The 144,179-nt window shown below is 31.9% G+C and overlaps 3 protein-coding genes and 1 non-coding gene across 12 annotated transcripts; 1 reads left to right on the forward strand and 3 right to left on the reverse strand.

The window, feature by feature from the left end:
• Positions 1–20,374: 20,374 nt before the first annotated feature.
• LOC148302656 (inactive ubiquitin carboxyl-terminal hydrolase MINDY-4B-like) lies at positions 20,375–72,043 on the reverse strand. Its single transcript, XM_088271228.1, has 11 exons — positions 71,827–72,043; positions 35,643–35,734; positions 35,328–35,557; positions 33,108–33,276; positions 30,051–30,116; positions 26,543–26,613; positions 26,310–26,457; positions 25,018–25,149; positions 23,689–23,768; positions 21,995–22,129; positions 20,375–20,441 (listed from the first exon to the last, which is right to left on the reverse strand). Exons 1-11 carry the CDS (start codon positions 72,041–72,043, stop codon positions 20,375–20,377), a joined length of 1,407 nt encoding a protein of 468 aa, XP_088127354.1.
• Positions 72,044–99,823: 27,780 nt separating this feature from the next.
• Positions 99,824–121,460, reverse strand: LOC148302657 (E3 ubiquitin-protein ligase RNF13-like). 8 transcript variants are annotated; one of them, XM_088271274.1, is made up of 11 exons: positions 121,384–121,460; positions 118,629–118,932; positions 112,781–112,953; positions 109,232–109,323; positions 107,694–107,796; positions 107,134–107,242; positions 106,271–106,445; positions 105,157–105,347; positions 104,558–104,667; positions 103,508–103,594; positions 99,824–102,219 (listed from the first exon to the last, which is right to left on the reverse strand). In XM_088271274.1, exons 2-11 carry the CDS (start codon positions 118,728–118,730, stop codon positions 101,988–101,990), a joined length of 1,374 nt encoding a protein of 457 aa, XP_088127400.1. In that variant the 5' UTR covers positions 118,731–118,932; positions 121,384–121,460; the 3' UTR covers positions 99,824–101,987. The 8 variants fall into 8 exon arrangements, with proteins under 8 accessions (XP_088127400.1, XP_088127401.1, XP_088127402.1 ...); XM_088271275.1 differs by having other exon boundaries at positions 100,316–102,219; positions 121,329–121,460; XM_088271276.1 differs by lacking the exon at positions 121,384–121,460 and adding an exon at positions 121,093–121,306 and having other exon boundaries at positions 100,316–102,219.
• A 1,200-nt stretch (positions 121,461–122,660) lies between these two features.
• LOC148302658 (uncharacterized) lies at positions 122,661–143,587 on the reverse strand. Of its 2 annotated transcripts, none has more exons than XM_088271270.1 (8): positions 143,356–143,587; positions 127,641–127,736; positions 127,242–127,556; positions 125,249–125,476; positions 124,328–124,432; positions 124,138–124,248; positions 123,973–124,056; positions 122,661–123,589 (listed from the first exon to the last, which is right to left on the reverse strand). In XM_088271270.1, exons 2-8 carry the CDS (start codon positions 127,734–127,736, stop codon positions 123,362–123,364), a joined length of 1,167 nt encoding a protein of 388 aa, XP_088127396.1. In that variant the 5' UTR covers positions 143,356–143,587; the 3' UTR covers positions 122,661–123,361. The 2 variants fall into 2 exon arrangements, with proteins under 2 accessions (XP_088127396.1, XP_088127395.1); XM_088271269.1 differs by having other exon boundaries at positions 125,249–125,494.
• Positions 126,634–126,705, forward strand: TRNAT-CGU (transfer RNA threonine (anticodon CGU)). Its single transcript has one exon. It is a non-coding gene; the product is annotated as a tRNA-Thr (tRNA).
• Positions 143,588–144,179: the final 592 nt, after the last annotated feature.

Here is a 144,179-nt window from a genome sequence, read left to right on the forward strand (position 1 = left end):
GATTTTACTAAGCAGTTTAATAATTTGGATAAATGGGACAGATGTTAACTTCTCAAAAAAAATTGTCGTCTGCAAACTTTTTGCTGCGTGCTAACTGCAATCTTTCATATTCTGTCAAAATCTACGCTTTAAAGTTTACAATGCACTGCAACGCGACACAGACAACTACCATATTTTTCAGCTGGTTAATTTGTCTTCTGCTTTATCTTCCTCCTTCTCTTTTCCTTCGCTTTTCCCCAGTAATATGCAAGTGACTGTAGCTTCGCTTTCCTGCGCTATACACTTTGAGAGTACTCATAATCCAGCACAAGTCACAATGTTTACTTATGAAAGATACGACCAAGAAGAAGAAAACAAGAGATAAGGTTGTCGTTTTGCAGGATATCAATCTTATCATAGTCCCTTTTCTATTTTCTACAGTCTCCTATAACGTTTATTTCTCATTCACTAACTTTTCATCATAATTGGTTATCTTTTTATATAATCTTCAACGCATCAAAGTCGTTAAATAATTATTAATATTTTTTAATAGTTGGTTCTGCGCTTAATAATATTGAGTCTTCCAAACGTAGTATTTTCATTTTATTTATTGATTTAAGAACTATATGAAATAAATTTTTGATTTAAATAGAAAATGAAAGCACTTGTGTATTATTTTAATATAATATTAACTTACGTAATATTAAAAAAAATGTATTTTAACCTGCTGATAAGAAAATATATAGGTCTCAAAACTAACCGTGTTTATAATTATGAGCTCAAATGTGGTTTTATATAAAACAAATGTTGTATTTTTATTTATAAAGCAGTATTTCCATATTTTTATCCTAAACTCTTTTAGTTTTGTTAAGATACTTCTTTTTCGATTTCCAAATTTTAGATTTATGTTGAGTTTAACCAAACCCTTCGTAAATAAATCATGGGTATAAACAGTTGACAGTAAATTTAAATGATCCGAAATAATAAAAATAATAAAAAATCTTCCGCCTTTGTAGTGAAGTGGTCTTGAGAGTGAGCTATGATACACAGGGAGGTCACGATAGACCTAATATGGTCGCAGTGACATAATGGATGTAAAATCCCTTGACCTCAATAAAAAAAATACGCTTGACTATAACACTGGTGACCTCGGGATCGATTCCTAGGAGGGTCATAATAAAAAATATGTAATTTTTTACTGTAATATTTATTTACAATTAACCTGGACTTGAAGCGCAGAACTGATTATCTTGATTTTAATATAATACGATATTGAAGCATCATATTGAAGTAAAAAATGATAATTAATTACTTCAGTATGAACATTTTGAGTTTCACTAGATACATCTCACCAATATGGTAGAAGTCTCTAGTGAAGTTCTAGCGATTTAAGAACAATGTTTCAAAATTGGTTCATATATAGAACTTCCAAGAATTTGAGTAGTGTGGTTGTCAATAATGGGTAGAATTGGTGAATGTTACGCGTGTGTAAAGTGATCACTTAAACCAGCCTATGACGGTCGTCAGCCCCGTAAATACCCAGACTTCCATATTCTTCTTCATCTTTGATGAGATGTCAAAAAACAATACTTCAGTATGATCCGTCGATGTGATGTAGTGCCCATTTGGCGCAGATAAGAATTAGAAAATAAAGAATCCAGCTGAAACATCATTCTTGAGCAGCTTCATTCTAGTAAAATAAATATCTTAAAAAATAAAAACGCTGCAAATATTGATAAATCAACGCATATTTTACGAAAAATTATTATTTTGCAAAAAAACATTGCGTGCTGTATAATTTTCATTTTATGAATATTGGTTTATATTTCATTGAATTCGAAGATATGCATTTCACAGTTGGTCACTTGTATTCTATCCACGTGATGAATGCAAGAATGCAAGGACTGTGTGTAAAGAAAAGGGGATAACTTTTTACCAGCTTCCGGTCGGCTGATTCGGCCATTTTTAGAATGTCCTAAATCCAAAATAAACGTTAACGAACTCGCCGATGCCGTGATTGGGAGTCCCCGTTTAGTTACCGATGCCAAATTGCCAGCCGGATATAGAGATTTGTCTCGGAACCGGAAGTTTTGTTTATTTTGCCGACTGGCCGCCATTTCCGGCCCGAAACGTCAATTGATGTGCTCAATTACGCGCCAAATTGGTACATCGCCATTGGCTGACGTTATCGCCTGTGATTAACTCGATAATATTTATTTTATTGTAATTTTATTGCTGGTCCTTGCATGTTACAAAAATGCATATCTGTTTCGTGAATTGATTCTACATTAACGTTCATTCGAATGTCATCCATTTTACACGCAAATATAAATAATTTATTTAAGAAACTTTATTATAAATCTTGAGGTGGAGTATGCAAACCTCTTAGCTACATTTAATTTATTATATTAAAAAAGTGAAAAATAAAAGAAACAACACAATAAAAATATAATGAAATTAAATAACAGTTTACTCAAAAAATAAAAAAATTAAATCAAAGATAGACATAAACATGCATACGAGTACGTTCATATTTTATATGCACGTAAACATATATATAATAATAGCTTCCAAAAAATTGCATAAAATTTTTAATGACACTTTATATTTTTCAACTATAGGCAAAATAATGATTTTATATTTACAAAGTAAAAATTAAATTAAAAGTTGACAGATTCTACCACAAAGTGACTGATGAATCAATTAATGAAAATGGTGAACGTTAGAGTGAGATGTATAAAGTGATCACTTAAGTCAGCCAAATGCAAGGTCATAAGCCCCAGAATGCTCAATCCTCCATCTGCTTTTATTTAAAATGAAATAATTTTTGTTTCAGTTAGGATACCGATAAAATATATACGGATTATATCATACATAGGGTGAATAATCTAGTGTCTGGATAAATATATGGTTTGATCAAAAATCAAATTTCTACTATCAAATCATATCTTTTAATTAATAAGAGTAGGAATATTAAGTCGAACGCTCTTCGTGCATTTTTTCTCAGAATTTTCAACATCATCGTATCTAAGGGAAACATATTTTAATTTATCAAATTCCAAGAATGTTACATGATTTCGTATTTTCGAAACTTCTTTTCGTTTAAAACTTCGCCCTCAGATTATCTTAGACGAGCTTTATTAATTATGAAATTTAATATTAAAATAGCCTTTCATGTGGAAGGCGGTAGGGGGATTCTTTGAAACTTTTTAAGGTTTTACTTTATTCAATATCGCGGAAACTATTAAAGCTAGACAAAGAGAAAAGTTAGATTATTACCTAATTACAAGTTTGCTTTGGAGGGACTGTTTATTTTTATCGAGATTTACAATATATGTTTATAAATATAACATGTTAATTATACTTCATTCCCAATAAGTCAATATTACAACAGGTGAGGTCAGATCGGAAGGTTGAGTCTCTTTTTTAAATATCTTTTTTACATCTCAACATAAATAAAAAAAGAATATGGAAGTCTGGGCATTTTCGGGGCTGACGACCTCACAGGCTGGTTTAAGCGATCAGTTAACACACGTGTAACATTCACCAATTCTACCCATGATTGACAACCACACTACTCGAATTCTTGGAAAGTCTATATATGCACGATCCAATTTCGAAACTTTCACTAGTGACATGTATTGTTTAGACGAAGAAGCTTTTTTACTAAACAAAATTTCTTATATTTGCACGTGTTCTCCGAATCCTGGATTATAATCACATAGATACATGAGAAACGTTAATAAATATCATTTTCGTTTTATAATTTAGCTAATAATTTGACCAGATAATTTATTAACAAAAATTTTTATAATTTTTTTAATCTTTTGTTTAAATTATGTGTATCGAAAGTTGTCCAACCGCATTCCCAGACCTGTATTAGATCCCACAGAAGGATCTAAGCTTCCTGATAGATCTTCTCTTACAAAACTTTTTTTCTTTGTTTTATGAACTAAGTTCCGAAATTTATATAAAATAGAAAATGTGAATCAAATTGTATTTTACTGTGAATTTACATTTGAAAGCTCTAAATATCCCTGTCACTGCCAATCTAAATAAATATAATTTTGTAAAACCACTACCAAATTTTCTAGAAGTGCCTCGGTGTAGGCAGTGAAAGGGATTAGTAGTGAGTTAGTTGAGTTAGTTAGCTAGTTCCGATTCCGACCCGACGTTGGCTGGAATACAGACGCCTCCACAACTCTGACCAGCACAGCAAACAGACACGGAACTATGAAAAGACATTCTCAGAAAATGCTCAGTCGTTCATTGACACTGTCTTTGCAAACATTCTTCGCCTCTTCCACATTCATGTCTCTCCTCATACATACCCTCCGATTATTTCGACTCCTGACCCGATTACTGTATTCTTTAGTATTTGCCATGCCAAGTTTTCTCCAGCTTCTTCTGCTTCTTTTTCTATCAACATTCACCTCATATGGTAAATTTGTTTTACCGAGAATTAAGGTATTGTTAAAAAAATATTTATTCAAAAGTTTGGTAAAATAATTTGTTCGTAAATAATGGATCTGACATAATACCTACCGGGGTGGAAATAATTCTTCGCATTAAATGGACCCGTTTATTCTAAATTTCCTCGGTTTATAAAATTATTTTGAGTGGTCATATTTTTATTCTCTTTTGTTATGATAAAATACTAACGCAAACGTGAAAAAAATTATTACCCTTTGTGAATTTTTTCGCCTCGGAAACAATAAATACTTGTTTTAACAAAAATATCAGCTGTAATTTTGGCAGTCAAGTATTAACGAATCACTTAATTTCAACCTGTAGTAAATGTTAGTTAATTTAATGCTCCGTTCTACTTTTTATGATATCCCTAATTTTAGACAGGGTACGATTTTTACTCCCGGATCTGGTTTGAATTAGTGACGTAATTCAGTTAGATTAACCTGCAATAAACTTTTTAAGAAACGTATTATTTGTTTGTATACATATTTCATCATCTAACCCTTATCCGCACCCAATGGTTCATCGGGAACTGCATCGTATTGACGCAGTATTATCTTGATCGTTACTCACACGAAGGCTAGGTGATCACTCCTGCGCTTCAGGGACCAGTCCTGGGTAATATTTAATAAATATTAGACTGTAGAGCCACTAATATTTATTTTCACCCCCCCCCCCCTTTCTCACCTGGGAATTTAACCCGAGAACTTCATTACGGTATCTAAACACGCTAACCATTACATTACGGAGGCGGACAAAATACATACTTCAACTGCCTATCCACCTACTTCTAAATACATATTTGGGTAGTTACACAAATTGAGAGCCAGATATCTTAATGGATTTTAATCGTAAAACTTTCTTATTAAAATGTTCCCATGTATAAAAAGCTTATTTTTGTGTTAATTTTTTTGTTATGAAGGTAGTATGTATAAATGTCAGTCATATTTTCCTTAATGACAGTCGTCACAAAACTCGTAAATTATTTTGACAGGGCTTCGATATGACTGGGTACTTTATGTCTTCTGCTACCAGGATAACAGAAAGCGGACTAGATGACGTGTATTAATGCAATCCCTTAAGACTTCGTGGAATGTTTTCCCTCCAATTACGTCTCCCGATACGTACGTTATGTTGACCTGATACTTTGTAGAAAAGAAATAATTATTTTGTAAGCTTATTTTGTAGAAAATTACAATATTTTTATATAAAACTTACAAGAGTTAATACTTCAACAAAAATATCCAGGCAATATTATTGTATATATTTGGTTCGTTGCTGCCTTCGTGGAATTATTTCACCTACCCTTAATTTTATATATTATTCTCGTACTATCTGTGCTGTGAATAATATGCTAGAATGAAGTATTATGTTCTATTAAGGTGAAACTCCAAGTGAAATTCCAAGTGAAACTCCAAGTGAAACTACATTGATCGAATAAGTTCAATTACTTTTGTTATCAAAAATATATTATCTAAAGGGTCGTTCAAGGTGGTTAAATTATTTCATCATTAAAAAAAAAACAATCGGCGATCTTTCCTTTTGACTCAATATTTCAAATTAAATGAGATATTCAGATGCAAAAAATCAATTTCAATCACGTCTGTAATATTTCATTATAAAACAAAACACTTGTTTTACACCTCTCATCAACTAAAAAAATAAAAAAATATTGAACCTCATAGGGTCTTATTAATAATTATTTTTCAGAGTTTGGGAAATACATCATGACATTAATCGCTCTTTCCTCTTACACACTCAAGTTATTTTGTTATTATTACACTTAATGACATTTAAATTTAAATTTATGCAAAACCTTAATTATTGAAAAATTCAACAACAAAAAAACTGTTTAAATGTTAATTATGTACTTTTCCAAAAATCTTTACCTTAGCTTTCTGTTTTCTCATTACTATCCCTTCATTAGCTCTCCATTTATTTCCTTATCCACGTAATCAGTGCTTTAATTATTTACAGATCTTCAGTTTTTATTTTTAAGTTGTTATTTTCTGATTGCCTGTTGATGAGAACATCACTTCAACTGTAGTTATCGAAAGTAGTCGCGTTTATATTGATAAACTGATAATAGATCTTAAACAAGTTTTTTTTTTTAATATTAATCATCATGTTATTTCACAAAGTTATTCCCTTGTATATTATAAATAAGAGGGAATGAGTTTTTATACTTTTTTATAGATTGATGGATTTTATATTTGGAGGTGTCTCATTTATAAGAATTACGCCCGCGATTGCAACGGGTCTTTTTTTAATTACCTAACGTCCAAGTGACTCTGAAATCTAGCTACGGCTTATGCAGCACCACTTATCATGACCCTACTCAGACTTCAACTTTTTAAGTTTCATAGCCTATGCCTACTCGTGAGTGGATTTACTCTTTATGTTTAAAGTTGCTATAATTTCGTGTACGAGTAATTCATGAGTGAAAATTCTAGGCAAAAACACTTGCTTACACCTTTTTATAGTCAGGGAATGATATTAAAAATTTGTTCACCTTCCCTGTATAACACATTAGTAGTATACATTAAGCATTTCATTCATCCATATCCATATTATTCCAGGAAGCGTAAAGGTACGACCACCTACTTTCCCAATACTTGCCCCGGCGAACATTCGCCGAATTTGGATATTACAAAATTGAGTTAACGTTTCAAGTTGGGTAATCAGATACTGCATAAAGTATAGTTTCCCAGTTTCTCGAGAAGCGAATGGCTGAAGAAAATGAAAAGTACATCTGACGCCTTATTTCTACCTTTGAACGGGAAATGTGAGAACCTACCCTTCGAACAACTTTCCCTATAACCTCGTTAATTTACAACCCTAGCCTCCTCAGGTGAAATATATAATTTAAATAAATATTGTATCCTTTTGAGAAGGGAAATCCGGCGTGAAAATGTCCTCGAAAGCCGCAGGAAAGAAATAATTCCCACTTTTTAAGCGGTCCAACTGTCGATTCTCGCATTTTTCCTCTGAATTTATGCGACTCGTATCCAACTTTATAGATTCGCAAGTTTCACCTTTTCAATTTCCACCAACAACTTCTGATTCTTTCTTAACCTTATAAAAGTTAGTTTTTGTCCTTCTTTTCAACTTTTATTGTTGCGAATATTGTAAACTTACATTATTGTGTTACCCTTGCGAGTTTCGTTCCACTAAGGAAAGGAAATAGTCTTTATGTATTTTCATTCAAAATACAAATTCGGTTTTCGTTATTAAATAAACAGTTTTAAAAAGTATCATTGGTGAAGATGTGCTTACATGAAACGAATAAAAAACGAATAAGCATTAACAAGACAAACGACCTGTTATTGACTAACTTAAGTGATCACTTTGTATACCTGTTTATTCTTTGGAACATCCATGTTGCCTTACATGAAGATTTACATATGTATATATATTTATATATATATATATATATATATATATATATATATATATATATATATATATATATATATATATATATATATATATATATATATATATATATATATATATATATATATATATATATATATATATATATATATATATATATATATATATATATATATATATATATATATATATATATATATATATATATATATATATATATTTATATATATATATATATATATATATATATATGTATATATATATATATATATATATATATATATATATATATATATATATATATAAATGTATATATATATATGTGTATATATATATATATATATATATATATATATATATATATATATATATATATATATATATATATATATATATATATATATATATATATTATGTATACATATATATATATATATATTATATATATATATATATATATATATATATATATATATATATATATATATAAATATATATATATATATAAATATATATATATATATATATATATTTATATATATATATAAATATATATTTTTATATATATATATATATATATATATATATATATATATATATATTTATATATTACAGGTAACGAACATAATATTTTTAACCCTTATCCGCACTCATGGTTTTTAGGGCACTGCATCGTAGCAGCGCAGCGTTATTTTGATTGTCGATTGTATGAAGGCAATGCGATCAGCCCTGCGCTTCTTGTACCAGTCCAGGGTCATATCAAATAAATTTGAGAGTGAAAATCGTCCAAATTTATTTTGAGCCCCCCTAGGAATCAAACCCGGGACCTCCAGCATTGTAGTCAAACGCGCTGACTACTACGCTACGGAGATGCACATTAACCGAACATTATAGTCGATTTAGAAACATATATGTGAATAAGACATAATACTTTAAGAGTATGATAAAATGATGAGACAGGAACCACAACTAGCCATATCGGAAGAGTCCTGTAGGAACTAATGGATAATATAAGGAGTTAATGGGGAATGAGAGAAAATCCAAAAAAGGATCATATTGTAAATAGCTAGCATTTCAAGGTTAAATAGTAATATATCAGATATTTCTCCCGTTGGTTATCAGAAAAGGTACGTTTTTTCACGTGGAGAGGTAATTTATTCTATAGACAATTTTACAACACTATATGATTTTTAGGTCGTAAAATAAATTTACTTGTGAAAGAATGCTGAAAATGTGCAATAGCTAGGAATAGAGAAAATTCCAATATTCCTCCAACAGCCCTAAAACTTTTTTCGTTTATTCCCCGGGGGAAACTTTAGCGGGAAACTGGGGTGTATTAAAAGGACATCCGCCCCAAAAAACGTGATGCTTTTTAATATTTTATGGACCTGCTTGTGCAATGAATACTTTAAAAAAACACGAAAATCTGAAAAGAAAAATGACGTCACGCAGGCGGAAAATTGTGGCAGTTTCCCCATGTAAAACGTCCTTTCTGGAAATCGAATTATGTTGTAATGGAAATGGTAATGCTGCCAAGGAAATGTAAGTGTTGTCGTGGAAAAACGTGTCCTGATTGCGGGAAAATTCCAAAGAAAAAACAAATATTCATAATTCTCCGAATTCAATTATAAAAGATTAAAAAATGATACCGGGAAATAAATTATGCGTATTACTTCAAAGCCCTTTTTTTGTTCATATATAATAAATAATAAAACCCTTATCCGCACCCCAATGGTGCATAGGGCACTGCGTCATATAAACGCAGTGTTATCTTGATGGTTTACACATGAAGGAAAGGTGATCAGCCCTCCGCTTCAGGTACCAGTCCAGGGTAATATTGAATAAATATGACAGTGAAAAAATCACTTATATTTATTTTACCCCCCTTGGGAATCGAACCCGGGACCTCCAGAACGGTAGCCGAGCGTGCTGACCATTACACTACGGAGGCGGACGAATTCATATATATGGACGACGGTTCATATATATGTTTAGATAATTGTTTTTTTTTATTAAACCATCTTATTTTTATTCTTCTTCTTATGCAAAAGGTGCAAAGCGTACTGCATCGTATTAAAACAGAATTAGATTTATCGATACTTACATGAAGACGAGATGACTAATCCTACTATTCAGGTACCAGTTCAGAGTGATAAGTTTTGGATTAAAAAATCACGAATATTTATCTTGACCCCCCTATCAATTGAACTGAATCCTCTAGAAATGTATGTAAGTGCGGTAATAAACAATTATATGGAAAAATCATATCTTTTTGATAACATGTAGCGCATAAAAATAATGTTTTTCCCTCTCGATATTGTATTATTTGTGTGTTTATCTTATTCCCTTGTAATATATTGTAATGAAGCGCCCTTGAGGTAGTATTTTACGAATATGGCTCTGTATAAATTACCAAAATTTTGTATTATTTTTATTTTAGAAAGTAGATATGGTACATACAGTGTAAAAAATATACATGGCAACACATGTTAAAAAATAGTATGCTTTGCCTGAAAACCTTTGAAATTTTATTAAGATATATGGGAATAACATTCATATATTTTTTTGAACATACATATAGTAGATATGTTACTACTTTGCCATATTTAATGTTGAAATTGTAAACACTTTTTTAAACTGTCGTAAATATTACAGTCAGCATAAATGAGGTGTAAACATTATGTAGGTTTAAATATTTAAAAATAAAAAATAAAACACTTTTATAACCCCCACTTTTTGTCTTACTCAGGACTTTTTTATCACATTTGAATCATCTTATAATTACGAAAAGGTGAAAGCAAATCAATTAATAATACACGTGTAATTGGCTTTTTTGCTTGAGGTCCAAGGGTTGATTCTCAGTGGATTCAAATGAAAGAAAGTAAAAAATTACCTATAATGTTTAAACCGCAGTACTTCAAGCGCAAGACTTATTACCTTGTCTCCAAGTAATTAATGATCCTCAAAATACGGCATCGGTGTATTCCGGTGCCTTATGCATTGCTTGGTAAGAATGAGAGAAGAAAAAAAATGTAGTTGGTAAGAGAAGAGGAATTTGGTTTTGGAAATTCGAAGTCCCACATTTAAATATTTGGTTGAAGAAAACGGTAGGAAGCCAAACATTGATTTAGGATTATCGTCGTAGCAAGAGGAAATAAATATGCTTTATGGCTACCCTAGAATGTTTCATTTGACCATATTCCGTTGCGCAAACGGAATAGTAGAATTATTCTGATCTTGGCAACACTAAAAAATCTATTTGACATTTATATTATCTGGATTTTTGCAAAATTGTGGAGCATGTTTTTCTATGATCCGATTGAATACACATCAAAGGTTATTTTTTTAATGAAATTGCTCATATATCCAAAAACATATTAAATTTTCAATGTTTTACTTTCATCTGCATCTTATTATACTGTCGCATTGCATTGATCGAGTATTTCAGTATGTTTGATTCTTTAAAATGAATAAAAATTTGTATACGACGATAATATTGAGAAGATTCGTTAATATATTCAATCACTGATAGTTACCTACCGACCAAATATTAAAAAGTAGTCACTGCTTTTTAATAAGATTACAGTTTGATGTCATTTTTTTCATCATAATTAAATACTTTTTTACTTAAATACATAAAATGAAATGCTTCGTGGCTTCTTGATTCAATAAAAACGTAATGAAATAATTCAGTAAAATAAAAAAGTCACTTCAAAGTATTATAGGATAAAGATCGACCATACTGTACTGATAACAATAATGAATCTTTGTTGTTTACAGTTCGGTTAATTTTACATTAATTTAGACATATACTCGTATCACTTGAGTTTAGATGATTTTCCTAAAAAAACGTGTAAAAATGTCTTAGTTTTTCGTCAAATTACAGCGACCTCTCAGTTTAAAATATAATATTTGTAATTGTCTTCTTTTACACTTCTATGGTGCTGTGTTACGTTTACAGGTCGGCTGATTTTGCACTGATAGAGATATCATTGGATTATAGATGTTTTTCAAAAAAAAGTCCTTGAAATGGCTCATATTTGACTAATAACAGTGACCTCTTAGTTAATCTAATCGTCTCCTATTAATGTAATTAAGTTTTCAATACCCTCTTTTAATAAGCGCCATATTTATCACAATTTTTCTTATTTATTATTTAACGAAAATTTACATTAATTTTCGAAATTGATGAACAATTGCGTTGCATTAGCAAAATAATATAATTAGTAACAATACCCGCCGACATATTTCAATATAAAATATACTCGTTTATGTATATCGGGTAAAACCGACAATTTTGAATGATAGTTTCAAATGGACTGAAACAGTAGAGGACATCGTTAAATTTTCATGGTATATTGGTTAAAGGAGTAGATTGCCACAAACCGCTTGAGTGGACACTTCGGCACTATATTTCTATCAGTTTCCAACACTTCGGTACTATGTTTCCATCAGCTCAGTTCTAAATGTATTTGTAACACTGCACGGTGGGTTTATTCTGATAGTATATGGTATAATTTTATCTACTCGTATATTACGATGAACATTTTAATACTTATTATTTATTCATTATTTAATATTATTCGATTAATAATAATAATAATAATAAAACCCTTGACGTGGTGAAACCACGTTTCTCCTCTAGCCTGGCAAAAATAATCAATCATCAATCGTTTTAATTTAAATAGTCTTAGGTACTTTTTTTTTTAAATATGTTTTATGGGTCCGACCTTTTCTGAATTACCTGTCGTAAAAAAACTAAAATGCATTAAAAGGTTTGAATCATAAAAACTGTCACCATAAAGATATTTGCCGGTGGTCTTTATTATTATAGTAAAACCATTTTTTTATGATATAGCACAAATAAAATTAAAGTTTGCTAATTGAAATGTCTAGACGTTAAAAATTTTGGGGGTGGATACAAGCGAACCGTCAGCCAATGAGAAATTGTTTCGAGGGCGTGATCTTCAAGGAGAGAAACCGAATATAACGGGAAGAAATCAGTGGGATCAATCAGTTGGAAGGAGCAGTCGGGGGAAATCAGGGGGATCAAGCAATTGGAAGGATCAGTTGGAAGGAGAAAGTCGTAAGAGGAGATCGACCAGTCGGACGGCTGGTCAGTCAGAAGACACAGAGAAGAAGAAGAGTTGGAAGGAGCAGTCGGGAGAGATCAGTGGGATCGAACAGTCGGGAGAAATCAGTTGGAAGGAGCAGTTGGAAGGAGCAGTTGGGAGGAGTAGTTGAAGGTGTCGCTCCACGCAGAGACGAAGAAGCATACCTACACCAGGTTTTAAGCCTTAAGTAAGGAGAAGAGCGGGAGCTCTACACAGGAGAAAGAAGAAAGAAAAAAAGGGGAGTTACTCATCCGGAGTATACCACGCAGAAAACGCTGCGGGAAAAGCAAACCCACGCCGGGTTATAAGCCTTAAATTAAGAGCTGAAGCTCTACTAGGAGAAGAAGAAGATAAGAAGCAAGAATCATCGCACGGCGGCCTTGTCATAAGAAGAACGTCATCCCAGCATCTCACGGCGCAGCTTTTCCACAAAGGATCACGGCCATCCCAGCATCACGGCGCATCTTTTCCACCAAAGGTTAGAATAAGTGTAATTTAAGATATGATTAATTAATTTTAAGCTAATTTAAGATAGCAGATAAGATTAGTTTAAGTTAAAGTCGCTTTCGTATAATTTTTATATTTTTAATTAAATTAATTTAAGTATATTTTTTGTGCTGAATTTTCTTTCATCTCCCTACCCCTCCTTCTAATATTCTCAAGGTATATCAGCTTGATAAGGTGGGCGACGTCACCCTTATCCGCACCCCAATGGTGCATAGTGCACTGTGTCTTATAAACGCAGTGTTATCATGATCGTTTTACACATGAAGGAAAGGTGATCAGCCCTCCGCTTCAGGTACCAGTCCATAGTAATATTGAATAAATATTACAGTGAAAAAATACTTATATTTATTTTTACCCCCCTTGGGAATCGAACCCGGGACCTCCAGAACTACACTACGGAGGCGGACAAATTTCGATTCAAATATTCGATTAACTATCCATAATTAAATTTTATGTCTGCCTCTGTAGTGTAATGGTCAGCACGCTTGGCTTCCGTACTAGAGGTCCCGGGTTCGATTACCAGGAGGGGGTTAAATAAATAAAAGAGATTTTTTTTACTCTAATGTTTATTCAATATTACCCCGGACTGTTACCTGAAGCAAAGGGCTGAATATCTTTCGCTCATGTGTTAACGATCAAGAGATAATACTGCGTTTATATGATACAGTGCCCTGTGCACCATTGGGCGCGGATAACGGTTAGAAGAAGCAGAAATAAAATTGAATATTATTCATTTTAATTAAATCTTTTTTTTTTCTGTATCCGGGAGGTCATGATATAAGAATATCATTATTCTCAATTTTTTAAATATTGGTATTAAAAATAAAAATTCAATTGTCCTGAACAAGCTGTTAAAAGTTTTTGATAACTGTGACTTTTTTTTCTAAAATGACAATCAATTGTCAATTTAAAATTAAAAAAGTTTTAATTGATGTAGCTATAATTACCGGAAATGACACAAAATTGAATATTATCAGTGCCGTAGAATCTATTATATCGTTTGAATACCCTTTAAAAACATTACTTCCAAATACAATGTATAAAATAAATAAATGTAATTAAATATAACATAGCATAGGTATTCTAAACCCAGAATTTGATATTTTTAGTATTAAATATAGCATAAACTAGCCAACACCTTATAAGTGAAAGGTATTTAATTTATTATTAGATTAAAACCAATATTTTTAGCTTTTCCACTTTTTTATTTGACCAGCGACCGGGTTTCGTCGTTACCGACATCATCAGACTGGTGAGAGGCTTTACAAATTTGTATGTTATATATAAAAGAAGGCAGGAGTTGATAACCATGATTTGATATAATTTTATGAGAAATTAATTTAATTTTAGTGAATTTAAGTATTGTATGATATTTTAAATATTTTTTTATAAAGGTTTTTTGTATTGAAAGCACGATTTTATATAAAGTTAAAATAGATTTGTATTTTTTGTAAATGAATTTAAATTATGTAACGAGCTATCAGGAAATGCTGGTTGACGGCTCCTTCCACTAAGCTGTGGTTGTCCGGGGGGAGTCCGAAGTTCTCTGAAATGTAAATTTCCCGGCAGTCATTTCTTATCGACAAGACATTAAGGCATCTATTGTTTCTTTTCTAATGGGTAAAGTAAGGGAGAATGAATGTGTGTTACTTGATCATTTAATATGTCTTTATTATGACAATTTTTTAATCTATTTATTTCCAAAATTTCGAGCCTATCTAATTTTTTACCTTTACTACATTTGTGTAAGATTTTTACATTAAAATTTTTATCGAAATCATGATTTGACTCTATCAAGTGGTTTGCAAAAGTGGAGTTTTCTTTTTTATTTCTCCAACTTTGGACATGTTCGTTTATTCTTATTTTAAACGATCGTCCTGTTTGCCCCACGTATTCAGCACTGCATGATCCACAACTTAATAAAGAGTATTAAAGAGTAATAAAGAGTAACAATGAAAGGTATTTGCTCGTTTTTTAATATTTAAACAATAATGAATTATAATTCTTGATTTAAAGTGGACAATAATTTGCGTTACCAAGATAATTTGTTAATAAACGCATTCCTTCCACGCCACTGTCTGATCTCCGCAGGTTTTAAGTGAGTTGCTTAATTAAATTATCAGTTAAAACCGTCAAAGAATTTAATATTTCATTAAAGAATTCTGAAAATTGATAACTCTCGAATATTTTCCAAAGATACATTTAATTAATTGACGTAGGTACAATCCAGTATAGAAATAATATATAAAAGAACAGTCGACGATGGCCGACTATTTAATTGTTTTTTTATTAAAAGAGAAATATTTGTTTTTTTTTTATTATTAACACAAATAGTTCCATTTTATACTATTTCTGTGAGCCTAAGCGGCTCATTATTAGAAATAGGTATCAAATTTTGATACAGTGGGTTCGAACCGAAAAACTCTGACTTAAGAGTCGCGACACTTACCACGGGACTAAAACCCGACTATTATATGTTCATCTCTATTTCATACCTAACAAAGTTCGAATAAACATATAGGTAATATGTTAGTATAATTTTAAAAATGTCACTCTTCATCAATCAATCCTTTTTTATTCGCACCACATCTGACTATGTACAGACGATTGTGACGATTGGGTCGCAAAAATATTAAGATGGCTATGATATATTACAAATAAATATAAGTGATTTTTTCGCTGTAATATTTATTCAATATTACCCTGGACTGGTATTTGAAGCGGAGGGCTGATCACCTTTCCTTCATGTGTAAACGATCGAGATAACACTGCGTTTATATGAAACAGTGCCCTATGCACCATTGGAGTGCGGATAAGGGTTTTATTATTATTATTATGATATATTGAATATATCAAAAACAAACAAGACCACTAGAGCCACAGCAGGATGGATACCGTCAACGATGTATACCCAGAAGACGATATCAAAACTACTATTTGGCCTTGGTGTTTATGTGTGTGTGAGTATATTTGTGTAGATCTTAAATTTACTTTTAATTTACCGTTATTTCATTTGATTATTTATGAAATATCATATTTTCATCCAATTTTTTATAATGTGTATACCATATAAACCGTAAATGTTTACTTTTTTTATTTCAAGGTTTGGAAAAAAGATTAATCAAAATAACTGATTTTTCCCATACAACAACAAAATCTCTTAAAACACTGACAAGATTCCTGAATTATAATTTGTTCTTTAAAAAAGAAACAGGATAATGGATATGAATAACTTTTTCTAAGCGAGTGAGAAATATTTTTTTAAATTTTCTTTTATAAAGTGCGTAACTTGATTTATTTGAGAAAAACACTTTTGTACCACGGTTGTGCGTAACAGGTGATCTTTTTAAACGTCTCTCGCCCATTTACCCCATTTTGTTTTAATATTTACCCCGAAATGGTAGAGAACCTCCTCCACTAAAGGGCAGCTGTTTTTTCGTTTATTTTAACGCCCCATATCAAAGGGTAGGTGGAATAAAATTACCCGGATTGTGGAATGTGCCAAGAATATAAGGGTAAATCTGACAGAAACTTGAATTGGAATTGCACTGGTATACTAGACTTCCATCGCTGTGTGTACATTGTACGCGGAGGGGAAAAAAGAAATGTCACTCGGTTTCAACTTAAATTTGGTGCAAACATTTTAGGGGGTCTTTTTTGGTCGTGCCTGTGGCAGTTATAATTTGACAGGCACTGCGATCCATTTAAGTCGACGTTTAAATATTATTTTAACAATTCAACCAGCTGCCTGAGGTAAATTTTCCTTTTTCACTATGTATTTATTTACGTTATATGCTTTATTTACATTTTCTGTGTTTCAATTTTTATTTTTATTTTTTCTTATTTTTAATTGAATCATTTATTTGTTAACTATGGATTTATGTACATATTAAGACATACTACTATTTACATTAATTTTAAAATTCATAAACGCATTTTACGTATTTATATTTCTTTTTGTTGAGACCCACCAAGCCACCTTATGTGTCTTGTAGGTACAGTTCTCTTAACAAATGTTTTTTTAATGTTTTTTTATCCATTTTAACCTAATATACACACAAATAAAGAAAGAAAAAAGAATACACATTTTACAACTTTCATAGAATTAATTCGTGAACATTTACTCATTATTTTATGTTGCCTTTGTTAAAAAAATATATTTTGACCTCGTACGTCCGTCGGCAACAAATTAAAAATGTTTGAATCGGTATATTGTTTAAGTTTTTTACTCCCATATTTATCATTAATTCTTGGAACTATTAATCCTTTCATGAGGGTAAATCGCGTATCACGGTAATGTACTAGAAATTTCATTATGATTTCCATTATACGAATATACTTTTTATCCCACTCAAAACTTCAATAACTCATAGGGAATATTGTGTATGTAGCTTAAGGTTTATAAAGTTTTCTTTGCATTTTTTGACATTCCAATACAGATAAAGAAAAATATGGAAGTCTGAGCATTAACAAGGCCTGCTATCTGTCATAAACTGGTTAAATGATTACTTTACAAACTGCAACATTCATCAATATTACCCATGATTGACAACCACACTACTCAAATTTTTAGAACTCCTAAATATATTGATCGAACTCGTGACACGGTACATGTGAGATCACAACTGCTATCTTTGTTGGAAAAGAACTCTTTTAAAATTGGTTTCCATTAACATTTAAAAACACATTTCAAATCAATTCAAAAATCTTTACCAAAAATAAAATGGTTATTTTAAAAATGTTTCGGTTTCTTAATTAAATCCTCAGTCTAATATGTCATGTTCAATGAATACGAAATTTTAACAAAACGCTTTTACAAAAATCCGTCTAATATTTTTTTAAATCTTTGTTTTTGTTTTAAAATTCGCTAAATGGAATTTCCCTCGCCGCGAATTTTCCCAGCCAAATTTTTCCATTATACATACATATTTTCGTTCACCAAAATTGAAACGGAAAATATCATCGTAACCTTTTACATCCTAAAAGTAAAAGTACCCGAAAAATCGTGTTGATGTTTCGACGTTTAAAATTCATGGAAAACTTAAACATACCGATTTTAAAAACGTACATTTAAAGTACGAAAAAGGTTATAAAACGAAAAAGATTTTATTTTTTAGAACTCTATTGATACATATGCTCTTTTTATTATCCATTATAATATTTATATCCGTTCAGATACTATTCAATTATCCTGGAATATATGTCGTACATCGTTTGCGTATCTCCCGACATTTAGGAGTTTATGTAATAAAAAATAATAGACTATAATGGATTTTGGAACCAACGATCTACAGCTGTAGAGAGATATGAAATGGTATTATAAATGCAAAATAGTATCAATATTTCGTATAATAAATTTAACATTATTTCTAGACTTTTATGTCCAACTTTCTGGGTATTTTGTTTCCTAAAAAAGAGTTTAAAACGACTTGAAATCCACCCCCCCCCTTATTGAATTTATTTCAATAATAATAAATACTAAATACATAATTCTTTTTTGTTGTGTATTTTTTATTTATTTGTTTAATTTATACAATTTGACGAATTAGGAATAAGCATATTTTTTGTTATGTTGAAGTAGAAAGATGGAGTTAAATTAAACATCAATACTAAGTTCCTTAAAATACACAATAAAACGACCTTTCATTAATTTACTTTATTCGTTGTTTAAAGTGTTTTGTACATAAACTATCAACATTTTTTGATAAGTATCATTTTAATTTTTAAAAATATACTTTTCTCATGAAAAGATAATATAATGTGGCCATTGAGGTGATAATGCTTCATAAATGATATTTTCCTTCTATTTTTTATTTATTTATTTATTTATTTTATTTTCATAATACATAGATACATTCAATATACATATTCATTTCATATATACATTTATTATACGTATTACGGCTCTTTAGGCATGGCCTGTGTTGAGCCGAATACTAACATGGTAATACAAAATTTGTGTTTTTATTTTTTTAAATTTTTAATAATATATTTTTTTAATGGTTAGATTATAAACATAACATACAGGAGATACAAAAATAATTTTTAGTTTAAGGTTTTTCAATGTGATAATTACACCTGGACTTTAATTAATTCACTTTCTACCTTGTCCCTTCCAATGTTAAGCAACCATCGACGGACACTATGGTTTTAAACACTTAATAATGAAATTAACTATGATACAAAGCACAAACGGTTTCCACTAATGAGCAAGAAGTGTAGCAAACTTTAATAATATTTTAATGTTTCACGAAAAATAATAAAAACATTCATATTTTTACGCTGCCGTATCAACAAAAATGATCCAATATAAATCGCTCAATTGCTTCTGTGTTTGAGGTATTCCAGTTGTAATTCTGCTCTTTTTTTGTTTGAAAAGTTTTGTGTGAAAATATGTCAGAATAATGTATCTCTGAACGGTGAGGCAAAAGATTTTGATAGATTCTATTACAACAATATTATCTAAATGAAGCACAGCTCTACTCGACCTTCGTCCCCGAAATTTGCCGAGTAGTAGCACAAATGTACATATTATGTATTTTTAACGTTTTTATCACTAAATATCTCACGTTAACGCTAGATGTCAGTGCATTCCTTAAAATATGTTGGTTTGAATCGTGCTGTAATTATTTTTACTGGATTTTATATAAATTTCAGCTGCTGCCTTTGGTTGCGGTTGCTTAGCTGTATGTATCCACCGAACTCACAATTGAAATTAATTTACAATTACAATTTTCTTTCTGAAAACAAAACTTAGTATACAAAATAATTCAAGTCTCTTTTAAACTACATTAATCATTTTATTATTCTTATTATAATTTACAATCTTCGATATTTTTATAATCTAAGGTTTTTATTTCATATCTACAATTGAGCTATTAAGAACATAAGTTATAATTTCTTTTCGTCTATTTTGCTGTCATTTCTCCAACATACGGCGTTTGCCCAGTCCAAGTTATTTTAGCGTCTTCCCACCTATAAAAAAATCCGATAGTTAGTTACCTATTGTTATAAAAATAAGAAAGCTCTTATTTAAACTATAAATACGCAGTTCATAAATACGAGTGAACACGCACAGTAGCACTGTCTGACAGAAGTTTGATAATGCAACAATGGTAACAAGGTGAAAAATTTGTCACGAATTTTCTTTTTTTCTTAAATAAAATTTAATTAGAACTTGGTAGAATCAAAATCGGTGTTTTGATTTTAAAATTTAATATATCAGAGACCTTTACGAATATACGATTATAAACTGATTTTTTTTCATAATTAAAATGTAAATAAAAATGTAGTGATTTCTAACCAAGTTACATTTTAATTATAAAATCGAAAATCACAAAGTTAGTGCTTCAAATATTTTTTTTTTCACAGGATTATAATTTGAAAAGATTAATATGATTACTCCTAAGTGAAGTAAAATCCATAATTTTTGAGACTTGAACAAGCTCGAGGTATTTTGAAGTCAAATGATAAAATTGTACTTTAAACGTTATAAATACATTTTATTTCCCAGAGCAAAAAAAATATTTGGGCCGCAGCGCAGGTTAAATAAACCTGATATAGAGTTTAACGAATTGATTTTTTTGTGAATGTTCGTAACCTTTAAAATTTTCACACTCGACTGCCGTCTTCATTTGACGTTGATTTAATTTTGTGGGTTTACAAGTTTCAGAAAGATCGTTTCTTCATCAAAACTGACAACATCCGACGAAACGAAGTTTATATCTGACCCGATAAAGAAGTAAAAGCTTCAAAATTCGGGCCTGAAATAAATGACTTTTATTTTATCATCTCATTCCTCTATTATTTAATTCAGCCTAACTGACATCAAAGGAATTCTAAAAGGACCTGTGGAAAAATGCTTTTGTTTGAATCTCTTTCCTGATTTATTTGTTTACGACCGAATAACAGTTAAAATAAGTGTAGAAAAAAATTGACTGTATAATAATTAGGGTGACTATAAAAAATGGAGTGTAAATAAAATATCTCTCTTTTCTGAAAAATTACTAAGTTAAATCGATTGCTTTTAGTGTATGCAGTTGCTATTTTTAAAGGCAACTTAAATTACCAAAAAATATTATTTTTAAAAAGAAATTGAGACTTGTAGAAATATTGTAATATTTTTAGATGATATGTTTGTAAGAATATGATTTCTAATAAATGTCTAATTAATTTTTATTCAATAATTGATCATGTATTTGTTAAGTATAAAAATATTATTCTTATGTAAATTGTATATAAATGGATCCCGTCTCGTATTTGGCACATTGTCATTTACTGAATAAGGAATATATGGTACAAGTTTAAAAATAAATACAAAACCTACATATATACTTTCAAATATTTAAAGTTTAAGCTTTTTAGCTTTAAAAATATCTAGATATATTAATTGTAATATATTTCAAAATCTTTTATTTACATGTAGGTATTTATAAATCCATGATTTGAATATCATAGCGACAAAAAATCTCGCCACCAATTTATGAAATATTATTGTAACAGTTTTTCTTTGTTTCCAAAGTTCTTACTTTGTGTGAATCAACTTTTCCAATGGGGTAGCGTTAATATCGTCTTTTGAGCTCATCCCTCCTTCTTCCAAGGCACGTGTATCTACGGATAAAGCCACGTGACAACCACCACACGTGTAGTAGTGCAAATCAAATCTGTAAATAATAAACTTAAATAAAATAATTTTAGTAATAATGCTTTACATTTGTTATATTCAATTCTATTAAACATATAATCTTATCCTATTGACTCCTTTTTATTTGCCTATCATCCTTTGTTTTAAATATGGTAGGCAACATGTTTATTTAAAAGATAAAAACTAAATAGTGTATAAATAGGATTTTTCGATATATTTAACATAAAAATAAACACATATTTATTAACAAAAAAAAATCTTTTAAAACAATTTTTACACCAACCAAATTGAATATTAATATTAAATAAGAAATATTACTGTCGGTAAAATTAAAAAAAAAGTGTATCGAGACGGTTTGGACCCGAATTTAGTTTGAAAAAGGAGCAGAGGAAGACCGAGGAAAACTTGGCACGATAAAGTATTTCAAATGTTTTAATGTGTTCAAGTCAGGAGTCGAATATGTATGAAGAGATGCATAAATGTGGTGCTACATTTTTTTTGCTTTCGTCTTTGAATTCAGCTATGCAAAGTGAATAAAGATCAGGTATTTTCATGCAAATTATAAAATAAAAGTAATAAATTTTGGGCCAGTGTAACTCAACGAATGAATCTGATAAGTAGTGTTTATTTATAGTAAATAGTAAAAGAAAGGCAGAGTGTTTCATATATTTTTTGATTATATCAAGTTATATTAGTAGAAATGAACGTTGATTATTATAATAAGTGACACTGTTATCATAATAAAACATATATTTTTGTTACTGAACGTATTACATTACAATGCGAGAATTGTATTTAATACACACGGAAGCCACATTATATCCCTAGGCCGTAATTAAACATAATATCCATTGTGATATTATAATTCATAACATAGCGTTGTATAAACATAATCGATACACCGCCATATCAATTCCGCGCACGTTATTTTATCTACGAATTGGAATTATATTGGATTTGGCTTGAATTATATAGACAATCATTTGACAGTGGTAAAATTGATGCTAGGTGAAAATACACCTTAATTATCATATAATAATCTAAAAAGGAAATAAAATATTTCTAAAATAATATAAGAACTTTGTTTTTAACTACTTTTATTTTTGATACTTTTCTTCAATAGGTTCCGATAAGAACCTCGTTGTGTTCAGGGAATGATATGTATTTGGGCACACTAAAATTAAGTTTATTTTAATTTATTTCTAATTTAAAGTTTTTAGTTGTTGTTTTTTGCAGATATTTTTTGACACATTTTAAAATGAAATTCTTTTTTAACCATTTTTATTTTGATTACTTTTCTTTAATAGTTTCGACAAGAACCTTGGCATCTTCAGAGATGGACATGTACATGACTGTCCCTGAAAATGATAAGATTCTTGTCAACACCGGTTGGAGAAAAATTCTGTTATTTATGTGTTTATTTTTTTCAAAAGTTTCCAAATATTTTAAAGATTTTTTGTAGTTCATTAATTAATATATCTTCTTATTGCTTTTAAGATTATAGGTTTTATTTCATATTTGTGTGGAATATATACAGAAAAACATATCTGCATTTAAAAACAAAATGTGGGTACCTACCTTCTTTCTGCATGATAATTCCTCAACAATTCCCTGTTCGTATTGAATAACATTCCGTAGTGCCCGGCACAGATAGTTACCTGGAAAAATATAAATAAAATTTCATTTCATTAATATACAAAATACACGCATTTAATATTTTTTTGAAGTTGTAAGTGTGTACATAATGCTAATATAGTGGCGTGTAATATTTTTTGCAAATGTACTAAAGACTGCAATCTCGGTGAGTGGTTATTTACTATTATTCTAAAAATAAAAATAAAATAAAATAATTACAAACCGCATATTAAATGCTGTAAATATTTTTAAAAAAAAAGTAAAATGTTTTGTTTATTTTATATATTAAAAGCATTGATAACTTTGTGGTACTCTTTCAAAATTTATTTTTAATACATATCGCTCACTCCTTTCAACAACGTCATATATCAAAAAATGTATTCTTAAGGAGAACGTTTTTAAAGTCTAAAAATATAATTAAATATATTAAAAATAAATATCAAGCCATTTATTGAATTTTTTACTATGCAACATATCTTTTTAGGTAAAACCTGAATGTTTTTTTTTCCATTTGAAAAATATTTAGTGTATATAAAAAAATAATCAAACAAAACCTTTTCTTCAAAATGCAAAAACAACACTTACTGCCCTGTAGCGGGTATATACATATTAAGTTCAAAATATGCCGTTTTTGCTGGGATAAAGTACTTTTTTTTAAAGGTGAGCGATATGTCAAATTGCAACAATTTTATTTTAATAATGTGATGATGATTATAAGTGTTTATAAAAGTTGTATTACACAATGTAAACGACGAATGATTAGGAGAGTGTAATATTTTGTATGTTACGTTACTTAGATTTATGTTTTATCTTTTCTGTTTTAATTTAATTTTCCATGTGAGTATATTTATTTTTATTATATAATAAAGTTCACTACTGGAGATCATATCTTATTTATTCAATGACCATATTTATTTGAAGATTTTTTTTTGCATCGAATATGGTGCAAATAAAAAAAGAATTGAATCTCCCACGGCTTATGTTTAAACTATACGCTTCAAGGTAAACTAAAACTAAGAATTTGTCTGCATAATCTACATTTAATGATTGTTTTTAACAACTAAATAATATGGCAAATAGATATTTAATATTTTCTTTGTGTTCTTTGCACATACTTTGTTTTTAACCACTCATATTTTTGGTACTTTTCTTCAACCGGTTTTGACAGGAACCGTGTCATCTTCAGGGATGGTTTTGTACGGTGTTATACGAGTACACACATATCCATCCTTGAAGTTCTTGTCGAAGCCGGTTAGGAAAAAGTTTTCTAACCCAAATAGGAAGTCGAGGCGTCTTCAATCGTGATCCTGGCGGCTGAACTTCGATCTCTTGTTGCTCTTCTGTTCCTCTCCACACTAACAGTCCGATAGAACTGCGTGACAGTACGCCATATTGTGGTAATGCCTGCAATACAATAAAGTACCACATGGTTCGTTTTATGATACTACCAGCAAAAAAGATAGTCACATTCGAAGACGTACTATGTACTCGTAACAGAGATCACAGCTAGAGTAATAGAGATCTTAAAACATAAGGGAGGTGAAAGATTGGGTGAGAGAAAAGACACGGAAAAACGTGTATTTGGAGGAAATACCTTGGATCAGCAACATAAATATGAAGCACAAAATGTTACTTAAATATTATTCTTTGACATCTCATCAAAGATGAAGAAGAATATGGAAGTTTGGGCATTTACGGGGCTGACGACCGTCATAGGCTGGTTTAAGTGATCATTTTACACACGTGTAACGTTCATCAATTATAACCAATATTGACAACCACACTATTCAAATTCTTAGAAGTTCTATATATATATATATATATATATATATATATATATATATATATATATATATATATATATATATATATATATATATATATATATATATATATATATATATATATATATATATATATATATATATATATATATATATATATATATATATATATATATATATATATATATATATATATATATATATATATATATATATATATATATATATATATATATATATATATATATATATATATATATATATATATATATATATATATATATATATATATATATATATATATATATATATATATATATATATATATATGTATATGTGTATATATATATATATATATATATATATATATATATATATATATATATATATATATATATATATATATATATATATATATATATATATATATATATATATATATATATATATATATTTATATATATATATTTATATATATACATATATATATATATATATATATATATATATATATATATATATATATATATATATATATATATATATATATATATTTATATATATATATATATATATATATATATATATATATATATATATATATATATATATATATATATATATATATATATATATATCTGTTTTATCTCTTACAAAAGCAGATAATGATTCAGTACCAAACTAAAGAAGATCTGAAAACCTGCGTAGGACAGAAAGCGTAAGAAGGTTCTCCATTGAAGAGTCTAGTTTTAAAATTAAATATATATAATTTATACTCACATAATGATCCTCATCCCCCACATAGATGACTCCATTGTGCAGATAAGGGGTGGCTCGTCCAGTGAGAATCAGCATCACGACATTCATGGAGCCTTCCATCTGCGCCGACACCAAATAGTTGCTCTTCTCGTCGAGATCTTTCTTCAAGCTATACATGGAATAAGATTTTCTTTCACAATTGATGGGTAGGCGAAGAACAATATATTTAAAATATCAAATTTACTTATATTTACTTCTGTATTCCTCGAGACAGTATTGCCGCATACAAAAACAGCAATGCTCCATACCCAGGCTCCTCCTCAAACTAAACATTTGAATAATTTTATTAATTGGTTCAGAAAATCAATTTTTTTGTAAATACTAACTAAAAATAATAAAGTAAATACTATTTCTTTGGAAATAGTAGTATTAACTTAGTAAAGCTGTTTAAAACCTTAAATGATTTTCTTTTAAAACCTTTGTCACAAAATATCAAATCATAGGATTGTATTTTTTTAAAGAAATATTCATTCTTTTTTATCACTTAATGGATATTGTAACGGGTTATTAATATGAGTATTTCTTTTAACGTTAACTACTATAAATGACACTAAAAAAAAAACTAAAAAACGAAATATAAAAAAAAAAAACAAAAATAATTATTAACATCAATTCAGTTTTATCAATAATACACTATGAAAAACTCATCATTTTTATTTCCAATATGTTCCTCACGGCGAACACTTTGATAAAAAAAAGTGGTTTAAACTTCTTATATCTTCTTCTTCTAACCCTTATCGTTCATAGAACACTACGTATCGACGCAGTGTTGTCTTTATCCTTACTTATTTGAAGACAAGGGCACTCTTGTTAAGGTCCGTCCAGGATAATGTTGTCTAGAGTGAATAATTACTAAATTTTATTGACTTTCCTTTAGGAAATCGAACCTGGAGCCTCCAGCACAGTACCTAAATGTGCCTACAATTACACGACCAAGATGAATAAAAGTTCATGAAGGTTTTAAACAGTAGTAAGTGAGTGAAATTTCATTTACTTTTATCACATTTGTTATACTTTTCTTTTGGATCAAGTTTATAAATTACATACATTATTCGTAAGAAAAACGTTAATCGTAAAAGAAATATGTGTGAAAACTCTACATTGCCATGATCCTAAATTTGTGATAAAAACTGTATTTCTCTCTATATTTGTACTTTATTGGCTACCAGCTTTCATAAATTGTATAACTTGTAAGTAATACGACTATGTTTACATTTTCTTTTAGTAAATCAACATAGTATTCTTTCACGACAACTGTCATCGACTGTCAACAAATTTTAATAAAACTCATTTTAATCATAAGTTATAATTTTAATGAAAACAGTTAAATTTTGTAATGATAGTGTTTATAAAATTAAATGTTTAATTTATTTTAAAAATAGCTCATTTTATTATCGCATAATTTCTTTTGCTATCATACTTTTATTTTGTTTTGATTCCCACTGAAAATTGACCTCGTTCGTGAATGTTATTATATCTGGTAATTAAACGTGATATTTAGTACACTGATTGAAATTACATTATTAAGTTATGATAAATAGCTCTTCCTCTTGATTATATTTTATAGATAATAAAATAATAACAAACGAAATATAATATTATCGAATGCGAGCGGAAAATAGCAGTAACTACAAAACATAATTTCAAGAATATTATTTTGACTTGAACCGCAATCCGTGCTCAAAACTGCATAAGGCACAACCTACATCAGTCTAGAATGTTGATAAATAAATATTTATACTTTAGAATGTTGATAAAAATTTATATTTATAAGCATAAATTTTTTTTTTCATTAATTTATATATATTTTAAGCCTCAAATCAGACCTCCAGCTTTGTAGCCAAAAGCATTAACTACAACACTACGAAGATAAAAATACAGTGTAACCTCTCATTACGAGTTATTCGCATAACGAGCAAAAAATTAAAGTTGCTTCCTTAACGAGCGACATAATCATAGTAATAATTATGTATATAACACGTTTACTAGGCACAGGGTACAGTACAGAGTACAGCTTCCAGTGCGAAAACCGATCGGAAATTGGTCGATTGATATAGGACCTGAATAAATTGATCAGGCGTAATTAGATGCAAATCTACTGATCGATCAAGATGACGCTGCATTATTCCAAAGCAGTACCCTATACGTAATTGAATTTAGGTAAGGCTAGTGGCATTTTTGGGTAGACTGCGAAACTGGATTTCCAAATTCACTGCAAAATTTTATCAAGAAATATTCATTTCTGATATTTTTGTCAGTTCAGTTATTTGTACTTTATAATTAATCTCTTTTTTCTTAAGAAAACCTTCTGAAATATAAACGATTGTTATGGTTTTATTAACTACATGAATTAATTTCATATAATATTATAATATACGACGAAATCTATAACAAGCAAATAGAGCTGTGTGTGGTTTAATTACTACTAGCTATGAAAATCGAATTAAATAACAAAATAAATCAAGACTTTTTTAAATTAGTCATCACTTAATTAATTTTTTGGGTTCAATTATTTAATTTAATCAATCAACAGCTAATCAAGCAAATCAGTGCACAAATTTCGAAACGTATAGCTCCTAATAATATATATATATATATATATATATATATATATATATATATATATATATATATATATATATATATATATATATATATATATATATATATATATATATATATATATATATATATATATATATATATATCTTTTAAACATCATAAACTTATGTAAACCGATAAAAAGTAATGAATATTTTTCTTATCCAGTAATCGAAAAGGTATCAGTTACCCATTAGTCACAACTCTAATTACTAGTGAGTTTGTTGATTGAAATTTCCCAAAGACTAAGTTTAATAAACTACATAAAATCGTCTGCAAATCAAAATTTGTTTATTATGGTTTTATTTATTTAAAGGCAATTTACTTATAATTTGAAATATTCAGTAATATCCAAAGTAATTAAAACGATGATAAAATAAGTTATTTTTATTAAATCACTGGATAAAATAATTAAAATTTGGAAATTGAAATCTGACTACATTTCCTGTTTAAACGAACTGTATTTACTAGCTCTATCAAAAGTGTTCCAATTAAATTACCGTGGTAATTAAAATGATAAATATTCAATTAAATTTTTAACCATACACGGATAAATGACGCAAATTGCACATGTGTTTGTTTTATTTTATTTGGGTAAATTATGTTATTCAGGGTGGTACAAAATTAATCACTCTTTTAGAGGATGTTATAATTTTTGCCAAATGTCGTCGTACGTCAATAATATTTGACATTTGTGAACTAGACAGCTGCAGTATACAAACAGGTTAAGAGTGGTATAAAATTAATCTTCTAATTTTGTTTTTAAATCTTTTTTCACAAAAAAAAGTATTTGAATAATGGAAATCTTTTTTTGAATCTTTACTTTTTTTTAATTAAAAAAAATATGATATAAAATAAAATATATGTATGTCAAGTGGCTGCTGCCAGTGTTGATACACATTTGTACCCGTTTTATCAATTTTTTATTTACTCCAGCTGTTCAGTTCACAAATCTCAAATATGATTGACGGACGACGCCATTTGCAAAAATTATAACATCTTTCAATAGGGTGATTGATTTTGTGCCACCCTGTATATTAATAAGTACGTACATGGAAAAATCATAGTTTCAACTACTAGACTTGAAGTTTATTTACTTACCACATATAGATATCGCTTAATAAATATTTGTAGATCATCCAAATTGTTGAACTCGAAGATATGTAGCTGGAAAAAAATAATGTACATAATTTAAAATTATATAACAAAACGATGTATGATTAACGTGACCATTTATTTTTGTCCTCAAAACGGGACATCTACCATTTTTTACGTAGTAGTATGTATATTCAAGAAACACGTATTTTTTCTAGGATTTTAATAAAATGTTTTAATAAAAATAAAAGAAATGTCGATAAAGAAAATAAGAGGCATAAATATGAAAAAATTATGTTCTTCAGGCTTTCTAAAAACGGGACGGTCCCGCTCAAAACGGGACGTATGGTCACTTTATGTTTGATAGATGTATGAATAGTAAAATAAGGAAATAACGGGACAATTGTTAAAAATGAAGCAAGGAGTTGGTAAAAGATAAAAGTAGACAAAATGCAGTCGAATGCAATCCCTCAGAAGATGTGCGCAAAACGTTGAATTATAGATGTTCGGTGTGAAATTAGGAAAGAATGAAAGGCCGAGGGTAAGCATTATGTATAAAATTAAAAAAGGTGTGTTAGATAGTTTCGATATGTGGATCGAATGAATGAGGGAAGAACGGTAAAACAAATTTACGTGGCGAATGTAGTTAGAAATAGAAGCAGAGGAAACCGAGGAAAACTTTTCATGGTGAAGTATTTCAAATACTCGAAACTGGTCAGGTCAAGAGTCGAAATAATTGACGGGTACATACATTCCAATTATTTCGACATTCATGCATCTCCTCACACATATAAGGAGATGGATGAATGTGGAAAAAACGATTTATGTTTGCAAAGGCTTAAGACGAAGTTCTGCTTGGTGAGACGTTAATTAAAAAATAATGTATTTTATAACATAATAAATGAGATGAAAAGAAAATATCTTGAAATTTCAGAAAACACGTCTTCGTCTTGATTGATTACAAATATCCATTTGATTTTAATACCCTTTGAAACACTTTAATATTTAATGCTTAAAGAAAATCTTACAATCGAAAATTGACGATTGGAAATTCATCTGACGTAATATTTAAGTTAAAAAGAGTAATAAAGATAATACGTAGCTTCCAGCATAAAAATTAAATTTCGACCAGCCAAAGAATAAGTTTCAAACAAGTTTTTATGGCTAGATGTTTTTTCTGAAGATCTACTAACACTCCAAAATTCTCGCTTTAAAGTGATTTACTCTTTTAGAACTCGAGTAATAATTAATTTATGTTTCAATCAATTATTTCTTTCATCAGTCCCCCTTATTTAAAAGGCCCCAGATCTAGTGCAACTTTGAATGAATCAATGTATTTACTTTATATAAATTGCCAAACGCCAATCAATCATCGATTAATTACAGTGTTTGAATTGAAGTAAGGAGGTAAAATTAGCAAGTAATTAAGGGAGCGCAATGTGACTCTTAAGCTAAAGAAGTTGTTGGTTTAATTTTTCATGCCATTGGTTGCCACATCTCTGAGGAATTCATAACCGTAATTGGACGTATAATTCATGTTTTTTTGTACATTAAAAGCATTAATAATTTTGCGATATTACACAAAACGAACGATAAATGAAAAGGAGAGTGTTAATTTAATTCAATTACTAAATACTACTGTTCTTTAAAATCTATTGTGACACGTGTTTTGATGTTTTTCGCACCTTTTTTAAACACCGTATACGATGTTGCGGAATACACCGAAACACATGTTACAAAATATTTTAGAAAAAGTGGTATTAACCATGTAAAACTTGGTAAATACCAATAAAGTTAAATGCCGAATCAATAATGGGAATATTTTCTGTTGCTAGCACGTTGAATATGAAGCAAGTTAACACTTTTACGTAGTGTCTTCTTCTTCTTCCATTTTTGCTCCATACGTGGATCATATGGCCACCATAAGTTATCTGCAAGTCACCCTGTCAAGCACAATTTCCTTGGCAGTTCAGCATCCGAAGTTCTGCTGAGTACAAGTGGTGAATGGTCTTCCTGGGCCCCAAAATCCTCGGGATTGGAAGAAGAGACATGAGAGATTCATGTTGCTCTCAGGCGACATTCTCAGCATATCTCAATCATGTCTATCTTCTGTTTTTAAGACGCGTAGCGTAGATAACATTAACTTTACTTCTATTCAGTAATGCTGGTCATTAAGATGTATGGAATATCTCAATAGAAATAACAGAAGTATGAGCATTTACAGGCTTAAATATTTTAAACTTTTGAAGTTATGTCATGGGGCTTGTTTTATATAATAATAAAATTAAACAGTTGTCTTTGAAATATTCATGAATGAATAGAAATGAATAGTAGATATATTACTTAAATAATTATTGTATATGTATTTACTTTATAAGTGGCGTGTTATATGTATGTATCAGTTGGAATAGTAATGTTTTGTATGCCAATATATTTTATCGACCATACAAATTTGTGTTTGATTTATTACTTAGATGTTTTTGTCCAAGAGAAAATAACAAATTTGTTTGGCCTTGATTGTGTGACTCTCGAGAAATAACTGAAAACTAGTTGAGTTCAATCTAGTTATGCAATATGTACCTTTTTATTTATGTATTAATTTTAAATCAAACACAGATTTTTTGAGCCTACTTATTTCTATTTATTTACAAAACCACATAAAAATTGAATATTGTGACAATTGTTTCGCCTTGTTAGGGCATTATCAAACGAATCATAATAAAATACAACTAAGTAGATTTATATTATCCACTGACTCTTCGTGATGGAATTGCATTTTTAATTTATTATTAGATTAAAACCAATATTTTTAGCTTTTCCACTTTTTTATTTGACCAGCGACCGGGTTTCGTCGTTTCCGACATCATCAGACTAGTCTGATGATGTCGGTAACGACGAAACCCGGTCGCTGGTCAAATAAAAAAGTGGAAAAGCTAAAAATGTTGGTTTTAATCTAATAATAAATCAACTAAGTAGAATCAAAAAATCTGTGTTTGATTTAAAATTAATACATAAATTAAATGGAGTTCTACAAATTAAACGCCAAATCAATAAATAATGTACCTTTTCAGTGACCTGATCCTGGTAGTAAGAGTGAGAGTGCTGAACGTAGACTATCTCCTGCGGAAGACCCACCACAGCCTTCTTCAGCTCTCCTCCACACCTCCAAATTACTTCCGCGATCGCGAGTATCAAGGCTTCTTGCTGTCGCTGCTCGTCAGGCCGCAGAATGCTTAATTGGAGAAAACACGTAACAAAATAATTTTATTTCCTTGCTTTAAAGATTCATTGTTACTATGTCACTAACGTGTAAGATTGTCTTGCTTTGCGAAAGAGAGATGATATTAGATTTCTGTTAACCGAACAATATGATGAGGTATTTTCTTCGCTTATTAAAATAAAACCATAATATTATACTAGATGATATCTTAAAAACGTTTTCATGACGTAATGGACTTCATTACAATAAACAACATTATCGGTCAGTATCTTAATAATTTATATGTGGAATGTGGACGCTATAACTGCAATTTGAATTCTAATAATAGATTTTTTTCTTCAATATTTTCCGCAGATACTTTTATAATATCTTTATAAAATTAATTAATTTTGTTTTCACCACTTATTTTATAAATACAATTAAACTCACCAGTTTCGACAGTACCTTGTCATCATCAGGGTATATTTTAAATCAAAAACATTAAAATACTCTCACCAAAAACTTACACACAAAAATCCTAAATGTTTAGGATTTTAGGATTTTCATCCTAAAATCCTAAACATTTAGGATTTTTATGGAGTGTGTGGAAGTTTTTGGTGAGAGTAATTTAATATATATTTTAATAAAAACCCTGATGATGACAAGGTATTGTCGAAACCAGTAGGTTAAATTGTATTAATTAAATAATTGGTGAAAAGAAAGTTAATTATTTTTTTTAATGTATTCTGATAATAGAAGATAATATTATATATCACTTGATTCTAATTTTAATGACAGATATTTTAATTTGAACAAAACGTTGTTCTTAGTTTCTCAATTTAGACGGGAAGTTTATTGAGATGGAATATGGAAATCTATGCGTTTACAGGGCTTTACAACCTAAGTTTGACTAATTTAAGTTACGAAAACTTAATACACTATAACATTTACCATTCTACACATAGTTAGCAACTATATTATTCAAATTTCGGAAAGCTCAACAGGTTGTAGGCCTTGTAAACGCTACTTCCATACTCTTGACTAATTCACTAACAAACTAACTAACCATCACGATGCATCGTGGCGCTTCCCAGCTGGGATATGCTGAGAGAATAGAATGCCACTCACTCTATATTCCTAAACTCTAAAGTGTTTGAAAAGACAGAGTGCTTCTAACTCCTCCTCATTTATGAATCTCTTCTTACAAACCAACCAATTATCTCGACGTATATCTGTCTATCTACATATTTTGAGATACTAGTAAAAAAAGAAAACACATTTAAGAGGAATGAAATCAATAATTTGTGAAAGATGATTCGACTGCACTCAAAATATTGTCAAAACCTAAAAAAAAATTATATTTTATCGAATACTTTCTGGAGACATTTACTTTATCTACTCTATCAACTTAATTTTCTTTAAACTCAGGTGACATTTAACGTAATTAAATTTTTGTTTAAAATACCGTTTTTGCATTGAAAAAAAATGTCTTTCGTCAAAATAAATATATGCTGTTGAAAAGAAAAGAGTTTTTCGAAATATTTTTTAATACATAGTTTTAAAAAATATTAAAGATTAGGTCTTCCTCTTGAGCACTGCAAAGAGCTCTTGCTCTTTGCGGTGGTATGGACATGTGGAGCGAATGGATAGCGAGAGAATGACTAAGAAAATATATGTGGCGAATGTGAGAGGGAAAACAGAACGTGGACGACCGAAAAAGACTTGGCACGATCAGATCAATCAGAACCTAAAATCTGGCGGTGTCAAAAGTCTGCGTAATCGGAGGGCATGTATGACTAGATGTATGGATGTGAAGGAGGCGAGGAGTGTATGTCAGGACAGAAGAGTGTGGCGTTCCATCCTCTCTGCCTACCCCTGCGGGGAAACGGCATGATGGTAGTAGTAGTAGTAGTAGTAGTTGTAGTAGTTTTAAAAAAGCCAAGTTCCAATGTGTATATATTTTTAAAAATCATACGCGGAGACACGACTGGCTTTTTGCGCAGCTGATGGCATACTGAATCATCTAGATCGTGACTTACCCCTTTAATCTGTCATTGATTTTTTGTTTATTATATAAAGCTTACGCATCAGTCTGCATCTGCCTTCCAAGAGCATCCTTGGGCCTCTCCAAGCCGAACAGAATGTGCTTCAGGACATGCGCTCCGAGGGCCGCTAGCAGCCCCCTGGTTCCGTTCCTGGGGGCGCTCAGGCCGTACGCCAGCGGCTGGGAGGCGCTGCGCAACACCAAGGGGGTGCGCACCCACTCCCCTCGCGGCGGGCAGCTCGCAGACCCGAAGGCTATGTTGCGAAGCTCCTGGAGAATGAAACGGTCTTGGTCGATTGGAAAAGCATTGGGAAAAGATGGATAGATTTTAGCGTATTTTTGTTTTGAGACATACCATCGCTTCTTCTTCGGTTATGGGCACTCCTCCCGATACTGGTAATCTCGACCCGACCAGACCTCGACTGTTCCGGGCATATAGAACCTTTTCTAGAACAAAATAAAAATACAACATTATTTTAACATCGATTGAAAAATCAAAACCCAATTCGCAAATCATTTAAAACTAAAAATTGTGGTATTTATTTTAAATTAAGTTTAACTTGGTTAACATGACCTTTTTTATCTATTGTGATACGAGTTATCATTTTCAAATACCGTATGCGGAAAATGATGCAAAAATGTATCGAAACACGTGTCATAATAGATTTTAATATTTAGTGATATTTACCAATGGATAGAAATCACCACAAAGGGATTGCCGAATCAATGAAGGAAATTATAATATTTACATGCTTGAATCAATAATTTGCATTAGTATATTTTTTAATCAATATTTTTTTAATTATTAAATTACATTAAGGAAACAAATATTAAGGCACGCTTAAAGCAATTATAATATACGCGTTCAAAAATAACACACACATCTCATTAGAATGCCTCCCAAATCATACATATCTCGTACAATAACAAGAACGAAGCACAGAAACTTACATATCTACAGGAGAACTATTATAGTGTTACGCAATAAAGCCGTATAATCTGATTCCTTAATTCACTAACCTATTAAATATCGAAACAATTTATGAAGAGTTCTCAATAAATTGATAATAATAGTTAAAATTGTTATAAGAACTCATATGTGAATGCAGGCGTCAATTACCGGATGTATATATTTCAAACCATTTAAATGTATGGAGAATCTACGATAATATATGTCCCCAGTGAAGAAACATTAATGTAAATTTAAATTATGAATATGTGTATGGTAAAAATTTATAAAGCTTTTTTAATCCAAAATATTTATAATGTAAATATATAAATTATGTAGACTCCAAACTTATTATCTCAATCAATTATTTTTATAATATATCCTATATTATTTGTTTCCTCATCTAATTACACAATTTGTCACCGAGTGAACATTATTGCATATAAACGCAAATGATATTTGAAATAGAACGAGAAATATGTATAAGTTTTATTAAGTAATAAATATTTTTGAATTGTATTGGGATTACGGTACATGTGATAAGATAATGTAAAATAAACACACTCCTGTTATCTAATTAGTGAATAATTTTGAGCTTACATATTCATTTTGAATATTTGAATTAATAAAGCTTGGTCTGTGATGTCAGCCATTAAGTGGACACTTTTGAATGCATTTCAGGGTCTAAAGGAATGCTCGATGTCATATTTCCGTAGTGGTGTAGGACAGTATAACATAGAATAACACTGCATAATTCCATTCGACTATTAAATGCGCCGTCTCCGCGATAGAGGAAAGTGGCGAGTATGCACCATCTGGCTAGAGTCTGCGGTCGGCCCGCAAGAAGCCCGGTCCAACTACGAACAACCATCTTCCATATAATGCATTCTGTAATCTTGCACTTGCGAATTTTCTCCATTTCACCCCGATCTCCCCTCTTAACCGCCTCCCTCTAAACTCTGGGTAACCGACAAACCGACGGTTCAAATATGAAAATTTAACGGCGTAACCAACTCCGAACGTTCACAAGACTTAACGTTTTTACCCTACCGTCGTTCAATCACTAACTATCGAACAAAGATGTAATTTCAATTGGCCAAACCCAGAGTTATAATCAACTTAATTTTTACGTAATATGGATTCACTCCGTTTGTTTTATGAACGTTTAATTGTAAACGATCAGTTTAATTATGTAATCTATATTTTGTTAACTATAGTCTGCTGGAGATTAGTAGTTATTGAACAAAGATAGAAATGTTGATAAAAGATTTAGTCAAGTGCAAATAACATTCATCTTGAGATCTAAGAATATGGTGAATGCGATAAACTTTCATAAACGTATCTAGTGAGTATTTAGCATATTTCTAGTTATCTTTATAATATCACTGATTGAAAATAACTTAGAGCTTATGACTTGTATGTAAATTAAATATAATAAATACACAACAGATAGTATATTTATGAAAATATAAAACGTTCTAGAAATTTGATTAATTGTATTGGATAGTATGGATACATTTTACTTCCTTTTTCATTTACTTTCTAATTATAATATTCATTATCAATATTACTCATTTTTAAGCCAAACATATTATTTTTTAAATAACTATAAAATTGCTTCGTTTTACAGAATTTCTTATAGTAAGCTATTAAATCGTAATGGAATCGCTATAAATTTCAAATTTGCTTCACCAAGGTGCAGCGTATTGTCATGCTGGAAAAGAAAGAGTGGAATGAATATGCAATTCTGTGGAACTTCTGGTGGAAGTTTCCCCAGAACTATCATGAAGCAAATGTCTAATTAAAGCAATTTTCAAAGGAACGACACTAAGTTCTGTGTCCTGCACAGACGGGATTTAAATGGATTTGAAAGTCAAAATTGTGCGAAAACTTTCGGTGTTCCTGAAAGGATGGAAGTTCCACATTATTATAAAATCGTAAAGCTTTTACTAATTTTACCATGTAAAGGGATTCTGATTTTAAAATATTTTTAAAATTATTTAAAATTATTTAACTTTACTTGTCATACAAGTTTTAAAGCAAAATAATGTAAGAAGATTTGCAAAGGTCCAAATGATTCTAGCCTCTTGAAACCCTATTCCAAATTTCTTAATTCCAATATGGAAAATGAATTCTGTAACATAATAATAGCCACATGCTCTTTGCATAATTTTTAATAATTATTTAAATTTATTATATCATTCATAATATCAAATAAATACTTTTTATTATAGATTTTACGATGTCATCCTACAAAGTAAATGCCGAGTCTATAAACAATATGTTCGTATGTATATTTTATCTAAGTTCCGGTACGTTAACGTTTATTTTTGAGAATTGCATTATGTATGACCTCTCTTGCTCTGATCATATTCCTACAAAGCGACGTTTAGAGCCGAGTTTAGAGCTTATATGCAATTATAATTCCCAGAACAGAACCATCACACATGATCCAATTACTCCCTAACTTGCGACTGCTTCGCTCTCTGCCTTGGGGGACATGCAGATCTAGAAATTACGCCAATTATTTACCAATGTTGCACATTGCACATATTATGCACATTCAGATAAATCCTTTGGACAATAAACTGTTACTTGCAATTTTATGAACTACCTACAAACTAAGATTGAATTAATATTAAATTTAAACCACTTATTTACACTGGGATCCCGATTTACTTCGCTTAATTTCGGAAATGTGAAATTAAATATGTTAATGTTTTGTTCGAAATCTTAAATATAAAGATTGGGATTGAAACATAATTGAAGAAAACAAGGTATTTTGTAAAAACCGGTTGGAATAATGGTACCAAAAATAAATGTGGTTAAAAGAATGATTGTGTTTTATTAATTTTACAATGTTTTCAGTAATTATATTTAATTTTGAATACATTACACGTTTGGCGGTCTCTTGAAATATTTTATTTTAGTACAGTTTTTTCTGCAAAAAAAAATTAGTTAGTCTTGAACGGTATCGATAAAATATAAATGTATCATTTTTAATACCCAGGTGACGTAAAGATGACGTGGCACCCATCGAATGATATTTATTGCTAACCTTCCCTAAGAGTTAGTAGCAGTCGAGAACAGGGAATCATAAATGAAGAAGAGGTGAATTGTTTCTGACACTTTTTACAGCAGAAACGTGTTAAGCTGAAATGTATGACGTCATCTCAAACCTCTTTACATTGGGCGGGAAAGATTCATAAACATTATTATCGAGACGAAACAAATTGAGAAAATGTGAACAGCATTATTTATTTATCGTTCTATTTAATAAATAAAAGAATATATAAATATGTCCTACTTTTGCTTCCGTGTATTGTTGTGATTTTTCTTAGAATTTGTTATTTTATTTACACGAAGAAAAAAAAAATATTGTTTTCATTAATTTCATTATATTTTTTTTACTACTTCAGGACATATGTTTTTTTCTTAACATATCCTTCTAGGGTATCAAGACAAATTACCAAGTATCTTCTCGACACGATAAGCAGTATTGCATAATCCACAGCTTACGTAAATTATAATGTCAGTTAGTACAAATTGTAAAAAAAAATCTTCAAGTTTAAAAAAGAAAATAGGAAATAAATTCAACAAAATATTAAAATACTTTTTTAAAAAATCACACTCACTCTCGAAAATTTTCTAATAATAATGTGTGGTGCACGCTAAATTTCAGTATTTCACAAGAATAAAAACAAATTTGTAATACCAGGATCCCAGAAGACGGGGGAGTTTCTCCGACTGAAACAACTCATACAAGCGACAGAGTACTCTGTTGTGCGATTATTCTCTGTACAGACGACGGCAGACACCTACCGAACCGTTATGTGCTCCTGATACAATGGCTTGGTTCCGACAACCGTTCGAGTGGGGCACAGCGTGGCATATAGTATGTTTGTATATATTCTAACCGCGGCTGAATGACACACCTTCGGCTGTATGATAGCCTGGTAATTACAAAATTTGATTGTAGTTTGTCTACGCGAAATGGATTGCACGTCAAAATGGCGGATTGACACGTAATCATAGATTTAAATGACTTTGCGTAATTATCACGTCTTAAAATTGACAATTGATCAATGTGTCGTCCGTGGATGCAAGACTTAAATTATTATTTCGTACAATTTCTAGAAACTTATCCAAATATTTTCGATTTTTTTTTATTTATAAAAGGTTAAAATTCACCGGAGGAAGAAAGAACGATAGAATTTTGTGATAATGTTACTTTATTGGGTGATCTATGTACCAGGGCTGCAAAGATGTTTCGTACCACAGAAATATTGTTTGGTTTATTCCGAGCTCATCTGAAAATGTACTATGCCTGACTCAACTTGGCGTCACAAACCGACGTTAGAATACCAGGAGCACAGGAAACAGCGTGGGTTATATTTTTCTTTCAGCGCGACATCAAACTTATATCGTCGTGTGTGTGAATGTTTCGTATAAACATTTTTCTATGCTGTTAACAAAACGTTCATATGTTTTGTGTGATAAAGAAATGAGTTAATGAAAACGTGATAAGTTCGAAACATGATACCCTGATATGATAGTAGAAACAAAGTATCTTTTAATTAATTTAATTTAACTTCGCCTACATAAATTTCATTTAAATTTGAATTAATACATAATCAAAAAATATTGATAATGATGTTATAAGCGCTATACAGAACACTTGCATTTTAGCTACGGATGCGAAAATATCTATCGTAAATATTTACGAAAAACTTAACCCACTTTTCTTCACAAAAAGTCATTTTAAGGCTGTTAAGTGTCATATTTTTTTCAAGAAAGACGCCGTTGCGTAGGTATCGTTTTTATCTCGTATACAAACACATAACTCTGCGAAAAAGGCTAATATTTCTGGCAGCCACGTGTAAAGTTTGGACACAAAAGATAATATTTTCCCTGAGACCCACAAGACTGAAGTTTAAATCAAAAGAAGTAAAAGTTCCCCCAGCGGACTGTATGGGCCAATAAGTTACTTGACAATAAGTCACAGACTTCAACCAACTTCCAACCCCCAAACTCTGCCCCGACCACCGAATCCCACCCCATACGTCATCGAAAATAATAAATGTCCATGGCTAGTATACGCGACTTTCTAGCCATTAAACGTCATTATTTATTTGTATTTATTTTTAAACATTGTTCGACAGTTTTACTAGTTTTAGCATCGTCCAATTTGTAGCGGTGGTTTGCAATGTGGTTAGAACTCCGTACACACCTATAAACATCCATAATATCTTAAATTGACGCTAGACTCCAACTCTTGATTACAAAATCTAAATAATTTGTTTACAGTCAGATATCAGCCGTACTTTTTTTACACATTCGTATTTTCCTTCCTTCCATTTTCTTTTTTATTTCTTTCATGTTTCACTTCAATACTGGCCTATCCCTAAAAAATACGTTGCCAGTTTTAATGGGAGATCACAGTATTTTTAATAATAAAACAAAACATTTCCTCTAAAAGTAATAAATAGCGAAGTCTTTATTTTAGAGCCTTAAAGTCAGATGAAAAAGTAAAGATCGGGAAATAAAAATTAATTTACCGATTGTCAGAAATCACTATTTGTTCGGTTGACCATTTATCCAACTACTTGTCTGCAATAAAAATTAAATCAATATTAATAAAATATTGATCAGCCAACTTTATTTACTGTAAGACAACTCATTTCAACCAGTCTACGAATATTTTGAGAACACTGGTTATGAAAAAATATTCTCATAAAAATAAAATCTTCGATAGACATCCTACAAACATTGCTATGGAATTATGGTAATAAAGTAGACTGCCATTGAACCAGAATAAGATGAAGAAGATTCACATTGTTTCACTGGAAATATCTTTAATTGCTGTGTTTTCATCAAATAAAATCTTCAAGAAAACGCCTCACTAAGACGAGAAAGCAATAAAAGAACGGAAATTGACAACTCGAAATGAAGGATAATAATTTCTTTTCCTTTTTATAATAGTTTCGGATCAAAACGGAATTTATTTCGAATATACCGAGTGAAGGCACGTCAAAACATGATGAAATCAATTTATTTACTTTATTGAGACGTTTCCAAATAAAGTGGTTTGAAACAAAATAACGAAATAACCTAAATAACCAATTACTCGGCTACATCCTTATATTGGCCTTGTATTTATAAATTAATTTTTATTTTTAGTTTTTCTTGTTAAATACCACTTTTACCTATAAATAGTGGTATTAAACAAGTAGAACTTAAATTAAAAATGAAAAGATTTAAATATTCATTCGTTAGTTAATAATTTATAAATAATGATAATACCTTTTTTGCAATGACTACTATTTACATGTTTTTTATTAACATTATTTGACAAAAAATCACACGTTTACACACATACAATTTGATCAGACCATCAAAAAAAGCTCATTTTTTAAAACTTTTTGGGTTTCACAAATGAATTCTCAATAATTTGAACAGATATTTGAGCTTATTCAATACAATAAAAATAAGAAAACAAATTGAAGAAGTGAGCCAAAGTCGATAAATTTAACTCTTAAGGCCGATAGATACACACAAATAACTTGAAGCTTCTGCAATAGTAGATTATTTTTCGTAACCAGTATTTTTTAATATGGCAAATTCATGTTGGTGTTATGATTTTATTAACTAAAAAACACTGAAGTTGAAAAAATATATAATTTATTCGAAAATTTGCCCTATATAATTTGAGTTGACTTTTTCTTTTTCAATAGTTGTCTTTTTCAATAATTTAAACGTGTTTTTATTTAAAAATACTCAGGTATTTTTTACAAGGAAAATTGATTATGGCCGGGCTAGGTTAAATTATTTAAAACTACATTTTTTGCTCTATTTGTTTGCTGTAATTACTATATATTTTATAAGTTGTATATAGACAACCCCCTTAACATCGAGCAAGTATAGTAAGCTGTACTGTACGTATGTGTATAGTTGCCCGGAAGCTTGTTAAACGCGACCACCCTATTGGACAAGGGGATGAATTTCATTCAAACTTTGCCGAAGTAGTTTAAAAGTTTTCCTGAAATTAATAGGCCTTTGAGAATCTCCAATTATAGTTTATCAGGCTTCGGCTTTAAAATTATTTTATACGAAAAGCATACTCGATTAATCTTTAAAGATTAAGTATAAGAAATAAAATAATTTTTAATTTTTTAAATTTTTTTCAAGTGTAGACAAAAAAAACTCACCATCGCCACACCACTCACAAATTTATGACTTTTTTCTAATAATCTCCTTACAATGATATTTTCATACACGCCGCTATGACGTCAGAAGCCTTGACAGAATTTGACTCAAGTAAAATGAAAATAAAAATAATATTTTATTGATACCAAATATAAATCTACTGAAACATCGTTCACTGAGCACCGAATAGAAACACATAACGTCAAGTTAAACTAATACAAGGAATTTACATTATCCTAGACGCAGAACATACGACAGTTTTCTTGAAACCCGTTATATTAAATTCCTTTCATTCTAACTAACGTAAACTAACGGTTTTGATACAGCGTGTTTCAGACTACCCGTCTTTCTACATTTTTCTGGGAAATACACCATGGAACATGAAATATCCAAGGTTTAAGTGACATCTAGCGAAATTTTCGTGAAGCTAATTGCAATATTATTTATTCGGTTTTGTGTAAATACTTCCCGAATTATCGACACATACTTGAATAAGCCGGAAACATTTTGTTAAAAAATTAACACTTTCTATTGTGATATTTTTAAAATATTCTGAAATTGAAGAGAGTTTTTTACATGAATAATCATATATTTTTTTAATCATTTCTTTTTACAAATCATGATTTTATATTTTTTATTTATATTTTACTACTACTACTATTACTAACATCAAGTCATTTCTCCGCAAGGGTAGGTAGAGATGATGGAAAGCCATACTCTTCCGTCCTGACATACACTCCTCGCTTCCTTCACATCCATACATCTAGACAAACATGCCCTCCGATTACGTAGACATTTGATGCCACCAGATTTTAGGTTCTGATTGATCTGGTCGTACCAAGTCCTTTTTGGCCGTCCTCGTTCTGTTTTTCCGCTCACATTCACCACATATATTTTCTTAGTCATTCTCTCGCCGTCCACCATAAAGAACTCTTCTTAATTATTTTTAATAATCCCTTGTTCAGCCTTATATGTCTTTTTTTCTTATTTATCATTTTTTCATTTATTTAATTATTAAAATCAGTACTGCCCAACTCATTTGTTTGTGAAACCTAAACATGGACAATCGATTAAAATTACTGAATTAAATAATGACTTTTGATATAAGTTGTTAGTTAATTCGGTTTTTGAATTAGATAATTTAAACCTAATCATATTAATCGGTGCACAAATTTTAATGCGTTTTACATTTTCAAGCTCCTTATGTATTCTTTTATTTTTTGACATCAAAGACTTAAGCTGGAAAAAAATAAACCAAGAAAAAGAAATGAATACCATCCCAATTGGGTAGCCAAAAGGGTTACTGTTAACCATTATTCACATCTTTATAAAAGACGAAATTTATTTTATAAAGCTTTTTTTATGTATGGATATTAAAATATATATTTGTCAATGATATTCTGCCGTAAAATGAGATTTCACCTTTATACGTCTGTGTTACACGTCAAATTTTAATAAAAGTAAAAGGTTTTTTTAAAGGTATGTTTGCTATGAAGAGAGCCTCCGCTTGGGTTTAAAAAAAAAAACATTTTCTTCTCAGTAATATCACCATATTTCCCTACGCTCACTGCTTCATGAATTAAAGTCCCTGTATTTTATTTGCATACGTATGTACACGCACAAACTACTTAGGGAATAGATTCCCGAAGCTCTTTTACACACCCGGGATTCTCCCGAGATTTTGGGATTTGAAACGTTCGATCCCGGGATATCGGGACCTCTCCAGGTATCGAGCAAGAAGAATTTAAACCGATTCAAAATTCTGTATTATTACAAATTAATATTTAAAATATAAAATCGTCTATTATATAAAAAAATAATACCTTAGATAACGTTTTGAAAAAATTATAAAATGTTAACATTATCGATAAAAAAAGAAAGGTGTGTTGAGATGGTTTTGGCATGTTAATCGAATGAGTGAAGAAAGAATAGCAAAAGGAATTTATGAGGCGAATGTGGGTGATAATAAAAACTGAGGAAGACCGAAGAAAATCACCATCTATTTAACTTGGCATAATCACCTATTTCAAATACTTGGGTGTGGTCTGGTCAGAAGTCGAAATAATCGGCGGGTATGTACGAGGAGATGTATGAATGTAAAAGAGGCGAAGTAACTTTGTGTTCAAAGACAGATGGTTGTGGCGTTCTGTTATCTCTGCCTACCTCCGCGGTGAAGAGGCGTGATGGTTAGTTAGTTAGTTAGTTTTTTAGATTTTTTAAACGTTATTTAACAAATGAGTTACTTTATTTATATCCTAGAGTTGAGTGTTTATAAATTAATTATATTTTTAGTATCAATTAAATGTATGAACCCGGGATCTTTGGTATAGCATTAAAAATCTTCCCAGATCCCAAAATCCCGGAATTGTATTCCCTAACCCTATGCCAACTAGTTTTCGTACTGAGCTTTGCATTGTATTGTATTGACGAAGAGCTATTCCAAATACAAGCAGAATGTACCTACTATACAAAAGTAAAAAAATGTACCTTCAAGTAGGTACTGTTCATAAACTACCCACACAATACTGCAAAATTATACATTGGCAAGACAGTACCTTCGATTTAATGTTTCAGTACATAAAATATTAGAATCGTGCGCTCACTGTGGTATTCTACATAGACTTGTTATAATATTTATTAAATACCTAGAAATGGTACCTGAAACGTTGAACTAATTATCCTGCAGTCATAAAATTAATGATCTAAGTAACAGAGCATCGATGAGATGTGCCTTTACACCATTTTAGGATACAGAAAGGTCACTTTGTGGTAAAATCTATCCATTTTTAATTTACGTGGTGTTTGAAAATGATGCGAAATGGATAAAAACACTTGTCACAATAGATTAAGAGAAAAATACGTATTTACCAAGTAAAACTTCTAAATAATATAAAAAAGATTTTTCACATATTATTTTTTGACATCTCATCAAAGATGAAGAAGAATATGGAATTCTGGGCATTTACGGGGCTGACGACCATCATAGGCTGGTTTAAGTGATCACTTTATTCAATTTCGATTATCAAAGTTAACATTCATATTCAACTGATTTATTTATTGGAAATAACATTTTAAAAAATATTAACTGACTTATGTATTTCACGATCTTTAAGTTACAATACACATATTTTCCTCGTGTAGGTTTCTAAGCGTTAAAGAATATCTGAAAGCTAAATTAAGACGTTGGAGTTAATCTCCACCCTTCATAAGGTCTGAAGGTAAGTTAGGTTAAGTGTACGTAGTTAGGGTAAGATAAAATTAGGGTTGTGCTGTGAGAAATTTGGGCATAAAATAATAAACAATTCACTGATGAACACGTGTACCACCTATGAGCAAGACGTTATGAATCCATGTCTTACAAAATTATTATTATACAGGGCGTTCTATTGGTCGTAGATGAATAATCTGAAGCCAAAGACAGATCACCTTTTCTTCGCGAAATTATAAATTATTATATTATTAACACCGCGTTGATCTAATATGGTATGCATTGGATCAACGTAATTTATATTTTAAAATAGCTACATATTTTTAATATATTAGATAATAGAATTGGGAAAAGGAGCAGAAGAAGACCGAAAAAAACATGGCACGATCAGGTATACTAAATACTTGTAGGTGGTCAGGTTAGGAGTCGTAATAATCGGTGGGTTTGTATGAGGAGATGCATGAACGTGGAAGAGGCGAAGAATGTTTGCAAAGACAGAAGAATGGTGTGGCGTTCTATTCTCTCTGCCTACCCCTGTGGGGAAGCGGCGTGATGTTTAGTTAGAACGTACTAATAATATACCCAGACCACAGACCCCCGCCACCTCTCTGGTAGGCCCTTGTTAAAATATTGGCACCTCACGTCTCGATATATATAAATTTCACTTCTTACTAAGAATTCTAACCCTCACACACACCAAATGTTATATTGAGTATACAGTGTTATATTGAACGTTAATTTTATGAAGGAAGGTGATAAATTCTGCGCTTCTGGTACCAGTCTAAGGTGGTAATAAATAAACCAAGGTGACATTAAAGAATCACTTATTTTGACACTATTTGTTTTGACCCTCGTGGGAATCGAACTCGGACCTCCAATATAGTGTCGGGTTGTGGTCTCGTGGTTAGTGTTGGAGAAGTCAGTTTTTTAATACGAAAAATAACTTAAAACACACCTTCCTTAAATTTCCAAACCACTAATAATGTATATTTTATCGCTAAAACAGAAAACACGTAGTTACATATATATTTATAATTTAGCGTACATTACTTTCATTATCACGGTTTTTGTTTTTATTGAACTTAAGTAAGGTAGGAACTTTTTAAATGCCTATGCCTATATGAAACGCACGCCACTGAATTTATATACCTACATATATTATGCTTCAGAGGGCTGTGAAGAAGTACTTTTAAAAATATTTAACTTTTCTCTGAATGAAATGTTAGAATATATTCGTGACACGTGTCTCAAGTATCGAAATTGCTCCTAACGATATCCCGTGTTAAATATATTGATTCTTAGTCGTATCTCAAATACTCGTAACTCACGTTTACAAAAATAATGATATTTTAATTCTAGTATTTTAGAGTCTTAAACATTCTTATTAAAGAGTTCTTTTACTTTTTTAAGCTTAATTAATTTTCATTTAATATCTCTGTGTGCTTTCGATTTGTGGTTTGAGAAAAATCTATCTTTGCTTCTTATCTCACCTCATGTTTTTTTTTATATTAAAAAAAAAGTACGAAATTGAACAGTTTGCAAGAAAAAATTTAATAACCAATTTTTCTTATGCTTAATCTAATTCCATACCCCTCTTTAGTGTAGTGGTAAGAGGTTCTTGGTTCGGGTACTAGAGTTCAAAATAAATTAAGGTTTGCTGTAATATTTATTTTAAATCACTTTAGCCGTGATCCTGAAGCATAGATCTTATCACCTAGTTACTTTACGTACTTAATGCATGCTTCACATATATGCATTATGGTTGAAACCAGGTCTCCATTGTGTACTGTCATATGTGGAGGTCCTCATTAAAACGTTACATTTCCATTATAAATGATTTTAAGTAATCGGGAATTCTAGCTTGTAAAAATGGTGCGTTTTGGTGCGATTTAATGATTTCATATTCGTTTAACACAGAATTGGTCACGTTTTGCCGTAACTTTAATTGAGATCTCGATAGAATGCAATAAACAGAACAGATTTGCATTAAATGATTTTTTGTACAATACTGGAAATGTAACTTTTTGGTGAGGACCTCCACATATCAGAACTACAAGTTGACTTTTCGATAGGAGTCTGCCTGGCTCTAAAAATAGAGATACACCGTTTTGCGAGTACTTTCAGAGACGGTAATTTGTAGGTATCCAAGGAACAAACCTCTTTCATCTTTTTTCAACGCGGCCGGCTCGGGCGACATCTGGCGCGGAGTTTTTTCATTTTCAATTTCGTCTTCAAACGAATCCATCTTCACGCTCGGTGATCTCCCGTCCGTTGGAAGGCGCTCTGTTTTTCTTCGGCTTCAATTCTCCCCGCTTTTTAATATCGTCCCGGCGATACGAATCGCTAGAAATCACTTTCTTACAACACTTTGCAATCGCGCGACATCTATCGGATGGAAAGAAATTTAAAAAAAAACATTTAAAAATATATATTTTTATATAATAGAAACCAAACTTGTTGATGTTTATAATTTTGTTATTAATTTTGTAATTTATAGAACCTCATAATTTACGAGTATATTTGGAATATGAAAATTATACACAATTTTTTTTCTATATTTTAAATTCTTTTGCAATTCACAAAAAAATATACAAGTACAAAAAACTATTTAATATTAATACAAAAAAATATCCCATAAAGGCATGGTCTGTGTGTATACATTATATTTTAGGTTATAGTAAAGGGCACTGGCAAGAATACCTACAAAAGATATTACCAGAAATAAAATTATATTAAAAGTGCTGATATAAACTACAAATATTTGATTTAAACAGAAAACAAAAAATCTGAAGGTGAAAATGAAAAAACTTAGCAAATATGTACTATATAAGTTATACATTTCAAATAAAAAGGAACTTAGATCTTTTTTTCAATTTATAAATTAAGCAAAATTAAAAGTTTTTTTTAAACATAAAAAAAAACATGTCAATTAATTGGCTTTGTTAGGGCATTATCAAACTAGAATAATTTTATAATGTTTTTCACCACCTTTGATTATTATTCAGTTGTAAATTAGCGTATTATTTAGATTAGAAAACGTCAAATAATTTTTTTATTATATTTTTTGTCACTTTTGACAAATCTAGCATTTGTGAAAGAAGATTTAGACCCACTAAATATTGTGAACAAACCTTAATATAAAAAAATAAAGAAATAAAGAAAAACTGAGTAATTTATGCAAGATTTGGTTTCAACACACAGAAACCATTATTTTTCAACAGTAAAATAGCTGTCAGCTGTCGTTTTAAAATTCCAAATATTTTCTTTTTCTTTTTTTGCATTCCAACCTTGTACTTATTATTTTATATTTTTCTATGTTTTTTCTATGTCTATTTTTATTTATATTTCTTATATCATTAGTTTATTTCTCGTTATACTAAAAAAATGTAATGCGTAATTCAGAATATGAATAAATAAATAAAGGATCGCTGTAAATATATTAATATTAAAAGTCAACAGAACTAAATGGATTAAGGTGTCAACCAAGAAATATCACTTAATCGAGGATTTGATTCGGATCTCGTTACAAATTAGACAAATATCATTTAACACTCACTTCCAGTTAATACCTTAACGCCAATTACGGTGTTTGTTTGATATTTAAGTGAATTAACGTAAAAGATTAGAGTTGCGTTACTAACCCAATTAACGTTTAAACGTTACTGGCTGTAGAATACTGGATCAGAACTAAAGAGGCTTTCAGTAAAGCGAAAGGCTTAAATAGGAACTTCAGCTTTATTTATGTATACCCACCTACTTATCATCCAGCACGTACGTATATATATGTATGTGTGTATACAGCCACTTTCAGTTTTCAGTTGTTTGAGGATCGGATTAAAAGTTTGGAACTGAAAATGCATTTAATCTCTTTAATTAATGCGTCGCGTCGTTCGTGTAACATGTCATTTTATATTTTCGATTACGAAAATTTACACAATAAATATTTTAAATTTACAGCATATTGAAATAGTGGGACCATTTTAAGTGAATTTAATATTTTCTGTGTAATCCCATGTTAATTTTATTTTATATATTTTGTCCTCTAAATACAGGGGTCAACTTTATCACGTCTGGCACAGCTAAACCCAGAATATGATTGCCACTATGAAGAAAAAAATAACGTAGTTAACAAGAAATTACGGAGAAAAATTATCAAAGGACTTGTAAAACAAGTTACACAAGCTGGTACTTGTATGGGTATGCAAATTATCACCAAGTGCCTTGGTCATTGCTATTATACTCGTTTATAAATCTACTGTTTCTTACTGTTTTTTTTATACATTAATTACGTACATACATGTGAGTTTCAGTCTTTACAGTAAACTCTTTCTTATTACTTTATCTGTATCTTATCAAATATTCCACAAGGTTATCAAAGAACCGTGAGTGTTGGAGAAATCACATGTAATAATGTCATCGTTAAATGATTGACTAAATTTGAATCATTGTGTCAAATTGACCCTTCGATCCAATGAGGCGTCCTATGTTGCAATGGGTACGAATAGGTGTTACAGAAAAACCTAGTTAATACTTGTTTAAAAATAAAAGAATCGTGTGAATATCATTTAGTATCATTGATCAGTTGATCGAAACCACCAATATCACGACTGTGTGAAGTTATAATGTATGTAAATATTAAAGATATTACATTTAGGCCTTCAAACATTATTTACATTTACAAGTTTATATCGATTCAAAATTTTGATGTTTCTGAAACTCATGAAATTACTTACTTTTTACTAACCTAATTGTAGGAGTATGTCTCTTTTGTCAGTATTTTTTCAACATATCCGTTGATTGTTTACATGTTCATATTTTATACGATGTTTTAATCGTCTACTACCAGTTTTGGGATAAATTGATCGCAAAGAATAATTGAACGTAAAATAAAATAGTGGATAAAATAAAATCGTTTGGGTTCAAAACACTGTGTTTTTTAAGTACAAAATTAATAACGAATCGATACTCAGTAAAAGTTTTTTTATCACATGTTAATATTCTGTAAATTCTCAAAATTATAACCAAATAACACAATGTACTAGTATGAATTTTCACCTGTGTAACGCTCCACCCTGTATAACAAGTTGGTATCTCGACTGTGCAGAGCATTCCTTCCTTATCACCCTGTGCATGTTCTTGCCGTATTAACTACATTAGCCCAACAAAAACACTAACTCAACTTAATTCCTTGAACACTACTAAAAATGTATGTGTAAAACACAAGCTCTTATAAAATAATGCAAGACTCAGAAGTCATCAAAAATATTATTCTTTTCAGGAACATAAAACAATCTTAAGGTGGTCGAGATTTTTTTTGTTTTTTATAACAATGTTTTACATTGTCTTATCAGATATTTAAAAATTTTATGTGAATCAAGTTATTTTCAAAAGTCGTTTTTTATTTAAATTAAACATGTTTTTTTAAAACTAAAGTGGTATTTACCAAGTAATACTTAAATTAAAAATAGACAGATATTACCACAAATCACTGCCGAATTAATCTATGAAATTACAATAATGTTGTTAACCAACAGTTAATAAAACAATTAGTTTTCACGTTGTTTCCTTACAGAGGTAGGTAGAGTGGATTGAATGCCAAAATACTCAAAATAAGCGTTATCTCCACCACATTTATGCATTTCATGATACATATTATTATTTTGATATAAGTATTTTTTCAATGCTTAAAAAAAATTATTAAAGCGTATTTGAGATGTTTTTTTCTCGGTTTATAATTCATTTCAGTTTATGTTTTTAAAAATTAAATTTTAGTTTTTAATTACGGTCGTTATTAAAATCGGTTTTATAATTCGATTGCCCATACCTAATTCGAATTATTAATCGATTCTTCATCGTCACTTTTAACAAACATAAAATAATAAGTTTTTACTTCTTGTATATATTTAAAGCGAGGCGTAAGAAAAGTCGAAAGTTTGTATGTACTTTGTATTGTGTGATGTAATAATTAATTAATGATATATAAATATATTTTAATTATTAAATTGAATTTCTAAAACCATCAGTTTACAAACAGGGTAACTTTAGGCTTCATACTTACCCTCGCGGCCTTGAGAACTCGCGAACAATAAATTCCACCCCAACATCTGTTTATTTTTACGTCTCTGATAATAAATTATCACCGTTCCACGCGGTGGAACTCATTACTACCCCGCGAACCGTTTCACCCTTATCAAATGCGTAATAATTACTGAACTGTATAATCGATGCACCCCCTAATTATCACGCACCCTGTATCTGTTCCAGCACTGCGAAACCATCTCCACCGCTAGCCTCCATTCCTTATCTTACAAAAATCGCTCCCCTTCGAATTGTGAGAAAATATAGCCCCAACTGAACAGCCCACATAAAAATATCCCATTGGTATAATATGATCAACGTCATAATATTTGTCTTCTTTTTATTTTTATTATATATTTATATATATATATATATATATATATATATATATATATATATATATATATATATATATATATATATATATATATATATATATATATATATATATATAATATATATATATATATATATATATATATATATATATATATATATATATATATATATATATATATATATATATATATATATATATTTATATTGTATATATATATATATATATATATATATATATATATATATATTTATATATATATATATATATATATATATATATATATATATATGCATCTCTCTTTTTCTTTTTCTGGTCCTTATGTAAACCTGATGGTGAATAGGGCACTACATAAATCATACAGTGTAATAACAAATACATGATAGTGTATGAAGGCGAGGTGATCATACTGCGATTCTGGTACTCTAATGCTTGTGTTAATTTTGACCCCTTCTGGAAACTAAGCTCTGGATTTTCAGAACGATATTGAAACGCGCTAACCACTGCATTCATTATAACGAAAGCATTGATATTAAATAACATTTTTTGGAATCTCTGTACTTTATGTATAAAATACATTATATTCACATTATATTACTATACAATTATATTATTAAATCAGATGTCAAAAAGTCGGAATATTAACGCTTTTTTTATTACCTAGTCTGATTTTATCCCTTTGCGAATCTTATGCGGAGCATTTGATTTAAAACAATCGTTGAACTTTATTGAAAAATATGTTAATTGAAAAATAATCATATGGTTTCTAACCGTATTCATCCTCTAAATTGAGTATTTCTCCCTTCATGATCACGTCAAGAAAATTGAAGCAGTAGACTTAAAGATGCCGGATTTTTCAACAAAATGATGAAATTTGCGGTACCTTCAATCTCGATTGTAAGGTTACGTGTTAAATTACAAGATTCTCGAGGGAACAAAATGTCTGGGAAAAGAATTGACCCTTCGTCTGAGCGACGCTAGTGGCGCCACGGTCACCCTTCAAAGCGTTGAACTATGAAAAATGAAATTACAAAAGGTATTCAATAAAACTGTCATTTGTAAAGTCTGGCTCTACTTGCGAAGGAACGAAATTATTATTTTTAACTCTTCTTAGGATCAGAGTAATTTCCATTCTGATCTCAGCATATAATAAAAGATAATTGCATTTCAATTTTTTATCAAATTAAAGTTTCTTCTTCATAAATATTCAAACTTAACCCATAGTTATACAAAATGTCTGTAATTATTTTAAATTGAGTTTAAAATGAACTTTTTTGGGCAGAATTAGTCTTCTGTAATCGATCGTTGATATATATGAATGTTCTTAATGTTTTGATATTATGAAAGATAATTCATGTATTCTTCATAAGCGTCTTAAGAAGTTCCCTTGTGGTTTCAAATTATTTCAATTGCTTCATACCAAAGTATTAATTATGTTGTATTGTTTGTTTATATACATTTGTTTATGTTTATAAACAAACATAAAACAATAAATGTATCATAAAATGATAATAAGTCATATGTAAAAAAAAAACTTTAAAAAAGTGATTACAGCATATTTAATATAAAATTTACTTTAACAAAAAATATTTAACTCCTATTGACAATCAAATGGGGTAAAGGGTACCCGATTATATCAACAAGGTATTAACCTAATCGTTTAGTACGTGAAAATAGGTTGGTCAGTTTTGTGCATAATTGGTGTTGAATAATGACATGAGTGAAAAATGACGAATGTACAAAAAAAATTCTCAAATAAATAAGTACTAGTGTAATAAATGGGTGAAAACATTTGTTAGAAGCTTATTTATAACAACAAAGAAGTTTTACTACCCCTGAATTACACTACAAAGACGAACAATAAAAATATGAACAGTTATAAAAATGTCCTAGTTATCCAGAGTATTTTACAACTACTGTTTACATGCATTTAACCTTTGTACAAATTGTAACTTTGCGTTTTATATATCATCCCCACCCTTTTGTGATGATGTATGGCAATGTACACATACATACAACCATTCCTGTTTCTCTCAGTCCTGAAGTTGGAAACTGCCTTCCGCTTCCGGTGGCGCAGTTTTCAATTGGGCCAAACTTTGTACACGGTACCCCCTGCATGTTATTCACACACTACTTGTAGTACATACCTGACACGACCTTTCAATTATAAAATTATTAGGCATCAATGCAACACGTTAAGCTATGTGTCTTATACATATATATTAGATTATCCACACACATACATCGCTCACCTATTTTAAAAACGTTATATATCAAAAGACTTGATTTTTCAAGAGATTGTTTAAGTTAAAAAATATAAAACAATTTTTTTTTAATAAATATCAAGGCACTTAATGAACTTTTTACTGTGCAACACATCGTTTTAGGTAAAACCTGATTTTTTTTAACTCCATTTGAAAATATTTAGTATATTTAAAGAAATAATTGAACAATACCTTTTCTTCGAAATGCAAAAACAACACTTTCTGCCCTGTAGCGGGTAAATATTTAGTTAAAAATATGCCGCTTTTGCTGGGATATAGTACATTTTCTGAGCATTCCAAAATGCACAACTAAAAACTGACGATTTTTGATATACGACGTTGTTGAAAGGAGTGAGCGACGTATGTATTTATTTTATTTTTATTTTACTATATCCGCTCCCTAAGTGGAGTATACGGAGTCCACAAACTGTCTCCAAGCTTTTCTATCGGCTGCCAGCTCCCTTGCATCCTCCCAAGTTAGGTCCGAGTCCCGAAGGTCAGACGAGAACTGCCGACGAATTGTCAGCAGTGATCGTCCCAGGCGCCGCGAACGTGATGCCTTGTAAAAGAGGCAAGCTTGATTAGGGCTCTCGGGAGGCATGCGGAGTACATGGCCTAGCCAACTGAATCGCCTTTTCCTGACGACAGTTGTGACCATGTGTGTCCTACGTCCAATCTCTTCATTCCTCACAAAGTCGAACCACCTTACGCCTACAATTCTTCGCAGACACCTATTCTGAAAGTTAAGTACACAGCTGCTCTGGGCACTTGGAAGGTGCCATGTTTCACAGCCGTATAGGAGAATAGGAGCAACGCAGGCATTGTATAGGTAGCATTTAGCTTCATCGTATATGTATAAGTATGTATTTACTCACATTTTTATTTGTATTTACTCTTTATAAATAATTAAATAAAATGACGTAAATCATACATGATAATTGAAGTGAAAGCCATTGGTGGAATTAGCTATGCATCGAAATTAAATGTATACACTTCTCAATGAAACAGAATGTTTGTTAATAATTCGGCTTTTCTTAATGAGTGCTCTGTAGTTTTCTCATCGCAAGAGATAATACGGAGAAGTTTCTCGATAGCTCGAGTTATTTTCCTCAGTTACAGCAACTAACTTGTTTCTACCTAAACACGAAACAACACATGAAAACTCATTTTAATTGTTTTACGTTATCAGCAAGATTTGAATAAAAAACAAAACTCATAAAAAATTTAAACCACCATGTTTCGTCGATCTAACTCACATTCATATAATATCGTTCGCATTCAATCATTATTTTGGGATTCAACTTTTTTTTCTGCTTTGAATATTTTTAAAATTTGTGAAAACTTAGATATGAAAATCGACTCAAATATCTAATTAGTGTTTATTTTCTAAGATGTAATTGTTATATATTTTAATCAAATTTCCTTTTTTTAAATCCTATTCAATATCGATATTCGAAAATCACTTAAGTAATAAATATACGTCCTAGACGTGTAGAACTGTTGGTAAATAAAGGTTAGAAAACACAAATAATTTCATACCGGAATGCACGCAACGTCTCTCCTATCAATCAAAGTCAATTTTATTGCAACCTTCAGAGTGAATGCACCCAACACGTCATGTTCTATGAACATGCAGTACTTGTGACCTTGCGAACATAAATGAAAATTCATTTTGATACAACATTGTACCACATTGCATAAAACACATGCTCCATTTTAAAATAAGCCTTTTCTGTTCTAGATAAATAAATGACTGGTAGGTGTAGGGAGAAGAGAAAAAAGACATAAATATCATTAGTCGAAATAACTGTCGCAACAAGTTTTTGAAATCTTATTTATTGTAGCTGCAGACGGTTGGTAGAAATCCATATTGAATTGTTGGGTAATGTATCCAAAATAAAACACGATTTTTGTTGGATTGAATTCTACATTTATTTATGTATATTTTAATACGTGACGCATTTCGTCTTCTTAGGACATTATCAAACACTCAATGTGTTTGATAATGTCCTAAGAAGACGAAACGCGTCACGTATTAAAATACACATAAATAAATGTAGAATTCAATCCAATAAAAACCTTGTTTTATTTTGGATATATTACCCAACAATTTTGAAATCTTATTAATTAGAAACTTTATAAAATTAAACAACTTTGTTTTAACCACTTTTTTATTACTATACGTACACTTTAACCTATCGGTTTCGACAAGAACCTTGTCATCATCAGGGTTTTTTCAATTCTTAAAAACGTTTAAATACTCATAATTAATTACCTTCCCTTACTAAAAACTTTCACACACTCCGTAAAAAATCCTAAATGTTATTTATTAAATAACATTTTATGAAAACAATTCGGATTTATTTTCATTTAATATTTGAAAGATAATAACTGAACCAAATCTGAAACTAACATGTTTTGTCGTCAAAGTGTTTTAAAAAATGTACAAATTATCAATGAATTTCATACGTATTTTTATATTTTGTTTTTTGGTTTTTTATCATGACGTATGTATTTCATTTAAAAAAATGGGGAATTCTAGATTGAAAATTTGTTTATAATCATAAACACTTAAAAATAAAATAATCAAAAACACAATCTATGTACAAGTACATATACTTGTATTCAGTAAGTGGTTTAATCTTAATTTTCATTGTCCAACTACCAATACGGTTAATTCCAATGGAAGTAATATATAATAAGTACTCCCATCCATCAGTTAGATGAAACTGAATCGCCTTACTCTCTATGAATAGGCTTTATTGAAGGCTGTTATTGAAAAGGCAATACGTTAAATTGCAACCGAACCAGCCTTTTATGATTCAGGCCATTTCGGGATCGGTAAATCATCGTTTCGGATTTAGCACCAAACGTTATGTGCTGTTGGAATAGCGCAACTTCCATTCGGTCAGCAAAGTGATTCATTTCTGCCGTACTTTATACCATTTCCGAAACATACAGTTATAATTTCATATTCAAATCTAGTTTTTTTTTATCAGAATGCTTCATATTTCATACACGTTTTTTCATCCCTGGCATTTGTTGAAAATTCATTTGAAGTAATTAGATTTGATTAGAGAATGTGATAAGAATAAAATATGGAAGAGGCTTAGAATATTTACGAATTTCATTAATTGATTCGGCAGTCACTTTGTGGTAAAATCTATCCATTTTTAATTTGAGTTTTACTAAGTAAATACCACTATTTCTTGAAACCTATTGTGATACGTGTTTCTTTGCATTCCGCATCATTTTCAAAAACCCCTATTACGGTGTTTGAAAATGATGCGGAACAAAACTTAAATTTAAAATATTTACAAAGATAGAGCAGTAAGGAGGTATATTTTCTCCACTCACCCTTACGGAAGTTACGTGATGGTAAATTACTAAGTTTTGCACTAATATATATAACGTGGTAATATTTTTCTTTGTAAATTGGGTGTAAATAATATGTAAAGTGAGTGTATAATAATAAAATAAACAATGTGTTGCTTTGTTATTAAAGAAACGACAGTAAAAGTTTATTCTAATATTAATCTTTACAATATTTTTCTATCTATCTGATTCTGACAGTTCACAATATTATATTTTTCTATCTGATGTCTTTTGTTTATTCAGTGCGACGCATGCGACATCTGGTGGTAGATTTGTACTATATGTAGGTACTTAATAAAATGTATAGGTAGGTACCTAGGTATTTTATTATATATATATATATATTTATATATATATATATATATATATATATATATATATATATATATATATATATATATATATATACATACATATATATATATATATATATATATATATATATATATATATATATATATATATATATAAATATAAAATCATGGATAGAACGATTAATGTTAGACAGTGTTTAAAGTGAACCAGAAAAAATATTGTGAGCAATTCCTTTAAATTTAATTAAATTTAATTTGTTTTTATCATTAAGTGAAAGGATGTTTCTAACGGTGTGATTCTTAATTAATTAAAGCTTATGGCATCAATTATTTAATTAAGCTCAGAAACAAGGGTCCCTTTTTGGGCGGGGAATTGATTTCCTGTCTGAATTAGGCTATTTAGAAAGGTCTACTTCTCTGCTGTGAAAGGACACTGCCTTAAAATATGGTTCGCATCTCCAGTATCCGTTCCACATTCTCAGTCTGGTGATGTTACAAATTTCATCCTGAGGGATGCAAAGGCAATAATTAGTGACCAGATTTGAATCAGATTTAAGAACAAAAAATCTATGTCGAATAAAATTCGACATTGGACCAGTAAGGGTTAAGTGCGGATAGAGACCTAAAGAAGATGAAAAATATTTGGCCATTATTTTGAGCATTGCTTTATTTTCAGATAATACAAAACATTATTTAAATTAAACTTTCGCGTAAGTAATAATTTCATATTTTCAGCCAGTAGTAGATAAAAATAAAATACAACTCAATCAAATATTTGAAAATTCGATGTTTTTAAACTTTCATTATCATTTTAGAATCGTACAAAGGGATTGTACTTTATGCGCCAAAATACAATTTTCCATCATTCATAGCTCAAAGCGCCTCGAACTATTCATTGAGAATTAAGTTCATTTGAAGGGCAGGTCGTTTGAAAGTTGAAATTATACGTTTATGTACTTGTTTAATTCCCCGCCTAAGTAATACGCAGTTGAAAGTATGATCCAAATAGGATTAGTTAATTACCCTCTTCTATTCTGCGATCCTAGTCCTTGGGACGAAACTAGAAACGTGAATATAAAATACATCATAAAGATTTCATTAAATTCTTGGCAGAGATGAGAGGTTTTGAGATGAAAATAGAATCACAGGGCTTTCATCTCTCATTGACTGGTAAAGGTGATTACTTCATACACTTTGCAACGTTCACCATTCTAGCTATGACTGACAACCACTGTAAATTGTCCCTCCTGTTCCCAACACAGATTAAAATAAAATAAAATAAATTAAATTTAGAAGAAACAAATATATTCTCAATGATCTTTAAACTTTGTACGTAATAAGCAAGGTAAATAATAAATGCAATTCCAATACTAAAAAAACCGCTGTTATCAAACTTCGGAAGATTGCATGTATGTTATAAGTGGCAACAAATGTTTTTTTTTTAAATAAACCTCATACATGACACCTACCATATGGTTGAAGTTTGCAGAAAGCTTCACTAATGCGATGAATATGTTTTTCTGAAATATTTCACATATGTACCAGGAAACTTCTAAAAATGATATTATTAATTTAATTAGTTACTTTATTCAAAACATTTCAAACGTGTTCAAATCTTTGTTCTCACGTTCTGTACATTCATGAAAAACTCATAAAAATGTCCGTTATTCATCTTGTCAGCGCTAAATTTCAACGGCAAAGGGCGATTCAATGTTAACCGACTATTCAAAATGTAATTATGGGAGTGTGAGGCAAACTTAAACCACCCCCTCTCCCCCCCCCCCCCCCCCGAATATGTCATAGAGACGTCAGAAACTTTGCATCTGACGTTACAGAACCATCTCTTGTACAGTCAGTAGCCATCTGATACAGGTGGAGCTCTCAGACTGTAAGCCGGTCGCAAAGATTCACATGGAAATGGTCGATGAATTCGCACCACTTAGAGGAGACGCCTTCTGATTGGTTGAAATGAGGAACGTGTTGAGCTTTTACTTCTTTATGTACAAATTCAGAATTATAACTGTGGACGTAAAGAAAATTGGGAAATCAATCGTATTCAAAATGCATCCTTTCTATTTTATTTATTTTCTATTTAACCAGGCTGAGCCACAGCTACTGAATAACATTTTTTTATATTCCTGATCACTGAACAAATTTGTTGTTCCTCATTTTATCTAATCCTTTATATCAATATAAAATGGATAATTTTAACATTTTGGTCTTATCTTAAATTTTAAGGGCCGTTTATTTTCTCAATTAATTTTAAGAAATTATGGATTTACAACATTTTAAGTGTATCCAAATATACTTGTTCACAAATCTGGGTTTTCTTTACATAGAAGTTATTTTTGCATTTTTTTGACATCTCAATAAAGATGAAGAAGATAATGGAGGTCTGGGTATATATACCTAGATATCCATATTCCTCTTCATTTTTGTTGAGATGTCAAAAAAATTTAATTTTGTATTATATCAAATAATTCATAATCAGGTTGTGGTGCAGTGGTTTGTATCTTAAACACTTAGTCAGAGTTTCTGGGTTCGATCTCACTCTACCAAAAAATTATTTTTCTTAAAAATATTTCAAATTCATTCTATTTTTGTGAGTCAGAGTGACTGATTATTAAAAATAGGTATCGAATTATTGAGTTATCTCACTCAGAGTCCATAAAATATTAATCCGATATATATTCCACAGCCCGATATGTATTTTTCATTGAATAAATAATTTTGATAATCCAATAACAAACATTCAACATGAATAATTAGTCGATAACAGAATGGATACTGAATTAAAAACAAAATATTTCGAATTTAAGTTTTACTTGTAAATACCACTATTTCTTAAAATCTATTGTGACACGTGTTTCGATGCATTCCGCATCATTTTAAAACACCGTAAGCTGCGGAAATGAAACGGAATGTAAACATATTCATCGTAAATAGTACTGTTTGGATTTAAAGAAACAGTATTATTTACTAAGAAAAATTTAAATTAAAAATGGAAATGCAAACTCTACGAAGCATATCTGGCAAGAGTGTACGATGTAGTATAAGGCACACCACAATAAGAGAAATTTGCGAGATCCAAGACGTCGTTAGGTGGGGAAGACAACGAAGAAGACAATTTTATGCACATGTGAGGAGAATTGAACCATTTAGACTCCAAGATAGACGCCTCCCGGACAGACCACCAAAAAGATGCACAGCTGGCAATCAACATCGCAGGACCCTGATCCATCTTAAAAACATACCACAAGGCCAACACCAAGCAGAAGAAGAAGACTGCCGAAGACTGAAGAATCAATTTGTGAAATTAAAAACAAAACGTTATATTTTTATTCCAGATATAATCCTGAAGTTATTATGCTCCAACTAGACAAGAAGTCTGAAATAATTTAATATGTCATCAAGTTGTTATCTCTCCTCTCCAACATTTAGAGGTGGCTCTGTTCTGTGTGTGTGAGTGTGTACGCGTGTCTATGTGTGTATGTGTGTGTATGTAGGGGGCGCTCGAGGATTTAGCTTCATTAGGCCGCCGTCGGTCTCGTAAAATATTATATTACCTACTTAAAAATTACATTCACAATTACAAACGTCATAAATATTTTATTGCGGCAATTGCTGTTTGAGTCTATTGCATTATTATAGTTTACTGGATTAAGTGTAGTAGTGTTAATATTATTAACAGTGGTCCCCAACATAGGAGTCGTGCTTCGCATTGGCAAGGAATGCGCCAAAATTAATTTAAATAAATGATAAAATAATAATAATCTTTTCAATGTTTTTACATTGTGACACATTTTATAAACTTTCTGAAATTAAATTCAAATTTTATTTTTAACCACTTTTATTTTTGGTACTTTTTTCCAATCGTTTTTGATAAGCACCTTGTCGTCTTAAGGGATGGTACTGCTCAATGTTTGAACCTTGGGGAGCAGATAGTGCTTGTTCATAGTATAAACGAAAAAATATTTATAATTAATTGCAGTATAAATGAAGAAATTATTACTTTTTTTCTAACGAAAGTTTAAGTTTCGTGTACATTTTGCTTGAATAAAATACGGACACTCCACGAAAACGACTAATCACTGCCAAATCAGGTGTTTACCTGAAGAAATTTTAGACTTTCCAGGTTCGCAAGTAGTTGTTAATTGTTCATACAAGTGATAAAACCGTAACTCAAACCTAGGTTCAATTATTTTGAGCACTAAATGGGAATTTTTGTACTTAATTAGTCGTTCGGCTATTTAAGTTGCCGGGGGTGTGGAGGTAGAGGAAACCAAATCAGAATAATGATGGACAGTTAGGGTTCCAAGAATGAAAAGTAACGTTTCGGATAAATGGTAATAAATATATATTTATTTTGTATAAAAAACCATTGTTAACTTTGTGGTATGGTAATATAACACACTCCTTATTATTCATCGATTACTTTTAAGTAGTATTACACAAAGTCAACGATGAATGATAAGGAGAGTTTTAATTTATACTCGTATATATGTCCACAATTACAATTGATCACAGTCTTAATGGATGAATAATTACATCGTCATGAATTAATGTGTCCGCCTCCGTAGTGGAATGTTCAGCACGCTGGGCTACCATACTGGAGGTCCCGGGTTCGATTCCCAGGGGGGGTCAAATAAATATAAGTGATTTTTTCAGTCTAATATTTATTCAATATTACCCTGGACTGGTCCCTGAAACGGAGGGCTGATTACCTTTCTTTCATGTGTTAACGATCAAGACAGCACTATGTTTATATGATGCAGTGCCCTATGCACCATCGGGAGTGGGTAAGGGTTTAAAAAATAATAATAAAAATTAATAATGTTACTGCACAACTTTAGTGCATAATTCAATCGAGACAAAAAAAATCACGAAGTATTGTAATTTTCATTTAAATGAATAGTTTTCTTTTTTCGTTATTTTGTTTTTTTTTTTCACTTTTTCCCGAAAACGAGTTTTCGAAGAGAGAATGTTCAGGAAAATGGCCGGAAAATTACTCATGCAAGTCGCACTAGTGTCATACTCGTATATTTTCTGGGTTTATGGGGCTATAGATAATTTGAGACATGTCACGTTATTTCCGGCAAAACGTCGTAAACGAAAATATATATATTTTAGCAGTGGGATATAAATAAGAAGAGAAAAAATATGTCAACTCGTTAGATAAACATTTATACAATACAGTTTCATTTTTTTCTTTCACGTCGTATTATGCATATTTTAGTGCATTGGATCGATAAAAATATGTACGTCAATTGTGAGTAACATCAAAATAAGGTGATCAATCTTACGTTTTGTACTCAATCATAATAAACAGCTGTAAAATTTTACTTAATGTTGACCGACCGAATTAAAAAACGTCATTTAAAATCAATCAATGAGAATCATTCTCATATCTTGAAAATTAAACAAATTACTCTCAAATGATTGTCGACGTCGGGGGAGCTGACATGACACGAACAGTAGAAGAAGAAGAAAATTAAACTTGTTACTACTGACCCTTATCCGCATCCAAGAGTGAATGGGGCAATGGATCAAACTGATCGTTAGTTATGCAAGGTGATCAGTCCAGCGCTTCAGGTACCAGTCCAAGATAATAATGAAAAATAAATAATAAAATAATGAAAATCACTTCTATTTATTTTGACCCCCCTAGGTATCGAACCTCTGGACCTCCAGCATGGCAGCCAAATATTATAGCCACCACACTACAGAGGCGCACAAAGAATATTAAATACCTACTGTAAAAATGTCGCGTCGAAATCATCAAACGGCGTCTAAACATATGATTCCCGTCCATTTAAAAATTATTATTTTTTATGAATATTTTTAATTATTCAATATTGATAAAATGTTATTAATCTAAGTTTATAACTACTCACTTATGATTGGTTATATGCTGACAAACTCAGTGAGTATATTGTTTTGTAAAAGTTTTTATGTAATATTATTTAATTTCTTTTATTTTATATTAAATCGATCATTGATGAAATTAACAGTGCTATTAATTAATTATTACAATGAAGCTATATCAAGAACTTTCATTTTAAAAAGTCGATTTCAAAACATGCCAGCTTTTTAATTCCTGATTAAGTTTAGAAACAGAGCTTTCATGATTTGTTACCATTATTGAGTCGCAAAAATAAGGTAGAACGTTACGAGATTTACAAACACGTGAAAATGCACATTTCAAAGGTCGTTACGATATTCTGCAAAGAAAAGCCTGGTGCATTCAGATCCTTGCAATATGCTGCACTCTTTTACGGCTAGGATATTATAAAATGTTCACACTTTCCTTTGCAGAAGTTTTATCGTCTCCTTTCCTTTGTAAATCATACGATTCGGGTTAAGCGCAAAAATACAATATATCATCCTTGCTAGTATTTTAGAATTATAAATGGCTTGAAAAAATATTTTTTTACTTTATGCTTTTTTTACATTATAACTGATTAATTGATGTGAATTAACACCGAATAATAATGAATCGCAATGACAATTAAAGAGACTGTCGATAAGTCGCAAGTTCAATTCTCGGCGATTGCAAGAGATATCCCAGAAAAAGTTTTTCAATTAATTTGGGATTATCTTGTGTGATTTGTATCTTATTTCTCTTATAAATAGTGAAAGTTGAAATTTAAATGAATTCCGTGAAACTGTCATCAGAAAATTGGAGCCTAGGTTTACTATTCTTTCTTCCTTCCAACCTTTATAGGCACCCAATGGTGCATAGGGCACTACATCATATCGACCCGGTGTGATCTTGATCGTTAATTGGACTAAGGCAATGTGATCACCCCTGCGATTCAGGTTCTAGTTCAGGGTGAAATCAAATAAATATGAAAGTAAAAACTACCCATATCCATTTGATCCCCCTGGGAATCAAACCCGGGACCTCTAGTACGGTAGCCAGATGCGCGTTCCACTACACCAAGTAGGTGGTTTACTATTACCTCCGTGAAATTAATATCGCATTTAATATACTGATAATAAAAGTCTAGTTAAGTTTTCCACAATGGGAAGATTACAATGGGTAAGAAAAATCTTTAGATCTCTATGAATAGACACAAAAAGATGCGGGACATTCTGGGTACTCTCGGTGGACCTCCAATAACTAAGACACAATAAAAGGCAAAATGAAAAGCGGAGATAGACCCCTCGCGCTCTAAACCACACATTCTCTCCGTGGAAGGGCCTAAACACGCGTCCCAAGCCCGAGGGGGAAATGAAAAGGTTATAAAAAGATCCAGGACTGAGAAAGCAAAAAAGCAATCCTTTAATTCCCAGGGCATTAGCGACAAGGAAGGATGTTACTTAAGAGTGAAGCCGCTTCCCGAAATCCCAACTTTCTGAACTATTACTTTTATTTTATTTCCTTTCTTCTCTTCATCGCCGCCTTATTGGTGAGGCGTAGCGATAACTTATTTATTTAAAGAATAACACATGAATCTCCTCTAATCTCTGCTTCCCACACCGTCTTTGTAAATATTGTAATGCATGTTTGTAGAGGGTGTGGATAGAAAGTATGAAATACATTACAATACTTCAATGATTGATTATATATTTGAATTGCTTTGCAATTGACGGGAATCGAACCAGCAATGCTAGTTTTACAGTCGAGCATCTATCTTACTACGAAAACGTTAAATCTGACTGTGCATGTGGCATACGTCAGCAGACCGTGGTCAACGAATGAATATTCACATATATTGAGTAAATATTACTTTTAAATTTGCGAACCAATATTTCCCTCATATTCAGGTTCGCAACTTAGATAATGAATGTGTTTTCAGAACAAACGAATAAAAATGCCCATCGGCAGTCTCTGAAACCTTAAAATTATTAAAAATAATACTCATCTTGCATAACACGCACATATTTTAGTATGTGCGTCAAATATTCACACCCACAAACTTCATGAGAAGAAGAATTGACATTTATATGTAAAAATATATTCAAACTTCGTTTAAAAATTATAGTTTTGTAGACTTAAAATAACATTCCCTCATTTTTTGCAAGTAGCATCATAGTAAAAATATAAAACAAGTCAAATCGTTTCTTTATTTCGGCAGCTAAATTACTTAGGATGGTCGATCAAAAACAGAAATAGTCAGCCGGATACGACAAGTAAGAATCGCATTCAATAAGAAATCTAAGATTTTTTTTAAATCTTATTATTATTAAATATTTATACCTCTCTCCTTATCATTCATCGTTCACTTTGTGTAATACCACCTAAAAACAATACTACTTTGTGACTACCAGTTTCTGAATAATCATTCCACCAAGGGCGGATTAAATTGATTTATTGAAGTGAAATTACTACTGTCCGACATTTATACAAAACTAAAATTTGGAAGAGAGAGCGATGAATGATAAGCAGAGTGTTATATACCATATCATAAAGTTAACAATTTACAAAATCTAGAATAATATATGATTAGAAACAGGAAAAAACTTAATTAACCACCCTTCCTTCGGGTTATTTTCAGGCATATTTTTTATAAATAAGAAAAAAAAAACACAGCGTTTGTTGTCACAAAATATTTGCAGGTATAAAACCTGACAAAAATTTGTCAGTGTATCCGGTAAGCATTAAATATTTTTTAAACATATTTCTTTTCTCGTGTGCGTTGGTCATACGGGCTAGCGCGGAATAGTTAAGAAAAACAGCGCGTATCACGTACGTTCGTATGTGTAGGGCGGTCAAAACTCTAGTCTGGAGCATACTGTTTTATGGAAGTAAATCGTGGACCATCGGACAGGCAGAACGGGGTCGGTTGGAGGCATTTGAGATGTAGTGTGACAGGCGCATGTTGGTGATTCATCGGTCTGAACATATAGAGAATAATAAGATACTGAGCAGAGCTGGGGAGTCTAGATGTTTACTAAATATAGTAGCACAAAAGTAAGCCAAATGGATATGCCATAATATATGACACCCGTGCCTGCTTCTTACAATTACGAAGGACATGTGCAAAAGCACAAACTATGTTGAATGATCCTATTTAAACTACATGGACCAAATTATCTTCGAAATGCACTGTAGCGGATACGCCGAGTTGAAGAGACGAGTGAAGAATAGAGATAGGTGGAGACTGATCATAAAGGAAGCAAACCAATCATCACACAGAATGTGACCCTCGAAGAAGAAGCATCATGTATATTCTCTCTCTCTCTCTGGTCTAAATCCTGCGGATTGGTCTCTACAGACCACAGACGCAACAGATGACATCTCTTTCGCCATTCTCGCCGGCATGTATATTAATTTTGGCGAGAGTTTGGGGAAAACATAGTGAACCATTTTAATTAATTTTTCATACCATTGGTTTCGGTTAGTAGGACAAATGATCCTTAAAATATTGTAGTAAGCTGTACACAACAAATTTTCATCTATATTTACTGTAATTGCAAAGAGAGCTGCTTAAATTGAAAGTGTTAAAGAAAAATGCCATCTTCACATGACTTGCTACAAAAAATTACCACTGAAATGATACCTGCTGTATCTTATTTTAACTTCTACCAAAATGCAACTATATAGCATATACAACATACATTTGTATTATATTTCCAAAATCTGACTACCGATTCCACTTTGGGAAAAAAATACAATGGAGTGTTGATCAAACTTTTTCGATTATTTTAACTTGCGTAAATAAATGTATTTGATTAATTACAATACACATATTTTGTAATAAAAAAATAAAACAGCTTATTCGTGACTGGTCTCTTAATAACACCATAGAAAATAACATTTAATGCTCGGTTTGGTCTTTTATTCCCACATGTCTTCATACATACTTTTGAATGCGTGATTATATTAAATTATATATAAAATTAAAATGGAAAAACATTATTTTGTTACATTTAGTGCTACTAGCTACCTACTAGATCTCCTCTATTTCATTTCCCGTATAGCCGTAATGTCTTCCTCTTTAAGTCATTTGAATCCTATTAAATATTATCCAATGCTCCAAGGCCAGGAATCTCGAGGGTTAGACATTTAGACATATAACCTTGACTTCATATTATTAACAATCAATTTAACACTGCACCGAACCGATACAGTCCCCTATGCACCTTTGGGTGTGGATAGGCCTATTATGTTTTACTCAATATACTCAAACTACGCTAATCTTATCGACTTAGGTAGTACATATCTAAGCCTAATACTGTTTTCTGATTTCTCAATTTTTATTTATTTTACAACCATTTAATCAACAATGATAAGAGTTTCAGTTGAATTGATGGAAAGTCACGAATTTTTAATATCATATCAGTGTCTCTTTCAAATATAATTATAGTTTACACAGACATTTCTTAATTAAGCGTTATTGAATTAGAATAATAATCAGTTATGGCGGACGAGATTGTAAGTGCACGCTGAACCTTTGCGATTCTTTGCTAATTAATTACTCTAGCAAACAGGGAAACAACTGCAGTTTCCAAATAGTTGCTCCTTAAACAGCATCATCTCTTTGCTGTATTTTAATAAAAATACATACAAACTCAAATGATATTGAAGCACCTTCTCCTAACTCAGAACCGGATAATGCACAGAGAACAACATAAAATTGCACGGTGGTAAATTAATCGTTGACTTTTGTATAAGAAAGCTAGATAGTCAGTCTAGCCCTCCAGGTTTTTTGATATAAAATTGTAATATATATTTGAGATTAAATATGATGATATGACAAGATTCTCAATGACTGTACTGGCAAATATATGTTACATAAGTCTCTAGTGATATGGTATTGCTTTGACATATATATATATATATATATATATATATATATATATATATATATATATATATATATATATATATATATATATATATATAAATATATATATATATATATATATGTATGTATATATGTATATAAATATATATATATAAATATATATATACATATATATATATATATATATATATATATATATATATATATATATATATATATATATATATATATATATATATATATATATATATATATATATATATATTTATATTTATTTTTACAACAATATTTTTCTGCTATTATTATTACTCGTATATAGCTTTTTAAATATTTCAAAAGATGGCATTTTGCTCCGTTTGACTACAACTGATTGCATTCTACTAACAAAAGCAAAAAACACAGTCCGCAAAATGTGCACCGGTTTTCTGTATTTGAAAAGCATTGCACATTTAATTTGAGCTTTTGCAGTAGGTACAGTTACTCTTAGTGTTGGGACTAAAACGTTTCGACTCCTGGATCGATTTATCGAATCGTTTCATTTATTTTTAAACACTGCGGTTTTAAGATTCTGAAAATCAAGCATATTTTTTTGTTACCTTAAAAACGCACATTAAAAAGCGTGCAGTTAGAAATACATACGAGTACGTTAGGAGTACATACAATATATCTAATACCCAGAATCGAAAGAAGAGGTAACTCATTTTCCCTTGTAAAATCAACCCTTTTTTCTTTATGTATTTTGTATCGTTTGTACATTATTTTTTTAATGAACATTTGCTTTGCTTACGAAAATGTAAGTTAAAAATAAAGATCGGCGTTAATACAAAATCTGTCAATTTTATAGTACAAGAGATGGCGAAAAGCGAAACGGTTTTTCCAATGGGGAAAATAAGATATATATTCGTCGAATACTTACAATGAAGATATCAGTACTTTGAAGTCATTCAAATTTTACAAATACGAAATTTGCATGTGATTAAAGAATAAAATATTATTGTGTAGTAGACTGCCCCGTCTCTATAACGAGTAATTAATATTTGAATGTAGACAGATTTTTTCATCCCTGTGTTAATAAAGAAGGTCTTTAATTGGAGGTTGGTGCAAAATGCTGCACTTTATGGTAATTACCTTTCCACATTATTCTCCCCGAATATTTATTTTTCTTAGTTATTCGAATCCAATTTCAGAAGTTTATTTTCATGAATAATATTTTCACTACGCGTCTGTAAACCGTTTAAAATCTTATCCTTCTCTCTTCTTATAGATCCTCGGATCTGTCTTTTCCGCTATCTATCTCATGTGAAGTGACTGCCAGCTGTCACGCCATCGCTTTGGAGGCCATCCAGGTGATTTTCTTACGTCTGGATTATCTTGAAGACCAATTCAAGCCGGTCTATTTTCTTGCATTCAATAGAATATTACGTGGAGTCAATAGACATGGGCATTCCAGAATCGTGTTTGCTGTCTTCTCCATCTGACTATATCCTCCACATTTTCCAAATTTCCGCGATCTATATTCGGACTCTTAACGTATTTCCGGTTATGCACCTCAATGTTCTCATTTCTTAAATTCTTAAAAGAAATTTGGTTCTCGCTGTATTTGCTCAGGTCTCTATTCCATATGTGGCAATCGGTCTTACACATGTTTTGTTTATTCTTCCCTTACTCTCAATATTCATGTTTTATTCATCCAGATATTTTTTCTAAGGCACCCCGATATTGCAGCCGCTTTATTGACCTGTCTTAGAGTCTCATCGTTTAAAATAAAAACATGGAAACGAGTTCCTTATAATGAAAATGTTTTTTTTATTGTTAGGTATATAGGTTTTCGATTTTAAGTAAAAACATATTAAATACTTTTGAAGAAAATTAAGTTATTGAATACATTTTTTTGTTTCAGTTAATTGAAAACCAACACTCCTATTGACTAGTGATATAAAATTCCAAAGATATCAGTAGATATCTCCAAACGATTTAAATAGTTCGCTTCCTAAATTAAGAGTTCGCTTTTTTAAATCTCTCGGAAAACGTCAAAATTTGATTAAATGACGTACCTGGTAATCTGGTGACTTGCTTGGCTATGGCTCCGAACCTCCGGGAAGGGATGATCTTCCTTCCCCCTCCCCCTCCCCCTCCGCCCGGCGGGGACTCCGTGGTGACCAGTTTCTCTGCCTTCAGCTGCCTGCTGAAGTGACTGGTCACTATATTAGCATCTGTCTTGTCACCGCGAAAGCCTTTCTTAAACTCATCACCATTAGTTCTTTCTTCCATTTTATTGGATTAATCTGTAAAAAACTAAGATACTTTAAAAACATATTTTAAAACCGATAAAATTATACAATTGCTGTTTATTTTATTTAGAAAGTACGGTGTGTTTTTGTTTGATTATGACACATGACTCTAACGCTTAGAGCAATATTGTATAACATACTGCTTTAAACATTAAAACACGTGCTACATATAAATGAATAATTAATTATAATCTTCTTGTTCATTTTTTTCCTGACCGAGTTACCGTGTCATTTTTAAGTCAAATTTTAATTTCAAATATTATTGATACATTCGAGTATTACGTATTTCTGTTTCAAATTAAAATTAAACAGAAACGTAATTTGTATTTCGTTCATAAATTTTGTATATAATAGTATACATAAAACGTCAGGGGCTATAGAAAGGCTACTAAAGGGTTTTTCATTTTATGAAATGTAATTAATTATGAATTAATTACATTTTATTTTCCTTATTGATATCAGATATAAAGGGTTGAGTTGTTTTACTAGTACTAACTCTTTGTTTGCCAATTCTTTAAGAATTGCGAAGGCTGTAATAAATCAAGGTTTTCTGCATCACAAAAGAATAAATAAGAATGGTGGAATGGATGAGGTGGCGGTTCCACGAAGGTCTGGAACTCGGTGGAACAATTATTCCTCGCTAAAGAAGGTACTTAGCGGGAAATTGATGAATCACTTCTTTACATTTGATTTCTTTGCAATTTGTATTTTTTACTTGCGTAAATAATAGTTTAAAAAGCTACACCGTGGATTCGGAATTATCTTGATATGTTTTTATTTATATGTTTTCAAACAAACCAATGGTTTAATGACAGGTTTTTAACGTAACGAAATTATCCACGTTCTATCATTCGACAGCAGTTGTTTACTGTAATTTTCTTTTTATTGCTCGAAGGCTGTCAATAAAAATAAAATAAAATGATATATCGAAAATAAATCAGGATTTTTTTCTCATAAATTATCATAACAATTATTAGGTTAAAACGTAATTTGTACGATGTAGAAAATCGACCAGAAGAAAAGCAAATACACAATATCTAATCATGAAATATTCAAACTTAAGTACGTATATAAATTTATCATTGGCAATCTTGTGAAACAAAGCGAACGCAACTGCTTTCGGTACTGATTTAACTGACACACGTAAAAGCACCATTGCCTCCTATATTCTTACAATCTTATGAGTAAAAATGCTTGTTTTTTTCCCACAATATTTTTAAGTAATTAAGATATTTTTATTGATATTTCAATCTCACTCCAATACTCATTTTTTTCATTAATTGATTTGGCAGTCACTTTGTGGAAATTTTTACCCAGTTTTAATTTAAATATCACTTGATAAACACATTTTTTCTTAAAATCCATTATGACACGTGATTCGATGCATTTTGCATCATATTAAGTGAAATTTTAATTTAAAATGTGCAGATACTCAAACTTAAAACGAACGATATCGAAAATCCCGGCAAAAACACAAGACTCCCATATTTCCACATCAGTTACTTCTTCAACTTGTTATACTGCGATATCAATCAAATTTCGATTACAACTCAGTACAGTAATAATAATAATAAACCCTTATCCGCACCCCAATGGTGCATAGGGCACTGAGTCATATAAACGCAGTGTTATCTTGATCGTTTACACATGAAGGAAAGGTGATCAGCCCTTCGCTTCAGGTGCCGGTCCAGGGTAATATTGAATAAATATTACAGTGAAAAAATCACTCATATTTATTCTTACCCCCCCTGGGAATCGAACCCGTCCTCCAGAACGGTAGCCGAGTACAGTACTTATGATAAAAAAAATATGTTTATGTAAATATTGTACTTAAATTAATAATTTCTTTGAATGAATATTTGTTTATTATTCCACTGTAAACATACATTTTGACGATACTATTATCTTATCTTAAAAATATTACATATCTGAATTATTAAAATATACTTACATCCGCAAATCAACTCGTTTAAAAAGCTCCATTTATATTTTATTAGGAAGTAAGCCAATGTTCCTTACGACGATAAACAGCCTCAACGGAAAACAGTCCTCTTTTCACTTTTAGAATTTCAGTCTCACGGCACGCGGTGGAGACTACAGCGGATTAAAGAACACTCGAAAAGCTATCGGAAAGCATTCACTTCGGAAGCTCTTAGCTCGAGGCGTACACCGGGGGTGATACCACGTGGCGCGTGGTTCCTGTCAATGTTGTTTGACAATGAAACTAACGGCTCAGGTGTTAGCAATTGAGAAAGCAGCGGAGCCAAACCTTTTCAAAAGCTATTTTTCAATAAAATTCTGAAACATGTCTTATAAACAAACATGTCTTATAAACAAACTGTCTTATAAACAAACTTCTCGCGTCATAACGCGAGAAGTTTGTTTATAAGACTCGCACACACTTGAAAGATACAAATATAATTAAGTTTAATGTCCTTTTTAAACTTTATGCTTCAAAAATTTCAGTTATCAGGAGCGCAAACATTGTTTTTATATTACAATCGAGTTATCTCACATCGTGGCAATGGGATGCTGTGCCCTGTGCACCATTCAATGCGGATAAAGATCAGAAGAAAATACGATGAAATAACTCTATGTCATTTAATTGGAAATAGCAAACGAATATTAAAGAAAATTTCTGAATTTTAGCTTTGTATGATATGGTTAATGAAAATTTTTATTTTCAGTAAATCTAAAATCGTCAAAAATTGACATTTTAAAAGAAAGTTTAATTTCATTAAAAATGACGTAGATGCATTTTTCATAATTATATTTGAACTGCTCAACTGCCGAGTTCGATTCTCAGGAGGTCAAAATAATAATAAGTGATTTTTCACCCTAACATTTATTTAATATCTCCCTGGACTGGTACTTTGAAGTGCAAGATTGATCACCTTGCTTCATGTAATTAACGATTAATTTGATGCAGTTCCCTATGCTTCATTTGGTGGGGATAAATTCTTCTTCTGATGAAGATCAATATAAATGAATGAAATTGTATTTTTTTGCTATGATAAAATATTTGTTTTTTGAATGGTATTGTTTAGGGTGGCGATGTGTATCATGTATTTTTACAGCATATCAGACAGCTAGTTCAAACGAGCCCGTACTGCGCATCAAAGTGTTTTCTATTGTCGAAATCTCCATACTGAAACTTTTGATTTGCAATTCTGTTAGCGCCGAATATATTAACTGCCGATTTTATAATCGTGTGTCAATAATGTTTAGGACCCTTTTTCAACATAAAACATGCAGTATGTGTATACTGGGTGATTATAAAATAGCCTACTATCCAATAACGTGAGGCTAAATAGAAAACGAGTCATTTTCTTCATACAAATATGTAAACTGAATATACTTTTCAACATGTAATTTTCAATAACCTTGCAGCTTTTGATTATAAAATGTTACATGCTTATTATGTTTAATTAGCAGTCAAAATTGTTGCTGCATTGGGAAGAAATCTTCAGTAAATTTCATGGACAATTTAAAAATCATAGAAATATGGAAACTTCACAAAATATGGTACGAATCGCTCGTACTATATTTTGCAATATCACCAACCCCGGTAACGTAAACAGTAGATTAATATTTTTATAGCATCAACCCTAAGAACCAACTAAATTTGACAACAAGTCCACTTTAAAAAAATCCATTTTGATTCCTTTATCTTCTCTATCTCTCTTTCAAATGTTAGTTTTATATAAATAGCAGACCATAACAATTTTACTTAGGTCTTCGTTTAACTTGATGGTGAAATGATTATTCCGACACCGGAAGTTATGAAGTAGAATTACACAAAGTGAACGTTAAATGATAAGAAGAGTGTTATATTACCATACCGCAAAGTTAACAATGCTTTTGATATTAAAAAAATATCAACTCTAAGGGACTGAAGTCCAACATTGTCCAAACTGACGCTGATTCGGGTGTTTCCGCTTACCTTCGTCTGTTTTTGAGTGCGAATTTCATGGCCGTAATGCCAATGACTCAAACGGAAACGGAGAAAACCATGCAAACCAAGCCTCAGTGATAAAACCTCTCTTTATTTTCTTTTAATATACTTTTATATAACAATATACTTTTGGGTTATATTATTTTTAGGAAATGTTTTGTACTCCTCTTTCGATTGTTGTGTATCCCTCCATTGTACGTTTATTATCCACCCTGTCTGAGGGCTGACTGGTGAATGGTGAATGGTGCGATGTTTCGAGGGCAATTTACTTACAAAGGGGAGGTTTTTTAATCTAACGCAGCTATTTTAATCAACTTTAGTGCCGCTAATGCACAATGCACTTATCAGTCGATAGTGGAATCACGAATCTAATTAACTATTGATCTTCTACATATATAAATTGATTCAAAGCTATTGTGGAGGTGATCACCAAAACTTTACTTTTCTATTATAAATGATTTTAATTAATCAGGAATTCTGACTTGTAAAATTGTTACGTTTTGGTGCGATTTAATAATTTCATATTGGTTTAACTCACGATTGGTCACGTTTTGTCGCAACTTAATTAAGATTTCGATGGAATACAGTAAATAGAACAGATTTGCATTTGAAGTAATAAAGTGTTTTTTCGTCACTCTAATATTTATTCAATATTATCCTGGGATGGTACCTAAAGCGGAGGGCTGATCATCTTTCCTTCATGTGTTAACGACCAAAATAACATTTCATTTATATGATGCAGTGGCCTTTGCACCATAGGATGCGGATGAAGGTTTGAAGAAGATAAATCTACTATTTCTCACGGTTACTGTAGCGCAGGATTCTCTAGAACGTTTTCCGTGTAAACAAAGATTTTACCACACTCAATTTTTTTTAAAGTTTTGATTATGAACTCTTATACGTTTGTCAAGTAAATCTCTTTATCTGTATAATATGTGTATAAAACAAACGTTGTTTACAAAAGTCAGTCACAAATTCCTTGAGAGAAGCCTCCTTTCTTATTAAGTATGGTGCGTCCACAAACAGAGGAAATAAACTAAAGAGGATGGTTTGCAGGATCGTTATCATCTTTCAGGTTTCAGAATTTTCAGGCTCGAGGCAATCCTGAATACTATTGCTTGTTACAAAATTAATGAAGCTCCTTTCTACTTAGCTAATCACGGCACTTGCACAAATGGAAAATCCAAAGTGAAGGCGCAAAAGGCTTCGTTTTGCCGGAAATTGAACAGAATTTCTGGGAAAATCGTAGCCTTATTCACCTTAAGTGATCTCTCATTCAATTACTCATCAAAAAATATTTCTGGAGGTAATTCTTTATTTAATTTAATAAGTATTTAGATGTAATAAAATATGTAGCGTTGTACCAAATAAGATTTTTTCACTCATATATTTGTTCAATTAGATTTAAGCTTTGTACTGACATTTCTCGGTGGAACTATATTTTATAAAATAAAATAACAACTGTGTAGTTTTTTTCACATGAATCTTATTTGACCAGCAACCGGGTTATGTCCAGTCTATGATGTCGGTTACGACGAAACCCGGTTGCTGGTCAACTACATTGTTGTTATTATATTCTTTATAAATATTACCCTGGTACCCGAAGCGCAGAACTGATCGCCCTTTCCTTCATGTTAAGATCATTAACGATCAAGATAACTCTACGTTTATATGCTGCAGTGCCCTATGCACCATCGGGTGTGGATAAGGGTTTGAAGAAGAAGATAAATAAGTTTTTTTTTAAATACGTATAATTGTCGACTAAAATAATATTTTTTTAAAGTCAAACGAAACCCGTTTTATTCTTCGTCTTCTATCTGTCATTGGATTATAAATATTCTTAATTTTAAAAATAATTGTCACGTGCGTTATTCATTTTCAAAATGGAAACAAAAAGTGATTTAAAATTGTCTTATCTTTTTTATGGACTTTTTGTCACAAGGTCAAATATTGTTTAAAAAAGCAAAATTCGTGAAGTAAAAAAATACAGATGCATCATCATAACTGTCACTTAAATATTATTCTCAAATAAATTTATTTAAAAATATGTACTTGTTACTCACATATATAGTTTATAAATGAAAAACTTGTTTTTTTACCACTTGTCTAAACAAACAAATGTTTTATTTATAATTTAATCATGTCTTACCATAAAGCGAATGCCGAAACAATGATGATATTATTGTCGTTATCTTTCAGGTTATCCACTCAGTCAATGGGTTCGACCCGAACAAATAGGAGAATAAATGGGCTTAGGAGAACAGCTTGTTTGTTTGTGGATTAGCTCCTTAACACCAGATAACGTCAACAACTGTGTCGTCGCGAAATTTGTAAGGCGCAAAAATGTCATTTGTAAATAATTTGCAATATCCTTATTTGAGACGCGTTTAATCCATAGAGGAAATACCTAAGGGGAGAGTAAGTTCAGATCGAGTAGTGAGGATAGTAGCAAAAAGAAAAAAAAGAGGTAACAGACCCCCAGGAAGACCACTTAAACGATGGAGAGATAGCTGGTCTTCCTTCTTCCAGAAGCGGACTCCGATAATAACAGAACACAGTCGTAGTTAGAGAAAAAGAAAAATAAGGAAATACCTATCTCCAACAAAAATAAAGACGTGAAAAGCTTGAATCTGAATGATTGGGACCAGGAGGCCAGGAGGCTATCTCGCTACCTGGGGCTTCCTGCAGCTAGGTCCATCGGCAATGGGTGGCTGGAGAGGAGCAAAATATTACTCAGATATGGACTGCGTAGCTCTCCCGCATGGCCGACTTGATGGAGAGCACAATCGCATCATTCAGAAAGTCTTAGATGACCGTTACAATTGCAAAAATTAACATATTTCACAAACACAATCATTTAGTGCAATTTTTCAAATCATCTAATAATAACGCAAAATTTACGTAGACTTTGAATGTTAATTTTTGCCTAAATACCATGATTTATAAGCGATATAATAATATTAAAAATACATTAGTGTCAGACATTTATAGGGGTTACCATGACACGTTTATTTTAAAATATATATGTACACAAGTATCATCATTAACCACCAAAAATTACCATCGTCATCGTATTATTTTGATCTTGTTGATAAGATACAATACGTGAAAAGATCAACTTAAAATGATTAAAAATTTCAGTTATGTTTTTTTTTCTAACCCTTATGCTCACCCGATGGTATACATGACACCGCTTAGATTAAAATCAGTACTACGCAATCGTTAAATATATGAAAATTGGTTAGCCCTGCCTGAATTACAAAAATTATTATTATTTACTGTTGGCAAGTCAAATTGATGGTTTTAGAAAAATATGAAAGTAGACCGAATGTGAGATTGTGGAAAACGGTGAAAGTTTGTGACAGGTAGATTATCGCATATCTGGGAAGTGTGTTTTTGCAGAATGGATAAGTAGAGAATGACATTAAAAGGTGAATGAATATCGGGAATAAAGTAAATGCTGCGCTGAATTCAAAAGTAGCAAACAATGCTTTACAGCAGAAACTGGTCTAGCATGCATGGTGTCTTGGTGCCAATTTTAATGTATGGAGACGGCAAAAGTATGACGAAAACAGACAAAATACTGTTCAATTGAGATCTCTTAACTATATGTGTGGCAAAACGTCGTATGCAAGATTTCCGTACAGTGAAATACGAAAGGAATACAAGGCTGATATCAACATTATCGATGAGGTAAAAAATGGAGTGTTAAGATGATTCGGACATGTGGAACGAACGATCGAATGGTGAAACAGATTTACTTATGATGTGAATATGGCTGGAAGTAGAAGCCGATGAAGTATGGCGTCATCAAGTACTCTTGATGTGTACATCCATGTGTATATGTTAAATGCATGTCTTCAAAAATACAAAGTATTTTATGATTTTTTCTCAAAACAGAATACATTTTTTTGCACCCAATGGTTGATATTAAAAATTAGAAAGATCGCTTTAACCTTTGAACATTTTTTAAAATAAAAAATAAGATCATTAAACTGTCATTTATATATCACTCGTCACTCATTATAAACAGTTTACTGCATATTTCGTAAATTGGTATTGAATTTGAACATCAGTATGAATAATTTGTTTTTTATTTAGTGTAAGTTCTTATGATGATGACAATGCAGGCAAAGTGGATCGCTCCAGTAAAAGTGGGAATATTAATTTATTTTGTGGCAAATTTAAATAAATTTGCTGCAGGAGCTCGATCTAAAATAACACAGCCAACTGATAACAAAAAATACGTAAGCTTTGTGACAAGTTTTATGATAAATGGATTACTCAAACTCACCGCGGGACTATATTACTAAACCTCGCATCACATAAGTACAAATCCGGATACTCCTTTAAAAATTAAGGAAATGCTTTTTTTCATTTTTCGACACACATTTTCAGGGACCCTACCACGTCATTTCTCGCAGCGTGGAAAAGGCATGTCAACTCCCAGGTCCTGTAGATGTGGAAAATATGTGTTCGAACACTTTGGCAATTTACAAAGTCAATCGGTATAGGGAAGAGCTTCGTGGAACCTTCAACGTTCCAAATGACATCAAAGTATCCGTAAGTATGTTTCACTTTAGATATTTTAAGTATTTGGAAGTGTGTTTCATTATAAATATTTAAAGTAATCGTAAGCGTGTTTCATCGTGGATATTTTAAGTATCCGTAAGTATGTTTCACTGTGTATATTTTAAGTGTCCGTAAGTATTAATTATTGTGGATATTTAAAAGTACGACATTTTTGTACATAAACATATACGAAGGCTAATTGCCGTTGCAATACCTTTCAACCAACCAAATCAGACTTGTAATATTCGTTGAATATTTATTTATTTAAACTTCATGTAAAAGAAAACTGTACATTAGTTTACATATTTCTTTATGTATACCACATGCACAAATTACTCGCTCCTTTCAAGAACGTCAAAAATCAAAAAAACTTGATTTCTCAGGAGAACGTTTTTAAAGTTTAAAAATATAGTACAATGTATTAAAAATAAATATCAAGCCACTTGTTGAACTTTTTACTGTGCAACAGATCTTTTTAGGTAAAACCTGAAAAAAAAAATTCCATTTGAAAAATATATAGTATATTTAAAAAAATAATTAAACGATACCTTTTCCTCAAAATGCAAAAACAACACTTTCTACCCTGTAGCAGGTAAATATTAAGTTAAAAATATGCCGCTTTTGCTGGGATATAGTACATTTTCTGGGCATTGCGAAAACAACATGCACAACTAAAAATTGACGATTTTTGATTTATGACGTTCTTGAAAATAGTGAGCGAAATGTCTTTCTGTTTTAATCTGAAAATTTAAATAAAAAGACATTCAAATAGTGTTTATCTTTCCTTTTATCAAATTAACATCATTTATTTTTATTTGAATAATTTTACTGTATGGTCGTGAATCTTTTTGATTGTGTAAAATGTTAAGTCATTTCTATTTTAGGGCGTAACATCACTAAATATCTGGAGAGATGGCGGTTATCAGCCTTTCCTACATTCAACTTACAAGAGCCCTTGCGATGACGACTTAATGTCCAGATTTAAGGTTTATTTCACCATAGGCAAGGGTTGTACAATCAAAAAGGTATTTGCATTAGTATTTCAAGACTCTTCTAGTATGTGTTAATAATTCTGAGAGAATTTCGAATGAGATAAAAGGGATTGTCGCTATTTACTTCACAATAATCACGCTAGATGTCACTTGTAACTCGCACGTGAATGTGCAACGATTGAATATTTAATATATGCAAGTTCGGAAAATCAAATGGCATGGATGTTCCGAAACAAGGGCGGGATGGTGAACATCACGCCATGAGAGTACAAAGTGATCACTCGAGACAACCTATGATAGGCCATAAGCCCTTAAATTGTTAATTATTATCTTAATTCTCTAATAAACTGAATTGTCTCTGTGAGATATGTAGATATCTCTCTTGTAGATATGTATGTATATTGTCTTATCTCTTACTTTCTTCTTTCATCCCAATCCGCATCCAATGGTGCCTATGCATCGGATTGACGCGGTGTTGATCGCTAATTATTTAGCGATCTCAATAATATAATATGAAAGTATGTGTATTTACTGGGCGTATGCCTGACATGAACTGCCGACGAATTGTCAGAGGACGTCCTGGGCGGTGGGAACCCGAAGCCTTGTAAAAGAGGCAAGCTTGAAGGCGGCATGCGAAGTATATGGCCAAGCCATATTGACGACAGTTGTGACCATAGGTTGCTGCGTCCTACGCCGTAATGCCTCGTTCCTCGCAAAGTCAAACCACCGCACGCTTAACATTCTTCGTGGACACCTATTCTCAACACGGCTGTTCTGGGCCCTTGTAAGGTGCCATGTTTCACGCCCGTATAAGAGAATAGGAGCAATGCAAGCATTTATAGGCGGTATTTGGTCTTCACCGAGTATAGATCCAATCTCCAGACATACTGCATGCTGTTAAATGCGGACTCTGCGAGTCCTAATCTCACTCTAAGTTCCTTTTGAAGGCTGCCATTCTCACCACCGCACGCCTTAAAATCTTCTTAGATGTCTATTCTCAAAGCAGAGTCAAATATCCTTCGTAGTTCTCATGCGAAGACGTAGGTACATGTATTATTTTTATTGAACTATTACTTTTATACGTTCGTTTCTGTCTATTTCAGGGCAATTACACCATACCACCAGTAGATCCGACTGTTATAACGCGAGGTTTTCTCGGCGCCAATTTCTTTTACGAGAAGGTGTCCCTGACGATGACCTGGAATACGAAGAAAGGACTCGTCTCCTGCTTGAGGATACTGTTCGAGTTCAAGCCGCTGGACAAGAATACGCGAAATAACACCCAAACTACACAAAAAGTTAAAACATAAATTCATCAAAAATATTGTAAAATAAAAAAGTTTACTTTAAAACATGCGTTATTTTTATACTTACACATGTGCGAATATGGGGCTTGACCATAAATCTTATAAGAAATTATTATATTAATGTCTCATCGGGAATTGCTTGTTTATATATATATATATATATATATATATATATATATATATATATATATATATATATATATATATATATATATATATATATATATATATATATATATATATATATATATATATATATGTATATATATATGAATATATATATATATATATATATATATATATATATATATATATATATATATATATATATTCTTCTAACCCTTATCCGCATCCAATGGTACATAGGGCACTGCATCGTATTGACACAGTGTTATCTTGATCTTAACTTACATGAAGGCAAGGTGATCACTCCTGCGCTTCAGGGACCAGTCCAGGGTAATATAAAATAAATATATTAATATATTAATATTTGATATATTACTCAACTGAAAAATGTTTTAAATCGTTTGAAACTGTAATAACTCCTTCAAATTCCATCTTATATTTGTTTATCCAGTGTATGGCCAGCGTGTTGGTGACCTTATGTTCCACGTCTATAAGTCCAGGCTGCTTGCAGGATCTCTCTAAATTGCTCGCAGTGAGGTAGAATGGACCCTGGACATATTACGAAAGATTTTATTGAAGTGGCACTTGACATAATAGTGAGTAAGAAGTTGATCTACTGACCTAATGATCTGGGAGGGTTTAAAAGCCTTAACCTCTACCTGTGAGGAAAGTAGACTGAATGCAGTCGAAATTCGATCTCTCAGATGAATGTGCGGAAAAACAATATATGCTAGATGTTCGAATGTTGAAATAAAGGAGGAATGCAAAGCTGAGATAAGCAATGACGTGTAGGACTTGTGGAACGAATGAGTGAGGAAAGAAAGGTAAAATAAATTTATGAGGCTAATGTAGTAAGGAAAAGGAGCAGAGCAAGACCGAGAATAACTTGGCATGATCAGGTATGTCAAATACTTGAAAGGGATCAGGTTTTCGTTGCAACTTTATTGTTTGTAATATTTTATATATGCATACATATATTCTATTTACTCAAACCTTGAGGTGAGGTGTTAATAGTACAATAATAGAAATTATTTAAAAAACCGTATTCGCATTAAATTTTAAATTAAATGATTAAAGAAAACACTTATTTTTTACCACTTGAGTTTTATTATAGACTACATGTTTCAGAAGTTAAACTTCCATCATTCAGGTCTGTATAATAAATACCCGAATGGTGGAAGTTTAACTTCTGAAACATGTAGTCTATAATAAAACTCAAGTGGTAAAAAACAAGTGTTTTCTTTAATCATTGTAACATGTCTTACCACAAAGTTAATGCCGAAACAATAAATTAAATTTAATTATTGCAACTTACAAAATTTTACATCGTTTTCATCTTAGCTCCAACCAAAATGATAGTTTCATTTGTGAATAGCAAACATATTATAACGCAATATGTAAACATGATGCCAATATTTAAAACACGCGTTTGTTAGAATGTTTTTATTAGAGAAATGGAAAGAATCAACATTTTAGTTAATTATTCTAGGCTTGGAATAAAAACATGCTATAATTAATACTACACTTTAGTATAAAGTATGATATTAATTGCCACTTATATTTATTTGACCCCCCCTGGGAATCGAACCCGGGACCTCCAGAATGGTAGCCGAGCGTGCTGACCATTAGACTACGGAGGCGGACAAAATAATGTAACTGTAATATTTATTCAATATTACCTTGGACTGGTACCTGAAGTGGACGGCCGATCACCTTTCCTTCATACGTAAACGATCAAGATAACACTGCATTTATATGAAGCAGTGCCCTATGCACCATTGGGGTGCGGATAAGGGTTTTAATAATAATTAATTTTAGTATTATCTCTCCGAAATTATCTTCATTATCCTAGCTTTGTAGAGTATATTTTTAAATATACTTTACAAAGCTAGGATTATGAAGATAATTTCGGATTGTTATTTATATTAGCAATTATTTCATCATTAATTTCATTCCGTCTCACTAATGTGATATTTATCTCACATTCAGATAAATAATGTGCACTCATTGATGATGTTAAACAACCAACGTGATTTGGATTTACAATTCTTTCCATTTCTCTAATGAAAACATTCTAACAAACGCGTGTTTTAAATATTGGCATCATGTTTACATATTGCGTTATAATATGTTTGCTATTCACAAATGATACTATCATTTTGGTTGGAGCTAAGATGAAAACGATATCAAATTTTGTAAGTTGTAATAATTTAATTTAATTTATTGTTTCGGCATTAACTTTGTGGTAAGTCATGTTACAATGATTAAAGAAAACACTTGTTTTTTACCACTTGAGTTTTATTATAGACTACATATTTCAGAAGTTAAACTTCCATCATTCAGGTCTGTATAATAACTGATATTTTATTTATTGTTTCGGCATTGACTTTGTGGTAAGACATGTTACAATGATTAAAGAAAACACTTGTTTTTTACCACTTGAGTTTTATTATAGACTACATATTTCAGAAGTTAAACTTCCATCATTCAGGTCTGTATAATAACTGATATTTTATTTATTGTTTCGGCATTGACTTTGTGGTAAGACATGAAACAGTGATTAAAGAAAACACTTGTTTTTTACCACTTGAGTTTTATTATAGACTACATGTTTCAGAAGTTAAACTTCCATCATTCAGGTATTTATTATACAGACCTGAATGATGGAAGTTTAACTTCTGAAACATGTAGTCTATAATAAAACTCAAGTGGTAAAAAACAAGTGTTTTCTTTAATCATGAAATTTAAAATTTAATGCGAATACGTTTTTTTAAATAATTTCTATTATTGTACTATTAATTTATAAAACTAAATACGTCTGAACACCTCACAGGTTTGAGTAAATAGAATATATGTATGCATAAATAAAATATTACAAACAATAAAGTTGCAACGAAAACCTGATCCCTTATTTATATGTATTTAACATACCTGATCATGCCAAGTTAGTATCGGTCTTGCTCTGCTCCTTTTCCTTTACTACATTAGCCTCATAAATTTATTTTACCGTTCTTTCCTCACTCATTCGTTCCACAAGTCCAACACGACATTCTTCATTTTATCGATAATGCTTATCTCAGCTTTGCATTCCTCCTTTATTTCACCATTCGAACATCTATCATACATTGTTTCTCCGCACATTCATCTGAGAGATCGAATTTCGACTGCATTCAGTCTACTTTCCTCACAGGTAGAGGTTAAGGCTTTTAAACCCTCCCAGATCATTAGGTCAGTAGATCAACTTCTTACTCACTATTATGTCAAGTGCCACTTCAATAAAATCTTTTGTAATATGTCCAGGGTCCATTCTACCTCACTGCGAGCAATTTAGAGAGATCCTGCAAGCAGCCTGGACTTATAGACGTGGAACATAAGGTCACCAACACGCTGGCCATACACTGGATAAACAAATATAAGATGGAATTTGAAGGAGTTATTACAGTTTCAAACGATTTAAAACATTTTTCAGTTGAGTAATAAATCAAATATTAATATATTTATTTTATATTACCCTGGACTGGTCCCTGAAGTGCAGGAGTGATCACCTTGCCTTCATGTAAGTTAAGATCAAGATAACACTGTGTCAATACGATGCAGTGCCCTATGTACCATTGGATGCGGATAAGGGTTAGAAGAATATATCAAATAATCTTATACCGTTTTTGCCTAGAATTTTCTATAAACATTAAATAAACTATAAACGTAAAGACAAAATGTAGATTTTTAAAGCCTATGCCTACTCGTGAGTGGTCGCGAGTAGGCATAGGTTGTAAAAATTATAAAGTTAAAGCCTAATTAGGGCCATGATAAGCAGTGTTGCATAAGCCGTAGCTAGATGCTAGCACAGCATATAGTCACATTCAAAAATTCAATAATTCTAAAATGGCAATTTAAAAAAACTTTTCTCAGAAACATATCCAATGACCTTTAAATCTCTATCAATATTGATGTAACTTATATGCTTACATGATATATCTTACCTTACGGGGAGTTTTTACTTATGTACAGTGTGATATGCTAACTGACGTTTGGAGAGATGGAGGGTTCAAACCATTCTTTAAAGAAAGATATGACAATCCGTGCGAAAATGGTCTTATTGGAGTCATAATCAAGACGTTTTTCTCACCAACGAAAGATTGTACCATTAAAAAGGTATATTTTTTTATTTAAATTTAACTTTGTATTAAAAAATGTAAGTTATCGTCTCTTGGGATCCAAATGCCTAAAACCCATGTATAAAAATTAAATGGCGCAATTTATAATGTAATAACTATGACTAATATGACTAATAATAATGCCTAACAAAATAAATCAAACATCCAAGAATGTTCCAATACAAAATGTAAGACCTCCTTTTTATCGATTTTTTAAATCAATCAATGAATTGGCACGATCAGATCAACCAGAACCTAAAATTTGGCAGTGTCAAAAGTCTACGTAATCGGAGGGCATGTATGACTAGATGTATGGACGTGTAGGAGGCGAGGAGTGTATGTTAGGTCAGAAGAGTGTGGCGTTTTTCTCTGCCTACCCCTGCGGTGAAACGATGGTGGTAGTAGTAGTAGTAGTATTAATGAATTGGTGCTAGGCACAAAACAATAATAAGGGAAGGATGAGCGCTAAGCATTTTAGTTTAACTGTCAAAATATAAGGTTATGACTTACCTTGGTTAAATCTTACTTAAATTAAATTGACAGTTCTACAGCAGTTGTTAACAGCTGACTAGAAAGACATTAATTGACTTCAATCACTGACTGAAATCAGTCGTGAAATCGATACAAACGTTACTTTATTATGATGCGATATCATTATTTTGTCATTGCAGGGAAACTACACATTGAGCATCCCTGATCCCACAACAATGGTAAAGAAAATAGTCGGTGACAACCTTTACTATTACAAGATGTCTCTAACTATGGTAATATACACTAAGAGAGGAATAGTGGCATGCGTGAGGATAATTGGAGAGTCCAAACAACTCACTAAGAGCGTTAAAGAAACGATATCCTCAAACGAAACAACCTCCTCCAGGCCATTTAAAAGGAATTGATTTTATTCGCAATATGATATCGTCAATCCAATACTGAAGCTGTGATTATCCATTTTGCAGAAAAACTACAGATAATAAGTCAATACGATGATGAATAATAACTTGTATATACTTAAATTTGACCTTGTAATGAAAAATCACAAGGTCCTCGTCTTTAGACCGATTCTTGAATTTGGTATTGTATCGACGTTATGTAACTGACATAAATATTAAAATGAAATAGTATCTATTTTGTATTTCTTCTCAGTCATATTCCTCATTACTGAGGGTTGTGACTCTTCTCCAGTTATCCCTTGACTGCGCTGCACGTAGCGCTCCAACCACCGAGGTGCCTGCTGCTGCCTTACTTTGATCGATCCATGTGTGGGGATCTTCCTCTCCCTCTCTTCCCCTCCAGACTTCCGATTACAACCAGTCGTTCCAGGCTATCCTCGTTGTCACGCGCGACGTGTCCAAAGAACTGGAGAATCCGTCGGGTGACATTTAATAAACGTAGATATAACATGTACTAGATGTCGATTCCAAAGAAAAGAAAACACGTTAACTACTTTGTGTAGATAACTTTAACATTCTCTTATATTTAACATTAAATATTCATGAATTGTTTTCGCTCTGAGCTCCTTCTCTTTTGACATCTGTATTCCATCAAATATATTCCATTCCTTAATCGTAGAATCTGGAATGCAAAACTGATTACCATACTTTCATATAATTAATGATCATAATTAAACCAGAATCGTTCCGATGCGGTGCCCTATGCACCTTCTGCATGCGGATAAGTGTGAAAAAATATAATTAACTTCTAATCGTATAAATCGTCAAATGGTTTCAAAATGCCAAGGTTGTTAGAAATAAAGTTAATGAAATATTCTACTCTCTTTATTGACAAGAAGTTAATATAAGCAGAGAATAGTATAATATTATAATAACAAATCAAGTGATAAGGTTAACAATGTGATATTTTATATATGTTCATAAAATATACAAATACACTTTTTGAACCGATTGAACATTATAACATTTTGAGTGCGTCCAAATACTTGTTCACAAAATCTGGATTATCTCCAATTACAGGAGTTATTTTCATATTATTTTTTAACATCTCATCAAAGATGAAGAAGAATATGGAAGTCTGGGCATTTACGGGGCTGACGACCGTCATAGGCTGGTTTAAGTGATCACTTTACACACGTGTAACATTCACCAATTCTACCCATTATTGACAACCACACTACTCAAATTCTTGGAAGTTCTATATATATGAACCAATTTAGAAACCTTGTTCTTGAATCACTAGAACTTCACTTGAGACATCTATTGGTGAGATGTAAAGAAGCTTTTTACTAAGCAGAAACTCTTATATTAATATGTGAGGTCGGAATCCTGGATTATAATCACACACATGAGAAACGCCAGAAAATACCATTTTCATTTTTATTATTTAAGCTTATAATTTGACCAGATAATTTATTTACAATATTTTGAGTGTGTCCAAATACTTGTTCACAAAATCTGGATTATCTCCAATTACAGGAGTTAGAATTGATCACTTAAACCAGCCTATGACGGTCGTCAGCCCCGTAAATGCCCAGACTTTTATATTCTTCTTCATCTTTGATGAGATGTTAAAAAATAAGATAGAACATTAAATAAAAAATAATAAAACAATGTTATAAGTTTTCATAACACTTTGTATATATTTATGCCTATTTCTTTAAAAACACTCTTGTTTATAGTTACTACTGCTTGATTTATCCAAGTGGTGATCAATTCTTCAATTTTTTAGGTGCAGTTGTAGTTGCATTAGATGACAGAGCCGCTTGAGCACTTTTCGTGAGCGGTTTGGACTCGCATGATATGCTCATGCACATCATTAGTCCTTTCTTAGAATTCAGTGCCACAGTTATAGACAACTTCTCATAGAAGAAGTTTTCACCAACTACACTCTTGACCAAATTTGTTGGCTCCAAAGCGCTCATTGAGTAGATTCCCTGTAATATGATTGTGTAATAGTATATAAAATATCAATATAAAATGTTGTTCACGGTGTTTGAAAATGATGCGGAATCCATCGAAACACGTGTCACAGTAGATTTTAAGAAATAGTGGTATTTACTAAGTAAAACATTAAATAAAAATGGATAGATTTTACCACAAAGTGACTGCCAAATCAATTAATGAAATCATTTATTTATTATTTGCTTTCATCAACTATCCCTTTGGAATCCTACCGAACAAAAAGTGAGATTTGTATCTGACAACCCTTTCATCTATTTTTATTCCTTTATTTAAATCTCTCTTTACAATAGTAAAGGTCATAAGAAAGAAGTAAATGATCAGAATGATTATCCATATTTACATTAAACGGGCAGAGTGATATTACACATACCTCCTTTTACATCCCAATATATTGTTTAACCACAATTCAGGAGATATCATACGAGACTATGGAAATGGGAATGTACAAATGTTATGGAGGAGAGCAAGAAGCTGGACTTCTGTTCATCTCGAGTTAATGATCCACTATTCCTAATACCCGCAGCGATGTCCTTGTGTTAGTATACAAGATGTTAAAGGTATCGATTGACCTTTGAAGAATTTAATATTCATCCTCTATCATTGCACTTTTATCAACTCAACATAAGTTTTTGAAAATCCACGACCATTTTTAATTTTTGTAATTTACCAAAAATATGTTTGTCAAAGCAAAAGCATCATCCACATATTCTCTTAAAATCCCAAACCCAAATAATTAAATGAAATATAAGTTTAATTTTGTCAGTACCTTTTTAACTAAGCATCCTTTACTCGGTGTGAAAAACCTCTTAATCAATATAGTAATAAAGCCAGCGTCACAAGGTTTATCAAATGTTTCTTTAAAGAAAGGTTTGTATCCTCCGTCTCTCCAAATATCAGTTAACAAATCGAACTGTAAATTTGAAAAAGACAAATTAAATCTAATCTAATCTAATCAAATATGAGCATAAAATTCTCCCAATATCTTTCATTTTCAATAACAAATGGCTTTTCATTTTGGTCAAAAGTTAACTGCACATGTGAAAATCCATTGGGAACTTTTTGAAATGCTCCTTCTTTACGGATGCTCGGTCATAGGCCTCTCTCCGTTGCGAGAGCTCTAAAGGCTGCACAATGCAGGGACCAATGGCGGCGTGTTGTCCGAGGTCCCAGAGGAAACCAATAGGAGGGTGACGGTCCTCAGCAAAGAGGGAAATCACCAGAGAAGAAGAAGAACTTGGATTAATACTAGGACTGACTGAAACAATATACGGCCTTTATCCTGCAATTATTTTTGATAGTTTAATATTAAGTGTCAGGACATATATAATAACTTAATATATTAACAATTACAATACATTAACAATTTTAAATCTTACGCAACTGAAAAATCTTTTAAATCATTTGGTACTGTCACTAGTCCCCGGACCTCCTCTTTGTACCTGTTGATCTTGTAGACACCCAACGTGTTGGTGACATTGTTCTCCGCGTCTACTGGACCGGGTCGATGGCAACTTCTATCCACACTTTTTGTCACTACATAGAATGGACCCTAGAGATGATACGAAACGTTATAAGGAGTATGTACCTCGAAAATAAGGATAATTCAAACAATTGCCGACCTCAGAGCCTAATGACCTGCGAGTATTAACTTATTTTTTTATTCATCCCTACTTTCCTCTCTAATGATTCTTTATTTTTAATTCTGTCATGCTGTGTATTCATAAATTAATCATAAAATAAAGGCTTGGCTTAATTAATATAAATATTCTTATATTATATTTTTAATTCATTTTATCAGTTTGCAAAGTTTTTATCTTCACCTCCAATATGGTGTAGTGCCAACAAATGGAGAAATATAATTGTGGATATTCTCATATCTGAGAGATTCTCTCTAACAAATAGCTACTTGTGGAAAAATTATTACATACGACTATGTTTGTTATTAATTTTTATATTATATAGTAAAAAGAATACTAGTACAAATGGTAACTTACAAATTTTGAAGTTGACTTGGCTCCTTCAATCAAACATGATTTGTCTTTTGTAAATTGTAACAGTATGAAGAAAGAAAATATAACTATGTTTTTTGCTATCATTGTTATTACTATTGAATATACCTATATACCTGTACAATTATATCATGAATGGAGAAAAAGTTATACATTCCCATTGCTATCTGACTTTTGTACATAATTGGATTAAAAATGAATTAAATATTAGTGAAATGGAAAATGTAAAAATAATTGATCTGATTAACGTTATTCAGTATCAATCATAACCTAATTACAAATGGATTTGTGTATATATGTAATATATATATATATATATATATATATATATATATATATATATATATATATTTATATGTATATATATATATATATATATATATATATATATTTATATATATATATATATATATTATATATATATATATATATATATATATATATATATATATATATATATATATATATATATATATATATATATATATATATATATATATTTATATGTATATATATATATATATATATATATATATATATATATATATATATATATATATATATATATATATATATATATATATATATATATATATATATATATATATATATATATATATATATATATATATATATATATATATATATATAAATATTTATATATATATAAACACATAATTACGAATGGTGATATAATGAAGAATGCAAAGCTGAGATGACCATTATCGATAAAATGAAGAAAGGTGTGTTCAGATTGTTTGAACATGTGGAACAAATGAATGAGGAAGGAACGCAAAAGTGAATTAAGAGACAAATGTAGATCAACTAGATTAAGTTAGATCAAGGGGGTCATTTATTAATTAAAGAAAAAACTGATAGACCTTTGATAAAAACACATCATCGTAAAATCAAAAAAATAATGATGTATAGTAAAATTTTCTTTTAAACAGACTATTTTATAATGAAAAAATTTTGTGGAGAATGAAGTTTTATAAAAATATCAAAATGTGAAAAAGAAAACAGCTACGGTATGTAAGTACAATATTGTGAGACAGTGCATGTTATTTGCCATATGTTTGTTAGATCATTAATATTTTTTAACTCATTATATGAACCATACACGCCTTTGAGGCATAAAAAAAAACTTTCTAATGTTAAATATGTGTTAAATAATGATTTTTAAAAATACCACCAACACTCACAAGAATCACCTGAAAATATAGGTGTTTTAGTAAACGCCCAGTGGCAATTTAAAATTATACCAAAAAAAAAATTAAAATTTAACCACTTGGTAATTGCCTCGTTTATTTCAATTTAACCTGATTGATGTTATATTTATGGATATTATTTACTAATCTCAAATCCATAAAAACATATTAGGAATATTATTTGTCCATTAGATTTTTTATAGGGATATAATGTGAAGAGGAAATGGACAATTACATAAATAGTTTAGAAATGTTCTAATGATGTCAAACCATTGTTATTATATAACAAAACAATCTCACACCAAATCTATTCATGATAATAATTGTGTATGATTTATCTAGCTGTAAAATTTATTGGATTGAAATACGTTGAATTTCCAATAAAAAGTAATCTCAATACTTATTCAAACTTCATACTATCAGGAAGAACAATACACTACAATTTCTTGTAAAATTGTGCAAATATGTACGTGTTTATAAAGAGAGAATGTATTGTAAGCGTATTGTTACTATTTCTTGGTTTCCCATCACCAAATCATTGTTTATTTGGAAATTTGAGTATTCTTTCACTATCAAAGAATGGTTTGGTAAGCTTATATTCCATATATGAAGTGTATTTATCTTTCTCTAATCAATTTATCTGCTTCCGTAGTGTAGTAGTTAGGGCGTTCGGCTACTGTGCTGGAGCCCCGGGTTCGATTCTTAAGAGCGTCATTGACTCTTCAAAGCATTGGATCGCTTCGTATTAGGATACGAAGCAATCCAATGCTAGATATATGGACATGTTTTATAAATATCATATTCTGACCCTTATCCGCACACAAACGGTGCATAGGGCACTGAATTGAATTGAAGCAGTGTTAACTTAGTCATTAATTACATGAAGGTAAGGTGACCAGTCCTGCGCGTCAGTTGCCAGTCTATGGTAATAATAATTAAATATTTAAACTAAAAAATCATTTATATTTATTTTGATCCCTCCATGGAATCGAACCCGAGACCACCAGTATGGTAGCTATACACTACCTATCTATCACAACTCTACTCTATCACAACACTACAAAGTTGTTTTTTTTATAAATATACATGATCAATTTTTCAATTTCTTTCCAGGGTCCATTTGCGGTACAAACCAAAAATATTAACACTTGCGTTCCATCTAAGAAAATTGACAAGGACTTCTGCGAATGCAAAGTTCAAGTTAATAAATTAAGCCGATATGTGGAAGAATACAGAGGCAATGTTTTTCTGAAAAACGACATCCCTTGCACCGGGGTAAGTGAACTAACATTATATAGTAAACTTCTTTTTGGTAGATCCCTTGTACCTGAGAACTAATTCTCCACTTATCTTCACACCCCATGGACTGGACAGACTTCACTAAGTCTGACCAGTCCATGGGAGATCTCCCACATCCTTCTATTCTCTCCACAACAACCTATTATCCCTATTATTATTTCTCCCCAAATATCATGTGGTGTCTAACACTGGACCCACAAATATACCCAAGGGTTTTAGAGTTTGTACGCTCTTTGTTGTGCACTATTGATCTTGCTACTCTTTTACTCATTTTAAATTGAAGATTAGCAACTCGAGGGCCCTACTGCTCGCGAGCAGAAGTGGTATGAGTAAAAAAATACATTTCGTAGTGATTCATTTACAGTTATAATCGATGTGAACTTTTTTTATTATTAAATTTAAAAAAAGGGCATAGGTTAAACAAGCAAGTACGAGTACGGGCACACAACACCGGGCGCCCTAGCCATTTGTGCTATTCTTCTTTTCCTACCTACTATTTTTTGTTCATATTCGTTCACAAAGAGCAGTAATGTCCTTCCTGAACTTCAATTTCATCACATATATCCGTTCTAATTTATTATATTTACACTATACACCATCTGGGTGTGGATAAGGAAAAGGAAAAAAAATTTAAGTAACCGCAGTCGGTTGTTTAACGATTCCATTACAAATGGTTTTTCAGAATGGTATGGAAACTAACAAATAAAACATTATTTTGTTTTAAAAAAAACATAATTTTAATGTCCCAGTGTACATGATGTTGCCAAATACTTGGTTAATACGCTGGTTAACTAACAACTATTAGTCAAAATGTCAAGTGACTAAAGTGTGCTGTCACTCAACCAAATAAAAGTTAGCCGTTTATAATCAATATTTGAATGTTTAAATAACGTTTCAATATCACTATATATCTTATAACTTGGTTACAGCATCTTTCACCGGGCTAATTAATATTGATCGATTTGATTAATACAGTCGGCATAAATAAGATACATACATATATAGTGAATTTTATTTTGTAAGTTTTAGAATGTTAACAGAGTTGTTTTCTTCTCAATGTCTTCGTGAACTTAAAACATTTTTTTTTAAATTCAAGGGTGCGATAAATATTTGGATGACAAAGGATGGAACCAAGGTACCAATTTACCAGATAAATACTAAAAATCCTTGTACTGAAATCGTTTTCTCGCAAATCATGGACCAAGTCCTCAAATCAGACAAGAATTGTATGGTCAGCAATGTGAGTTCCACTGCAACATAAATCAGGCTTCTAATGCAAATTTTAAAGACAATTGTGCCCGAGTAATATAAATATGGTTCAAAATATTGTACTTGTACTTCGGTATAGAGCTATTTATTTTGTTTTCAGGGAAACTATTCTTTCAACGGACTCAACTCTAACAAAATAATGCACTCGATGATGGGGGAGAACTTTATATATGAAAAATTCTCCTTCTCACTCGAATGGTTCACAAAGATAGGATCTGTTTGCTGTATTTCTGTTGAACTGGAAACTAAACCACTCAAGACACCCAAAGGACGAACAGTTGCCCGGAAACCAGACAAGAAAACAAATTAACCCAATTCTAGATGTTTACAATCGCTAATATCTTTATATGAATTTATGCTATCAGACTTTTAATTCTCACCCCTCAATGTGGACATGTGTTTTATATGTATATACTTGTGTGTGTATATAAACACATTAATATGTCATACATAGATCAAAATCCAGAGTCAATATGTAGGGATATTCAATAATGGGCAGAATGGTGAATGTTGCAGTCTATAAAATGTTGTCAATTAATCCAGCCAGTATCAGGTCAAAAGCCCTGGGATACCCAGATTTCCATGATTCCTTTTGTATAAAAAAATAGATGATCCTTCTCCATTGAGACACACATAATACATACCTTTATAAAAATTGTATTGGTGAATTTGTACCTTAACAATATCTATGTTAACATTTGAAGTTTGCAATATTATTTTCTCTCTTCATACACATTATGTATGTATATATAAAGTTTGAATGTTTGGTTTTGTGTAATATATACAATATAATGGTCAATTTTTTACTGTGTAAATTTCACCATTGATATAAGGGTGGAGACTCACCGGAGCCATCTCAACGTAATGTAACACGTTACGATGCGAGCATTCGTATAGTCAGTACAGCGAGCCGAGCGCTCCATCCATAGTTTCGGATGCTCGCTGATGCGCCCCACGAGCGATGTTACGACGTTACGTTATGACGAAATGCTCCGGTCAGTCTCCACCATAGTATGATCATGATCAATAACTTCTTGATCAATGTTAAAAAATCTTTATGATTATTTATTGGCTTCATAGTAAACTCTTGTTAGTCGCATAACTAGCCACATTGAGATTTTCTTTGCATATTCAACGAGAAGTCAATATAAAACCCTATTTTTTAGATATATCTATCTTCATACATAGCAGATCACTAAAATTTCTTTAGCAACCACTTCATACTTCTTGATACTTCTCATGTTTTTCAATGATATTTGACTTGTATGCATTGAAAGAGTTGTAGACTTATGTGTAGTTTTACAAATCAGAGCAAATAATGTACTGCAGGGTCTGTAGTATGTTTTGCAAAGTGTGCTAACCATTACCATTAGAAGAGGCGAACGAAAGGGGAAATAATAATGTACACGCAAAAATTTAAATAAAATATTTTATTAAAGATAATGATAAAATTTAGAGTATGCACAAAAAACAAGAAATAAAATAAAACAAACTGCTTGTTAAAATTTAAAAATATCAATTTACAATTTAAATTATAAAAGAAACATTTCTTTATATAATTACATCAAGAGTAACTCATTCCTCAGTGTCCACCTTACATTGTACCTTAGAGAATATGTATCTATATACACTACACGAGCACCGACACACTCTAGCGCTCTCGCTAACAAAATATCCGATAATAGCTTTCAAAAAGACTATCTTCACTATAAAATTAGATCAAATCCGCACAAAGAAGAGCCAAAACGCCCTAACTGGCTCATACAAACTATTCAGGGCACAGATTAAAAAAAATACTTGTATGTTTCGTTAAACTGGAAAGATTTGACCTTTTAGCATGACCACTGTGTTTTCAATCAGTTGTAATATTTACAGCAATTTTTTTAAACCATTTTTTTTTAATAACCATAACAGATATATTAGTAAGTTACAAACCATTTAGGTATTAAATTATTTACTTAAGCTTTCAAGTAGATAACATATGTAATCAAACCCTTATCCGCACCTCAATGGTGCATAGGGCATTGCATCATACAAACGCAGTGTTATCTTGATCGTTAACTCACAAAGGAAAGGTGTTCAGCCCTCCGCTTCAGGTACCAGTCCAAGGTAATATGGAATAAATATTGAGTGAAAAAATCACTTATATTTATTAGACCCCCCCTGGGAATGGAACCCGGGACCTCCAGAACGGTAGCCGAGCGTGCTGGCCATTACACTACAGAGGCAGACAAATGTAATACAGAATGTAAATTCTCTCACTATCATGAATGATCATTGGAGCAACTATCACGACATGACACTTTACTTCAACTGATTGCACTCAAACTCTGGATTCCACCCCTGAGGGTCATATACCATCCTCTCCTCGAGGGTTGTCAAATATAATACAAAGGGAATATGGCAGTCTGGGCATTTCCAGGGGCTAACGACCTGGCATTGGCTACTTGCATAAAGCGAGTAAGCACTTTATACTGTGTATCATTCGCCATTCTGCCCATTACTGAACATCCATATTACCTGGATTATTGCAAGTTATGTTGAAGTTAAAAAAACTGATTCTGTTTATTCCTATTGATATTTCAAATAGAAAAAGAATTTACTATTACATATATTTTTAACCCATTCTACAATTATGATTTCTTGGCTCTCATATACGGAAACAAGATATTTTAAACATTATGTTCAAATAAGACATTTAAAAAGTTGGTAATTTAACAATTCCACCACAAAAAAATATATACATAAAAAAAATGAGTGGGTATTTTTGTACAAAAATTGCACATTTAGTGACTGAATTTTCACATAAAAATAATAAAATACAAAAAAAAACATAAAACTATTAATAAAAATGGTATTTTATCTTTGAGATTTTTTTTATTTTATTGCGTAAAACGTTGATGGAAATATTGTATTAACTGTTGACATTCCAACTGTAATATAATGTGAATTAAATTCTTTTAAAATAATTTACCTAAAATGACTATTGCTAACATTTCAAAATAAATTAAAATCTGTGTTGTGTCAAAACGGAAATTTCTATGGATAAAATATATAAAAAACAAATCTCATAATTACAAAGGTACTCTAAATAAATTATATGTAAAAATGAGATAATAGATCTATTTTTCATGTATTGAATAAAATTAAATACTAAGCAAATACTTTATTTTATTATAATCTGACCAAATAATATTTAGAAAATGCACCCTACAATACGTAATTTATTTTTACTAAAAAAAATTCAAATATATTTTATAAACAACAAAAAAGTACAATTCATATATCGGAGCATACTGCGGAAAGTGACTGAGTCAATCCGTGTTTTATTATGTATAAGCTCATTTAATAATGTAAAAAAACTTTGCAACATATCGCTCACTCCTTTCAAGAACGTCATAAATCAAAAATCGTGAATTTTCAGTTGTGCATGTTTTCAGAATGCTCAGAAAATGTACTATATCCCAGCAAAAGAGGCATATTTTTAACTTAATATTTACCCGCTACAGGGCAGAAAGTGTTGTTTTTGCATTTTGAAGAAAAGGTGTTGTTTAAGTATTTTTTAAAATAAACTAAATATTTTTCAAATGGAGAAAATACCTTCAGGTTTTACTTAAAAAGATCTGTTGCACAGTAAAAAGTTCAGTAAGTGGCTGATATTTATTTTTAATACATTGTATTACATTTATAAACTTTAAAAACGTTCTCCTGAAAAATCAAGTTTTTTGATTTATGACGTTCTTGAAAGGAGTGAGCGATAATTTGTTTCTCAAATTCCATTGTGATATTGCTCCAACATTCCAGTTAATGGTTTAAACTTTTGTCTCAACATAAAACCGGGATTCCGCAAAAACAAAGTATTGAGTCGTGACAACTCATTTCACAATACATATTAAGCATTCTACATAATAGAACTGTTTTATTTTTCTTCCAGAGACAATCAATGACCGATGATTTTGCACATGTATGTGGTTTCAAACTAAAGTATATCACAAAGATCGGCCACATTCAATATTCTCAAAGTCAAGTATTGCGGTGGTCAGTAAAACAGCTTTCTAATATAACAAGTATGCAAATGATTGATTTGAGCATAAGTTGCGGTAAGGTCAACAAAACTTTAAGCTCAGTGCTGTCGTGGTTCAGTACAGTTTCACCTTAGTCCAATTGTTTTAGTAACTGCGCAAATGGCCCCCAAATAGCATAATTACAAATAAAAATAATTAAATAAATAACTGGACTGAGCAGCTTAAATAAACATTCAAATTTTGTTTTTCTTCATAATAACAATATACAATATTTTGAGCATGTCCCGATCTTTGTTCACAAAGTCCGGATTGTGCCCCTCTTAGGAGTTATTTTGTTATCAAGATTTTAATTGATATCTTGGCATAAATGAAGTGTAGGCCCTCTAAATACCCAGACTATCATATTCTCATCGGATTCTTCTTTATTTATACTAAATTATCAATTCAACCAATAAAAGAGTCATTTTGGCATTTAAGTCTCATAATGTGTTCAAAGCCTGCTGTGGAAACTATTTTGGATGCATTATAATTTTTCAAGGATTTTTTAAAATTAGCGACTGGAATATAACTAAATGAAGGACAAATTCCCGAGCAATTTTTTATACTTGACAAACATTTCGCAAGCCGTGAGAGCGACAAAAAAAAACAGATCAATATTGTTTTTCTCAGTTTTAAAATTGGAATTATAGTTAAATTAAATAAAATCTCCAATAGATGGATGCACGGTGCAAACCTTAAAGTATTTCCTTATAGTATACATAGCTATATTTACATTCAATGACTGGACAATCTTTGGAAAACACTCCGGAACTATCTTATAAAATATAATATTACGCTCTGTCCCGACAACTCGCTAACTGCAAAAACATATTCAAAGTCACTAAATTGAATCAAAAGTATTAGTTGTTAGCAACTTTTTCTGAATTAAATTTAACAACAGATGCAGCAGTATTCCTTCTGTATCCTGTCCCATGCTTCGATGCACATATTTATCAATAATTTAGCATGGTATCAAAGATAAATATAAGTTATTGCGAGTGAATCAAAATGGCAAAGTGCCTTCCAAAGCGCCACGGGTCCACTATCCACTATCACATAATCACTAGAAAGTCTTCACTTTGTTCAAACTGTTAGAGGTCAACTACGTGTTCCAATCAATTATGACAAAACGTCACAAGATGGCAAAATTATACACGCATATGTTAGTCTGATTTCGCTACCACTCTGTTAATGCTAACCCAATTAACACCTCGCCTTTATGTAATTAAGGATCGAGTACACACCACATCTATCCATTGTGGTGACATTTTCGGTATTTAAATATTCAACATTAACAGTCAAGTAGCGGAATATATTATATCATTGCCAAATTCCATACTTTAAAAATGGTTAAAAAGATGGATAACATTTTAAGACAGAATGATTCTATAATGGAGTGAGATTAGTTTTCCATACCTGTTTGGTTTTGCTCGATTATAAAGTGCTTACGTTGAATACCTTCAGCAAACATATTACGTCATAATTTTAAATCCTTCTATCATAATCTTTATTCGTCATGCATCATGTATAAAAGTACTGTCAATTTAACATAATAATCATAGTATTTTATATAATCATAAAATTTGCATAGTCAAAGTTTAAATTTGATTTTTTTTTAATTAGATAATTCAAACACGAAAAATACTAGATTTAAAAATAAAAAAATTATACCTAATTTCATCAGAACAACATAATTCCCTCGAAGATTTTAAAAAATGTTGTAAAACTATTCACTGTAAAATTTTAAAATGGGTTATTATTTTTTTGATAAGTTAAGAAAATAGCTTAAAAGTCTGGAAAATAAATTTAAATCAGAATTAAAAAATTTAAGAAAAATAAAAAATTTTGTGTAAATTTTTCATAAGGAATTAAATTATTTCTGTATTATCGTGAAAAATTACAAGTAAATTTCGAGCCAATTTTTCATGTTACTCGTTCCGAATTGACGAAATACGATTTAAAGCCACTCGTTTGGGAGCCGCTTCCTCGCAGCACACGGTCAAAAAGCGTGACGGTTATTTTATAACCATCGCGCATATTTTCAACCACGAAATCTAAACTATGAATTCGCCGTGGGAATTCAGCGTGTCCGAGTTTTGGTTGGGCAGGGCGGCCACCCCGATCATGGCGGGCGGGGGGGAGGGGGAGGGGGAGGGGGCGGGGGGCTGGTAGGGGATGCCGCCCGAGCGCCGGCCCGGGGAGATCTGCTCCACGTCAGGGGGGGGGCTATACGAGTTGGAGGGGTCCTCGCTCAGCAGCTGCTGCCGATCCGTGCCCGTGTCAGACCTGAAACAGAGCCAGACAATATAACATAGCGAGTATGCCACGTGACATACCGCTCACTCCTTTAAAGAACGTCATAAATCAAAAATTGTCAATTTTCAGTTGTGCATGTTTTCGGAATGCCCAGAAAATGTACTATAGCCCAGCAAAAGAAGCATATTTTAAACCTAATATTTACCTGCTACAGGCAGAAAGTGTTGTTTTTACATTTTTAAGAAAAGGTATTATTTAATTATTTTTTTAAATATCCTAAATATTTTTCAAATGGAGAAAAACCTTCAGGTTTTACCTAAAAAGATCTGTTGCACAGTAAAGAGTTCAATAAGTGGTTTCATATTTATTTTTAATACATTGTATTATATTTTTAAACTTTAAAAACATTCTCAAAAAATAAAGTTTTTTTATTTATGACGTTCTTGAAAGGAGTGAGCGATGTATATTCTGAAATATCAAACCCTCTTCTTCTTCTGTTTGTGACATATCAGGTCCCCTGATGTCGACTATCACTTGAGAGTAATTGTACTTGTCACGGGCAGTTCTAAACAACGCCTCGACGGTCCTGATGCCCGTCCAATTTCGTATATTCAATCTCTTATACCTCTATTCGCGCAAAATGATTCATAGGACACCGCACCTGTCTGACATATAGCTAATCGGCAGTTAACTTGATCCTAAATTATTTGAAGGCAAGGGGATCAATCGTGAACTGAAAATTATTACATAATACCTTTATTTTTTGTCACGACGGATTCTTCAGTCCTTTGGACACGTTGCACGATAGCCTGGAACGACCGGTTGTGATCAGTAGCCTGGAGGGGAAGAGAGGGAGAAGATCCCCACACAATGGACCAATCGAGTTAAGGCAGCAGCAGGCACCTCGGTGGTTAGAACGCTACGTGCAACGCAGTCAAGGGATAACTGGAGAAGAGTCATTGCTTCGACAAGGGTCATAGCCCTCAGTAATGAGGACTAAGACGGGGAAGAAGAATTTCTTGTTAAATATTTGTGTTCAATTTACTATATTGTTAGCCTAACCTGCCCGTTATTAAAAAAATAGGTACATATCAAATTGTAATAGAGTGGATTCGGACCCAGAAACTCCGACTCATGAGTCCGCGACACCAATCAGAGGACCACAAACGGACGTATTAGGTGTGATTAAGAATCAGAAGAATACTAGATAGAAAAATTGATCAATCAAACAGGTTTTTAATCTGAGAAAAACGCTTGATAATGTATATTTGCGAATGAAAAACATGTAAGAAGTAGACCGGGTGATAAATTGACCAACCTCTGCCCCCGGAGGTTCAGGACGCCCGTCAGGAAGGGCACCGCGCGGGACACCTCCGTGGTGGGCCAGCTGCCAACGCGAGAGGGTCTGCAACAAGCCAACCAATATAGAGACTGTACCAACTCGCCTAATATAGAGCTTGTAATTCCATCAACACAGAGATTGTAAAACTTCCACAAATATAGACTGTAACCAGTCAACAATACACAGCCTTATAGTCAACCAAAACACAAAATGTAAAACTGCAACTTCCCATCCACTAAAGTGATTATTTTTTTCAAGGAATAAAACAGCTCTATTTTATAAATTCTCTATTTTAAAATACTATTTTAGAGGTTTATCAGCAGCAGCAGATAATAGAGAAAGGATAGGGAAGGAAAGTATGAAAAACACATCACAAACGGCCAGATTTATTGAAAACAATTTTCTTACACTCATTTTATAATACGCGGGAATCAAACCCATGAGCCAGTTTCCCAGTCGAGCAACTGCTCATCTATGTCTGGGAGCCTTTCATAACATTAAATAAAAATACAAATTTTGATAAAGACGAGAGTTGTAATCTGTGTATTGTTGGAATGTTTCAGTCTATATCGTTTGATTTGTTGGATTCCATACACCGTGTTTTGGAGGGAAAAAAATCATTTTTTTAAAAACTCAACGTTTTTTTGTTATCTGCATTTCAAATTTTAATTAAAAAATGCTTTTTCAATAAACACATGATTTCAGTAGACGCATTTTTACTTCCAAGCACACCCCACCATCACCGCAGTTAAAAAAGGGGCGCAGAGGAGGAAAATGTTAGCCAACAGAAGCCTTGGAATATATACATTTGTCTAATTTTTTTAGTTTGTTAATGCTATATAACAATCTCCATACAATTTTAAAAAATTAATATTATTCTCTTAGTTTACAGAAGAGTATCCGCAATCACCGCCTGAACACACGGCCCAAGATTGAATAAGCAGTTACAGTCCCTATACCGGTGGAGTTGTTACAGCGAAGGTGGTCACAAAGCGCAAGGGACGGGTTGCGGCAGAGGATAGTCACCTGGGAGTGCTCTGGCCCGAGGACTCGTCGCGGTCGTCGCTCACGTAGAAGGAAGGAGGGTTCTGGGAGCGCACAAACGGGTTCACACTCTGCGGGGTGAATGTTCCTCCCTGAAACACACAATTCCGCTTTACTATACGCTGCAGATAAGCATGTTCAGAAAAAACTAAACACAAAATATTTTATTTATTGTTTCGGCATTCATGTTGTGGGTAACACATGATGAAATTGTAAAAGGAAAACATTTGTATTTTACCACTCGAGTTATATTTATTTTATTTTAACAACTAGTTTCGGAAGCTATACTTCCATCTTCAGGTCTAAATATAAACTAATAGTTTATATTTGGACCTGAAGATGTAAAGCTTCTAGTCTAGAAACTAGTTGTTAAAATAAAATAAATATAGCTCGAGAGGTAAAAAACAAGTGTTTTTCTTTTACAATTTAAACATAAAACTAGTTGGGAGATTCATTTAGTCCCGCCGACCTCAAATAGTGACGGGATGAACCGAATAAAACTAATTGAGTTATTCGTATTCGAGTATTTGAGACATGTAACATAAATGGAGTGCCCGAATTGGGACAAATTTATCCCTCACCTGAGTGCGGTTCCCGGTGGCGGCGGCCACGAGCGGCGCGCGGTCGGTCGGCGCATCCGAGTCGCTGCCGGAGCTGGAGTCACGGCGCCGCGTGGAGCGCCGCTCGCCACTCGCAAACACCTTGCGCTTGCACACGGGACACACGCGGCGGTTCTTCGTCAGCCACGGATCGATGCACTTGCAGTGGTACGCTGCAACATTCCGTTTAATCAACCATCAGTCCGACCAGTACTTACTTATTTATATGGTAAAAGATCTAGTGATAGTGTTCCTTTGGGTTTTCTGAAATTTTGGATCACATTGCAGCGTCCAAAGTACTGCTAGCGACACACAACATAATAACGCAGAAGAACTTTATCGACATCCGACAGTCATTTAAATGGTGAATGGTTTGATTCGTGTAAGGGAGGGGATTAATGTTTTTTTTTTAATTGGACTGGCATAAAGTGACAGCTCTCTTCTTCTTCTTCTGACCCTTATCTCCACCCAATGGTGCACTGCATCATGTTGACCAACGTTTACTTGATTGTTACTTACATGAAGGCAAGGTGATCACTCCAGCGCTTCAGGGACCAGTCCAGGGTTATATAAAATAAATATTGGAATGTAAAATCACCAATATTTATGTTCACCGCCCCCCCTGAGAATCGAACCCGGGACCTCCAGCACGGAAGCTTAACTTGTAACCATTGCACCACGGAGGTGGACATCACCTTTGCTAAAGACTAAAATCATAAACCTAAGTAACTTCACTGCTAACTTAGAATCAATGAAATGTATAAACTCATGCCTCTAGCGAGATAGCGAGTGTTTTTCCCTAGAAATTCACTCATGAATTACATGAAATAATAGATAAATAACTTTAAACATAAAGAGTAAATCCACTCACGAGTAGGCATAGGCTATAAAACTTAAAAAGTTGAAACCTGAGTAGGGGGGTCATGACAAGCGGTGTTGCATAAGCCGTAGCTAGATTTCAGTCACTTGGACGTTAGGAAATTTGCTCACTTCTATCTACATGCCATTACCATTCACCCGACAAGAGTGGAGAGAGGGCTACGGATTCCGGGCTGTGATGAATCTGTCGTGGAGTTGTGGCGGAGTGTGTAGTTACCGTGGGAGCAGGGCAGCACGCGCAGCTTGTCCCCCTCCGCGTAGTCGTCCAGGCAGATGGCGCAGATGTCGTACGGGTCCCCCTTGGCGTACTTGGCCGTGGGTATCTTCTTCAGCGCGCTGCCGGGGAGGCGGTGCCGCCGCGCGCGCCGCCTGTCCCGCACGCATTTCACAACCTGCAAAGGTAATCCTTATTATGACACCCATCTTCTTCTCCTAAAAGCAGCAGAAAGGAGAAAGATTGACGCTTTCAATGTGATGTTGGAGGCACATGCTCCGAATTCTATGGACAGCTAGACGCATCATCGAGGAACTACACTTGGATGGCTTGACTCTGGCCAATATCTGTACCTGACGGATTCTCCAGTTCTTTGCGCGTGGCAACTAGGATAGCCTGGAACGAATGGTTGTGATCGGTAGCCTGGAGAAGAAGAGAGAGAGAGGAAGATCTGATCAAGTTAAGGCAGCAGCAGACACCTCGGTGGTTGGAGCGCTACGTGCAGCGCAGTCGAGGGAGAACTGGAGATGAGTCATTGCTTCCACAAGGGTCACACCCTCAGTAATGAGGAAAAAGACCTTCTTCTTCCTGTGCCGCGTCAGGCTTCTCTGTCTTCCACAGCTCCCCACAAGTCTCATCCCGGTCCAATCTCTTATATTGCGCAGCCAAGATGTTAGCCTTCTGCCGGGACCAAGCTGCCCCTCAATTTTCCCCATCACATGTACAGTATGCTTCAAGCGATACTGATGTGGAAAATTACACCTATTATCACAATTATTATTGTTGCCAAGAAATAAGGGGTTCAGTTGGCTGGAGATAGCTCACCAAAGCTTGCCAGTTTTCTTAAATTATATCAAGCTCCTTACCATAAAGACAGTCATGATGACAAGACATAGTCCCACCACTATGGCAAATGGCAGAAGGAGGTGAGTGTTGATGTCAAACGGCATATCTCCGTTGATGACAACGAAGTATCTGAAAAAATAAAAATTTGACAATGCAAAAGCAACTTTAAACAATATTTATAAATTATGTTATAAGGTGCCTGTGTGAGAACAAATTACACAAGCTAGTACGAGTGCGAGTATGCGATCCCGAGTATTCTAGCCATTGCTAAATCCGAGAATTGAGAGCACAGGACCGGTCACCTTACCTTTTATGTAATTACCAATTAAGTTAAAACTGCATGGACCAGATACGGTGCCCTATGCACCATCTGGGTGCAGATAGGGGTTAAAAAACACTTTTTTTAATTGAGTCTAAGTAGAATCTATTTTAAAAAAATTATAAAAACCACAGTTGAGATTTTAAATTTTCAATTCGTTTCCATTTCCTAAGAGTTGCACTGATGATAACCATATACAAAGTAATGCAAGCAAGACCTTTTATTTTATAATGAAAATGGAATAAACAAACCCATACTAACCCATTCATATATTGAAAATTTCCATCGATGATAATTCCCGTATCGGCCGATACAAATACTGAAGGAATCTTGATTCCAGCCGGATTCTTGGCCGTCATGACCTCTGAAAATATTGCAAACAATGTTATCATATATTACGAAAAATTCACAGGCGGGTCAGTTGCAAAAACAGTCCATTTAGGCAATTAAATCATGAGTCGGGCCATCAACAAAACACATCATCTTGATATGTTCACACATAAGATAATAGCAGAATAATAGCATGGGCAGCTCAACTATATATGTGACTTGATATATTTGACGTTAAATGTCATTTTTGATGTTGCCCATGTAAAACTTTTCTTTCATGGCTGTATACATTTTTACAGTGTAAGTGATTAAGTAGGTCCTTGTGTTGATTTTATTTTGTTATGATCTATTTATATAACAATCTATAAGTGACAGATGACTCTTCTCCGAGATGAGATGTTCTGTTCAGACTGAAAAAAAATGTGGTCACCAATGGACTGCTGAATGGAATTTTCTTTTTAAAAAAGGTAATAGACAAGCCAATCCAACTCCCGAGTGGCTCTGAAGCGATTCTAAAGCATGGATTGCCTTGAAAAATTTGGTTGTCTCGGAATACCTATATGTATGGGGCCAATAGACTATCATTGCAATTGTCTTGCATGTAAATGAAGCAGTAAACACCGTACCGATAACATCTCACTATAACACCATCCTATTTTCGTTACAGAAGTATTAGTTGATTACATCTAGTAATCATTACTCTAGTCTAGAATGTAGGTTAAATGATAAGCTTCATATTTACATCATAAATCACGGTACTAAACCAAATATTTAAATATATTTATTGCTGTGTTTTGGTGGAAAGGAAATAATACATTTTTGAGGGCTCTCGTCGATCCAGCAGTTTTCACCACTTTTTGTCCAAAGCCAAGTTTTTAAAGATCTTTTTATGACGTAACGATTGCCTTGTTACGGTAGTAATAAGGTTGTCATGCCGATTAACACTAATTTCTATTATACAAAGATTTTTTCAATGTCAATTTAGGATTTTCACATAACAACACCTAATTAAAACATTTTAATTATAAAATGGAAAATCATAAAGTTATTGCTTCAAATATAAATTATAAAACATTTGTGTCGAATATGACAGCAATAAACCAATTTTTACCCAAGAATTTGTATTGCATTGTAGCTGTGCTTTATTTTAAAAAAAATAACAAAATTCCAAATGTGTAAGAGTTAAAATGACAGTTTACTCAAAGAAATGAGGAAAAAAATGCCTTAAAAAATAAATATATATTTTGTTTTACTGTAATTAACTGACATTGTAATATGAAAGTTTGACTGCATTTATTAACGATATTATTATTCTTTTTATAATTATACTGAGCATTTGTTTATGTAATGTTAAAATGATGATAAAAGAACATTACTTTGCCCAGAAGTCGCCATTTTAACATAACGAATGATGCGACCGGCATCTTACAGTTCGTTTCGAGTAAACAGAGAAGCAAAATATTTCTCACCGAGTTCCGAAGAGTTGACGTTGTGCACAATAACTCCGTCGAAGCCGGCTGCCTGAGCATTTCTCACCTTCGCTTCAAAAGTGCAGTTGCCTCTGAAATATCCAAATAAAACATTAGTAAATATCACCAAGAGGCAATTCCCAATACTTGTGTAGGTTTCTCAATAAAGGTGAAGAATATTTCTGAGAAAACATCCCTTACTATATCGCTCACTCCTTTCAAGAACGTCAAAAATCAAAAAATTTTCCAGGAGAATGTTTTTAAAGTTTAAAAATTTTACACAACGTATTAAAAATAAATATCAAGCCACTTATTAAACTTTTTACTGTGCAACAGATCTTTTTAGGCAAAACCTGAAGTTTTTTCTCCATTTAAAAAATATTTAGTATATTTAAAAAAACATTATTAAACAATACCTTTTCTTAAAAATGCAAAAACAGAATTTTTTACCCTGTAGCGGGTAAATATGAAGTTTAAAATATGCCTCTTTTGCTGGGATATAGTACATTTTCTGGGCATTCCGAAAACACGAATAACTGAAAATTGACGATTTTTGATTTATGACGTTCTTGAAAGGAGTGAGCGATATGTACAGATGTTTGCATGGATGTTCAATCGGGGGCAGAAGCGTGAATGTTACTCGGTGTTTAAAAAGATCACTTGAATCAATTAATAACAGGTATTAAACGCTAATAAATACCCAGATTTATATATTCCACTATCTCTGTTGAGATATCAATAAAAATCCTAATATTATGGTACTAATGACATTATAAAATTAAAATATTGATACAATCGCAGTGCCAAAAATATCTACCACAAAATTAATATTTATGCAAAACATTTTGAGTGTGTCCAAATACTTGTTCACAAATCTGGATTATCTCCAATTATAGGAGTTATTTTTCATATTATTTTTTGACATTTCATTAAAGATGAATAAGAATATGGAAGTCTGGGCATTTACGGGGCTGACGACCGTCATAGGCTGGTTTAAGTGATCACTTTACACACGTGTAACATTAACCAATTCTACCCATTATTGACATTATAATATTATAATATTTATTGCCCATTACAATATTTCTGCCTTATCCAAAGGTGCATAGGGCACTGCATCAGAATATGTGATATTATCTTTATTGTAAGTAACACAAAGACAACGTAAAGCAAAAAATATATATATTAATGGCAATATTACAGGGAATCAAGTGAGTGAGAACCAGGAGCTCATGCATCATAGTTCCAAAGCGCACCGAGCGGTAATTTTTTTTTTAAATGGTGCATTATAAATAAAAATACATAATTTTTAACAACCCAATGGAGGTAGACTTAGTTTATTTAAATATTTGCTAATAAATGTACATTTTTAAACATGTTAAAATCCCACTCTCAGATTTAAAGATAAACAGACCGGTTTGATAATAGGATACAAAATAAAAATAGCCATTGACCTCTGTGTGTCATTAGCACGAGATGTTATTTGCATTCTGACTTGAGAGATACATCAAATAATGAAATTTGAAAATAGAATATAACAATTATTTGGAAAAAACTTGTAATAACAAATGTTATGTTTAGAGATCATCTAAATAGCGTTATCATGTTCTCAATCTCAGTCTTACATGCTCGGACTGTCTTCAAGAACACTCTTCTTCTTCTTCTTCTTTTTGTAGATCCTAGGGATCTGTTTGTGCCTCCGCATGTCGCTCTTGGGATGTCGACTCCCAGCTGTCTTTCCATCTTTTCGGAGGTCTGCCTGAGGGTCTGCGTCCTTCAGGGTCGCCTTGGAGGGCGATACGTGGAAGTCTGTCTTCTGACATTCTGTTTATATGTTCATTCCAATATCGCCTTCGTTGACGTCCCCACCTCACGATATCCTCCGTCTTACACATACTTCGAATGTCGGTATTTCTTACTCGGTCTCGCAATGTGTTTCCGGTTATGGATCGGAGAGTCTTCATCCCGGAGGTTCGAAGTCGAGATTTTGTTCTGGAAGTATCTGCTCTTGCCTCAATCCCATAAGTGGCTATTGTAAGAATACTGAAACTTGATAATACTTTGGGAGAGCCACATTCATAAAATTCTGTCTCTGAGAAGAATGCTTTTAGGGTGAAAATTTTCTAGAATCAATGGGAAGTTGACCAGTTCAGCGGTCCAGATTCTTGGGTACGCGGTTTAATATATTTGATGAAATACAGAAGACACAAATGAAGGAGCTCAGGGTGAAGGACATTCCTGCTGTGTGAGAAAAGGAGAGAAGCAGCAATGGCTATGGCACTCGCAAACTAAGTCCTAAGTCTCTTCAGAGGCGTGAGTTTGACAATTAAAAAATAAATTGAACTTGTCCCTAAGAATAAGAATAAGAAATGCCAGGATCAGGGAAATATGCGAGATCGAAGATGTGGTTAGGTGGGGAAGGTAACGAAGGAGACAATGGTATGCCCATTTGAGGAGAATGGAACCATCCAGACTCCCCCACATTGCACTGTATGGCCAACCACATGGTAGACGACTCCCGGGCAGACCACCAAAGAGATGGGTCGATAGCTGGGAATCGACGTCGCAGGAGGCTAATCTCTCTTAAAAACAGGCCGCCAGGCCTACAATAAGAAAAAGAAGAAGTAGAACTTATCTCTTACGGTGCTAAAATTTCCGCGTGAAACGATGATATGTATTTGTACACCATATAAAAATTGTGATATAAAAACGGGAAAAATGTTAATATTTTTTATTGGTGCTTCTAATGTCCATAGTAGAAGTTGAAATGTAACAATTTTGAAATGTTAGCTCTGGTATCTGAAAATGAGAAGACAAAAACAGCAATAGCTGTGGTAGATATACACAACCGTCACGAAGGACGACTTGTGCGCTACTGAACGAAGATTGGCAGAAAGAGTATCAAGCCGCGTGTGCATAAAGCACAGCACGCACGCACACACACTGGAAAACGTTTGAGTATTGGTGATCTTATACCAGATTTTTTCACAAATTATTTATTTCCTTCGCTGCAAAATAATAACCGCATATTATTGGTTAATAACCATAATAATAACCATATAATAACCATATATTATTAGTTACAAATGAATAAAGAATATTAATGGTTGTTATAATATACATTATATACATTCTGTCCGCCTCCGTAGTGTAATGGTCAGCACGCTCGGCTACCGTTCTGGAGGTCCCAGGTTCGATTCCCAGAGGGGGGTCTAATAAATATAAGTGATTTTTTCACTCCAATATTTATTCAATATTACCCTGGACTGGTACCTGAAGCGGAGGGCTGATCACCTTTCCTTCGTGTGTTAACGATCAAGATGACACTGCGTTTATATGATGCAGTGCCCTATGCACCATTGGGATGCGGATAAGGGTTTGAATGAATAACCATTAATACTTTAATGTAATACGTAATTATATTACGGAAGAATACAAAAATTCTGAGCTTTCAATTATATTTTATATGGATATTCTCATTATTAGAGTTTAATTGTATTAAATACATATCACCGGGAAGGAAAGGTTGAATAAACAAGACGGGCATACCTGGAGAGGAGCACCACCCACTTGCCGGTGAAGTTGGGCTCGCTGGGGGGCGGCGGGGGCGCCAGGGGCGTGCAGCCGAGGCGGGGGACGCCCGTCACCACGAAGCCGCGCAGCCCCTCGGGAGATATCACGCTCCCAAACGACGACGGCATGTCGCGGTACTCCTCCTCTATCTGGAAATCAAACCGATACTCTTCATTTTTTTTAATGAGGTCAAGGGATCTTGCATCCCTTATGTCGCTGCGACTATATTAGGTCTATTGTGACCTCCCTCTGTATCATAGCTCACTCGCAAGACCTACATGAGTCATGTAGCTCACGAACTGTCTTGGTGGTAAGAGCTTCACCTCCTCGGAGTCTAGTAGAGGTCCTCCCAAGATGCGACTTTGTTTGCGAGCGATTGCATCACAGTCATAAATACTCTTCATACATCCACAACTAATTATCCATAGCAAGACAGTGGAGATTCACCAAAAATTATACCATATTGTCAATAAAAATGTAATGGTGATAAAAACAACATGTTTTTATAATCTCTTACCATTGGTAAAACAAGTAAGATATTTTCTTCAAAATTTAATTGTGATGTCAGTATCAGTCGAGTTATATATTTGACAGCGCTTGAATTACAGGCGCAGATGCAACATCTCATTCGTAACTCTGCAACTAATTTTATTGCAAAGATGATTTTCCGTATAAAGATGATTTCTTTAGCGTATGGATGATTTAGTTCATCCATACGCTACTGAATGTTAAAAATGAGTTCTTTATTCTTTTTTTGAAGTATAAATTTCCATACAGGGAGCGGATATGGAAAAAAAATGAGCAAGTAAAATTTGAAGCATATTTTTACAAAAGTGTTTAAAGTAGTGCTTTGGACACCAGGTGAGTAATACTAAATGAATGTTTAAGTTAACAAAAAATAAATATTTAATAAATGAGGTCTAACGGGAATTAAACTGGATCTCATATCGCTCACTCCTTTCAAGAACGTCATAAATCAAAAATTGTCAATTTTCAGTTGTGCATGTTTTCGGAATGCCCAGAAAATGTACTATATCCCAGCAAAAGAGGCATATTTTTAACATAATATTTACCCGCTACAGGGCAGAAATCGTTGTTTTTGCAATTTGAAGAAAAGGTATTGTTTAATTATTTTTTTAAATAAACTAAATATTTTTCAAATGGAGAAATAACCTTCAGGTTTTACCTAAAAAGATCTGTTACACAAGTGGCTTGATATTTATTTTTAATACATTGTATTATATTTTTTAACTTTAAAAACGTTCTCCTGAAAAATCTAGTTTTTTGATTTATGATGTTCTTGAAAGGAGTGAGTGATATGTAATAGTTAAGTTTGCTAACAAATAAACAATGTAATGTAGGTTTAGGTATAAAGTATATTTTTATATGGATCCATTAATATTTCAAAGGGTGTACACAATATTGTCTTAATCCCTATCAAACCAATTGCTTACAAAACCACTTGCTGAATTTAATATTTTTAAAAAGTCATTTATATTCAAGAAAAACATTACAACAGATGACTTCCTACAAAGCCTAAAATTAATTCAATGCTTTAAATATGATATAATATTTCCATTTTGTTTTTAAAAAATTTAAAATTAATAATGGACAACTGCACTTTCACCTAATTGTCATTTTCAAAATGGACATATACATATCTTTACTTGCATACTATTATTACAAATAAGACATGTCATAAACAGCAAATATATAATCATTTGTATTTAACTCTCAACTACCCAGGCCATGGAAACCCCTCCAATGCCCACAGGGTCCATATGGGCCCAAATGTAAAGTATTATATTATTGATTATCGACTACCGTTTATTTTTTTGGGTTGGCAACACTTGTTTTGTATATATACATTTATTCCGTTATTTATAATTTCCAATAATGTTTTTCGTTAACGAAATAAAATATTGGAAATAAAATAAAAAAATCCTGGGCAGCCAAAAATTTCCTGCCCATATAGACCCTAGGGGCAGTCGTGGGTTAATATTTACATAACTGAAGACGCCTTTGGCAAAAGTACTGGATAATCAGTTATTATCAAGAGTAATTTAGAAATATATTGTACACCAATAGGATATACTAAAAAGATTAGCCCTCTCATCAATGAGTGATTTACAACTTAAATCTTATAAATACATAAATATTTTTAGGATGGATTAAATTATAATATATTCCTAAATATTACAAAATCAGTGCCGAAATCATCAGTAAGAAAAGGATTTTTTTAATCAATCTGTATCTAATTTCTGAATAAATATTTATAAATGAAGTCAGTGGTACTAATGACTGAGGAATGGCAATAATTCCCTAGTTAACCCTACAGCAAAGGTTTATTAATCTAATATTACAATGTAGGGAAGAGTTGCATCAAAAATTCTTATTTCACTGGTCCGCATGGTATCCTTGTTCGACTGAATTTAGTATTAGCAGGGGAACAAGGAGTAGGAGAATAACCCCATAATTGATAAATAGTAAGTAGAGACATACGTATATCTGCAAGTCCACCAACTTGAACACTTGCAGCAGGTTGACCACTACGACGGGAGACATTTTGTCTAAATTTAGTACCACTATTCACTCCTGCACGCATGAATCACTTGTCTACTGTTCACAATACCACTTTATTTATTACTACTGTTTTTCTGATTCACTTTACTCGAGATGTCAACTTTTCAAAGTTCTGATAACTATAGGAAAATTACATAAAATACACTATACCTTATATTACACAATGAGTCATATTTACAAGTACTTGAAGAGAATTCACGAATAAACTAGCTAAACAGAGTGCACTGCTGGTGATTTTGCTGGGCACATTATTTGGAATCTCGTAAACCGAAAACATATTAATTTGTGACAATAATTTCATTTTGTTTATCAAATAAATGTGCAGTCAATTATTGTTTTGACAGGAGGTCATCACTAGGGCATTTGAAAACAATACAGATAATTTTTCATTGTATTACAGATAATAACATTATCATCCATGTTTCTATTTCTACCATAAAGAAGAATTTCCTCGAGTAAATTTAAATATAAAATTCTGATAAAGCTTTCGAGAGAGCATCCTGGTAGGAACAGTCAACGATCTATTATATTATCTATATATTATTGAAATAGTTTTATACATTTTTAAATTAACTTCTGAGAAAATATTGGACTTTTTTCCATAAAAAGATGTAACTTTAAATTTTGGCTCATTCAAAAATCAAAGGCATAACGAGGAAAAAAAGAGACACCTGGAATTGTTATTCTTTGGTGGATATACTGTCCCTTTTATGCCATTTAAATTTAAATTAAATAACAGTGAGAAATACAAAAAAAAGTCAAGTATCAGTTTTTCACAATTTATATTGAACTCTTTAGTTAAATAATACTATTCCCTTTATCTTTGAATATATATTCTGTATAAACTAGACTCTGTGTCTTCCAAACCAGCATCTCATACTCCACAAGTATTATTTAAACATTCAACCTTTCCATCTTTGAGTAGTTAATTCATTTTGTCCAATTTATAGTTCATATTATGTGCATTTGAACATGCCTCATATTTCTCGGCCTTCCTCGACTTAATTCAATAAAATCTGCTATCCCATTCTGTTATCATTAGTTTACTCTACAAACCCGCACTCTCTTACCACGCAATTCATAATAACAGTGGTGATAACGCTTATCTCAGTCTTGCATTCTTTGCATATTCTGAATATTGTACATGCAAAAACTATTGTACAAAATAAATACTTTTGATTTTTGTTGACAAATTGTAAGATACCACCTTAAAAAGTCAGAAAAATATAATAAAATAATCAAAACCTAGAATTGAAATGAAATATTATCAATAAGTTTAAATCACATTGAATCACTTTTTACATCTCATCCGAAAAGTCAGAATTCCTTAAAAATATAAAAAAATTACAGATGGAGAAAACACACTAAATTTACGACTAAAGTGAAATATTTGCTAATGTGTTTGTCATAGAGAATTGGCACAGAAACATTTTTATTTAGATGGAAATTGTATTCCACATTTTCACAGAAGCTTTTTTAGCATTGCAACAATTTTGATATTCACTTCACGGAAAGTATCGAACACCATTTCACTAAAGGAGTGTTTGACTTCCCACAACCTTACTGATTAAACAAAATATTATGTTTCGTTATCTGGCTCTATCTATAAATCCTTATCTACCGCTCAATAAGATAAATTTAAACTTTTGTTTACGTCAATCAATTAATCGAGCATCATAAAGAAGATTCCAGTGAAAATAGAACTTGATTAGGCACAAAAATATTAGGTCATAAAAACAAAAAAATAAGCGATATATCAAAATTTAATGGAAGTTTAAACTATTTACTATCGTTTCTTTGCGAATTCAATATGAAAAATCTCAGTGAAAGAATAATTTTATGTATGCGTGATGTGAGAAGAGACAGGAAGGGTATTTTTACATTCTGCAGGCCTCTTCTCAAAGGCAGAAAAGAAGGAATTAATTGCGCTTGTGGATGGCAACATTTTCAAAATATTTCAGTGACTATACTAAATACAAATAATACAATATAAATTTGAGAATTAATAAAAACAAATCATTAATTTAACAATAAATAAAAGTAAAAAATTGAGAATGTAGGAAAATAAGTTAGAACACTGTCATAGAAAACTTGCAGCTCTTAATGCTTATTGCGACTAATGAATGACAGGAAATACACCTATAATAAAAGTGATGTACGCAAATAACCAAATAACGCTAGATAAGAAAACAATCGTTTGAAAGTATATAATCTAATCTAGTAATGCTTCATAATATAACAGCGGATATCGTGGACACACTGCCAAAAGTATCCAAGTCAATCCATATGAAAATCGACATAAGCCCATTTTTAATTCATAAAATCTCTCGAGTTTTGTTAGTTTGTATCTCAAATTCTTTTGTAATGCGCTCAAACATTGTAGTTTAAGGTTTTAAATTTTTTTCTTAACTTAAAATCAGAAATAATGACATATTAAGTCATTTTTTTACTTGGTCGATTTTCGCTGTGTGTTCAGGATATACGAGATAAAGAGAAATGACATTGACCGTATTTCAAAGAATTTACAAAACTTTTTTCTGCTAGATCAACTTATATAAATATAATCAATATCTCAATGGCTATCAAAACATAAGAACACATTTTTACCTGGTTTTATTTTTCCAATTCTATTCAACAGATTTTATGGTTATGTTGACGAAATCTACTAGGTACGCATAGGATTAATATCAAAACTTGATATAATCTGTGGTCGAAACTAGCATTGCAAAAAACAAACAGATTTTGGCCATGTTCTTAATCTCTAATAAGTAAAAGACATAATTTTGTTCCACCATAATGCTGTTAAAATCTAATAGAAAAAAGTAACATCAGTATCTAATAGAAAAAAATTGTATTATAAATTGTGTCCGCCTCCGTAGTGTTATTGTCAGCACGCTCGGCTACCGTTCTGGAGGTCCCGGGTTCGATTCCCAAGGGGGGTAAAATAAATATAAGTGATTTTTTCACTGTAATATTTATTCAATATTAACATGGACCGGTACCTGAAGCGGAGGGCTGATCACCTTTCCTTCATGTGTAAACGATTAATATAACACTGCGTTTATATGACACAGTGCCCTATGCACCATTGGGGTGCGGATAAGGGTTTTATTATTATAAATTGTGGAGTTTATGTTTCTTTGTTGGCTTGACAACAGCTTAGACCTTATTTGGTAAGGAATTGTCTCGGATGCAACATAAGTCCGACTTTGGAATTATTGAAAATGTTGAATTTACTTACGAATCTGGGCGGATCCTGAATGTAGACTACGATGTTTGCATCTGCGACAGTTTCAAAACAGCATAAGGCGGCCATGACCAATAGGAGAGAGTGGAAAGCCATTGTGGATTTTTGTATCTTGGGACCTTCTCTGCAACGCTTCGGTGATATCCGCTCCGACACTCAAATGTCCATTCTCATGACAAGAACTTCACTATTACTCACCAGAACAATAGAAACTACTTACATTTTATATCACTCGGTTTAAAATTCAAAATTTTCCACTTTCCTTGTCATATTATCATTGAAATATTTTATTCCGCAGCTATCGATGAAGTAAAACATGAAAATCTCACTTCAACTATTACATTTCCTTTCCCCATTACACAAAGGCAGAGTAATCTTCTCCCACAATCCTACTATTAATCCCTTTTCTTTTGACTTTTATCAACTAATTCTACAATTTTTTTCAATTCTACAATCAAGTGTCGGGTTATGGTCTTGTGGTCAGTGTCGCGGACTCTTAAGTCAGAGTTTCTCGGTTCGAACCCACTCTACCATAATTTGATACCTATTTATAATAATGAGCCGCTTAGGCTCACAGAAATAGTATGAAATTGAAATATTTGTGTAAATAATAAAAACACAAATATTAAAAAAAAAAAAAAAACCTAATGGTACATAGAGGACCACATTAGATCGATGCAGTATTAACTGAATTACTTTGTTAATTACTCAACGGCAAGGTGATCAGTCCCGCATATCGGGTACAAGTATAAATTCTAAATAATATTATTTTTGCAAAAGGGTGACTCATTGCCCAAAAGCAAAGATCAATGTTCGCAAATAAGCTATTTTGCTAATCTTTTGTTTTACTTTATACTGATTACTTGGACTAGATGAATATAATTGATGATCGACATAAATTTTTACTACATACATATATTTACATAATGCATTGTTCTATGCGTCATTAGTTGTGGATAAGACAAATTTCTACTATATTCTCATATTTGCTATAAAACATTCCTACTCTATCCCTACAAATTTATTTAACAAAATTTCAAAATACACAGAGTACACATAATTTTAACCTGGAAATGGATTAAAATTGCAAAGAAACATTATTGTCCAAAATCAATATGGCATAATTACAAAGAAAGATAACACAGTCCGTCTCTGCACGAGAAAGCAAAAAAATAACAGTTGATAGTCGTTTTATTAACATAACGGTCTTGTATTGGATGTATATTAGCCAATCATATATTAGAGGGCTTACGGCAGCCCATAAAACAAAGAAATCAGGGATTATAGAATATTTTTTCATTGATTGATTCGGCAGTCACTTTGTGGTAAAATCTGTCCATTTTTGATTAATGTTTTACTTAGTAAATACCACTATTTCTAAAATCGTTAGTCTCTGGCCACTTACATTGTAAGTTGAAAAGCTTTTGTCCGCCTCCATAGTGGAGTGGTCAGCATGCTCGGCTATCGTTCTGGAGGTCCCGTGTTCCCAGGGTGGGGGGTCAAATAAATATAAGAGATTTTTTCACTACAATATTTATTCAATATTACCCTGGCATGGTACCTGAAGCGGAGAGCTGATCACCTTTCCTTCATGTTTTAACGATTGAGACAAGACTGTGTTTATATGATGCAGTGCCCGATGCACCATTGGGGTTTGAAGAAGAATTATAAGTTCAAAATAAAGTTTTTGTTAAATTTTTGATAAAATGTAAAATGAGTCTACTGTACTTCCTGCACTAGTACTTAGGACACACAAAAATATAAAAAGTAATACACAACAATGAATTTTTGAAAATCATTATTACATCGAAAAGGGAAATAAACATTAATCGGTTAGTCAAGTATGTACTATAAAAAAAAATATTTATTTATATATATTTTAAAGTACCTATGTACTAATAACTTGTACGTATATAATAAGATGTTTCAAATTTGACATTTGGGTTGATCCATTTTAAAACTGAATTTCACTGAATCTTCATATCTCATTTCAATATAAATCAAATTAATTGAACCATAAATATGGAAATAAAAAGATTATATTCTGTATTTAAGTCCAACTAAATAAAACAAAGCAGCCGTGCATTATTCAGCATCAAACAATTAAATAAAGTGTTGCGAATCATCCGTGAATAAAAACCAATAAATTATGCTGGCGATACGTTGTAAATTATAATATGAATTACTGGAGATGAAATCACGATTCACTAAAATGACAAAAACGTCACTCCGCCATCAAAATACGATGTATTTATACACACATATTCGTCTTAATATTATTGATTGGACGGCGTAGAACGACTTATTGCGGTTATTACATATCTTTTCATATGTACAGAAGATTGTCATATAAAGTTGTAAATAAACTAAACAGATATCCCGATTAAGGATCGACGCTCTTCGAAAATGAACACAAAGGTTAAATGCAAATATGATAATGACTTTTGATAACACGTACTAAAATAATTTCCTTATAATTTAGACCGATTTATTCGTAACACATTAACAAAAGCGTATTCCCGATAAATTCACTAAAGACAACGTTTTTTTGTTCATCATTAAATCGCAAAAAATTTCATGGACTATTATTATTTGTCAAACGCAATAATTTTCATAATAGACAAGCTCCCGCACTGACAACGCCATATTTTTAATATAATATAAGGAGAGATAATCATGGAGTAAGGTTATTACTTTATGCATAATAAAACATTATTATTAGATAATTTAACAAAGGAAGTAAACAAACTTCAGAAAACATCACACGGCACGACGTCAGACATATTTTGCAAAACACGACACAGCCCGCTGCCCACTTCACTTTATAGTGATACCAACTAAATGGTCTAAAATTCGTAGCAAAATTACAGGGCAGCTCACATCATTCATTGAACAGTTTGGTGCTGCCAGATGCATATAAAATACGTTCCAATTTTTCATTGCAAATAACTCGTGACTAATAAAGGTTAGAAACACTGTTTTTAAAAAATGCATGAATACTTAATAATATTGACTTTTCTTTGCACTTTACAAAAATCATGGTGCGCTACATAATTATTATCATATTAGAACGAGACTACAAATTATTACTAAGTACACAGTCTTTTTTATCGAGGGAAAATATTTTGCGTTAGGATTCGTGCATTTGGACATAAGAGGAAAACCCGTTTTGTTAGTTATCTAAAAAAAAGCGTAGTGGAGTATCCGCCCGTGTACCAGATTATTAAGTGGGTATTCGAAAATATACAATTCAGTGCTCGACCGGCTGCGTGAGGAGCCAAACGTGTGGCCACGTACGTTTTTTTGGATTACATATTGGCCTATAATTTTTTTTAGAAAATATTTTGGGAGAAAAAAGTTTTTTCAACTCCTTACCATTCAATAACTCATTTCTTTTCAAAACCATATATTTATTTTGAAGAAAAACACATTTATTCAATACAAAAACGGTGTTTTAACCAGAAATTTAATTAAGTTAAATGTTACCTGGGTTAAAAGGAAATTAAGTTGTGGACTATCGACTATCCCGCCTTAAGCAGTGCTTTGATTGCCAAAATCAAATGTTTTTAAAGTGCGTGTTTGTCGGCTACCGGTGACTGCCAGCGTCAGCCACCGATAGCCGACACAAGGGATTTCAATTGTGTTGCCGACACAATCTTATATTGTCATTTTAAGTTAAAATAAGGTACTAAGTGTCAGCCTCCGGCGGCCGACGAGACGCAATTGAAATACCTTGTGTCGGCTACCGGTGGCTGACACTGGCAATCAAAGTGCTAAGAGCCGGTAGGAGTTAGATTCCAAGCCAAAAATCAAATTTACTATCGAATTTTTTAAATTCTGCTCCAGTATAATAATAAACCTTTCGACAGTTTTCCAAATATAAGCATAATATTTCACATAACACACATGTAATCCATATTAATTTCTTATTTGGACTTTCATTCATCACATATGCATATATGTACTTAATTCCATTGTTTTGTTTATTTTATTTATATTAGGAACAATAAAAATACGTTTTTGTACTTATGTTTCAAAAAGTATTTATTTCATAAATATACGTATAAAAATGTTATATTTTCAGGTTTTTTATTGACGTAAATTTTTTTTCGAATTAACAAATATCAATAAATCTCGTTTAATTAATTTATTTCAATGTCATTCAGAAGGCGTATTCGCCTTTCGAACAAGTAAAATAAATTAATTACCAAAAAAGATACACTTTATAATAAGTCTTACATAAACCTTACTTGACTAATGTACAAATTGCACATCGAATGTACAATCTGCTTAGTAACTAATAAATTTAATTTAACTAAATCAAGTATTTTAGCTGCTTTTATTTGAAGCTCTAATTATTTTTTTTAAACAATTTTTGAAATTAATGTAACAAACACAAAAAGATATCACATGTTTTATTTTTTAATTTTGATCAACGAGTTTCTTTATTTGCACATTAAAATTTTAAAAACATTTTTTGTTATTTTTCATTTTGGCATGTACAAAAATTATTTTGATAGATGATTTTAAAATCAAAATTTCGAGTTTACAATTTTAAAACTCAACATGTTCTCATTTGATTTATAATACTAAGAATATATTTTTCTTAAGTTTTTTTGGGTGCATCGCTCGGTGACATTTTTTACCGATTGCACGAGAGTATGTCTATCGTCTGACAAAAACGACTATTGTTCAATTAGAAGATTTTCTTATCCAAAAAAAATAAGTTACAGGAATGCGTCTTCAGAATCATGACTGCCATAAAGGAAGTCGTACATGGCTGCTGCTAGCTCATCGGGAGTCTGCTGTGAAGACTTGTCATCATTGGCACCTTCTGTCTTCATGACTCTCCCCGCCCGCGCCAAGTTACGGAAGTCAGTCTCCGTTTCTAGTTCTTCTTCACCCCCAAACTTGTCTCTGACGTCCTTCATAATGCAAGCCTCCAATTTCTTGTGCTATAATAATAAAAAAAAAATATGAAATGATATAGTTTTATATTCATTAGGATTTTTTTACAATAATACCATTCTTTTGTGATTAAAATATTTATTTTATGATTGATTATTTTTAAATAAAATCATAAGTCATACAGGGCACAGGTGTCATGTAATAAAATGTTTTCTTATATTGGGATTCTTCAGCGGGAAAATATACGTAATTCCTTCCAAAGATAACTGATTTCTGGGATATTCGAAAGTAATTTCCATAATACGTGTACATATTCTAATTTTTGTGTATTATTTTAACTTTTCAACCATTTATCAAACGTTATAATTAGTCTCTAAATAACACTAGAAAACGCACAATAGATAATCAAATAAATTAATACAAATTTTACCTTGTAACACCTGAAGAAGAACATCGGTTTTAAAAGTTCTCTTGAAAGCGGGGAACTGTTTTTCTTAGATTCGGGAACACATTGCTAGAAAAAATTATAAAAATTAAAACAACAAAAACACATTTGATAATCAAGTAAAATGATTAATAAGGAAATATAGTTTACCGAAAATTCTTGACAGAATTGTAGCCCATCCTGAATATCACTTTTGAGTTCATTGGAAACTGGTAGATTAGCTATCCTTTCCGAGATTTTTTCATAGTTTGGCTCGAAGTTCTGAAAGAATTGATATTTTACGAAACATTTTGCTTTTAAAGCACAATTTTTTAAGTGTGTTAATATTTATTTTTTCCACCTGATCCAAGTATCCTAATTCTTGCATAACACACGTCACATTTCGCACCTGCCCACTTGTTCGAGATGTCAACAACTCCAGCCTTGTTCTGAAGTCCATGTCACGCTGTAATAAAATGTGAACATAAAATCTCAATAAATGTGCATAATGTGACGATTTGGAACATATCAGAAATGGAAACATTAAACATAACAATCTCTACTCATTTTCAATCATTCGTAACAGTCATCTTGGTATCTCAATTTGCGCTTTATTTTTTTTGAAGTATGTAATCTTTATAAAGTGACGTTAGTTAAGCTGTCCGATTATACCACACCGGTGCGGGAAAATGTTTTTTATTTCTAAATCGCGTAATGCCGTTTTTTGTTTTAAATTGTTTGTAATAATATTTCAATATTGTATAAGCTGCAATTTGGTATTAAAAAAACTTAAGTATGTTTTTTTTTAAATCCCAAGGGACGATTTTGTTCGCCAAATATCCCTAGAGATTAAGGAAGTAAATGTGAACCGGATAGCTACTCTTCATCAACAGCAATTCGATGCAAGCTTAGCGCTTCCTAAAGCTGGTATGCAAATAATGATCCTGTAACAATGTTGATTATAATCATATAAAGATACAGCGAAGAGATTTTTTACTCCAAAGTACAGTTTTCAATTCTTACATTTAGTTCTCAAGACAGTCCAAATAATTCTAAGCACTCGGTGTCATCATCAACACCACAATCTAAAATTCAATTCATTCAAACCCTCATCCGCGCCCGATGGTGCATAGGGCACTGCATCATGTAAACGCAGTGTTATCTTGATCGTAAACTAGTGAAGGAAAGGTAATCAACCCTCTACTTCAGGTACCAGTCCAGGGTGGAATAATATTAGAGTCTAAAATGTTATTTAGCGTCAGAAGTTAGAAGTCAGACTAACCGATGCCCTGTTCCCGAAGTAGTTGTACGGCTGGACGAATCCTCCGGAGTATCCCGAGTATCCCTGTCCCCAGGGCGTGTAGCCGTGCGGTTGCTGGAACAGTTGCTGCTGGAAGGGAGATGGCTGCGAGTAGGGGGACGGCTGGCCGAAGGGAGACTGGGGAGAGAAGGGCGACTGCTGCGGGTAAGGGACTGCTCCGAAGGGCGAACGGTATCCGAAGTTTGGCACCTGGAAGTTCGGAACGGGCTGAAAAAGTCATAACAAAAAAAAACGCTTTGATAAAATATCCTTATATATATACAACATCACCATATTTTCCTTCATCGACACATAATCTCTTTAAAAAGGCTTCTTTTTCATTTAATTCACTGCGCATTCGTTTTAATGAACATGAGGTAACATATAAGGGGTAACACGATTCATTTCTTTATTCGATATAATTTTCGATTCCTGAAAAATTGGTGTATGGTGAAAACTACGAATTATGCTCCTATATATAATAGATAGCATTACGCAGGTGCAAATAGAACATGTATTTTTAAATAACAATGAAACAAGTAATACAATATCTCATTGCCAAAACAGCAAGATATTTCTAAAAAATAAGTGTTTCGAAAATTAATATATTTATTTATTTATTTTTTAAAACATGTAGCTAGTATTTTGAGTGAACGTTACACGTGTGTAAAGTTAATCACTTATGATTAACTTTACACACGTGTAACATTCACTAATTTAACCATTATGGTCAACCAAACTACTCAAATTCTTGAAACTTCTAAATTCAATCTGTCTGATATTTGATATCAAATATTATAAGATTTAAAAATAATGTATTTTCGCTGTTTTCAACTGTGGTAACTGTAATTGGCAAACAGGGAAATTAATTCAAAACGCAGTGTTGCATAAGTCGTGGCTAGAATTTTGAGTCTCTTGGACTATATGTATTTTTTTAAATATTTATTTTATTAGGTATGTATATATTATGTAGGTATGGATAAAAAAGAGTAAAAAAAACCTATCTACATGAGGAAAAAAAAGTTTTTTTTTATGTTTTTGTTTTAAATCCTACCTGGCAACTAAAAGGACCACCACATTTCGATATTGCCCTTTTTTCTTTTCAAAATAGTGTTTTTAAAATAAAATTATTTGTATTTCGTACATTAGTGATCCGTTTTTTATCTAAAACCTTTTCCTGGAACTATAGATGCTTTAATGGTAATCAAACAAAACATTTATAGCTAACTTTCGTTGAAATTATGATTCATCAATGGCTTGAAATAAAAATATATTTTTTATGAGAAATATTGAAATAACGTCACTGATCCTTGTACATACTCAAAGGACGAGTAAAGTGGTGCGTAAAATTGACGATACATTCCCGAGCCTCTTTAGCTCAGTGGTAGAGCACTGGTCTCGTAAACCAGGGGTCGTGAGTTCAATCCTCACAGGAGGCACACGTTACAAGCTTTTTTATTACGAAAACCCCTTTTATCAAAATGTTTGAATACCTAACAAACCCCATTGAGAGAAAAAAGTGGAATAAGAAGAAAACTCTAATTTTTCTGTGACAGTGTCCTTGAAAAAGAGTCCTCGATGTCTTTTTTTTCATTCTAATTATATTTTTGATAGTTTTTAGAAATCGATTGTGATTTTATTATGGAAATATGTTATTATCTTCACCACGCAGTGTTATCTTGATCGTTAATTACATAAGACAAGATAAGAGTGTAAAATCATTAGGTAAAACGTGCTAATCACTGCATTCCGGAGACGGAATTGTTTATTGAGGGGTATTTTTTTTACCCAAATTTTTCGTCTTATTTTATTTTATTATTGTCTACATACGTTATGATACATGCATTAATATAATTTACGGTGCATATTTTTTTAATAACGATTAGTCTCTCGTTATTTTAAAATATGCAATTAATTAATTAATTAGCAAATAATTCATAATTATTTCAATCAGTGCTTACTTGAGTAACCTTACCTGAGGCATTCGTATGGAATAGATGGCTTGCTGAAGCTTTTCCGTGTCTAATGTGGGAATTTGTTCAGATGGTGCAGGGGGTGAGCCTGGCATCTGTGGTCCAATAGAGTTATCGTTTTGGTTCGCTTCTTGGCTATTCTCTCCCAACTGCATATATCCGCCGCCGTTCATCGCCTGGACAAGAGATGGCGGTAGTCGTCCTGTATAAATTTGGTTAGGCTTCGGTTCAGCCGAAGCAGCGCACCTCGCGCACGCGGCCTTCATCTCCTGCCTTATTTCTTTGACAACCTCGGCGCCAAAACAGCTCTCGTAAATCTAGAAGAAACCCTTAATTTTAGCAAACATTTTTTTCATTTTAAGATGATTCTATGTAAAAACAGAGAATAAAAGAACCAATACCTTCATCATTGCATATTTCTTCAGGAACCTATCATCGCTGGTACCAAAGGCATTGACCGCTACCACTATCCCGAGGAAAACCGTAATTAACCGCATCTGTGGAAAGCAATAAGTATTATGAATTAGTGTATATGTTAACGTGGGGAAGAGAGAGAGAAATATACGCAACTTCATAAAAAATAACAACACACCCATTCAACATTTCTCAATGCTCTGGCGGCTGATATGGCCGCAGAACATGTTCTCGGTGCTTTGCGGCCATATCATCAGAAAGGTTACATGAATATTAACAGGGTTTTGTTAGAAATTTTAAAAAAGAAATCTATTTCATGTACCGGATTTCAAGATAATATCGCGTTCATATTATTAAGTGTCTTCAGACCCCAATCAACGTCGAGTGGTGCAAAGAAGAGGAAAAGAAGAATAGCAACAAAAGCTAGGGCACTCGGAGTTACATACCCATACTCGTACTGGTTTTTGTAAGCTGTGCACAGTTAGTGTCTGTCATTTTGTTTGTAAAAAAAATATATAAATAGTAAAATATAATAGTAAATATAATATATAGTAAATATATAATAGTAAATATAAATATAAAAATGTATTGAAATAGTAAATATAATTATAAACATAGCAAATTAAGACTAATGAAATGATCGCAATAATTAGGGTAAATAGATTTAGCACATCATAATCTCACATTTGACAGCTAACGAAAACTGTAAAAGAAAGGTCTAGTCATGGGAAAGTCGACAATTGAAATACAAATACTCGAAAAACTATTCATGGAAGATTGCACAGGTACGTACAAATATAAATTGACACAGAAATCTCGTTAAACATGGCGTTTGGTATAGTTTTTGGCACATGGGTTTTGCATGGACGTAAATTTTAATTTATTTTTTAAAAGTTTTTTTAATCCGATAGTTACGTGTTATCAAATTGAGATAGTTCGGAAGCTGGACATAATTGTTTGGGACGCTCAGGCGTCAGGTACACTGTGTACACGTTTTTTCCAACGACCGACGCGACGGGGTCCTAGATAATGATACAATTATTTTATGATGAATATTCAAGGTGGGTGTCCGAAAAAACTACTTGTAAAATCAATTGGAATTGTTCGGATTGGAAATGTTGGCGTATCGGACTTGGGGGGGTTTAACAAATTAATTTCTAGACGTGCAGCAATATAACACGTACGTACTTTAGTGTAGTGCTTCCATTCTAGACGGGTCTAATTCCACTACATTTTATTCGATAATTTAAAATATATATCATTTAAAAAAATAATAAAAGGATATGGGGGGTGGGAATGAGCGTATTCTGCTTTTTTTTACGTTAACCTTTCTTTAAGAGGTAAAATTTTAAAGGCACTTGTAAATAGCCGAACCAAATTCCTAAATGATTACTATGACTAATCCCTACAAGAAATGTATTCAAACTTTCAAACATTTACGAGGTCATCATTGGAAGCTCTTTCCTCCCCAATTTCACCTCAACCCAATAGACGGCCTTCAATTCAGCGGAGTAGCTTCAGACTGGAATATTCCTTGGACGTTTGGCAAGTTATCTTGCCGAACTTAATTGCCGACCAACTACGGTCAATCGATTTAAACCGCTACAAATGCTTATTGAAGAAAGAAGGTATAGTGTACGAGATATGGGTATTCATTTTGTAATAATAATAATAAAAATAGGTAGACAAGGGCTGGAGTTATGAGAGCTATTCGCATATGTAGTTAAATTTCGATAAATTTGACATTACTTTTATTCACGAATAAAAATCACGTCCATTTTATTTTATGCGGGTTACAAGAATTTCTTTGACATCTGAGTCCTACAGGAATGAAATCAAAATGTTACAAAAGTCTCTCAATACTTAAGTATGTGGTTTTCCTCACCTGCATAAAAAATAATGCATAAAATAATGGAAATTGCGACGAATGCATAGTTAATTTGTAAAAATAAATATTTTTTGAAACCCGTCTCGCATTCAGTGGGTGAAAGTGTTTACTGGTCAAGATTTTACTATCCCAATATTATTTTTACGTAATTTTTGCTCAAATTGAATTATAGGTACCGTATAATTTTTCTAACAAACATATGTGTATAGGCACGTTTGTGTGATTCACGCTAGAGTTGGGAGATAACTGTATTTTTCCTGTATCTTAAAACTCAATTCATAAATCTTCAGTGCTAGTAATAATTTATTGCTTCGCGTCCTGTTATATAAGATCAATTTGCATAATGAGTGCGCTTTTAGATCCATGACTGCTCTAACAAAACAACAACAAAAAACTGCAAACTATTGGGGAGATGGGCATCATGGATGTATGAATTCTCATCGTTGAACTTTTATTTTTATTGTATCGAAGATGTACAGCGACATGGCTCGAAGCGCTAATTAAAAAGGTTTTGGTTCTTATTTTTACAACAGAAAAAGTCTCTTATGCCTTCTCGGATTGAAATGAAGCGTTTATTAGTGAATTTTACTGTAGGGAATCAAAATACAATTACAAAATGCAAAAAATACGCCTCTTCCCTTGGATTGTAATATTTGAAGATTTTTATAACTCCATTTTTACAAAATATCGTCTAAAGAGTGCTTAACACATTTCTTATACTTTACACTCTAATAACTATATTAGAGTATATATTGTACATACTTAATTAAGATATATCATTATACATGAATACTTGTGATGTTTACACTCACAGATCTATTTTATGCACTTATTCCAGTCCAAAGGAAAAAAAGAAATTGGTCAAAGGAAGAAGGCATCGCGGGTTTATGTATATTTGATTTTAATGGTTTGTTATTTGAATTTTATTTTATGCAAAGATTTTCATTTAACAATGATTTTATTAAATTTCAAAATATGAGTTTTGAGCTGGTGTTGGGAATCTGGATATTCCTTAAATTTGAGAGCAGACGATTCCAGGGTGTAGGGCCTGCCACTGCAAAGGTCCGGTCCCCAAGGTAGATGTGGAGATGGCGTTAGAGTTCAGAATTTTCCTCTACTTCACTTAGAAGCTGCCAACATACGCCATTTGCATCATTTTGACGCCAGTGGGGATTTCACATGACGCCACTAGTTTTATTTACGATGCCGCTACTCGGGAGGTCGGTGTCAGTTAGAAAAATTAAATCTTCATGTACGAAACCCACAATCAAATGGTATGTTTTCTCATCATTTAAATAACTAGGTACAGCGGAAATCGTTTAGGACAAAAATGTCAAACACGAAGAAATATTCTGGTATCGGGGCTTAGATTCCATATGGAAGTTAATGCTTTAAGTACGTAGTGTAAACAGTTTTCATATTATTTCTCGACTATGAGTTCTTACGACTTTGGCATTTTGAAACCGGTTGTCGATCCGTATTGTCAGTAAACTTAAACAACACTCCGTAGTTAAAGCTCTAACATCCGTATAAAATCACAAGCATGGTACTTAGGTACATAATACTATGTGATTTCGTGCACTTGAGATAATTACAATGCCCAGTTTAACATATATTTGAACCAGTTTTTTCCATAATAGCACGATAATTGAACCCATTACTGTATCTAGATTTAAATTTAAACAAACAAATGTTACGCACCTCAATTTGATATACGTTTTTAAAGTTCCACCGCACAATACAGTAATACACATTCCCACAGCGATGAGTTAATAACATAATAAGAATGGCATATAACCACAATGTTTGTAGTATTGCGGTAACGAATCGTAAAAACCTTAAAGTATTCAAATTTTACTCTGATGATAATTATTTACTAGAGCTGTGTTAGCTGCATTGGTTTAAGAGGCCAGTTTTTAAAATAATTTCATTGAAGCTGGTGCCCCTTAAAAAAATAACAAACTTATTTAAAAACAATGCTTTTTAAATACAAAAAGTGAGCAAATACTTAACATGGTCAAGTTCATATCGATTTTCAGTTTAACTAGAATACACATTAAAAATTATTCACGTTTTCAGTTTTACTGGAATACTCATTCAAGTACAAATTGTTTTATATTATTCACGATTTTCAGTTTGACTGGAATACTCAATAAGATATATTTAATACTCAATTCTTACTTAAATAACTAAGAATTGTTTCATATTATTCACGATTTTTGGTTTTACTCATTCAAGTACAAACTGTCTCATATTATTCACGATTCTCAGTTTTACTGGAACACTCATTCGAGTAAGAACTGTTTCGTATTATTAACGATTTTTAATTTTACTGGAATACTCGTTTAAGTAAGAATTGTTTCATATTATTCAGGATTTTCAGTTTCACTGGAATACTCATTCAAGTAATAACTATTTTACATTATTCTCGCGAGGTTATTCTAATTCTTTCATTTTCTTTCTCGATCCATAAATACTCTTTTATTATATATATTATATATGATGCAGTTCGAGTACCTTGCGATGAATATACGAGTACAATAGAGTCAGTACCTACTTGAGTACTAATTACTCGTACTGCTTATGAGAAACATTGTTTAAACAAATTGAACCGAAACACGTCAAGCCCGCAATCCACGAAATAGCCAACTCCATTATTCTTTCAGAAGTAATCAAGTGTGACGTCATTACTGTTGACTCACAGATCACAGGTTATCGCCTCTTGAACAATAATACAGGGTGGGGCAAAATTAATCACTCTATCGGAAAATGGTACAATTTTTGCAAATGGCGTCGTACGTCAATCATATTTGACATTTGTAAATTAAACAGCTGCAGTATTATAAACAGATTGAAAAAAGGGCTTAAATTTGTATGTATCGACACTGGCGACTGACACTTGGTGGATATCATCTTTTCAACTTAACAGAAAAAAAATTAAAGATTTAAATTTTGTTCTAGTTTAGTTGGTTGGAAGGTATTGCTTTTGCCGATGTACTTATTTCATTTCTGTTCATAAAGTTTAAATTAATAAAGAATTAAAAAATTTTATAACTGAAAATCTTTTGTTTTTTTTGGTAAAAGTTTTTTTAAAACCAAATTTGATGATTAATTTTGCGCCATCCTGAATTCGTTTGTATACTGCAACTATCTTGTTTACAAATTTTAAATATAGTTTAACGTAAGACGCCATTTGAAAAAATGATAACATCTTCCGATAGGGTGATTAATTTTGCGCCACCCTGTATTATGTAGCTAGTTATTTCCCGTTGACAAGCGTATTAGAATACCTCATGGTTTATCTTTAGTATATTTTAATTTTAGTTCATTTGCATTTTTTATTGTAAAAAAATACTATTCAAACCCTTATCCGCACGATTATATTATGCAGTGCCCTATGCGTCAATGGCGCATAGGGCACTGCATAATATAATCGCAGTGTTATCTAGATCGTTAACTCATGAAGGAAAGGTGATCAGCCCTCCGCTTCAGATACCAGTCCAGGGTAATACTGAATAAATATTAGAGTGAAAAAATCACTTATATTTATTTGACCTTCCTCCCTGGGAATCGAACCTGGGACCTGCAGCACTGTGGCTAAACACGCTAACCATAACACCACGGAGGCGGACTCTTAGGCAAATGTTCCATATAAATATATGACTAATATAATAATTGATATTATATTAGTCATTAATAATTGTCCGCCTCCGTAGTGTAATGATCAGCACGCTCGGCTACCGTTCGATTCCCAAGGGGGGTAAAATAAATATAAGTGATTTTTTCACTGTAATATTTATTCAATATTACTATGGACTGGTACCTGAAGCGGAGGGCTGATCACCCTTCCTTCATGTGTAAACGATCAAGATAACACTGCGTTTATATGACACAGTGCCCTATGCACCATTGGGGTGCGGATAAGGGTTTCATAATATTATTAATAATTGAAGCTCACTTGAATAAACTCACTAATAACAACCTGCCTGTAATAGGTTTGTTCGTGGTTTTTGGTAACATGTTCGCATTATACTTAATTGTGTGGCGTTTTGATAAAGAAAAAAATGTATGTAATTTTTTATTCGACGCTGGTTATATTTATTGGTAATTTAGTAGGTACTTTCCGGTAGGTAGGGTACCTAATACAAAATTTTAGAAATCTTAGAATTTCAGTGAAATTATGAGTTCATTTAAATTTATATTTCAAGATCCTTTTTTTTAAATTAAATTGGTCAAGTAAGAGAACTAAATATAAACTAAAATTAAAATTAAGTTTTTATTCAATTTATCGTAGATGGAATCATCTGTAGCTTCCGAAACTAGTCAATATAACGTCGTAACAATATGCTACTCTATGGGTAAAAAAACAAGTGCTTTATTTGTAATAAAGTTTTATTAATTAATTAAAACATTTAAAAATAAAAACAAAGTAATAAGACCGTACCGATTATTATATTTGATGCATTATTGTTAAGCTAGTTTCCTGATTTTACTGGTATATTTTTTTATTTTACTTGAAACTTTAATTTATTCATCACTCGCGAAAAAACAATAATCATACGTCAGTTTGTTTTTTCATTAATACTTCCATTAAAAATAATATATAAGTAAGTTACCTATTCAAATCTGCGTTATCTTTCAAATCACCGTACGCCATGGGAGGATGCACTCGGAAAATAACAATTATTTTATATAAGGAAATGTCTAATAACACTTAAACAACAAGTATAATGACGGAATTCATGAAACCTGTTAAAAGTTTCTCCTTGTAACGGAAAGCCCACCAAAAAATTAAGCTGATCCTCATTATTATTTATTATTTTAAACCACATTCCTAAATAGACTTAGGAACATTTTAATTTGTAAAGATAAACGCCGAAATAAGTTTTATCATCTACAGCAGAGTTCCCCAAACTTTTTTGCGTCGTAGAGCCCTTGCCATGTTTTTCCGTGTTGGGTAGACCCCCTACTTACCTGATATTGATTTCCTGTAAATTTCTAACTGTAGTGAAGTTTAGTGTTAAAAACTTGAAGTAAAAACACATGTTAATTTATACATTTATTAATTGAATTTAAATTAAAACTACTCAAAATAAAAATTTTACTGACCACAAAGAGAATACCAACATTTTACAACTTACACAATTTTATAAACATATATAATAATTTTTTTACTTCATAGGTACTTTTATAAATAATGTACATGTCTTGATATTATAAGATAGTATGATGTAAGTAAATAGGTATTATCAGTGTATGTATTAAGATCCACTATCGTGGACCCCCATTTTCATTTCATGGACCCCCAAATTTTTTTTCGCTGACGTAGACCCCTTGCAGGTTGTCATAGACCCCTAGGGGTCGATATAGGGAATCACTGATCTACAGTATTTTGAGAATAGAAAAATGATTTTTAATTTGTTAAAAACTTCTTGCACAATCGATGAGTGTAAGTTGACATTTCTCTAAACCAGACAAAAATAGCCTAATATCACCAGTCGAGGTCGGTACTTTCTGTGTTTTTTAATTTAGTAGGCAGATAGGGCTAAAAATTCACGACTTTTTCTTTCTTTTAATCTTTATCCGTACCCGATGGCGCATAGGGCACTCATCATAGAACGCAGTGTTATCTTGATCGTTAATTGCGTGAAGGCAAGGTCCAGGTTGGTGACCTGTACTGGTGTCCAGGGTGATATGAATTAAACATGAGAGTGAAAATCACATTAATTTAAAGAAAGCAAGGTAGAAAACGCACTGACCGCTACGCTACGGAGGTGGACGTACCTACGTAAAAATATACAATTAGGATAACATATAACGATTTTATGTTGTTGTGTGAGAAACATATAGGAAATTGGACCAGAAAGAAGTTGCAAGGATGAATGAGGATCCATGAAAGATTTTACTAGTCAATGCTAGTTTGAGGCTGAGCTGATTTTAATAAATACAATACGTTATTTTAAATGTAAGAATAGTATGTATTCTTTATCTATGTACAATGAATGCAAAAAAAAAATTCCCACGTAAAACGATTATAATCAATCAAAAAGTAATTATTTCTTTAAATTACTGTGTTATGTAGTTCGATGAGAATGGTATTTTTTTAAAACACTAATTCAAGATTTAATATTTTAATTTTATACATAATACATTACAGCAATAATTTTGTTGCGGAAAAAATTGTACGAGATATTAAGTAGATTAGCGTTGGATTGCAAATTGATGTTCTGTTACCGTAAATACCACAAAATTTTAAGATTCAACTGTACGGTAAGCTCGTCATAAAACTACGCATCAAAAGCTCCTTTATTAATATTAATGCAACAAAAAATGTGTCTAAAATATAGTTATTGTGTTTTTTCTTCATTTTTAAAATAATTGTGTCATATTTTTTGTGCCAAATGTAAAGTGATGTGTGATCGCAAATGGCGATGTATCGTGTTGAACATAATGAAATAACTGATGAGGAATGAGTGTGAAAAGCATAAAAAAGATTGAAAATTATACATTTTAGGTATCTAATAAGTTTAAATATTAATATTCCAGCTATGTACTCCTAGATGATTATGTGATCCGCCTACTTCGTGATTTTTAAATTAATTTTAAGGCCCAGCATTCGTTAAGTAGCATCGGAGAGGTCACTTGTGTGCTCACGCCCGATTTTTTTAAAAGAATGTATGCATATTCGATTTTTTGCTTTTTAGAATATATATATATATGTAAGAAAATACCTAGGTACCTACCTATAGATTTTATTAAGTCCTTACAAATAGTACCTACATAAAACAGTTCTACCACCAGATGTCGCATGCGTCGCACAGAATAAAACAAAAGACATCGGATAGAAAAAATGTAATATTCTGAACTGTCAGAATCAGATAGATAGATAAAAAAAATATTATAAAGATAAATTAAGAATAAACTTTAATTACAATGCAACACATTGCTTATTTTATTATTATACACCCACTTTACATATTATTTACACCCAATTTACAAAGAAAAATATTACCACGTTATATATATATATATATATATATATATATATATATATATATATATATATATATATATATATATATATATATATATATATGAAGTATGTATAGTATAAATGGAAACTCCTTTGGAACTCGCTTCTCCCTTTGCCATTAAACCTGGTGATCAGCCGTACGCGGCTAGTGTCAGAGCCCCAGTCGGTGGTCGAGTGGTTGGTGGTGATCAGTGGGGATCAGCGGTGGCGAGTAAACAGAGTACGAGATGTCATCAGCTTCTACTGAACCCCTTCACTGTCAATTATAATACATAATAACGGGCCGTAACAGGTTCTGTCCCCTGCGCTATTTATTATTAGCTCGCAGTTTTACAGTACCAACACTTGAGAGGCGAGTCCATTCTTGGTCGATTCCATGCAGAGTTAACACTTTAATTACGTATGGTCAACTATTGTGTCGGTTGTGGTCCCGTGATTAGTGTCGCACTACTTGAGTAAGAGTTTCTGGGATCGAACACACTCTACCACAACTTGATACCTATTTCTAATAATGAGCCGCTTAGACTCACAAAAATAGCATGATATTGAAGTATTTTTGTAAATAATAAAAACGCAAATAATTCACTGAAAAAAGAAAAGAAAGCTTTCCTTTTAACATTACCTTATAATGTAAAGTTTACATGCTTCTCTGACAGAGATGAGCACAAAATGTTGTAAATTACATTTTTTATAATATCATTATTTTTGCTTTTGTGCTTTCAGAAATTTGGGAAATTAGGATTTTGAAACGTCGAGAATTTTGATATATGTACAACTGTTATGTCAGAGCTTTGTGGTGTTAGGGCTTCAGTTTCGATTTCAGAATGACATTATTTCATTTCGGTTAATTTTAAATAATGAATCATAGGATTACATTGTCAAAAGCAAAAACATCATACACTTAAAACTAGACTTCAGTTCTCTTAATCGTTTTTTTCTTTTATGAATGAATCATTATACACGAGGCCTTCCATACGTTGTAATGTAATTCCCTTATAATAGTATAGCGATCAGAGGCCCTGCGTTTATTAAATGATTTATTCGCTGTTGTAGTTTGCCGCTGGATAATCTGATATGCATGCGTATAAGCGTACGTATATGCGCACATTATATCTAGTGTCTGGTGGTCAGCCGTAAGTGGAAGGGACTAATAACAAGTTCCTCCGCCTTCAGCCAGTTTAACACGTCTCCTGAACCTTCTCGCATACCTTGTACCTACAGGTACACCCTGTACCCGTACCTACCTAATCCCTACTGACTGCACTATACATTCAATTACCTACATATGCATACGTAAATATAAATTACGTACATATAAAAGAGTTACGAGCGGTACCTTTGCAACTGGTAGACCGTGCAAATAAATTCTGCAGGTAAATTAATCGTCTCATACCATTTTAATCGTACTTCTCAATCACTAAATAAATCATTCTATGGCTATTACACTGGGAGATTTTATCCAAACACCAAATATAAAAACAAGTCAAAGCCTTCTACTTATTTCAACACTCAATGGTGCATAGGCCACTGCGTCGCATCCACACTATGTTACCTTGATTGGTAACTGCACAAAGGCAAGGAGTGAAAAATCAAAATATTGCTTTTGGGTATCATGGTGAATGTTGCACTGTGTATAAATTGATCACTTAAATCAGTCAACAACAGATTGTAAGCCCTATAGATGCCGAAACATTCATACTCACATCTCAATTCCTACGACTCTGCTGATTTCAATAAATAATTGTTCAACTCTTATCTGTTGCACCTAATTTTATATGTTTGTATCTAAAACTATAATTTTTAAAAGGTATTTTCAATATTGCGTTTTCAACAACATTTTAATTTTTTATGTAAATTATGCATTAATTTATTTTTCTTTCGCATTATATATTTATTCGCGTTAGTTTACATATATAACAATTAAACTTTATAGTTATAATAAATATTTATTATAAATTGATCCCAATAATATTATGAATCAGAAAGCTCGCCTTGTATGACAATCTACATAATATAATGTAGTACGGTTTGTATTCATAATGGTACAATCTTCTCTCTCGCTTGGGGCTACATATAGGACACTGCCTCCTGTCCCGGCTGATCTGAATATTATGTTGTTCCCTTATCTCGCGACTGCAGTCTTTTATAGTTGCAGAGTTTTGTAAATAAAACGGATTAAATTTAACATAATAATCGACTGCAGACATGGGAGGAGACCATTAAGAGGTACACATACACAATGTGGAAATTAGATCAACTCCTTATATTTAATGGATTTACATTTTATAGTGATAAATCGAAAAGAGATACATGAAGTTATGTTATTTTTTCAATTGCCAATTTCAGCTTACTCTTTAACTGTTTACTCTTGAATTTCATTGTTTAAATAAAAAAAATTATAAGCTTTCAAAATGTCGAGTTCAACAACGTTACCGTTTTTTGATCGTGTGAATTCAGTAAAGTGAAAAATGGAATATCAACCATTCATTATAAGTGAAATCTGAAAAGATTGCTGATTAATTTTCTGTGATTATGCATTTATCTAACTAAAGTTTAAAATCTTATCGTACGATTTAAAAATCTTAATACATTTTATATAATTTTCATCTTTATCGAAAACTAGATTTGTTGATATCTCAAAACGTATAGATATGATATGTTACGTGAGAATGTGAAAATCTGGTCTTTTACTACTTACAGGGTTTACAGCATTTTGTAGGTAAAATCCAGCATTTGCGCATAAACAGTTGAACACACTATAAGTATTCACAAACTTTAAGGTCTTTTTATGTTTATTTAAGACCACAAACTTTTAATATGTGGTCTTAAATAAACATATTAAGACCACAAACATTCAATATGCCCCACAGAACCCAAACCGCCAGAAGGGCCAAGAAAGCTAGGTAGCTAAGTGCCTAATTTACTGCACACGACCGACAAAACGCATCAAATGTAATAGATTCGTTATCTGTTAATCGAGTTCCATTCCAGTTTCCCGTTTCTTTCTCTTCTTCTTACGTTTTATCTAATTAGTCAAATTGAATCTCAGCACCTATCACCGGATTCATTAAACTGTGTACCGTTATGACATCGATTTGCCTCGGAGTGAGTTGAGCGCCTCACCGTTGGTCACCTCTGCTGAACCCTGTTAGCGAGGAAGATGCGGCGATGAAGAAGGTAGGATTAGTGCGCTCCCACGACCCGGTACTTCACATTACACGGTACGATTGTCTCTATAATTTCTTTTCATTTTCCGCTCTTCGGTCCCATTATCACGTTCGCGAGTCGACATAATCACTGGGCCTCTCGATAGCTCGCGTGCTTGTTCACTCGGTTCATTACTTGTGACGTTAATGCAACTTAAAGTTCTTCACGAAACAATGGAATTACATCTTTTGCTTCTATCAGATTCCCATTACGAATTTGCTTTGAAAACTAAAAACGCCTCCTCTATAATCTCGTCAAATTTTGAACAGAGATGTAACTTAGTATTAAAAGTCCATTTACTATTCATTAAGCAAAGAGGTAAAGTACCCGTATCATTATTGAAACTTAATACTACTAGGTCGTCATGCTGACGATGCGGATCCTCAGCTCGTTGAATCCCGGTCCGCTTTACGTTCTGGAACAAGGACTCTTGGCCTCCGCTGTATCTAGGATTATTCCCTAGAGAAGTTGCTACCGGTCATGCTTTATATGTCCCGGGTACATACTCAATATTCCTATGGATGATTGAGGTCGATAATTATAGAGTTTTCTCGATTCTTTCTAGTAATTCTTTATTTGTCCAAAATTCACCATTGAACATATCGACCTTGGTGAAATTTCATAGTAATTCATTTGTTTATATTGACAAGATGAAATATGATCAATGATCAGTTCACATATGTATTTTTGTTGACTAACATTTGTCACCCCTCCCCCCCCCCACTCAACCTTCTATATGCAGATCATTTTGAATATTATTTTGCAGGAAACTTTTATATTAAAAGCTTTGTTTTAAATTTAATTGCTCTCTTTATATTTATTTTTGTTATTCTTCAGACCACTTGTTCCAAAACTTTTTTGGTTTGCGTCCCCTTGAAATAATTGTTCCATGATTTAGATTATTTAAAAATCAATAAATTGGCAGAAAATACTAAAATTGAAAGGAGGAAGTAGAAATTAACATCATTTCTAGTAGGACATGGGGGAGAAATGGCTAGAAATTTCTGTTGTGATAAAGGAATATGAAAAAGCCTTTAACCTTCTAATAAAAAAATCTCCATCTAACACAAATTGTCCACTCTTTCCTCAGCCCCTCATTTTTTGTCATCGAGGTTTCCAGATCAGTTTACCACAAATTCGTTTAAAATACTCCTCTTCTGTAAGGGGATGTATCTGAGATTTTATTTGACAAACCTAGGAGAGGCACTAAAACAAACTACGTACACTTACTGGCCACTAAAGCAATGCATACATAGACATGTAGAGATGTACTAAACTCTATTCATAGATCGATGACCAAGTGCTCGTGATGTATATCGGAACATATTGCTGAGAAATTTGAGTAAATTTTTCTCACAGCTCCAAAACTGGTATTCCTAGTAACGGTAAATCGAGACTTATCGAATTATTGCTTTTTATTACGTACAGACTACAAACTAGACCCCCGCACAGTACATTCTACACAACACGACATAGCACAGTTCGGCATACATTCAGTGTGTGGTACTTGTACTTGTGTAGTGTGTACATTGGGAATATGTAAACTCTTATGCAATCGTATTTATCGTAAATATATGTATTTTGGTATTGGCCTTCGAAATATACAGTTAAGTTCTCAATAAATACAGAGCGGAGAAAAGTGTTTCATAAGAACACTTCTTATTTTTCTCATACATACACATATCAACTGTCAAACTTTAACGGTAAAATGCGTTGTTTTTTTTAAAGTACAGTACCGAATTAATGTTTGTAAAAAAATATTTCCTTGTAATGTGTGTTACGTACGATCAATTGACATAAGAAATAAAATAATGTTGATTGTGGTGTCGAGTACGTACTCGTAGTACTAAGTGATGCATCGAGTTATATAAAAACTGGTCAGAATGCAGTCGAAATGCGGTCAACTGTTTCTATTGTACGTGAATCTTTACTCCCGAGGACGAACAACGAAGCTTAACTGATTCATATAGTTTTTATTATGTACAGATATATTCATTTATACACATTACTTTGTATCGACAAATTGCAAATGCGTATTGCGTAGTTAAGTTATAATTTGACGTCAAACTAAAAACTAACTTACTAACTAACCATCACGCCGCTTCCCGCAGGGGTGGGCGGAGAGAATAGAACGACACACCACTCTGTCTTTGTAAACATTCTTCGCCTCTTCCACGTTCATGCATCTCCTCATACATGCCCGCCGATTTTTTCGACTTCTTACCTGACCGCTTTCAAGTATTATTATATTATTATTATTATTTCTCTGATATTATTATACCTCTCACATCAAACTCTAAATACAATGAGTATGTCTCAATCTTCCATGCGAAAAATTTCTAACTTAGCTCTAATATCAAACTTTTGACCGTCTGGAGCGACTGCAGAATTAATTTAATATAAAAAATAACTTTATTCCCGATCTAAATAAATAGACTAAGTATAATGAGCACACAAATCCACGTTCTCTTTCACTAGTAATATCCTACACATCCCCAGAAACAAAATATCACGTGGAGAACTGTGTATCTTTCTGATCATGTTACATATACTTTTCATGAGATTATCATCCTTCTCGATATAACACATTAAGCTATTTTTTTTCTGTCGAAGGGACCAGTCTATAAAATAAATTACCCATCCAAGTAAACAATGTCCATCTCAGATGTATACTTTATCTGTATATTTAAGGTTCAACCTGGTTCATTAAAAAAAATGGAATCGCATTCATTATTTACCTTGTTTATCATGTACAAGGTTCATAGATCATTAAGTAGATTTTTGTTTATTATAACTAAATATATATGTTTTTATTTAAATCTATGTTGGCAACAGGAGGGATAATCTTGTGTGGGCCAATCAGGAACCTCTCAGCATTTGCTTATTGCTGGGAGGAAACCACGTAAAACTCCTCAGGAGAAGGTGGATGTTGACTGTCATTAACAGACCTACCGTTCCACTAGAAGAGGGTTCGGCATTTTGTGTTCTAGCTTGGTTTATGTTACCAATGTCCTACACTATTTTTATGGTTCATTATTATTAAGTAAGTGAATTAAATATTTAGAATTATATTTAACTTGAAATGAGCTAGAAACATATATAATATGTAGCTAATTGCATCTACTACTTCTAATCAAACGGTCTGATTACAGTGCATCTGATTGCAGTCCTTTTGAGTGTCGTATACGTCAAATAAACTAAACAAAAATATGAGATGCTACATTTACTCGCCCTTCAGGGAACAGGTTCATGTGTGATCAAATTCATCTCCAATCAACCATATTATCAGCACAGCAGCTATATAAAGTTTCCATTTTTCCAGCAGAGATTCCATTTTCTCAAACCCAATATATTTTTATTTAAAAAATATACAATAAAATGCCATGTCTAGAAAAGATATCTGATATACGTACATATCTTAATTATTTAAGATTTAAATATTCTAAAAAATAGTAAATATATGTCTATAAAGTTACTGCCATTTAAAAAAAATCTCGTTTCAAACGATATCAAAAAATATATATGTATAGCGTTATAATCAAATTGTACGATTTATATTAAATGTCTGACTTACCTTATTTTCCACGTGACTCGACCGAAAGGTCCTCGGCACAATAAAAAAAAATTAAATTGAAATTCGGGTTCACAAAAAATCAATAACACGTAAAAGTTTTGATTGAAGAGTCGTCCGCTGATGGATGGTGGCTTTGTTCTCGGGCACTGTGGAACGCGGGCCTTGGGCTAACGTGGCGGAAGGTGTATATTGCTGTGACATTGACCTCGCCGGATCCAGCGGAGGAGTAGACGCGAAACCCGCTCGGCCTGCGCTTTATATAGCCTTGAAATGGACGTACAGCGCGCACCGTACCAACTGGATGCAGCGCAGGTTTGCGCATCTTGTCCGTGTGGAGAAATGATGCGCGATGCTCAAGGGACAATTATACTTACGTTTTGAATTTGAATATTATAAATTAAACCCTGAAGAGGGCAACAAGTTGTTGCCGAAACTAGTTGGTTGTTAATAAAAATGTGAGTGGATCAAAAACAAAGTCTTTTTATTTTCTCAAAATAATATACTTATACTTAAGTACTGAATTAAGGCAAAATGTATCTTTTTTTTGTATATTAAAAGCATGATAACTTTGTGGTATGGTAATAAAAAAACACTCTCCTTATCATCCAATGTTTACTTTGTGTACTACCACTTTTATAAACACTTATTCGTGACTACCGGTTTCGGAAAATCATTGCATTTCAGGTCATTAAAATAAAATTATTACGAAAATGTATCTGTTTGATTTATTTTTATTTGTATTTTAACAGTGGCGCGTTTTCACAAATCCCGGTGAAATATAACTTTATACCGAAAAGTCCATATAAATCGTTTTTGTAAATAAT

Source organism: Brachycentrus maculatus, unplaced genomic scaffold (genome assembly GCF_059751285.1).
Source record: "Brachycentrus maculatus isolate JH-2025_06_01 unplaced genomic scaffold, ASM5975128v1 h1tg000423l, whole genome shotgun sequence".
In the NCBI taxonomy this organism is placed as follows: Eukaryota; Metazoa; Arthropoda; class Insecta; order Trichoptera; family Brachycentridae; genus Brachycentrus; species Brachycentrus maculatus.

Bases quoted from the DNA above. Each gene is read 5' to 3' on its own strand.
- LOC148302656 (XM_088271228.1), bottom strand. From the start codon at position 72,043: ATGGAAGAAAGAACTAATGGTGATGAGTTTAAGAAAGGCTTTCGCGGT. The intron at 35,735-71,826 runs GTACGTCATTTA...ATTTTGTTCTAG, and splicing joins GCAAGTCACCAGATTACCAG to AAAAGGTTCTATATGCCCGG. The intron at 23,769-25,017 runs GTTAGAAAACTT...ATATTTTTCCAG, and splicing joins CGCCTCGACTTCCTATTTGG to GTAACTATCTGTGCCGGGCA.
- LOC148302658 (XM_088271269.1), bottom strand. From the start codon at position 127,736: ATGCGGTTAATTACGGTTTTCCTCGGGATAGTGGTAGCGGTCAATGCC. The intron at 124,433-125,248 runs GTTAGTCTGACT...ATTTTATTACAG, and splicing joins ACTTCGGGAACAGGGCATCG to CGTGACATGGACTTCAGAAC. The intron at 124,057-124,137 runs GTAAACTATATT...AATTTTTTCTAG, and splicing joins AATTCTGTCAAGAATTTTCG to CAATGTGTTCCCGAATCTAA.
- LOC148302657 (XM_088271274.1), bottom strand. From the start codon at position 118,730: ATGGCTTTCCACTCTCTCCTATTGGTCATGGCCGCCTTATGCTGTTTT. The intron at 103,595-104,557 runs GTGACTATCCTC...GGCTTGTTGCAG, and splicing joins TCGGGCCAGAGCACTCCCAG to ACCCTCTCGCGTTGGCAGCT. The intron at 102,220-103,507 runs GTTGGTCAATTT...GCTCTGTTTCAG, and splicing joins CTGAACCTCCGGGGGCAGAG to GTCTGACACGGGCACGGATC.